Here is a 144,179-nt window from a genome sequence, read left to right on the forward strand (position 1 = left end):
TTTGTATGATGGCCAATTTTCCCCCAATGCAATCTCAACGAACTCTTTCTGTCATACATAACATGATCCCATTTACGATTCTATTCGATATGATGTTTCAAAAAGCATGTGTTGATTACTAATGCCAGTAGAAGACATAGATTAAAAAACTAGAATGCGTAAGCATAGAGTTGTACCACGTAGTCGGCATATATAGTGTATCTATATGGTCGGCCCAACGAACATAGGTAATCGACTGACTTATTCAGCCGGTTGATAACGAGCAAGAACCAGTGACTCTCGACAAGTGCTGGGAAAAAATACTATGTCACAGTGAATCAAGATGAAGTAAGGACATAAAAAGACAGCACATACAACCGAATGAAATAAACTGAATGAGAAAAAATGAAACAAACCAAATCACACTTCTTCAGCACGTCTGCATTGATTTTCACATACTTTCTGTAATTTTCCCACACTTCTTCTAAGGCTGGCTGCCGCTCCTCAACCTTTTTCAAATTCACCAACTGTTTTGCCACAAGGAACTGCACGGCTATAGTTGGGAAGTAGTACTTCGTCATACGATCTACTTGTTGTTTGTTCAAAACATTTGCCTAGAATAGTATGACCTGAAAGAAGTCAACACTTATATTCATTACGTATATTCATAACAATAAATATTAATTACAGATAACATGTGATTACAATCACTCACGAAGTTAGACACCCAATTCAGGTCAAACAATTGAGCTATCTCCTTCCTTGAAAGCGCCCCACCATACATTTCTACCAATATCTCCCTGCATAGATTGATTAAAAATAAAAAATTCATTCCATTGCAACATTATATTAATTAAAAATAAATGAAGATGGACATATCACGACACATATACAAGTGCAAAGGATTTTAACAAGTGTGTGTTGCAATTACTCTTCATCATGCTTACACGATGCCACATAACTCAACAACTTCTTCTGCTTCACGCCCAATTTAATCTTCTTACCTCTCTTATACACAAACGGAGAGAAGTAATATTTTGTTAGATTTTTTGTCCTCTTACCTCGTTTTAGTTTTACCAGGACTTCATCCTCTCCTATGTCCGTAACATTCATGGGATTTTGAGGCCCTACAATATTTATGTCTGCCTTACTACTGGAAGCTGCAACTACTGCTGTACTTAAGTCATGCTCCATACCCATGGCGACAACCGTATCGCCCTCTTCCCTTTGTTGGTCATTCATTTTAGGGTTGGTGGTAGGAGTAAGGTGGCCTGCATCTCTCTCAAATACATCCCCATCAATTGATTCCCCCTCACCACCTGTTTTCTTACTTCGCCTCAGTTTTGCCAGGACTTCATCCTCTCCTATGTCCGTAACATTCATGGGATTTTAAGGCCCTGCAACATTTATGTCTGCCTGAAAACTGGAAGCTGCAACTGCTGTTGCACTTAAGTCCTGCTCCATACCCATGGTGACAACTGTATCACCCTCTTCCCTTTGTTGGTCATTCATTTTAGGGTTGGTGGTAAGAGTAAGGTGGCCTGCATCTCTCTCAAATACATCCCCATCATTTGATTCCCCATCACCACCTGTTTTCCTATCCTTCCTATACTCTTCATCTCTTGGCTCATCAGCAGACTCTTGCTCCTCACCTCTACAATCCATTCTCGACTTCTTCTTCATTAAAGTCTCTATTTCCTTAACCTTTCTCTCCAACGTCTTTATATTTTCTGCATCTTTTCTTATTTCCTTTTCCATATCTTTAATGCAACGCTACATACAAATGTAGTAATTGGTGAACACTAATTCAAATACAATTACGAGGCAGTCTATTCATACATACATCATCATCTGCAGCATTAAAAAATATTTATTTACCTCTAATGCAACGTTGGACGAGCCTGGCCGAGATTAGGACGGACCACATGTAGTTGGGCGAACGTTGACATTGCTCAGATCTATTATGCCCCAAGTTGTGATCAACTGTTCCAAATTCAAATTACGCACAGTGCGAAACTGTTGTTCTACTTGATGCTTAAATGATAAAATAAAGATACACAAGCACTTAAATTTGCAACGTAGCTAACAAATACTACATTAACTGACCATTTCCAAACCCTCCCATCTGTTCCTCCCATTTCAATCAATTAAGTACAAGGCCATCATCCCAATAACCTAGGCTATTTCTATCTCCACTAAGATAGCATGGGTACTTCACTTGACATCTCATCAAATAAAGTAGCTATATTGTATGAAACAAAATGCAGCAGATTAGACATGATACATATTATTTACAAAACAATTTAAATTCATAACTTTCAATTTGTAAATGGAGTTAAATTAAAAGTTGTATACCTGCAAGAAAAGCAAACAACCAACATACTCTCCTTTCAGCTTGCCATCACCCAAATTACCAACCATATGGTCCACCACATACAGGCACCAGTTATAAGAACTTATTGCTTTGACATTGTCAACGGCCAATAATTCTTGTACATGCGCATGATAACGACTGTTTAGGGTTAGTACAGTCGCACATACGAATAATACAAAGGCCCTTTTGAAGTCATCTCCAGCTTCACATTCTACAACCCTTTTCATCAATTCGCCTACAGACAACGACTCCCGATATCCACCCTCGTCTATCCAGTCCACAGAAAACTGATGGGATGTAGGCACTGGTACTATACCGGCAGGTAAGCCCAAAATGTTTTGCACCTCAAACGCATTTATGGGCAACAACTGATTGCCCTTCAGTTTTATACCATATTTGTCAGCGTCAAATTGTTCTATCAAGTAGTTGAAGAGTGGAGTCGACAAATGGGAACACTTGAGGTCCAACAGAAATCCAAAATCGATATCCCCCACATCCTTCCTCTTCTCAGAGTTCAGTTTCGCAACTATTTCTATGAATTTCGGAATGGAACTTCTGTGGAAACCGGCCTTAATCTTGTATTCTGCCTTCTTCTATACCATTGAAAAACTAATAACATTATATTTCAATTTTCAAGTATATGTTAAATGAAATAAATACAAACAATTCAATTTAACACATTACCTTTTTCCTTCTTTTATTTGCAGCTTTACATCCGGACCTTCGGAACTCCATTTCAATTCTACTTTTTTCCTCAAAATATCAGGCCTTCTCTTCACTGCTCATCATTTTCCATGCATGCGTAGCTTCAGTCTCTATTTCTCTTTTTAGAGACATCTTGATTTTTTCAGTCAATCCATGATCTTCTCGGTATTTCCTCATATATGCCGCTCTGATCAACCATTAATAAACTAAGCATAAGGATTTAAATACATATACATTACAAGTTACTTTTTATGTTCTACACTCTCAAATTCATATATCTTCCATTTACGGAAAACCAAAAATTTCATATCACTTCCCAATTTGTTCCTACTTTTCCATGACTTTAGACTTCAAACCAAATTTCAATTGCAAAATTAACATTAATACATACATACTTGAACATAACGAACACTCCAGTAAGACGACGCGGCATAGTTTCTTTGGTCTTGGAGGATGTAGCAGTCTTTACCTCCGACTCAAATTCTTCATCATCATCTTCATATTCCTCTTCATGTACCTCCTCTTCACATGGCACATAATCAGAATCACTCTCAGACGACATTCTAGAACTCTCACTAACCTCACCACTCTTCGGGTTACTTCTCTTCTTTGGAACCAGTATAATATTCATTTTCCTTTTCCCTTTGTTATGCGCTGCAGTCTTCAACTTACCCATTTGCAAACCTAAATTCAATTCAAGCCACAATCAGATATGACAAACAGAGACTATTAATGTACATTGCATGCTACATACCAACAATATGTTAACTGCCAAGTATATAACACAATGCATCAATATTTTGAAATTAAACTGCTGAAACATGTCCAATATAAACATTTCCTTTCAATCCAAAATTAAAAAATACTAATATCACTATTACACAATCTATCAAACCATGAAGTTTCATCAACCTACATGTGTACAAATAACAAGATTTTAGACAAGTGTTGTGTATTTGGAAGCTGATTCACTAATATGAAGACAATTATTGTGAAAGATATTAGCCAAACATAAATAGTGGATTATTTAACAAACTTGTATTTTCTTACTCCTTAAAACAAGCCACTTCAAAACTAATACTCCTACTACACAGCAAACTATACAGAGTATATGATATAAACATAGTCTTTTTCTCTAGGAAGGCATATTACATAAGTAATATCAACAAATCAAGGCATACTGGCTCTTCTGCCCAATTTTTCAACCAGAAAATACGCATAAACGAAATTGTGTATGCAACATAAGTTAAGTAGACAGAAATTATATCACCATAAACCAAATTTATAGACACTAACATTATAATCATATACATGTGACAAATTTTAAATATAAACAAGATCATCACTAAAGAAGACCAAAGCAAATTATGCTCAAAACTCAACTGCAGTGAAGATAAGCAATTTAATCACTAAAAAATTATAAAATCAAATACATTGACAATTTACAATGTTGTATGTATGTTATTGCACACATATGAATGCAAACATCAGGCACCTCATCTACTATGCTCAACACATTAGGCAGCATTATTAAACTAAAAATGGCTAATTCACACGCACCCATACAGAACTTCAAACTTTTGGAACATCCGCTTACTATTGATGAAAGCAGGACTCCAAATCAATAATAAATAACTTCTACACTTTGTGGATTTTTAGGGCGATTGGTTATGGGGTTCTCTTTAATCACCGAAAAGGAATGACGGAGAAAAGGCAAGATAGAGGCTTCGGTTTTCTTCAATCAAAGAAAGAGCAAGAGAGGTTAGGATTTTCTTCAATGTAGCGATGGTTCTCCTCACAGACCCAAGCCTCAGACACAGAACAGAGGTTAGGGTTTTCTTCAGAGGAAAATGTTAGGTTACAATTTACAAATATTTTGGGATTTATATTATGAAAATGTTAGGATGTACATTAGAAAAATGTTGTGACTCACTTTACAAAAATATTGGAATGCAGATAAGGAGGAATTTGGGATGCTTATTAGCAAGAATTTGGGATGCAACTTAGGAAAACGTTGCGATACAAGCCCAACGACCAAACATTTTCTTAATATTGTAACACTCTGGTTTCTTACCAAAAATGTGTCTATTCCCTATATATTCTTACTAATTATATTTGTTTGTTATGGAAAGAAGACGATTCCCTTCAAAATCAAATCTGAGAATTATCATTCATACCTGCTTAGTTTTAGCAACCAAATTTTGGGTTCATTTACAGAACAATCGCAGCTTTCGGATTCTATTTGGAAAGAGAGGTTAGGGTTTCTTACCAAAAATGTGTCTATATATTCTCACTAATTATATTTGTTTCTGCCATTTAGTTCTTATGGAAATAAGACGATTCCTTTCAAAATCAAATCTGAAAATTATTATTCGTACCTGCTTAGGTTTAGCAACCAAAATTTGGGTTCATTCACAGAACAATCGCTGCTTCCGGTTTCTATTTCGAAAGAAAAATTAGGGTTTTCTTCAATGTAGCGATGGTTCTCTTCGCAGACCCAAGCGTCAGACGCACAAGAGAGGTTACGGTTTTCTTCAACTAAAAAAAGGCCAACACAGGACCTTCTTCCTTCTTTCTTCTTCACAGACCCACACAGACCTTCTTCACGCAACAAAGCACCTTTTTTCCCACGCAGACTTCCTTCTTCCTTCTTCTTCTTCGCAAACCCACGCAGACCTTCTTCCTTCTTCCTTCTTCCTTCTTCTTCTTCGCAAACCCACGCAGACCTTCTTCCTTCTTTCTTTTCTTTGCATTCTTTACAAATTCTGTAAAATAAGAGCTATAGGCTAAATGGACAATTCCATACAATAAGTAAGGGCTAAATGGACAATATGCCGTATAAATATAACCTATACCGTATTATTACACAAATATACAATATTATTACACACGTTTAATACAACTTCAACAATGTGCAGTTACTTTTTTTAAACCCATTTTTTTAAGTGACGTGGCCATTTGTCCTACACTCATTCCAAAATGGAGGAAATTGTGCACTGTGCGACTAGAGCTGATTTTTGGCCCATGGACTTCCACCAGTCTGGGCAAAAGAGAACAGTATAAAAGTTATTTTTAAATCTGCATTAGGTTAACAATTATTGTTACAGTTGTGACCAGATTGTGTTAATTTACTATATTCTTATGATTTGTATCCAGTTTGAAATAATTTATTTGGTAAACAACTTTAATTATTGCTCATTGAGCAGAAGCAATCCCAGTAGCTTGATTGTCCATATATATAATATATGAACATATATATATATATATAGAATTGAGAGAGCACCATGAAGTAATCTAAATTTTCGCGACATAGTTAAGAATGGATCATGTGCTACATAGTGATATACTATGAAACAATTATATACAAGTATATATGATTTTTATGTATCTGTACAGGCCCACGCAGTATTGGAATTTTCAAGTTAACAACAATGCTTTTAAAAACGAATCATGATTCCCTCTGTCCCCCATCCAGTGCACCGAGATGGAAAACTGTGCCCATCACGTGCACCTAAACAGTGTCATTTTCATGTACGGAGCCCAACATGAACCCGTGTTTGGGTTCCACGCGGCTCTCGTTGGCATCGTGTACAATTTTGACCAGATTGTGTTAATTTACTATAATTTTAAAATATAATATATCGATTTTTGAGATGGGACAATTAAAAATAAGAAGATGAGCAATTAATATGGGACAGAGGACTCCCAAATAGGCAACCTCCTTAGAGAGCTAATTGACAACAATACATAACACTGCAAAAGCCGGCTCTTTGTTCATGGAAGTCATGGCTGAAAATATTGTAGCAGAGGGAACTTATGATCTCTTCTATCCAATCTTTCTCTTAGCCATCATCTTCCTCATCCTAAAGCATTTCAAATCTTATTTTCTATCAAAAAGTAGTCCACCACTTCCTCCAGGACCGACTCCTTGGCCAATCGTGGGCAATATTCTTCAAATGGGAGAAAAACAGCCTCATATCACTTTAGCAAACTTTGCTCAATCCTACGGCCCGCTAATGTCACTGAGACTAGGAACTCAAATCATGATCATTGGATCATCACCAGCTGCTGCAGTAGAAATTCTCAAGACCCATGATCGTATCTTATCTGCGCGTTATGTTCCTCACACAGTACCAGTTAAGAGCTCAGAATTATCAATGGGGTGGGCTCTAGAGTGCAATAATGGATGGAAGAACTTGCGTACTATATGCCGAACTGAACTCTTCTCTGGTAAGGCAATAGAGTCTCAGGCATGTTTGAGAGAGAAAAAGGTAAGGGACATGGTGAGCTTCTTGAGAGTGAAGGAGGGCAAGGCAGTGAAAGTTGGAGAAGTGGTTTTTGCCACTGTGTTTAATATGTTGAGTAATGTTGTCATGTCAAAAGATTTTATTAGCTTAGAGGAAGAAAATGTGGATGGAAGCATGAAGGGTCTTGTAAGAGAACTCACCAAGGTGGGTTCTACTCCAAATATATCTGATTTTTATCCAATTTTAGGTGCATTAGACCTTCAGGGTTTAAATAAGAAGGCAAAGGAGTTGTTTCGGAAGATTTGTGCTGTGTGGGAGCCCACTATAGAAGAAAGAAGATGTGATGCTTCGAGCCAAAATGATTTCTTGGACACCCTCATCGACACTGCTTTTACCGATGATCAAATCAACCATCTTCTCTGGGTTTGCTCTCTCCTCTCCTCTCCTCTCTTTGCATATAACACACAATTGATATTATACTAGTAGCAAAACCTTGGCCTACACTTGTAAACATACACAGAATATCTCCTAGTTTGGGAAAAATATAATATTTTACACGGTTATAATCAAAGCTTAGTCCTTGCATATCAACTCTCAGCATGGCTTGTAGACAAGCAAGCTTCTTCTGATCTATTTGAGGACAGTTTTGTTGAAGAATTCATTTGAGCTAGTTCACTGGTCTAAATTCATGCTTAATTCTTGATTTGCATTTGCTAGTACTTCTCTTTCACTTCAAATCACATCAGTAACAATCTTTGCTGTCAAAACCAAGAACCAATTACCAAAATCCAAACTCAATGGTATCTGGATTGTACATTATGTAATGAGAGTCAGATTTTGACATGAATACATCGTCAGATTATACCAATGGATAACTAGCCTTGACCAAGTTTGGATAGTGTTAGTTTCACTTTGGTCAGGATCAAATTCGAACAATACATAGAAGAATAGCATGACATACTGTTATCCATTTTTATGAAGGGGAGACTATGTAGGTTCTGAAGTAATTGTTAGGAATTTGTTTTTTAAAAAATAGAGTTCATTTTTTTTCGTGCCATGTAAGAGTTGTAGATTAGCATATAATTACAATTGTGTACTCATCCACTGTGTATGCATTTTCAGGAGTTATTCTCTGCTGGTACAGACACTACCACTTCAACAATTGAGTGGGCAATGGCAGAATTGATAAAAAATCCAGAATCCATGGAGAGAGTTTGTGAAGAATTGACAAGAGAAATCAACCAACATTCGCTGAAAGAATCCCATCTACCTCAGCTACCTTACCTTCAAGCTTGTGTAAAAGAATCTATGAGATTGCATCCTCCAGGACCATTGCTGCTTCCTCGCCGTGCACCTGACTCGTGCAAAGTGATGAATTACACCATCCCTAAAAATTCTCAAGTGGTAGTAAATGTTTGGGCAATTGGGCGAGACCCCATGGTTTGGGAAGAGCCACTGAAATTTAAACCAGAGCGATTCCTCAACGGGACTTTGGATTTCAAAGGGAACGATTTTGAATTCTTACCCTTTAGTGCAGGTAGAAGAATCTGCCCTGGTCTTCCCATGGCAGCAAAGCAAGTTCCTTTGATACTTGCTTCATTGCTCCGTTCTTTCGATTGGTCTCTTCCACATGGAAATGATCCCAATGAGCTAGACATGAATGAGAAGTTCTCTATAACATTGCAGAAGGAACAACCCCTGGTCCTCATTCCTACAGTTAAATAATGACAATGGAGTGCTGCAATCTCCTCAGGTTCTATACTAGTATGATCACTTAAATAATATCCCTTATCTGGTTTTCATCACAAATATGTTCCTGTTCTAGTGATTGTTTGGGAACGAAAGTTCAATTTCTAGTTTCAATATAAAGTGGCACTTTTCTTCATCAAAAGAGCCCACAGTAGATTTTTGTGTTGAGTTAAAGTGGCAGAATTTTAAAAGCCTCAATTGAGGTTCTTTTAGTTACATTTCCATCCTCAAGTCTCAAATCATTAGAACATGGCGTGTACACAAAAGATTGATGCAGCTAGTTGTTTCCTTTGGTTTCACTGTTGCTTACCTTGGATCAGGCTAATTGTGAATATTGTTTCTACTATAATAACTGCAAGCAACTGTTGACTCGAAGCATAATGCATAACTTGTAGAATATAGCTTTTCTTAGGTGGCCACGCCTTTTATTTCGATGGACTCCAGTGGCAGCTATCTTAGTAACTTTTGTTGCTGTCTCTGATTTGATTCAACACAAAGAAACTGCTTGAGATGAAGTTATTTTCATTGAGACAAATACAACCTATCTTAGCTGAATTTATTCTGGATAAGTTCACTATCAGTCAATTAGTGCATATTTGAAGTCCCTGACATACTTGTAATTGTCAATGCTAACCATAATCTTCGTCTTTGGAAATATGGGGCCATAGGGACTTAACCTATGTGATAATCGATCTACCATGTCAAATATGCATGGGATTTAGTAGGCAGATCTTAGGCAATGTAGCGCAAATGCTTATTAACAAGAGGGCAGATCTTCGGTAGGAAGGAAGGAAGAGGGGTGGAGGGAGGATAGGAAGGAAGGAACAAATTTCTGTTCCTTAGAGAGGATACAAGGAGAGAAAGGATAATAAGATTGACGAGTCATCCTTCCTCTATGAATTTTCATCTCTCCAAATACGGACAGGAAGACGAGTGGGGCTATTACAAGTTTTAAATTACAGTATTATCCTCCATAAATTACAATACTATAGATAGTGATGGGTATAATGTTAAAAATAATTTAAAACTCTCTTCCCTTCTCTCCTAACGAACACAATAATTTATGAGCTTACTCCTCTTCCATCCAATCGAACAAAAAGAGGAAAGGATGTAAATTTTCTCAAATGATGTCTCATCCATCCCCCCTTCTCTCTCTTCCATCCAATTTTTTTCATTCCTACTTACAGATTGCTTGATAAGCCCTGTAGAAAAGATATGTCATAGTGCACTTTCTAGACAGGAGCCTATCATGCCTAGTGAGCCAAATGAAGCCCATAAGCCTCTGCAGAACTTCCAGCTTCCACTATTCTGATTCTTCATTCTAGAAATTGTGCCGTAAGCAGATGTGGTTGTGAAGGGGAAATTTTCAGGTAAGGTGGTAACAGATCAATGATGAATGTACAATGTAAACCAAAATTGTTTCAAACTAGTTGGATTGGAACAGATCAATAATGAATCTATATTGTAAAATTATCAACTGTTCCTAAATCTCAACTTTGAGTGGATTTGTGTAAGCCATTACAATCATGTTGATTTTTCACATCCAACGGGACCACAAAACCGGAGTGAATTATGTTGCATTACTACAATAACAAATGAAGTGTAAGTATTGTTCTTGAAGACGTATAAAAAAAGGCCAGTTGTGTTAAAAAAAAGTCAAATTTGGACGCTCCAAATCTTCCGAAGATAGAAAAGAAAAATTATCCCATGACTACAAATCCTTGACAAGAGACACAACTTGATGGTGAAACTTCATATTTAGATTAAGATGAATTATTTATGTACTATTGCAGAGGAGAAATCTCATTGCAATAATGTGGCAGATCACTATCGGCAAACAGCGGTCGGTGGAGTTGGGCTTGACAATAACTTTCTGGTTTATGAAGAAAAAAAAAACCAGAAAGTTACAAATAATTACATTGCTATGGCCACTTCAATAATGGACTTCCTAGTAATCTAAAATTTATTTACATAGTTACCTGTTTCATTATAGAGCAGTTGAGAGGAAATTAAGTTGTTGACCCCCAAATACATAGAGAAAGCTAATTGACAACAATACATAACACTGCAAAAGCCAGCTCTTTCTTCATGGAAGTCGTGGCTGAAAAGATTGTAGCAGAAGGAACCTATGATCTCTTCTTTCCAATCCTCCTCTTAGCCATCATCTTCCTCATCCTAAAACTTTTCAAATCTAATTTCCTATCAGAAAGTACTCTACCACTTCCACCAGGACCAAGTCCATGGCCAATCTTGGGCAATATTCCTCATATGGGAAAAAAGCCTCACATCACTCTAGCAAACTTTGCTCAGACTTATGGCTCACTCATGTCACTGAGACTAGGAACTCAAATCATGATCATCGGATCATCGGCAACTGCTGCAGAGGAAATTCTCAAGACCCATGATCGAATCTTATCTGCACGATATGTTCCTCATGCAGTACCAGCTAAGAGCCCAAAATTCAATCATTTATCACTTGTGTGGGCACTGGAGTGCAATGATAGATGGAAGAATTTAAGAACAATATGCAGAAGTGAGCTCTTCTCGGGCAAGGCAATGGAGTCTCAAGCATGTTTGAGAGAGAGAAAGGCAATAGACATGGTGAATTTTTTGGGTGCAAAGAAGGGAAAGGAAGTGAAAGTTGGAGAACTGGTTTTTGCCACTATTTTTAATATGATGAGTAATGTTCTTATATCAAGAGATTTTATCATATTGGAGAAGCAGAGTGTGGATGGGGGGATGAAGGGTCTTCTTGGAAAATATATTGATTTTATTTCAGCTCCAAATCTGCCTGATTTTTATCCAATTTTAGGTGCATTAGATCTTCAGGGTTTAAACAAGAAGGCAAAGGAAGCGGTTTTGAGGATGTGTGCTATGTGGAAGCCCATTATCGAAGACAGAAGAGAAGGAAGAAAAGGCAATGCTTCAGGCCAAAAGGACTTCTTGGACACCCTCATCGACAATTCTTGTACCAATGATCAAATCAACCATCTGCTCCTGGTTTGCCCTCTTGTCTCCTCACTTATGCATATACACACAGATTAATATAGGGCTATATAGTTGTGGCAAAACTAGCAATTCATTTTCCTACACTTACAAACAGCCACAGAAGGCTCCTGGTTTGGGGGAGATAATATTATCCTCCAGTGTGGTAAGGAATACTTGGTCATTGAATATTATTTATTTTATCAGGGCTGGTGAACAAACAAGCTTATTACGAGCAATTTGAGGTCAATTTTTGTTAAATTGTTCATTAATTGGATGTGGTTCACCAGTCTAGATTCAAGTTTCAGTTTTGTTAAGTACTGGGCATGGATTGAATTAGCTTATGGTCATCAGATGCAAATGGCATGCTGTTGAGATAACATAACCTCTAAGAAAATTACAATAAGGGAAATGTTCAAGGAAAATCAGGCTGTACTATAAAGCTATGAACTCTAATGAGGGATTCCATCAAAATTAGAGGTTAGTTTTTGCATTTTGGAAGTAATTTTCTTTCAATTGAAATCGTATCGAAAACATCTTTGAACCGAATGCCAGATTAATTAGAACAAGGCACAACTAGCCTTGTTAAGCTTGAGCAGGACTAGTTTGGCTTTATCCCTTGGTCCTCATTCCCAAAGTTAAGAATGACCAACAGATTGTGCCAATCTTTCTACCATGTATACTATTGTAACGACCCTAGCTGATGCCAAAATTTTAAAAAAATTCGGCATAACCTCCCCTAAAAACGGGCCTTCAACAACCTGTCCCAATACACAAAACACATAAAATCATCCAGCATCCCATTCATCCGTTCATTATACCTCAACATAGTTCCTCTCATGGTGGAACATCCACACACCAATTAATCTAAATTATCATAATTACAATCCCAAAATACAAGATTAATATTTAAAGTCCCTGTCTTACAACGTTACATAACACAATTGCATGGAAACATATACCATAATTCTATTACTTTCCTTTACATCAAACAAAAGATAAGTTCGTTCTTAAGTTACAAGGCCATAAATACTAACTTAGTTACATTTCCACAACTACAAATATACATAGAACGGTCAAAATACAAAATAGCAAACAACCTTCTAACAACTTTCAAGTTTGAGGTGGATTGTCGTCCACCAGTTCATTTCCAAGACCTGAAAAAAATAATATAAATAGTAGGGTGAGTATAAAGCTCAGCAGGTGACACTTAAGACACACATCTTGTGTCCTTGTGAATCCAAACAAAGTATAGGCCAATGGGAAATGGGGATCATACAATGTCGGGAAATAATACAGCATAACGATTCAATCTCAAGTATATCCAATGCAATGGTATGAGATGCAATGCATGCTAGTGTCGCTCCCCATTTTCATAATCCAAAACATCATTTCCAAACTGTTAATACAGCCCGCCCTTTGGTAGCCCCGCCGCGACACGAGAGGAGGATTGGCAAGTGTCCCTGACCCTTGGTAACCCCGCGGCGTCATTATGGAACCCAGCTAGCTCAACCACACTAAGGCGACTCCCTAGTCCTCTCTAGGCTATATTAACCTCCGGCCCGTTGGTAACCCCGCAGCGACCGAGTTTCGCATAAAACCATTTCATCAAAAACACTTCCCTGAAATTCTCCATATTTATTTCAAGAATAATTTCTCCCATTTCATGCAAACCCAATGGTATGTGCATGTATATATATTCCATACATTCAATGTCATGGCATTTAAAATTCTACACCATAAAATTAAACATTCAACATGTTCAACATCTCCCAAGTAATTATTAACACATTAAGATATAACAAAATACATTTAAGCATGCTTTACACATAAAACAACTCACATTCAAATACATGAATTTCTCTAGACAACATTTAAAATAATCATTGATACAATTAACTTCTAATTAAGCATGTTTGGCACAACAAATGATTATAACTCACAATGGAACAAGAAGGTAGTGGATTAAGGTGTCCCTATCTCAAAAGTGAGCCAAAACCCTTAAAATGGGTCTCAAAATTCGAAGTCCCTAAGAAGACCAAATCTGAAATTGCTTACACTAGCGCATAGAGCTCGTTGTGGGTTTCGTTTTGCCTCAAACGGCTCTCAAATCTACCAAGGATGAAGGAAGAAATCAAGAGTGGAAGTTGCAAAAAAAAAAAAAAAAAAAAGGAAGAAAGGCAGCGGGGAGAGAGAAAAGGAACAGAAAAAATGGGTCTGTAATCCCATTTGGCACATGATAACATAAAATAAGTGGGTCCCACAGCTAAATAAAAAAAATTTCTTTTAACCTATATATATATACAGACACAGACATTACATTCTCCCCAACTTTAAAAAGATTTCGTCCCCGAAATCAAGCCAAACCTGGGGAAAAAACAACTCTGGATACTTGGAGCGAATCTCCTGTTCGAGCTCCCAAGTAGCCTCCTCAACTCCGTGGTGTCTCCAAAGGACTTTCACCATTGGTATCGTCTTGTTCCTCAACACCTTTTGTTGTGTGTCAAGAATCTGAACTGGTCCTTCCTCGTAGGAAACATCCTCATCAATGTCTACATCAACCCAACTCAGAATGTGAGATGGATCTGGCTCGTACTTCCGTAACATCGATACATGGAAAACATTGTGGACCCTATCCAACTGTGGTGGCAAAGCAAGTCTGTAGGCAACCTCTCCTACACGGTCCAAAATCTCAAATGGTCTAATGAATCGTGGCGACAACTTACCACTTTTCCCAAACCTCATCAATCCCTTCCGTGGAGAAACCTGAAGAAAAACGTGGTCTCCCACCTCAAAGGATAACGACCGTCTCCGCTTATCCGCATAACTCTTCTGTCGGCTCTGAGCTGTAAGTAACCTCTGTCTTATCAACTTAATCTTCTCAGTAGTCTCGAGTACAATGTCAGGTCCTAAGGCAGCTGTCTCGCCTACCTCAGTCCAACAAACAGGAGACTTACAAGGTCTACCATACAATGCCTCAAATGGAGCCATCTGAATACTCGCCTGATAACTGTTATTGTAGGCAAATTCAATAAGTGGACGGTGATCCTCCCAACTACCACCCAAGTCAAGCACACATGCCCGAAGCATATCCTCCAAAATCTGGATAGTACGCTCCGACTGCCCGTCAGTCTATGGATGGAATGTTGTACTCAGGTGCAACGCTGAGCCAAACGCTACTTGAAGTCCTTCCCAGAACTTCGAAGTGAACTTAGCATCCCTATCTGAAACAATGGTTACTGGAACTCCATGCAATCTTACAATCTCCTTCACATAAAGAACACCAAGCTTCTCTGCATCATCTGTTGCCTTAATAGGCAAAAAGTGAGCCGTTTTGGTCAATCTGTCAATGATGACCCATACGGACTCATTGCCCCTTCGTGACCTTGGAAGACCTGTCACAAAATCCATAGCAATATGCTCCCATTTCCATTGCGCTACAGGTAATGGTTGCAACAAACTGGCTGGTCTCTGATGCTCGGCCTTCACCTGCTGCCAGGTAAGGCATCTAGCCACAAACTGTGCAACATCTTTCTTCATCCCATTCCACCAATACTGACGTCTCAAATTGTGATACATCTTGGTACCACCTGGATGAACTACAAAGCGGGAAGTGTGAAACTCCCGTAAGACGTCCTCACGACAAACAGTAGGAACCACCAACAAACCCCAGAACCGTAAACCCCCATCTGTATACAAAGCCCAATCTTTCACTGTCTCACCACTGGAGATCAAAGCGTGAATAGCATCTAAATTCGGGTCCTGTCTCTGTGACTCAATCACTCGTACAACAAGAGTAGGCTGAACCATAAGACTAAACAAGAATGCTGGCTCACTGTCAACATCGTCGTCAAAACAATACAATCCCATCTCTGCCAAATCCTTAAGCATCTTCCACTTTCGAATAGCCAGACAGGCCAAAGTTCCACGAGATTTTCGGCTTAAGGCATCTGCTACCACATTTGCCTTGCCCGGATGATACTGCAAGTCAAAATTATAATCTTCCAAGAATTCAACCCATCTTCTCTGTCTATTGTTCAAGTCCTTTTGGGAGAAAAGGTGCTTGAGACTTTTATGATCCGAGTACACCTCAAATCTCTCACCATACAGGTAGTGTCTCCAACACTTCAAAGCAAACACAACTGCCGCCAACTCCAAATCATGAGTAGGGTAGTTGTACTCGTGAATCTTCAACTGTCGAGACCCATAAGCCACTACTCTACCATCCTGCATCAACACACACCCTAAACCATCACGTGAAGCATCACAATAGATCATATAACCCAAGCCACGCTCAGGTATCACCAACACTGGAGCCTTAGTCAATCTTGTCTTCAATTCCTAGAAAGATGACTCACAGGCTTCATTCCATGCAAACTTAATCCCTTTCTGAGTTAAACGGGTCATAGACACTGCTAAACGGGAGAAATCTTTCACAAATCTCCAGTAGTAACCCGCTAGACCAAGAAAACTACGGATCTCAAACACATTCTAGGGTTGCTCCTAATTCAAAATAGCTTCAATCTTTGATGGATCAACTGACACTCCGCCTTCTAAAACAACATGTCCCAAAAATTTCACCTCTTGCAGCCAAAATTCACATTTCTCATATTTGGCATACAACCGGTGCTCCCGCAAAATTTGTAAAACAATACTTAAATGGATCTCGTGCTCCTCCCGAGATCGTGAATACACAAGAATGTCATCCACGAAAATTACAACAAACTAGTCCAAGTAATCGTGAAAGACGCAGTTCATTAAGTCCAAGAATGCCGCTGGAGCATTAGTCAAGCCAAAAGGCATAACAAGGAACTCAAAGTGTCCATACCGTGTACGGAATACTGTCTTCGGGATATCCTCATCCCTAACCCGCAACTGATAATAGCCAGACCTCAAGTCAATCTTGGAGAAACAACTGGCTCCCCTCAACTGATCAAATAAATCATCTATCATTGGCAAAGGATACTTGTTCTTGATGGTGGTGCAATTCAACTTCCGATAATCGATGCACAACCTCAAAGAACCATCTTTCTTCCGAGCAAACAAGACCGGTGCGCCCAATGGTGACACACTCGGTCGAATGAAACCTTTCATCCTCAAATCATCAAGCTGTCTTTTTAATTCCTCCAATTCAACTGGTGCCATACGATACGGTGCCATAGAAATCGGCGCGGTACCGGACATCAAGTCAATAGTAAACTCCACTTCTCGGTGTGCAACTCTGTCAAATCCTACGGAAACACATCCAAAAAATCACGAACAACTATAGGATAATATCCTTCCACAACATCGTCCTCTTCGGCTATAAGGCTAGCCAAAAAGTAATCACCACGACTCCGTCCACGAATTCCATAAAACGATGAAATGTGGGAATCACTCCAATCTCCCACAAAAAAGAAACAGTCTCCCTCGGGAGTACAAACTGTAGCCCTTCCTCTGTAACATTCAATCGTGGCATGAAAGGAAGCTAACCAATCCATCCCGAGAATGACATCAAAGCTAGTCATCTCCAGGAGGATAAGGTCAAACACAAAAGTCCGCCCAGCTATCACAATGGAACAGTCCCTCACGACTCGGCTCAAAGACACTGAAACTCCAACTAGTGTATCAACACACAACGCCCGATCCATAAAACTGACCTCTAACCCCGATGCAAGTGCAAATGATGATGAAATGAAAGAACGAGATGCACCAGAATCAAACAAAACACCGGCCCAATAACTAAACACTAGAAATATACCACAGAGAACTGAAGATCCAGGAGATGCATCAGTTGGTGCAAGGGCAAAGACATGCCCCTGCGGTGCCTGTGCCTGTGAACTACTAATCTGAACACCAGACTGTTGGGCCGACACAGTAGGAGTATCCCTCCTAACTGGTCGTGAACCCTAAGAAGAAAAGGCAGGCTGTGGTGGTGGCGGCGGTGGTCTGAAACCTGATTGAACCGTAGCCGACTGTAACGGCCTCTGCTGTGACCCTCTGCCAATAGTGGTGCCTGCTCCCTGACTCGAACAGTCCCGAATCAAATGGCCCTACTGGCCACACCCATAACAAGCCTTCGGAGCTGAAGAAACTAAAGATGATCTTATAGGACAACTGGACTTGTAATGCCCAAGCTGCTGACATTGAAAATAAACAACTGCACTCCTATCAGACCCAGTTGGCAACGGAGTGATAGAAGCAGATTGTGCAGACTGCTGTCCCTGAAACTGAGATGGACCGCCCCTGTTCATTTTCCAAGAAGATCCTTCTGAAGATGGCCCTGCACCCCTCTTTTGCTTCAACTGCTCTCTTCTTGCATCCTTCTCTTTATTATCAGCTTCCAGCATCAAAGCCCTTTTCCACTGCTTCAGAGTAAACCTTAATGAACTATGCCGTGATCAATGGCCTTATCCGATCATTAAGACCAGAAACAAACTTCCGAGTCTTGTTAGCTTCATCTTTCACCATTTCTAGAGCAAAGAGAGAAAGTGAAATGAACTTGTTTTCATATTCTGCCACTAACATACTCCCTTGGATAAAGTTATGAAACTGGTCTTGTAACTCCCATCTTTTGGAAAGCGGAAAGTACTTTTCATAAAACAATTCCTTAAACTTGTCCCAACTCATCTCTTCTACCTTGTACCTACTCGTATCCGACTTCCACCATAATTTGGCATCCTTAGCAAACTTATAAGTAGCTAGGATGATCTTCAAATGATCCTCCGTCACATCCATAGAAGTCAATTGATTTTCAACTTGCTCCATGTAGTCATCTGCTATCATTGGATCCGCATCGCCCTCCAACATAATCGGCATCAGCTGAGAAAACCCCTTAATAATCTTGAGACACTTCTGAGCTGGCGTCTCCTCAACTTGAACTGTAGGTTGTGGTGCCGACTGCGACTGAGCAGCAATCGTTGCCCTTACGACATTTTGTAAGAATCGATTAAACTCCAGTGCCACAGAACCTTCACCCACTTCTACGGGTGCTTCAACATTATCCCTCCTTGTGGGGACAACTCTCGGGGGAATCAAGTCCCTAAGAAGTGTGTCCTCATCATTTAGCTCCTCCGGATTGGAGCTGGAGCTCTCGCCAACATCACCCCTAGTCTGTCTAGGGCCAACTTCCCTGATTTCCTCACGCCGTGACATCGTTCTATAAAACAAAAGAAACAATTCAATAATGATAACACTAAGGTCCAACCGTGAACAACCCAACGCAAAAAGATACTGTACAAACATTTAGCATGTAATACTATACAATGAACACATTAATATAGGCATATAAGCACATAAGCACGTAAGCAAGTAAGCAGTTAAGCAAGCTTTTTCAAATAGCAAAACACTTTTCAAAACAAGGAAATAACAATGCAAATGACTTCCCAGATAACCCAGGGTAGGCTTCTACCCGTCGTCCTAATGGTATTCAAACCATCGCTCAGATACCAAATTTGTTACGACCCTAGCTGATGCCAAAATTTAAAAAAAAATTCGGCATAACCTCCCCTAAAAACGGGCCTTCAACAACATGTCCCAATACACAAAACACATAAAATCATCCAGCATCCCATTCATCCGTTCAATATACCTCAACATAGTTCTTCTCATGGTGGAACATCCACACACCAATTGATCTAAATTATCATAATTACAGTCCTAAAATACAAGATTAATATTTAAAGTCCCTGTCTTACAACGTTACATGACACAATTGCATGGAAATATATACCATAATTCCATTAGTTTCCTTTACATCAAACAAAAGATAAATTCGTTCTTAAGTTACAAGGCCATGAATATTTAGTTACATTTCCACAACTACGAATATACATAGAACGGTCAAAATACAAAATAGCAAACAACCTTCTAACAACTTTCAAGCTTGAGGTGGATTGCCGTCCACCAGTTCATTTCAAAGACCTGAAAAAAATAATATAAATAGTAGGGTGAGCATAAAGCTCAGCAGGTGACACTTAAGACACACATCTTGTGTCCTTGTGAATCCAAAAAAAGCATAGGCCAATGGGAAATGGGGATCATACAATGTCAGGAAATAATACAGCATAACGATTCAATCTCAAGTATATCCAATGCAATGGTATGAGATGCAATGCATGCTAGTGTCGCTCCCCATTTTCATAATCCAAAACTTCATTTCCAAACTGTTAATATAGCCCACCCTTTGGTAGCCCCGCCGCAACACGAGAGGAGGATTGGCTAGTGTCCCTGAACCTTGGTAACCCCGCGGCGTCATTATGTGGCCCAGCTAGCTTAACCACGCAAAGGCGACTCTCTAGTCCCCTCTAGGCTATATTAACCTCCGGCCCGTTGGTAACCCCGCAGCGACCGGGTTTCGCATAAAACCATTTCATCAAAAACACTTCCCTGAAATTCCCCATATTTATTTCAAGAACAATTTCTCCCATTTCATGCAAACCCAATGGTATGTGCATGTATATATGTTCTATACATTCAATGTCATGGCATTTAAAATTCTACACCATAAAATTAAACATCCAACATGTTCAACATCTCCCAAGTAATTATTAACACATTAAGATATAACAAAATACATTTAAGCATGCTTTACACATAAAACAACTCACATTCAAATATATGAATTTCTTTAGACAACATTTAATATAATCATTGATACAATTAACTTCTAATTAAGCATGCTTGGGACAACAAATGATTATAACTCACAATGGAACAAGAAGGTAGTGGATTAAGGTGTCCCTACCTCAAAAGTGAGCCAAAACCCTTAAAATGGGTCTCTAAATTCGAAGTCCCTAGGAAGACCAAATCTGAAATTGCTTACACTAGCGCATAGAGCTCGTTGTGGGCTTCGTTTTGCCTCAAACGGCTCTCAAATCAACCAAGGATGAAGGAAGAAATCAAGAGTGGAAGTTGCAAAAGAAAAAAAAAAAAAAAAAAAAAAAAAAAAAAAAAAAAAACAGAGAAGAAGAAAGGCAGCAGGGAGAGAGAAAAGGAACAGAAAAAATGGGTCTGTAATCCCATTTGGCACATGATAACATAAAATAAGTGGGTCCCACAGCTAAATAAAAAAAATTTCTTTTAACCTATATATATATATATACAGACACAGACATTACATTCTCCCCAACTTTCAAAAGATTTAGTCCCCAAAATCAAGCCATCCGTGGGGAAAAAAAAACTCTGGATACTTGGAGCGAATCTCCTGTTCGAGCTCCCAAGTAGCCTCCTCGACTCCGTGGTGTCTCCAAAGGACTTTCACCATTGGTATCGTCTTGTTCCTCAACACCTTTTGTTGTGTGTCAAGAATCTGAACTGGTCCTTCCTCGTAGGAAACATCCTCATCAATGTCTACATCAATCCAACTCAAAATGTGAGATAGATCTGGCTCGTACTTCCGTAACATCGATACATGGAAAACATTGTGGACCATATCCAACTGTGGTGGCAAAGCAAGTCTGTAGGCAACCTCTCCTACATGGTCCAAAATCTCAAATAGTCTAATGAATCGTGGCGACAACTTTCCAATTTTCCCGAACCTCATCAATCCCTTCCGTGGAGAAACCCAAAGAAAAACATGATCTCCCACCTCAAAGGATAACAACCGTCTCCGCTTATCCGCATAACTCTTCTGTCGACTCTGAGCTGTAAGTAATCTTTGTCTTATCAACTTAATCTTCTCAGTAGCCTCGAGTACAATGTTAGGTCCTAAGGCGGCTGTATCACCTACCTCAGTCCAACAAACAGGAGACCTACAAGGTCTACTATACAACGCCTCAAATGGAGCCATCTGAATGCTCGCCTGATAACTGTTGTTGTAGGCAAATTCAATAAGTGGAAGGTGATCCTCCCAACTACCACCCAAGTCAAGCACACATGCCCGAAGCATATCCTCCAAAATCTGGATAGTACGCTCCGACTGACTGTCAGTCTATGGATGGAATGTTGTACTCAGGTGCAACGCTGAGCCAAACGCTGCTTGAAGTCCTTCCCAGAACTTCGAAGTGAACTTAGCATCCCTATCTGAAACAAAGGTTACTGGAACTCCTTGCAACCTTACAATCTCCTTCACATAAAGAACACCAAGCTTCTCTGCATCATCTGTTGCCTTAATAGGCAAAAAGTGAGCCGTTTTGGTCAATCTGTCAATGATGACCCATACGGACTCATTGCCCCTTCGTGACCTTGGAAGACCTGTCACAAAATCCATAACAATATGCTCCCATTTCCATTGCGCTACAGGTAATGGTTGCAACAAACTGGCTGGTCTCTGATGCTCGGCCTTCACCTGCTGCCAGGTAAGGCATCTAGCCACAAACTGTGCAACATCTTTCTTCATCCCGTTCCACCAATACTGACGTCTCAAATTGTGATACATCTTGGTACCACCTGGATGAACTACAAAGCGGGAAGTGTGAAACTCCCGTAAGACGTCCTCACGACAAACAGTAGGAACCACCAACAAACCCCAGAACCGTAAACCCCCATCTGTATACAAAGCCCAATCTTTCACTGTCTCACCACTGGAGATCAAAGCGTGAATAGCATCTAAATCCGGGTCCTGTCTCTGTGACTCAATCACTCGTACAACAAGAGTAGGCTGAACCATAAGACTAAACAAGAGTAGGGTAGTTGAGACTTTTATGATCCGAGTACACCTCTGTCTATTGTTCAAGTCCATTTGGGAGAAAAGGTACTTGAGACTTTTATGATCTGAGTACACCTCAAATCTCTCACCATACAAGTAGTGTCTCCAACACTTCAAAGCAAACACAACTGCTGCCAACTCTAAATCATGAGTAGGGTAGTTGTACTCGTGAATCTTCAACTATCGAGACCCATAAGCCACTACTTTACCATCCTGCATCAACACACACCCTAAACCATCAAGTAAAGCATCACAATAGATCACATAACCCAAGCCACGCTCAGGTATCACCAACACTGGAGCCGTAGTCAATCTTGTCTTCAATTCCTGGAAAGATGACTCACAGGCTTCATTCCATGCAAACTTAATCCCTTTCCGGGTTAAACGGGTCATAGACATTGCTAAACGGGAGAAATCTTTCACAAATCTCCGGTAGTAACCCGCTAGACCAAGAAAACTACGGATCTCAAACACATTCTTGGGTTGCTCCCAATTCAAAATAGCTTCAATCTTTGATGGATCAACTGACACTCCGCCTTCTAAAACAACATGTCCCAAAAACTTCACCTCTTGGAGCCAAAATTCACATTTCTCATATTTGGCATACAACCGGTGCTCCCGCAAAATTTGTAAAACAATACTTAAATGGATCTCGTGCTCCTCCCGAGATCGTGAATACACAAGAATGTCATCCACGAAAACTACAACAAACTGGTCCAAGTAATCGTGAAAGACGCAGTTCATTAAGTCCATAAATGCCGCTGGAGCATTAGTCAAGCCAAAAGGCATAACAAGGAACTTATAGTGTCCATACCGTGTACGGAATACTGTCTTCGGGATATCCTCATCCCTAACCCGTAACTGATAATAGCCAGACCTCAAGTCAATCTTGGAGAAACAATTGGCTCCCCTCAACTGATCAAACAAATCATCTATCCTTGGCAAAGGATACTTGTTCTTGATGGTAGCGCAATTCAACTTCTGATAATCGATGCACAACCTCAAATAACCATATTTCTTCCTAGCAAACAAGACCGGTGCGCCCCATGGTGACACACTCGGTCGGATGAAACCTTTCATCCTCAAATCATCATGCTGTCTTTTTAATTCCTCCAATTCAACTGGTGCCATATGATACGGTGCCATAGAAATCGGCGCGGTACCGGGCATCAAGTCAATAGTAAACTCCACTTCTCGGTGTGGAGGCAACTCTGTCAAATCCTTCGGAAACACATCCAGAAAATCACGAACAACTGCAGGATAATATTCTTCCATAACATCGTCCTCTTCGGCTATAAGGCTAGCCAAAAAGTAATCACCACGACTCCATCCACGAATTCCATAAAACGATGAAAAGTGGGAATCACTCCGATCTCACACAAAAAAGAAACAGTCTCCCTCGGGAGTACAAACTGTAACCCTTCCTCTGTAACAGTCAATCATGGCATGAAAGGAAGCTAACCAATCCATCCCGAGAATGACATCAAAGCTAGTCATCTCTAGGAGGATAAGGTCAAACACAAAAGTCCGCCCAGCTATCACAATGGAACAGTCCCTCACGACTCGGCTCAAAGACACTGAAACTCCGACTAGTGTATCAACACACAACGCCCGATCTATAAAACTGACCTCTAACCCCGATGCAAGTGCAAATGATGATGAAATGAAAGAACGAGATACACCAGAATCAAACAAAACCTGGGCCCAAGAACCAAACACTGCAAATATACCTCGGAGAACTGAAGATCCAGGAGATGCATCAGTTGGTTTAAGGGCAAAGACATGCCCCTGCGGTGCCTATGCCTGTGAACTACTAATCTGAACACCAGACAGTAGTGCCGACACAGTAGGAGTATCCCTCCTAGCTGGTCGTGAACCCTAAGATGATAAGGCAGGCTGTGGTGGTGGCGGCGGTGGTCTGAAACCTGATTGAACCGTAGCCGACTGTAACAGCCTCTGCCGTGACCCTCTGCCACTAGTGGTGCCTGCTCCCTGACTCGGATAGTCCCGAATCAAATGGCCCAACTGGCCACACCCATAACAAACCTTCGGAGCTGAAGAAACTGAAATTGACATTGAAAGCAAACAACTGCACTTCTATCAGACCCAGTTGGCAACGAAGTGGTAGGAGCAGATCGTGCAGACTGCTGTCCCTGAAACTGAGATAGACCGCCCCGGTTCCTTTTCCAAGAAGATCCTTCTGAAGATGGCCCTGCACCCCTCTTATGCTTCAACTGCTCTCTTCTTGTATCATTCTCTTTATTATCAGCTTCCAGCATCAAAGTCCTTTCCACTGCTTCAAAGTAAACCTTAATGAACTATGCCGTGATCAACGGCCTCATCCGATCATTAAGACCAGAAACAAACTTCCGAGTCTTGTTAGCTTCATCTTTCACCATTTCTGGAGCAAAGCGAGAAAGTGAAGTGAACTTGTTTTCATATTCTGCCACTGACATACTGCCTTGGATAAGGTTATGAAACTGGTCTTGTAACTCCCATCTTTTGGAAAGCAGAAAGTACTTTTCATAAAAACAATTCCTTAAACTTGTCCCAACTCATCTCTTCTACCTTGTACCGGCTCGTATCCGACTTCCACCATAATTTGGCATCCTTAGCAAACTTATAAGTAGCTAGGATGATCTTCAAATGATCCTCCGTCACATCCATAGATGTCAATTGAGTTTCAACTTGCTCCATGTAGTCATCTGCTATCATTGGATCCGCACCGCCCTCAAACATAACCGGCATCAACTGAGAAAACCCCTTAATAATCTTGAGACACTTCTGAGCTGGCGTCTCCTCAACTTGAACTGTAGGTTGTGGTGCCGACTGCGACTGAGCAGCAATCGTTGCCCTTACGACATTTTGTAAGAATCGATTAAACTCCAGTGCCACAGAACCTTCACCCACTTCTACGGGTGCTTCAACACTATCCCTCCTTGTGGGGACAACTCTCGGGGGAATCAAGTCCCTAAGAAGTGTGTCCTCATCATTTAGCTCCTCCGGATTGGAGCTGGAGCTCTCGCCAACATCACCCCTAGTCTGTCTAAAGCCAACTTCCCTGATTTCCTCACGCCGTGACATCGTTCTATAAAACAAAAGAAACAATTCAATAACGATAACACTAAGGTCCAACCGTGAACAACCCAACGCAAAAAGATACTGTACAAACATTTAGCATGTAATACTATACAATGAACACATTAATATAGGCATATAAGCACGTAAGCAAGTAAGCTGTTAAGCATGCTTTTTCAAATAGCAAAACACTTTTCCAAACAAGGAAATAACAATGCAAATGACTTCCCAGATAACCCTCGGTAAGCCTCTACCCGTCGTCCTAATGGTATTCGAACCATCGCTCTAATACCAAATTTGTTACGACCCTAGCTGATGCCAAAATTTTAAAAAAAATTCGGCATAACCTCCCCTAAAAACGGGCCTTCAACAACCTGTCACAATACACAAAACACATAAAATCATCCGGCATCCCATTCATCCGTTCATTATACCTCAACATAGTTCCTCTCATGGTGGAACATCCACACACCAATTAATCTAAATTATCATAATTATAGTCCCAAAATACAAGATTAATATTTAAAGTCCCTGTCTTACAACGTTACATGACACAATTGCATGGAAACATATACCATAATTCCATTAGTTTCCTTTACATCAAACAAAAGATAAGTTCGTTCTTAAGTTACAAGGCCATGAATACTAACTTAGTTACATTTCCACAACTACGAATATACATAGAACGGTCAAAATACAAAATAGCAAACAACCTTCTAACAACTTTCAAGCTTGAGGTGGATTGTCGTCCACCAGTTCATTTCAAAGACCTGAAAAAAATAATATAAATAGTAGGGTGAGCATAAAGCTCAGCAGGTGACACTTAAGACACACATTTTGTGTCCTTGTGAATCCAAACAAAGCATAGGCCAATGGGAAATGGGGATCATACAATGTTGGGAAATAATACAGCATAACGATTCAATCTCAAGTATATCCAATGCAATGGTATGAGTTGCAATGCATGCTAGTGTTGCTCCCCATTTTCATAATCCAAAACATCATTTCCAAACTGTTAATACAGTCCGCCCTTTGGTAGCCCCGCCGCGACAAGAGAGGAAGATTGGCTAGTGTCCCTGACCCTTGGTAACCCCGCGGCGTCATTATGGGGCCCAGCTAGCTCAACCACGCTAAGGCGACTCCCTAGTCCCCTCTAGACTATATTAACCTCCGGCCCGTTGGTAACCCCGCAGCGACCGGGTTTCGCATAAAACCATTTCATCAAAAACACTTCCCTGAAATTCCCCATATTTATTTCAAGAACAATTTCTCCCATTTCATGCAAACCCAATGGTATGTGCATGTATATATGTTCCATACATTCAATGTCATGGCATTTAAAATTCTACACCATAAAATTAAACATTCAACATGTTCAACATCTCCCAAGTAATTATTAACACATTAAGATATAACAAAATACATTTAAGCATGCTTTACACATAAAACAACTCACATTCTGTGATACCCCTCGATTCTAGAGCCACGGGTGATCAAGTCCGTGCACAGATCCAAGGGATACCAAACAATTAATATGTAAACAAGCAAAAATAAAACTGAATTAAGAACAAATTAATAATACGCTGAAAGAAATCTAACATAAGAATCCTCAAACTTGAAATAAATAAATTAATATGGTTTAAAACCGTACAACTCGGGAATCCACCTAGTGGACCCCTAATCCCAAATCTTTGAATAAATTTACAGAATTTAAAAACCAAAATTTAAAATAGAAAGGAAATCCAATGTAACCGGAAGAGTGAGTGTCTGTATCTGCATCAACACGATCCAACTGTAAGACTGGTACTGTCGAACACCTGTAAAATAATAGAGTGGGTCAGGCCCACATGCAAGTCCTGATCTACTACGATCCAAACAGTAATCCGATACGCAGATACATCCTAGAAAGACTCAATAATATCTAGAGTAGTCCATATATGTATATATAGTACACACTATAGGACGCTCGCTAGTCCAGTAGGTCTGTCTCAGCCTGAATAGAAGGTAACATGCAAATACGCACCCTAAGGTGGGCATGAGTACCTAGACCTACCAAGGGACAACACCTATGTCCAGTTATCCATCCTAGGCGATATACGCGCCCTAACCATGGTCTTGAGACTCAGGCTCATACCATGGCACATATAATAAATATATAAAGTCCGTACTCCTCCTAATACAGAATATCATCCATCTGTGTAGGGGTCTGATATCTATATAATAAATCCATTCGGAAACCATAGTAGATCATTCAATTCACAATTGATATGACACATGTAGGTGATGGACTTAACCTTTATGGTTCATCCATACCTGAATCCAAATTGGGTCGGACTTAGTGTTTTGAACTAAACCATTCCCAATATAGGTAGGTCTTAGTGTTTTTAACTAAGCCATCCCTAATATGACACCGTCCCATACCGGTTCATATACATCCATATAAGTGGGACTTAACCTTTTTATGGTTAATCCAACTCATTCCAAATTAAGTAGGATTTAGTGTTTGAACTAATTCATACCTAGTATGTCACCGTCCCATACCGGTACATACAATCCTACAGTTCACGTAGTTATTAACACAGTATAATTATTTATCAACCACATCCCAGAATAAGCATAAATATGGTTTAGCACGTATACAACCAATTTATGCATCCAATATAACATTTAGATATCTCATTACAGTTCTTCATATATATGAAAAGACTGTACAATTAGCCCCTTCAGCTAACCTAGTTGACGAAAATAGTATTAGATACTAATCAACCATATTCCAATATATGCATAATTATCACTTAATACCTATAACAAGTCAATAGGAATTACTACAGAATCCAACCATCACATTTTAACCATTTAAAATGCTAATACAAGGCGTAGTAATCCAATCCTCCATAAACTCCTTATATTGAACAGAATTTATAAAAGAAATATATCAATTAATTCCAAATCAAGAATAGATGGTTTCAAGCACTTACTATTCTTATACTTCTGTTTAGATATAATGAAACCATAAATTATATATGCCAGAAAAATTCCAAGCTCCAGTAAATGGTTTGAATGTTCAAACAGTTAGCAACACCCGATTTTTTCCTTAAATTTAATTTGCTCCAATCCTTAACCCAATCATGGATTAATATTTTCCATAGTATAATGGGTTTATTCCAGATCCAACAACAATTTAAAATAGCCTAAACAAAATTCCAAGAACCTATACAGACCAAACAGTGCACAGAAACAAAATTTGGTGCGTTCAATTGAGAGCAGGCTCATTCAAAACAAAGAGCCTGCTCTATTTTTCCAAAAGAGCCTGCTCAACTAATCTAAGAGCCAGCTCCTAGATGCTAGAGCCGGCTCCACCTTCCTTTGGAGCCGGCTCTAAGGTAGAAAGAGCCGGCTCCTCCTCTTCTTGGAGCCTGCTCTTCTCCCCTTAGTTGCCGTCGTCCGTTCTGCTGCTTCTTCTTCGACTGCGGTGTTTTCTAGACCTCTGTAAGGTTCTTAATGGTTGTTCTAGGGTTCAATCTTAGTTCTAAGGTAATCTTAACCCATTGATATGCAACCACGATCTGAACGAGACACCAGTCTTGCAGCAACGATTATATAATTTCTGATAGCAACTTTAGACAACTTACAACAGATTTATTTAGTAAAACTCAAAACTATTTTAAAATCTTGTTCTAGGGATTAAACTCATTCTCAGAATAATTGTAAGGCATCCAATCATATTACTAATCTCAATAAAACAGGCTTAAACGTGAAAGACACAGATAGCAGAAAATCAACCAGTATGCAAAACAGTTAACTCACTGAGATCAAATAAATTCATATCTGCATGGAAAGCATGTTATTATGTTTGTGTCAATCCGTTTTATCTTTTATTAAAACCCTGAAGTCTAACCAGGCATGCACAGAACACGAATTAAGGGGAAAGAATAGAACAGAGACTTGCCTGCAATTTCATAGTTTGAAACTGTAAACCACCGTCTCTGAGTTCTCCGTCAACGTTGTCGACTACTGTTCTACACCTCCGGCGCTCTTGGTTCAATCCAGAAGCAACCCCGTTCTTCCCCTTGAACCTCACTATAAATCCTCAAAGGTCTACTCTCTGTTTTCCTACAATTCCTCGCTATTGCACTCTGTATTTTCTCTCTGTTTCTCCGAGAAATTTATTTGTTTGCAACCCTAGGTAGAATGTACATATGTATATTTATAGACTTATAAACCCTAAACCCTAATTCTAGTTGTATTCCGAGAATAAAACATCTTAATAGGCAAAATAACAAGGCGGCTACATCTTAACACCTAAAACCCTAAGTCACGATACACCAGCTCCCATAAACCGTGAATTAACTATATTAACCAATTATGTAATTACAGTAATTAATAACAGCCAATTAATACACGTAAATAAATAAATCAAATACACCAATTAACTAAAAAAAATAATAATAATACAACACTTAATTCAAATAAGGAAACAAAACAATTAAAATCATTTAAGCAACCACAATTAATCACTTTAAAAAAAAAAAAAACAAAACAACTAAGTCACATAATTAAATCAATTAAACAAAATTAAATCCCCATTTTACCCTTTTGAAAACTTGGGGTATTACACATTCAAATACATGAATTTCTCTAGACAACATTTAAAATAATCATTGATACAATTAACTTCTAATTAAGCATGCTTGGCACAACAAATGATTATAACTCACAATGGAACAAGAAGGTAGTGGATTAAGGTGTCCCTACCTCAAAAGTGAGCCAAAACCCTTAAAATGGGTCTCTAAATTCGAAGTCCCTAAGAAGACCAAATCTGAAATTGCTTACACTAGCGCATAGAGCTCGTTGTGGGCTTCATTTTGCCTCAAACGGCTCTCAAATCTACCAAGGATGAAGGAAGAAATCAAGAGTGGAAGTTGCAAAAGAGAAGAAAAAAAAAAAAAAAAAAAAAAAAAAAAAAAAAAAAAAAAACAGAGAGGAAGAAAGGCAGCGGGGAGAGAGAAAATGAACAGAAAAAATGGGTCTGTAATCCCATTTGGCACATGATAACATAAAATAAGTGGGTCCCACATCTAAATAAAATAAATTTCTTTTAAGCTATATATATATATATATATACAGACAAATACATTACATTCTCCCCAACTTTCAAAAGATTTCGTCCCCGAAATCAAGCCATACCTGGGGAAAAAACAACTCTGGATACTTGGAGCGAATCTCATGTTCGAGCTCCCAAGTAGCCTCCTCGACTCCGTGGTGTCTCCAAAGGACTTTCACTATTGGTATCGTCTTATTCCTCAACACCTTTTGTTGTGTGTCAAGAATCTGAACTGGTCCTTCCTCGTATGAAACATCCTCATCAATGTCTACATCAACCCAACTCAAAATGTGAGATGGATCTGGCTCGTACTTCCGTAACATCGACTTCCACCATAATTTGGCATCCTTAGCAAACTTATAAGTAGCTAGGATGATCTTCAAATGATCCTCCGTCACATCCATAGAAGTCAATTGAGTTTCAACTTGCTCCATGTAGTCATCTGCTATCATTGGATCCGCGCCGCCCTCAAACATAACCGGCATCAACTGAGAAAACCCCTTAATAATCTTGAGACACTTCTGAGCTGGCGTCTCCTCAACTTGAACTGTAGGTTGTGGTGCCGACTGCGACTGAGCAGCAATCGTTGCCCTTACGACATTTTGCAAGAAACGATTAAACTCCAGTGCCACAGAACCTTCACCCACTTCTACGGGTGCTTCAACATTATCCCTCCTTGTGGGGACAACTCTTGGGGGAATCAAGTCCCTAAGAAGTGTGTCCTCATCATTTAGCTCCTCCGGATTGGAGCTGGAGCTCTCGCCAACATCACCCCTAGTCTGTCTAGGGCCAACTTCCCTGATTTCCTCACGCCGTGACATCGTTCTATAAAACAAAAGAAACAATTCAATAACGATAACACTAAGGTCCAACCGTGAACAACCCAACGCAAAAAGATACTGTACAAACATTTAGCATGTAATACTATACAATGAACACATTAATATAGGCATATAAGCACATAAGCACGTAAGCAAGTAAGCAGTTAAGCATGCTTTTTCAAATAGCAAAACACTTTTCCAAACAAGGAAATAATAATGCAAATGACTTCCCAGATAACCCTAGGTAGGCCTCTACCCATCGTCCTAATGGTATTCGAACTATCGCTCTGATACCAAATTTGTAACGACCCTAACTGATGCCAAAATTTAAAAAAAATTCGGCATAACCTCCCCTAAAAATGGGCCTTCAACAACCTGTCTCAATACACAAAACACATAAAATCATCCAGCATTCCATTCATCCGTTCATTATACCTCAACATAGTTCCTCTCATAGTGGAACATCCACACACCAATTAATCTAAATTATCATAATTACAGTCCCAAAATACAAGATTAATATTTAAAGTCCCTGTCTTACAACGTTACATGACACAATTGCATGGAAACATATACCATAATTCCATTAGTTTCCTTTACATCAAACAAAAGATAAGTTCGTTCTTAAGTTACAAGGCCATGAATACTAACTTAGTTACATTTCCACAACTACGAATATACATAGAACGGTCAAAATACAAAATAGCAAACAACCTTCTAACAACTTTCAAGCTTGAGGTGGATTGTCGTCCACCAGTTCATTTCAAAGACCTAAAGCTCAGCAGGTGACACTTAAGACACACATTTTGTATCCTTGTGAATCCAAACAAAGCATAGGCCAATGGAAAATGGGGATCATACAATGTCGGGAAATAATACAGCATAACGATTCAATCTCAAGTATATCCAATGCAATGGTATGAGATGCAATGCATGCTAGTGTCGCTCCCCATTTTCATAATCCAAAACATCATTTCCAAACTGTTAATACAGCCCGCCCTTTGATAGCCCCGCCGCGACAAGAGAGGAGGATTGGCTAGTGTCCCTGACCCTTGGTAACCCCGCGGCGTCATTATGGGGCCCAGCTAGCTCAACCAAGCTAAGGCGACTCCCTAGTCCCCTCTAGGCTATATTAACCTCCGGCCCGTTGGTAAACTCGCAGCGACTGGGTTTCGCATAAAACCATTTCATCAAAAACACTTCCCTGAAATTCCCCATATTTATTTCAAGAACAATTTCTCCCATTTCATGCAAACCCAATGGTATGTGCATGTATATATGTTCCATACATTCAATGTCATGGCATTTAAAATTCTACACCATAAAATTAAACATTCAACATGTTCAATATCTCCCAAGTAATTATTAACACATTAAGATATAACAAAATACATTTAAGCATGCTTTACACATAAAACAACTCACATTCAAATACATAAATTTCTCTAGACAACATTTAAAATAATCATTGATACAATTAACTTCTAATTAAGCATGTTTGGCACAACAAATGATTATAACTCACAATGGAACAAGAAGGTAGTGGATTAAGGTGTCCCTACCTCAAAAGTGAGCCAAAACCCTTAAAATGGGTCTCTAAATTCGAAGTCCCTAGGAAGACCAAATCTGAAATTGCTTACACTAGCGCATAGAGCTCGTTGTGGGCTTCGTTTTGCCTCAAACGACTCTCAAATCTACCAAGAATGAAGGAAGAAATCAAGAGTGGAAGTTGCAAAAGAAAAAGAAAAACAGAGAGGAAGAAAGGCAACGGGGAGAGAGAAGGAACAGAAAAAATGGGTCTGTAATCCCATTTGGCACATGATAACAAAAAATAAGTGGGTCCCACAGCTAAATAAAAAAAATTTCTTTTAACCTATATATATATATATATATACACAGGCACAGACATTACAACTATTATAATGACTTTCATATATTTATCTCAAAGAGTGCTCAGTATATCAGTTGTCAGCAATGAAAGCTTTTCTTCTAGATTTCAATACATTCTTGTATCAAGAAAACATGGCTCATTATGATCACTTGTATCCATTGTTCTCTGTGTTCATCATCAGGAAATCTCATGAGCGGTAGATTTTTACCTCAAATTAAATTTAAAGTGGTTAGTTTCTAAACTCAATTCATTTCTTAGAAGGTCAATTAGTGTGCATTTACTCAATTCATTTATTTAGAAGGTCAATTAGCCTTGACCAAGCTTGGACAGGGCTTGTTTCACTTCAGTCAGGCCAAGTTTACTATATTGTTTGCTGCAGTATGCTCAGTTGTTCCAAAAAACCAAACAATATGAAGAGGACTATGTAGGTTCCAAAGTAATTTTATGCAATATTTTTTGTTTGTTTTTGAAGGGAGTTCATTTTTTTGCATCATGTAAGAGTTGTTGATAAGCATATATAATTGCAATATCATACTCATCTACCATGTAACATGTATGCTTTTTCAGGAGCTATTTGCTGGTGCTACAGACACTAGCACTTCAACAATTGAGTGGGCAATGGCAGAATTGATAAAAAATCCAGAATCCATGAAGAAAGTTTGTGAAGAATTGACAAGAGAAACCAACCACAATACGCTGAAAGAATCCCATCTAGCTCAACTACCTTACCTTCAAGCCTGTGTAAAAGAAACTCTGAGATTGCATCCTCCAGCACCATTTCTGCTTCCTCACCGTGCACCTGACTCATGCCAAGTGATGAATTACACAATCCCAAAAAATTCTCAAGTGGTAGTAAATGTTTGGGCAATTGGGAGAGACCCCATGGTTTGGGAAGAGCCATTGAAATTTAAACCAGAGCGATTCCTCAATGCAACATTGGATTTCAAAGGGAATTATTTTGAATTCTTACCCTTTGGTGCGGGAAGAAGAATCTGCCCTGGTCTTCCCATGGGAGCAAAGCTAGTTCCTTTAATACTTGCTTCACTGTTACATTCTTTCGATTGGTCTCTTCCGCATGGAAATGATCCCAATGAGCTAGACATGAATGAGAAGTTCGCTGTAACACTGCATAAGGAACAACCCCTGGTCCTCATTCCTACAATTAAATAATGACAATGGAGTGCTCCAATCTCCTTAGGTTCTGTACTAGTATGATCACTTAAATCATATCTCCTATCTGGTATTCATCACTAATATATTCCTGTTATAGTGTGCTTCTTGTAGAACAAAAGTTCAATTTATAGTTTCAATATAAAGTTGCACTTTTCTTCATCAAAAGAGCTCTCGCATTAGATTTTTGTGTTCAGTTTGTTTCTACCAAATGCCAACTATCTTGGCTGTATTCGTTGTGGATAAATTCTGTGTCAGTCAATTAGTGCATATATTTGAAATTGAATGCATTGTAATTTGTATCCCAATACATACTTTAAAGGTTGACCTTCATGAGGCCTTCGCTATTGTCAATTAAACCTGCATTTTCTGTCTACTAAAGAATTGGACGCAAGGCATGTATATGTTCCTTTGATACTTGCTTTATTGATTCATTCTTTGATTGGTCATTTAATCCCGCATATGATCACCTATCGCATAAATGAATAAACCCGACACCTCAATCCATCTCATGAATTGATTAATACACTTTATTCACAATATATATGTGTAAAAACACTAAACTACATATTCCATTAAAAAAAAAAAATGTCAAATATAATCCAAACAAATTGCTATGTAGGGCGATCCTAGCTCTGTATCTGTGGTGCACAACATTTGTGATAACTCGAATTTTTAGGATTTTAATTTCATAATTTTTATGTTGTCAAGATTGTGTATTTATTTAAATTGGAGATTTGCCTAATTGAGATTTGAGATTTAATGGTTTGATTTGATTATATATGATATATATATATATATATATATATATATATATTTTTGCTTCAGATGGCAGGTGGTGCTGAAGAGAGCAAGAGAAATGGGATTTGTATTTGATTTTTGCTACATATTATATATATTTATAATATATGTAATGTTTGATTGTGTTGATGGGTGTAGTGGAAAGAGAAGATGGAGATTAGAAGGTGGGCTAGCCGAAAGAAAAGAAAAAGGTGGAAAAAGAGAAAAAGAAAAAGTAGTGTGGTGGGGCCCACGAAAATGATTTTTTGGCCACATTTCTCGGTTCATTCACGAGGCTTGTTTTTCTTTTGTTTTTTTTTGTTGACTGATGTAATGGTTGGATGATATACATTAAATGGAAAGAGAAATGGGTCTGAGTTGATGTTGTCCAAATATGTATGATATATATTTATTTTTATTGTTTAATGAAAGGTGATAAGGAGTAGTCGAAGTGGGAAGAGAAAGAAAGGATGTGTGATGATGTAATGTGTACTCGCGGGCCCATGAAGATTTGTTGGGCCAAATTTCTTTGTGGTTTGATCTCCTGCACGTGGGTTCTGATGGATTGTAAATGAAGTGAAAAAAAAAAAAAAAAAAAAAAAAAAAAAAAAAAAAAAAATGAAAAGAGAATGAAGGAAAGTAATGGGTTCACGTGGCTGTCTCGGTGCAATTGGTCATCTTAAGCAGCTTCTTTGGGTTGAATCCAAACACAGATGGCAACAAAAGTTACCAAGATAACCGCTACTTGAGTCCATTGACATAAAAGGTGTGGCCACCCATGAAAATCTATATCCTACAAGTTATCCAATATCCTTCAAGTCAACAGTTGCTTGCAGTAACAATGGTAGAAACAATGTTCACAATGAGACTGTTCCAAGGTAAGCAACAATGAAATCAAAACAAACCACTTGTGGCATCAATCTTTTGTGTACATGCCATGTTTAAATGATTTGAGACTTGAGTATGAAAATGTAACTAAAACAACCTCGGATTGAGCTTTATAAAATTTTGCCACTTTAACTGGACATAAAAATCTACTGTGAGATCTTTTGATGAAGAAAAGTGCAACTTTATATCGAAACTAGAAATTGAACTTTCATTCTCCAACCACCACTATAACAGGAACATATTTGTGATGATAATATATTATTTCAGTGATCATACTAGTATAGAAGCTAAGGAGATTGGAGCACTCCATTGTCATTATTTAATTGTAGGAATGAGGACCAGGGGTTGTTCCTTCTGCAGTGTTACAGCGAACTTCTCATTCATGTCTAGCTCATTGGGATCATTTCCATGTGGAAGAGACCAATCGAAAGAACGAAACAGTGAAGCAAGTATTAAAGGAACTTGCTTTGCTGCCATGGGAATACCAGGGCAGATTCTTCTTCCAGCACCAAAAGGTAAGAATTCAAAATCATTCCCTTTGAAATCCAATGTCGCGTTGAGGAATCGCTCTGGTTTAAATTTCAATGGCTCTTCCCAAATCATGGGGTCTCGCCCAATTGTCCAAATATTTACTACTATTTGAGAATCTTTAGGGACGGTGTAATTCATCAGTTTGCATGAGTCAGGTGCACGGTGAGGAAGCAGCAATGGTGCTGGAGGATGCAACCTCAGAGTTTCTTTTACGCAGGCTTGAAGATAAGGTAGCTGAGCTAGATCAGATTCTTTCAGCGAATGCTGGTTGATTTCTCTTGTCAACTCTTCACAAACTTTCTTCATGGATTCTGGATTTTTTATCAATTCTGCCATTGCCCACTCAACTGTTGAAGTGCTAGTATCTGTACCAGCAGTGAATAGCTCCTGAAAGTGCAAACATGTTACCAGCAGTGAGTATAATATTGTAATAATATGCTAATCAACAACTCTTACATGGTGCAGAAAAAATGCTCTCTTTAAACAAAAAATTAAAAATTGCCACTCTCTTTAAACAAAAAATTAAAAATTGCCAAAAATTAACTTTGGAACCTACATAGTACTCTTCAAAACAATATGCCATGCTAATCTTTTGGAACTACTGAACATACTGCCGCAAACAGTATGGAAAACTTAGCCTGACTGAAGTGAAACTAGACCTGTCCAACCTTGGTCAAGACTTGTTATTCATTGGTCTAATAACTTAAATTTAGACCAGTGAACTAGTTCAAATGAATTATTCAACAAAACTGTCCTCAAATTGTTCAGAAGAAGCTTGCTTTTATTCAGCATATGTTTGTGCAGGCAAGGTTTTGCTACTAGTATATATTAATTTGTGTGATATGCAAAGAGAGGAGAGGAGAGAGCAAACCATGAGAAGATAGTTGATTTGATCATTGGTAAAAGCAGCATCGATGAGTGTGTCCAAGAAATCTTTTTGGCTCGAAGCATCCCCTCTTCTTTGATCTCTTCTTTCTTCTATGCTGGGCTCCCAAACAGCAAAAATCTTCGCCACCAACTCCTTCGACTTCTTATTCAGACCCTGAAGGTCTAATGCACTGAAAATTGGATAAAAATCGGAAAGATTTGGAGTTGCAGACACCTCCAGGAGTTTTCTTGCCAGAGCCTTCATTCCTCCATCCACATTTTCTTCCTCTAACCGAATAAAATCTCTCGACACGAGAACATTACTCAATATATTAAACACAGTAGCAAAAACTACTTCTCCAACTTTCACTTCCTTTCCCTCCATCACACTCAAAAACCTCACCATCTCCCCTACCTTTTCCTCTCTCAAACATGCTTGAGACTCTATTGCCTTGCTAGAGAAGAGTTCACTTCGGCATACAGTACGCAAGTTCTTCCATGCATCATTGCACTCTAGAGCCCACCCCATAGATAAATAATTTAGTTCTGGGCTCTTAGCTGGTGCTACATGAGGAACATATCGTGCAGATAAAGTACGATCATTGGCCTTAAGAATTTCCTCTGCAGCAGCCGGTGATGATCCAACGATCATGATTTGAGCTCCTAGTCTCAGTGACATGAGTGGGCCGTAGGATTGAGCAAAGTTTGCTAAACTGATATGAGGCTTTTCTCCAATTTGAAGAATATTGCCCAAGATTGGCCACGGACTTGGTCCTGGTGGAAGTGGTAGAGTACTTTTTGATAGGAAATAAGATTTGAAATGCTTTAGGATGAGGAAAACTACGGCTAAGAGGAAGATCGGAAAGAAGAGATCTGTTACAATACTTTCAGCCATGACTTCCATGAACAAAGACCTGACTTTTGCAGTTGTGTTTGCAGTGTTTATATATGCATTGTTGTGGTGATTAAAATTATAGTAAATTAACATAATCTTGTCATTGTGACGATAATTGTTACCTAATGCAGATTAAAAAATAACTTTTCTATAATTCTTTTTTGCCTTTGTCTTCATCGATCACCTGGACATGTTAATGATGCTTCCAATGAATTCAATGGGTTAACATAGCAATGTAACTTTTCTTTTTTAATTATTTTTTATTTGTCAGGAATTTATATTTTAGTCCAACACCACCTACTAGCTGTTTGTTGGTCGCTAGTGATATGCAACATTGTTGCAGTGAGATTCCTCTCCTCTGCAATATATGTAACGACTGGAACTCGAGGGTCCGAAATCGCTAATCGGGTCCTTACCTGAACCGAGATCAACTAAGGGCACTACCATCCTTTCCTATGTCAATACATAATATACTTACTGATAGGGAAAAATATAAACCTACCCTACCCTCGATAAGATTGATTAGATTTCATTATCAAGGATAATGAAATCAAATCTGACGTGGTTCAACAAGTAAGAATAATCCTACTATAACTAGAGGAGGTCAAAAGGATTAAATCATATCCCGACAAATCTGGTAATAAATCTCCTATGATTTCGCACAATCGGAAGATAAGGTCAACCATCGATATCAGCGGAACGATTTTGATTCCAATCGACAGCCATAAATAGGGCATCAAGCCATTAAAGAAGGTACGACGTAAAAACTATTATGAATCCCTGCCTTCTTTTTAGACCTCCGTGACTAATTTGATCGTCGGAGAGCTCTTGGCAGGCACCACACCGGTGCCGTCAAGGTTCATTGATCTTCTCCTCTCTTCCTTGCAGGAAAACGGTATCGTATCAGATTGGCGAATTTCAGCCTCAACAGTTGGCGCCATCTGTGGGAATCACGATTCCCTTGAATCAATTAATTACTCGTTGGGTATATACGTTTGCAGTCCGGTATGGTTACCGAAGGAACACCGTCGCAGGGATCTGGTCAAAGGGTAGAGTCGGGTGAAAACCTGAACGTCCCAAACGACCAGGCACGGCTTGCAGCGTTGGAACTACAAGTTCAAACTCTTAGTCAGGGTATGAACCAGTTGATCCAGCAAAATGCAACGCTCTTGCAACACCTTGTTCCACCGGCTCAACAAAACTTTCCAGGACAAGATCTCTCAAGTCCAAACGGAGGTAATGAAAATCTTGAAGAGAGGGATAATCATTCCCCCCAAATTGAGACTGAAGTGGAACAAAGCCAGGTGGGAACCTGACATAGAGAGGTGGTTCACCTATCTCTCCTACGGAGTTCCCGACCTCCTGAAAGCATAGCCTTCTGTCTTAAGGAAAAGACAAAGAAATTTACCCATCTCAACTTGCAGATCAAGGATCTCAAGGGAAAAATGGAAGATGTAATGCAGGCTATGAAAGGGAAAGGTCCTGCCGCCGTAGATAACCTGGTACAAAGGACCAACTTGCCTTTCAGTCCCGCCGTTATGAAATGTCCACTACCTAGCAAGTTCAGGATGCCCTTGTTGGAAAGCTTCGATGGGACCAAAGATCCCCTCGATCACCTAGAAACTTTTCAAGCTCTTATGCATTTACACGTTGTGCCAAATGAAATCATGTGCCGAGCTTTTCCCACCACACTTAATGGATCAGCGAGAGTTTGGTTCAACAAGTTGAAGCCAAGAACCATCAACACCTTCGAAGAATTGAGTAAGCAGTTTGTGAGCCACTTCATTGCAGGTCAGAGGCATAGAAGGCCGGCTACCTACCTGTTTACCGTGGAGCAACAAAAGGAAGAGTCGATTCGGGAATACATCACCCGATTCAACGCAGAGATGTTGCAGATAGAAGAGGCGGACGACAAGGTAGCTTTGACCGCTTTCATAGGAGGACTCCAAACCTCCAGATTCTTGTTCTCCTTATCAAAAGAACCTCCCACCAGCATGATAGAGTTGCTAGTCAGAGCGCAAAAACACATCAACGCTGAAGACACCATGAGTGCACGGAAGGAAGGAGAAGACAAAAAGAGGCCAGCCCCTCTCGCCAGGGATGAAAATAATACCAAATATAAGAAATCGTTCTTCAGCCAGAGTGACAGCACATATCATGAGAATAACTCAGATGAGTATACCGACTAGAAATTGTCTCGCGACTGGAATTAGCCTTATCAAGTCATTCACAAAAAAGACTGGGGGCATCTTAGTTAATCATTTTAAATGGAGGGTAGCTCCATCACGTGTTATTTTGTTTTTAATAATGATGGTGTTTAATAAAATTCCTTTTAGTTTATACGTGCAGTATCCCCGTACTATAAGGGATAGTAAATGAGTGTCATGTATTACAAGGACCCGGGCTGAATGAATCCTGTAATCCGAATCCCCGTACTATAAGGGGATAGTAAATAAGTGTCCTGTATTACAAGGACCCGGGCTGAATAAATCTCGTAATCCGTATCCCCGTACTAAAAGGGGATAGTGTAACGACCCAATTAGATACCAAAATAATAATAAAAATCTATAAAAATTTCGACATGACCTCCGCAGAAAATGTCTCTAAACAACCTGTTGAAATACAAAAAAAATAAATACAATGGCCTCACTGGGCCTTAAATCTAACATATCCTGTCCCAACGCAATATACATATATTATATCACATCTCCAAAGTGACTACATACATACAAAATCCCATTCCTCCATCTCATCCAACAAGGAACATACTTTGGTTACATCAAGTTACAGTCCAAAAAGCGTAATTAGAATTTAAAAGTCCATGGTTTACAACATTATACTAATTAAACTAAAGTTTTACGAGTTAGTTAATAATACATTTACAAAATATTAGAGAGTTTTAATACAAAAGATAACAAAAAAAATAAAATAGGTCTCCATGCTCGTCTAAAATCGTGGTGGATCGTCGTCCGCCACCTCTTTTCCATGTCCTGAAAAATGTTAGAAATAATGGGGTGAGCATAAGCTCAGTAGGAAGTGTCTAACACACACTTCTTATATCCCCATGAATCCATACAATGAATAGATAAAAAGTGAAAGGGATCATGCTATAAGGAAACACACACTCTCAAATACAATAACAAGTATGTAACAAATACCACCCAATCACAAGTTAACCACAATGTCATGAAGTGTAATATGCAAATGTTACTCCCCATTTTCCGAAACATTTCCGTTTCAACTTCCAAAACCGTTAGTGTAATCCGACCCAAGGCACCTCCAATGCGTCACGAATGGAGGGTTGACTAACTATCCATGACCACAAGGCACCTCCAAGGCGTCGCATCCGGCCTAGTTAGCTCAACCATGATCCCTTCTAGACTACACTAACACCACGGACCACTAGGCGCCTCCTAGGCGTCCGGTTTTCGCAAACTCCTTTAAAAAATATTTTCCCCAAAATAATTTCATTTTCCCAATGAATGCATGAATGTGTATGTTTCGATTTATCAATTCAACCATAGGCTCTCACACATTTCATTTACATCATTATCACAATTTAATAGAAATTTCTAAGCAATCATTTCTTTTATTTATTTATTGACCATAGCATCATTTTCTTTCAAAGCAATAAATAAATAAATAAAAATACATAATCTTAGGACATACAATATGTCAACACCAAACATGCTCAATCACCGTAATAAATCTAGTCGTGTATATGAATTCAATTAACACATGGAACACATTTAGCATTTTAATTAAACATACTTCAACCACAAACTAGATAATCAAAATTAGCATGCATAGGATCAAATTTAAGGGGAAAAATTCACAAAAAACTAAGAAATTGTAGATTAGAACACCCCTACCTCAATGAAAGTGAAAACTCCCAAAATCCCCAAATCCAAGCCCAAGAACCCTAGAATTTTGAACTCCCTAGAGTGCACCAAATGATGATTGGCTCCTATCAAATTGAAGGCCTTGACGAGCTCTCCACCTTTGCTTCACAATGCTCTACCAAAATCCAAAAGTTTAAAGCTAGATAAAGTTTTGAGATTGCAGAAAGAAAAAGAAGCAGTGAGATGCCGAGAGGGGAAAGATGCAGCAGAGAAAGAGAGAGAAAACAATTGGGTCGTGGGTCGTGTAATGCCTTGTACACTTTTTGTGTGTCTTAAAACACGGGTGGGGCCCACTTGCTTTATTTCTTTTTCTTTTAGCATTATATATATATATATATATATATATATATATATATATATATATATATATATATATCATAACATTACAGATAGTAAATGAGTGTCCTGTATTAAAGGACCCGGGCTGAATGAATCCCGTAATCCGTCTCCCCGTACTATAAGAGAATAGTAAATGAGTGTCCTGTATTACAAAGACCCAGGTTGAATGAATCCCGTCATCCATATCCCTGGACTATAAGGGATAAGTATCTTGTATTATCAGGACCCGGGTTGAATGAATCCCGTAATCCATATCCCTGTAATATAAGGATAATAAATGAATGTCCTGTACTACAAGGACCTAGGTTGGATGAATCCCATAATTAATGTCCCCTTACAATAAGGGATAGTAAATAAAAATCCTTTATTAAAGAGGTGAGCTGAGTAAAACTCGTAAAGTTCAATTCCCTTACTAAAGGGACGAGCTGAGTAAAACTCGTAAAGTTCAATTCCCTTATTAAGGAGTGAAACTCGTATAATTTATTCCCTTATAAAAGGAAGAGTACTGTTCCCTCGGGTGAAAAAAAAAAAAAAAAAAAAAACCTTGAGTTACTATTCACATGAATAGTGCCCGCGGGAATAGTACCCGCAGGAACTGTTCACCGGGGTTGAAAAATAAAATAAAAAATATTATTATTACTATTCATGAACAGTACCCGCGGTACTGTTCATGCACAGTACCCAAGGGTATTGTTCCCTCGGGTGCCACACAAAAAAAAAAAAAAAAAAAAAAAAAAAAAAAAAAACTATTCAAGGAACAGTACCCGCGACTGTTCCTGAACAGTACCCCGAGGGTACTGTTCCCTCAGGTGCAAAAAAAAAAAAAAAAAAAACACCCTGAGTTACTATTCACATGAATAGTGCCCGCGGGTACTGTTCACAGGGGTATTAAAAAAAAAAAAATCCCTAAGTTACTATTTACGTGAATAGTACCCGCGGGTACTGTTCACCGGGGTTGACAAAAAAAAAAAAAAAAAGTATTATTATTATTTATTACATTCCCAAAGCTAGACGTGTAAGCTTGGGAATGGGGGGCAACTGATAGGGAAAAATATAAATATACCCTACCCTCGATAAGATTGATTAGATTTCATTATCAAGGATAATGAAATCAAATATAACGTGGTTCAACAAGTAAGAATAATCCTACTATAACTAGAGGAGGTCAAAAGGATTAAATCATATCCCGACAAATTTGGTAATAAATCTCATATGATTTCGCACAAGCGGAAGATAAGGTCAACCATCGATATCAGCGGAACGATTTTGATTCCAATCGACAGCCATAAATAGGGCATCAAGCCATTAAAGAAGGTACGACGTAAAAACTATTATGAATCCCTGCCTTCTTTTTAGACCTCCGTGACTAATTTGATCGTCGGAGAGCTCTTGGCAGGCACCACACCGGTGCCGTCAAGGTTCATCGATCTTCTCCTCTCTTCCTTGCAGGAAAACGGTATCGTATCGAATTGCGCGAATTTCAGCCTCAACACTTACTATCCCAGGATTTATAAAAATAATAATAATAAATAAATAAATAAATAAATAATAAAATGAAATCATAGCTACAAAGTATGTCAAAACGATCTACTAACCATCAAACCTTATGGAAGAGCGTCATCCGCCACTTCCCTTCCATGTCTTGAAAAAAAATGTTAAATATAATAGGGTGAGCATAAAGCTCAGTAGGTGGTGCCTAAGGCACACATCTTATGACCCCGTGAATCCAAACAATGAATAGAAATAGGAAGCGGGGTTATACTATGCCGAGAAGGAATACAATATTAATTCCAATTCCAAAATAACAATGATGTGCCATGATGTGTGATGCCATAAATGTCGCTCCCCATTTTCAAAATCTAAATCCATCACTTTTCAAACTGTTAATATAACCTGTCCGTGGTGACTCCGCGGCGACATGAGAGAAGGATTGACTATTGTCCCTGACCGTTGGTACCTCCGCAGTGTCATTTGGAGCCCAGATAACTCAATCACACTAGGACAATCTCCCTAATTCCCTCTAGGTTATATTAACACCACGGCCCTATGGTAGCTCCGCGGCGACCGGGTTTTCTCAAAAAAACCATTTTATCAAAAAAATTTCCCAAAAATCACTTTCACTTTCATTTCAAAACACTTCGTCCCCCTCCCCACCCCCACCTCCTTTTTTTGTTCATGCCCAATTCTATGGATGCATGCCATGTAATTTTTTTATTTTCTTTTATTTTTTTATTTTTTTTCAATAGTATGAAAATAGAGGAGATTTACACTTCACAATTTAACATGCTTCTTCATAGAAATTTCTAGGAAAATAATAAACACCATGGTATGGAAATTAACATTTAGGCATACTTCTCACATAATACCATCAACACATATAAGCATAAACTTTCTATTACAACAATTATATCATTTTCAAGGCAAATAATTTAAATGAGGCATGCTTCACAAAAAATTCTAAAAAAAATTATACATGCTTACATACATCATTTCCAGCAATTAGTAATACAATAGGCATAGGAAATCCACACTTAAGCATGTTTTTCATACACATCAATTAATACATCAAATTAAGAACTTTATACACCACAATAAAATCATTTTAGGGTTAATTAACATCAATTAAACATGATAGCAACAATTAACAAGAAATTAACTTACAAAGGAACAAGAAATTGGGAATTAGAAACCCCTACCTCAATCTAAGTCAAAAGTCCCAATTTGTGCCCTAGATCACGAATTCCCTAGAGTGCTTCAAATTAGAAATTGCTCTGATCAATTTGTAAATCTCGTCGTGAGCTTCAATTTGCCGCAAACGGCACTTAAAAATACCAAGTATTGAAGAAGAAATCAAGGTTTAAGCTTTCGAAGTAAAAAAAAAAAAAAAAAAAAAAAAAATGGAATTTGAGAGGCTGAGAAAGATACCAGCGGGTAGAGAGGAAGCAAAGTGAGAAAATGAGGCTAAAAATACTTCTTTGGTCCAATTTTAACAAAAATGTGGGCCCTACCCTTTTTCTTTTATTTTTCCTTTTTCTTTTCATTTTTTTTTACACCATATAAAAATATATATACATCTATTTCACAATTACATAAAACACATTAAATAAAATAAATATGATGCAAATGAACCCAATTAAAATCCCTGTATGCAACAGTCCCGGTAGCGAGTCCCACACGGAACTGTCCGGTCCGTAAAATGGAAAAATACAAAAATGACTAACATTTGCATTTCAAAGAGTTCTGGACTCAATGAAATGCTCTAAAAAACTCTCGGACATAACCGGCACACTCCGCAGTGTCCGGCATGAAAAATGTGAAAAGACAAAATGCCCTTGCAACAACAAAAATTTTAGAAAATGGAAAATGATGAAAAATGGAAATATTACAATCTACCCTCCTTATGAAGAAGGCTAACAGCCACACATTTTCCGAGAACACCTCACAAAACCCCAAAACTATGAACTCACCAATATTATTGCCTTTGACATCGGACGTCACTAGGCAATCACACACCACTGCCACCAAAACCTAATGTGGTTACCTATCTCTCACCTCATCATAACACAAGACCAACTAGACCATACACCTAACTCATAATGGACATCGGTCCATTCTACACTACCACGAAAGGTTCCAAAACCCAAGAGATGAATGGTCGCCAGACCACCTAACATGATAACGTCCAAACCCAACTCATCCTCTAAAGGACACATAAGACCCCAAACAAGAAACTCCGTCCATTACACAATTTAGCTCAAACTCAGTTCTACACCTCTCAGTCGGACCAACACACAGCTACACCACTACATAACTATACCAACAACTACTAATCACACTATATGACCATCGTTACTCTTAATAACTTCAAGATAATTAAACAATGAGTCCCCCAATGATTATATAAGCATTAGTCACCAAATCAATAAGCATATTATCCTGTACTCAAGACACAAATCCTCGAAACAAAATCTTTAATAATCAAACAGATCAGGCACTGGGTCCCACCTAACACACCTCATCACCCGAGACAACTTCCTGAACCCACACCACCACACTAACACACATCCAAATAGCATACTCTTACTATTTACGTTAACTTAAAACAATCATTGACCTTTGACTCGACATCGTGCTAGAGATGGACTGACTCAGGAGCAATGGTTGGCCAAGCCATTCTCATCATCGATCCGATCTCAACATAGATGTCGTTCATATCCTCAGGTTTAACCTCAAACACAACCCCACATAGTTCTCAAAGCAACCACGAGATCCACTCTCTAATCAATCCATCGCTCTACATAATCTCAATAACTATACAGTCACATACCTATCATTATAATCTCAATCATACTTCAACCACATAACCATTACAAACAAAATGACAAGGCATCAAATGTCTCAATCATCGATCAACATCCAAGCTTCCTAATCTTCTCATAATACCCATATCAGGTAAACAACTCCATAACACCATTCGATTCAATTCTGACCTCGTTAAAACACACAATACGACTATCTCATGTCTGAAACCTCAAAACCCAAAGCCAATCATTCTCATTATTCCTTAATGGAATCCCATAATCACTCTCTAGCTGCACAACGTTCGACAATACCAACACCTGTCCTCAAAACATTGTTAGAATCAATCATCGATACAAACATCCAAATACATGACTCACACCACATCACCTGATCATCCTCAATTTTTCATTCATGACAATTCCTTGCCACCACCACCAGTACTAGATCTTGAAAACATACAATCCCCATTCAACAACTTATGCCTCATATACCATCGGTCAAAGCCACACTCAAAATGAGCTCTACAGAAACCAAAGACTCCACCTCCCTCCGAGGAAGTGAGTCGACTCATTCGATCAGAACCTCTACCGATGAACCCCCAACAATATAACAACCACTCATAGGTTTGTCTACCCACAGGCGCGCACAATTCCTAAATGGATAACAAAACTCACAACAAACGACGTCCTTGCCAGAACTAGAACAACGGAAAGGGTAACGAACCCCACTCCCACAAAAGTCCGACGACTCACACCTAAATAGACCCGACAACCTGTAATATACTACTCATCGTTTGTCCAACCATGGACACCCAATCTCACCTAAGATGAATTGAACTCTTTATACACAAGGAGAAAAACCAACTTGGAACACATACAGGACCACGAACACCTCGCCATCATCGGACCGTCCTACACAATCAACATAAAAACCTCGCACACACTTCTTTGCAACACTATGCTAACCAAAACTAATCAGATGAAAGCACCAACGCCCTCAACATACTAACACTAGGAACCATTACTGTACGTTGGACACCGCGTCCCATCCTACCCAATAATCTCCCAATGAGAAACTCTATGCAATACAATGATACATGATCACACGTTCCACAATTGTTTCAACTATCACACAATCCATCACCTACCTGACAACACACAACAAATAACTCGTAATTTCCAAACTGCATTTGGATCCTACCTTAAACCACTCTGCTCATCAGCACTAAGTATCACACCACAACACCATAACACCTCTACTGCCACTCATTCCAACCACAATTCTATCCTATCATCCCACCAAATCATCAAGCCACTACTAAAAGATATCTCTTCGAATATCCTTAAGACAATATCATAATAACAAAAGAACAAGTATTATTCTCGGTACTCCCCATAATGATCACTACATACTACTAGAAAAGAACCTCAATACCGATAAATCCTCACAACAAAAATGAGCATAAAACCCAGAATACTCAACACCCAACTGTCACCTCAATACCATCAATGATGCTATCAATCATTAACGCTTAACCGATAACTTAATCCACTCATTCTAAGGCGATCTATGTGCCTAAATGAGAAAACCTTATACTCCAAGTTCAACGTCACTACCTCCCTTCCTCACTGTTCCTTAGAACACTATTAACCCCTACAAAATCAAATGGGGCTACCAACTAACCTACAAAATCAACCTCGTTCCACTCATTCTTATCATCAGTCTACCTTTCTGGATCCTTAAACACTGAGCACGATCTCCTGATACATCAAACACAATTGAAATACAACCTAAATCCACAACTTTCAAATTCTAAAACATAATTCATTTGATAACACCATACTCACCAGTTATCACTTCATTTATAAACAACCAAGCACTCCAATGACCCCATACTACGTTCCTTATAGTGCAATCCTACTATACACAACTAAAACTAACCACTATACACCACCTCGAGACTCTCTAGACATGTAATGTTTGTATATATATATATATATATATATATATATATATATATATATATTAAAGTTAAAAGATTTTTTTTTCAAAAGTTGGTGGGCTCCACCAATAAATTAAAACATAACAAAGGCCATAAGGCCATTTCTCAGACTCGTGGGTTTTCTATCTCTCTGCTGCATCACTGCTCTCGGCAGTTTTTCTTTCTTTTTTTTTTTTTTGCAATTGCAAGCTTGATCTAGCTCTATTCCTTTGAAATTTGGTAGAACCTTGTGAAGTAAAGTCGGAGAGCTTGTCCAGGCCTTCAATTTGATAGAAGCCAATCATCATTTGGTGCACTCTACGGAGTTCAAAATTCTAGGGTTCTTGGGCTCAAAATTGGGGGTTTTGCATCTAAGTGAGGTAGGGGTGTTCTAATACATGAATTCTTGTATTTTTGTGAGTTTTTAGCTTAAAGTGATACCTAACATGTTCAATTAGTGCTAATTCTTGCAAAGATTTGTTTAGAATAATAAGCATGGAATGTATGTGACTATTTATTAATTGTTTTGAGGTGATTTAGCATGCTTACATGTTTGTATGAAATTGAGTTTATATTTTACATGCTAGTTATGCAAAGTTAATATTAAATGAGAGCTCCATCATGTATTTTATAAATTTGTCTTGTATAGTATGTGTGAAAGTTATATGGTTGGGTTGATAAATTAAAGCACAAGCATTCATGCATTCATTGGGAAAGAGAAGGGAAAAAAAATATTTTTAGAACAAACGAAATTATTTTGGGAAAAATATTTTCTAAAAGTGTTGCGAAAACCGGACGCCTAGGAGGCGCCAAGTGGTCCGTGATATTAGTGTAGTCTAGAAAGGAATGTAGTTGAGTTAACTAAGCCAGATGCGACGCCTTGGAGGTGCCTTGTGGTCATGGATAGTTAACCAACCTTCCTTTCGTGACGCCTTGGAAGTGCCTTGGGTCGGATTACAATAACGGTTTAGTTATTGAAACGGAATTGTTTCGGAAACGGGGAGTGGCGTAGGCATGACATTGCACTTCATGGTACATGTGGGAAATTTGTGATTGGATATTATTTATACTATGTTTGTCATTGTGATTAAGATTATGTTTTCCCCATGGTATGACCCTGTCCCTTTTTATCCATTCTTTGTGTGAGATTCACAGGGATATAAGAAATGTGTCTTAGACACTTCCCACTGAGCTTATGCTCACCCCATTATTTTTTAACATTCTTCAGGACACGGAAAAGAGGTGGCGGACGACGATCTACCACTGGTTTAGACTAGCTTAGAGATTTATTTTATTTTGCTATCTTTTGCTATCTTTTGTATTAGAACTTTAATATATATTTTGTAAATGTAATCTTAAACATTTTGTGAAACTTTAGTTTAGTTGATATAATGTTGTAAGCTATGGACTTTAAAATTTTAGCTACAATTATGGACTGTAACTTGAAGTAACGGATGTGTCCCTTGTTTGGATGAGATGGAAGAACGGGACTTTTGTATGTATGTAACCATTTTGGAAATGTAGTATAATATTTGAATTGTACGTTGGGACAGGATAAGTTAGACTTAAGGCCCAGTGAGGCCATTGCATTTATTTTTGTATTTCAACAGGTTGTTGAGGGACATTTTCTGCGGAGGTCATGCCGAAATTTTTATAGATTTTTATTATTATTTTGGTATCTTTTCGGGTCATTACAAGACAGCCGTACCAACCTAGAACTCCGTTCATCGACCGAGCCATGCAATCGACTCACCGAGAGTCAATTACCCATAGCACACTCTTGTAGTTCTCCAATACGAGGATCACCCCTCGACAAACCAGTCTCCACAACAGCCCGAACCAACATGCCTCCTAGACCGTACCAAAGGATTCATATCTACAACTCACGGACTACATTTGTGACTTAAACAATCTCTATCACACCTACCACGTCCGATTCGTTAAGAACCTCCGTACCAAACCGTGACCCAAGTCACTAACACTAACCTTCTATTGCAACGACCCGAACTCGTGGGTCCAGACCGTTACCCGGATCCTTGCCCTGACCCGAGGTCAACTAGGTCACACTATCAATTTCCTATGTTCACTTCAGTCACACATGTTAATCCAGGGCCTTCAGATTTTCTTAAAACTCAACCTTACAAGAAAGTCCAACACACAGGTCAAAAGGGAACAGTTAGCCGGCTGATAGCCCTTAGTCGACCGGCTGACATGGCAAGGTCGATAGGCTGAACCACAATGGTCGACCGGCTGATGAGGTCTTGGAAGTTATATGCTCTCGGGATCTCTACTGTAGGCGTTTCGGTTGGCTGATGGAAGGGGTTCGGTCGGCCGAACCTGGGGTTTCGGTCGGCTGATAAGGAGGATCAGCCGGCCGACACAAGGCCCTGAACTCTGAAAACCCACTGGAATGGCCACTGCTTGTGTTTAATGAAATCCAACCCACACTAGACCTGTTTCCGAAATTCCCGAATTCACGACAACCACTTATGACATTACACAATTGAATGACATCCATAATAGATCAAAATATAATTTCTTAACCCATTCATTAAGAAATGTTACATAGTCTCAAGTTACATCAAAATTTCATTGAGAATTATAATTACAATACATAGTCAAGGTTTGCAAAATGAATGTACTTTATTACAGTTCTGAGACTTTACAAAAGGTTAGTGGGTACACAAAAGAAAACAAAGGTATATTCCTAGTCTTTGTCATGCTTCTGAAGGGTATGCGTCTCCTATTCCATTTCCCGGTCCTGAAAAAATATTAAATAAGATGGGGTGAGCGTAAAGCTCAGTAGGTGGTACCTAAGACGCACCTCTTGTTACCCCGTGAATCCAAACAATGAATAGATCAATAGGGAACGGGGTCATACCAAGCCGGGGAAAATACAATATATGTTTCCAGTTCAAAACACATTAATGTCGTGCCATGTATGCAATGTCATGCATGTCACTCCCCATTTTCAGAAAACATCCATCACTACACAAACTGTTAATATTACCCGCCCTTTTGTGACCCCGCAGCGACACGAGAGAAGGGTTGGTTACTGTCCCTGACCTTTGGTACCCCCACAGCGTCATTTTGGGCCCAGATAGCTCAACCACGCTAGGGCAATCTCCCTAGCTCCCTCTAAGCTATATTAACACACCGACCCTTTGGTGACCCCGCAGCGACCGGGTTTTCTCAAAACACTTTCTCAAAATTTCTCCCAAAAATCCCATTTTCAATTTCATTTCAAAACACTTTCCCTTTTCTTTTTTTATGCCCAATGCCATGGATGCATGCCACATATTATTCCAATGGTGTAAAAATGGGGGAAATTTACACATCACAACTCAACATTTTTCTTCATAGCTATTTCTAGGAAAATAACAAACACTGTGGTATGGAAATTAACATATAGACATATTCTTCACATAATATCATCAATACATATAGGCATAGATTCCAATTACAACAATTATATCATATACAAGGCAATCAATTCAAATAAAGCATGTTTTTCATACAATTTAACAAATTATACATACTTTCATGATTCATATACATAAATAAGTCATTTAAGAAACATTTAATTCAAATTAATCATGCTTGACAATAATTAAAGTAGGAAAACTCACAAGGGAGCAAGAAAATTGAGTATTAGAGACCTCTACCTCTAATTGGATGAAAAGCCCCCTTTTCTACCTCAAACCCTAGGATTAGAGATCCTTCAATTGGTGACCAAATAGAGATTGGCTCCGATCAATTCGTAGACCTCGTCGTGGGTTTCAATTTGCCACAAACGGCACTCAAAAACACTAAGTATAGAAAGAGAGATCTAACTTCAAAGATTTAAAGTAAAAAGAAAAAGAAAAAGAAAAGCAAATGAGAGGGAGAGAGAACCTGCGGAAGAGTGAGAGAGAAATGAGAAAATATGACCAACTTATGGTCTCATGACCTTTAATGGTCCAAGGGTGGGTCCCGTCAATTCCTTTTTATTTTTCCTTTTTCTTTTCTCTTTAATTCCTCACCACAATTACATATAATAGCACTAACTATAAAATAGTCACATGCACTACATTAAATTAAATACATGTATGCAAATGGACCCAACTAAAATCCTCGTGAGAACAATTCCGGTAGCGGGTCCCACACGAAACTGTCCGGCCCGAAAAATTGAAAAACATGAAAATGGTCACCCTTTCATTTCAAAGAGTCCTGGACTCAATAAAATATCCCAAACAACTCCAGGACATAATTAGCACACCCCGTAGTGCCCAGTACGTAAAACGGTAAAAGGCAAAAAATGCCCTTGCGGCGACAAAATTCCCAAAAAATAGAAAAATGCCAAAAATTGAAAACATCACATCTATGGTCATACCAAAACCCTCACTCACACACCAGACATCCATGGTAACCAGAACCCACACATCAAAGCATGAAACTCTCACACAGCGCAGTCACGATGCCTTAAAATACAACATGTTCGAAGTCGTGCTCTAAGCACCACACAAAATGCAACAAGAGGATAAAAATAGCTACAAATCAAATAGCTCAATCCATGAGCTAAAAGACTAAGCCATCCGTTTGATAAGAACTGACACCTAACCACGCTGGAGCAACCGAGCTCCTTGCCAACTAAGGTTAAAACTCACACAACCATCCCATGCTCGACCGCACAAACACATTAAATATATGTATATATATATATGCACGTATACAAAATGGATGAAACCACAATACCATGCTCATTACTTGTCACATTAACATAAAGAAAATTGCACTGACTATGCCTACTTCTCGCCACCATCGTATATCTCATACTTTCCGCCCCATCATATATGGCATGCTTACAGTTAACATAAACACTTCATTTACATGCATCAACAATTTAAACACGTATGCACTTAGCAAATAGGCATGCTTTTCAAAACAATAAACATTTAAACAGGTAACAAGTAAGCTTGCTTCTTAAATAGTTAAGTACTTTAACACATAGGCACATAAACGATGCAAGTCAACTCTCTACTCATCCTAGGTAAGCCACTACCCATCGTCCGAAAGGTATTCGAACCTAAAGCTCTGATACCAATTTTGTAACGACCCGAAACTGAGGGTCCGAAATCGCTAACCGAGGCCTTACCTGAACCCGAGGTCAACTAAGGGCACTACCATCCCTTCCTATGTCAATGCATAATATACATATTATCCCAGGGTTTATAAAATAATAATAATAAATAAATAAATAAATAAATAATAAAATGAAATCATAGCTACAAAATATGTCAAAACGGTCTACTAACCCATCGAACCCTGTGGAGGAGCGTCGTCTACCACTTCCCTTCCATGTCCTGAAAAAAAATGTTAAATATAATAGGGTGAGCATAAAGCTCAGTAGGTGGTGCCTAAGACACACCTCTTGTGACCCCGTGAATCTAAACAATGAATAGAAATAGGAAGCGGGATTATACTATGCCGAGAAGGAATACAATATTAATTCCAATTCCAAAATAACAATGTCGTGCCATGATGTGTGATGCCATGGATGTCGCTCCCCATTTTCAAAATCCAAATCCATGACTTTTCAAACTGTTAATATAACCCGTCCATTGGTGACTCTATGGTGACACGAGAGAAGGATTGGCTACTGTCCCTGATCGTTGGTACCTCCGCGGTGTCATTTGGGGCCCAGATAGCTCAACCATGCTAGGGCAATTTCCCTAATTCCCTCTAGGTTATATTAACACCACAGCACTTTGGTAGCTCCGCGGCGACCGATTTTTCTCAAAAAAACCATTTTATCAAAATTTCTTCCCAAAAATCCCTTTCACTTTCATTTCAAAACACTTCCACCCCTCCCCCCCCCCCCCTTTTCATGCCCAATGCTATGGATGCATGCCATGTATTTTGGTTTTTTTTTTTCAACAGTATGAAAATAGAGGAGATTTTACACTTCACAATTTAACATGCTTCTTCATAGAAATTTCTAGGAAAATAATAAACACCATGGCATAGAAATTAACATTTAGGCATGCTTCTCACATAATACCATTAACACATAAGCATAAACTTTCTATTACAACAATTATATCATTTTCAAGGCAAATAATTTAAATAAGGCATGCTTCACAAGAAATTCTAAAAAAAATTATACATGCTTACATACATCATTTCCAGCACTTAGTAATACAATAGGCATAAGAAATCCACACTTAAGCATATTTTTCATACACATCAATTAATACATCAAATCAAGAACTTTATACACCACAATAAAATCATTATAGGTAATTAACATCAATTAAACATGATAGCAACAATTAACTAGAAATTAATTCACAAAGGAATAAGAAATTGGGAATTAGAAACCCCTACCTCAATCTAAGTCAAAAGCCCCAATTTGTGCCCTAGATCATGAATTCCCTAGAGTGCTTCAAACTAGAAATTGCTCCGATCAATTTGTAGATCTCGTCGTGAGCTTCAATTTGCCGCAAACGGCACTTAAAAATATCAAGTATTGAAGAGGAAATCAAGGTTTAAGCTTTTGAAGTAAAAGAAAAAAAGAAAAATGGAATTTGAGAGGGTGAGAGAGATACCAGCCGGCAGAGAGAAAGTGAAGTGAGAAAATGAGGCTAAAAATGCTCCTTTGGTCTAATTTTAAGAAAAATGTGGGTCTCACCCTTTTCTTTTATTTTTCCTTTTTTTTTCATTTTCTTTTTACACCACATAAAAATATATATAAATCTATTTCACAATTACATGAAACACATTAAATAAAATAAATATGATGCAAATGAACCCAATTAAAATCCCCGTCTTAGTAGCGGGTCCCACATAGGACTGTCCGGTCCGAAAAACGGAAAAATGCAAAAATGACTAACCTTTACATTTCAAAGAGTTCTGGACTCAATGAAATGCTCCAAACAACTCTCGAACATAACCGGCACACTCCGCAGTGTCTGGCACGAAAAATGTGAAAAGACGAAAATGCCCTTGCAACAACAAAAATTCCAGAAAATGGAAAATGATGAAAAATGGAAATATTACAAGATACATACATAATTCACGATCTTAATCTAGATATGAAGCTGTCATGTGATGTTTTGATTAGAGATTATCCTAGGACGTCCTTAAAATCAAAATATTGTTTATAGTTAATAGTAAAATTAATATTCTAAACCATAATAATCCAAGGTAAGAAAGAGTGTATAGATATAATTAAACACCACCACACCAATGGAATTGTTCAGTTAAGATGTCACTGTACATCATTTGAGGTTTGAGGAGGGAAAAGGAATCAACGAATGAATTTAGTTTTAAAACTCACCATTGATACCAGTGTGTATTGAAATTTAAATTAAAGTAAGCTTTTATAGTTGACAACTAATATAATAAGCCATATTTTAGATAAATATATACAAATGATTATGATAGTATAGATGGTAGAAAGATTGGAGCAATCTGTTGATCATTTCTTATCTTTGGGGATGAGGACCAATGGATGTTCCTTCTGAAATGTTACGGCAACCTTCTCGTTCATGTCTACCTCATTGGGATAATTTCGATGGAAGTGACTGTTGGGTTTTGTTCTTTCACAAACCAGTTAATCACATAAACACGCAAAATAACACAAGATTTATGTAACGACCCAAATCAACTGGATCCGGATCATTAAACGGGTCCTTACCTGACCCAAAATCATCCAAGGGTAATACAGTCCTTTCACGCTGAATTTGTATATTAAAGTCCAAAAAGGATAGGATGGTAATTTGCCACAATTCAAATGGTTTGAGACTCAAAGGGCATAATAGTCATTTACTCGTATCCCATAATAAATTAGATAAGGTCCGGGGCAGTATAGTTTTTTCCATGGTTAAAATATAATTATCGTATTTTATTTGGGTCATAAAGTAAATACTCACAACGTTAATTAGGTGCTAAAGAGTAATTAGGGAAACTAAATGAAAAATATATATGGAACAGGAACCGGTCAATGTATATACATTATACGTCAGCTGGTTTGGGTTACAAACAGTGGAAAACCCACTGCCGAGATACCGGTCGACGTATGGTATTTTACGTCAACTGGTTAGAGATGTGAACAGTGAAAAAGTCCACTGCCAAGATACCGTCGACGTGTGGGGAAGTTCACGTCGACCGACTCAGGTCATTCGGTCAACGTATGGGATTTCACGTCGACTGGGTTGGGTTATCCTCACCCAAAATACCATTGTCTGAAGGAAACCGAGATACACCAACTTTGGAAGCCAACCACCCACACCACTACACTCACGTACATTGTAACGACCCAGATCCACTGGATCCAGATCATTAATCGGGTCCTTGCCCAACCCAAAATCATCCAAGGGTAATACAGTTCTTTCATGTTAAATTAATATATTTAAGTCCAACAAGGACGGAACGGTCATTTGTCACAATTCCATTAGTTTAAGACTCCAAGGGTATAATGGTCAATTACTCGTAGTATAAAATAATTATGATAAGGTTCCTGGGTAATATAGTCTTTTATGTGGATAAAATATAATTATTGACTTTTATTGGGTCATAAAATAAATACTCACAACATTAATTAGGTGCTAAAGAGTAATTATTTTGGAAACTAAACAAAAAATGTATATAACAGGAACCGATCGACGTATGCTCATTACACGTTAACTGGTTTGGGTCACGCACAGTGACATAGCTTACTGCTAGGATACCGGTCGACGTGTGGGAAGCTACACGTCGACTGGTTTGGAACGTGTACAGTAAAAAGACTCACTGTCAGGATACCGGTCGATGTGTGGGATGCTACACGTCGACTGGTTTAGGTCATTCAGTCGACATATGGAACTATACGTCGACTGGTTCTGGGTAATTCCTCACTCAACTCCCCACTATCCAATGAGAACCAATATACACCAACATTTGGTAATTAACCACCCACGTCATTACACTCACGTACAAATTTAAATACATTTTAACACTTAATATAATAACAACAACCACGTTGTTAACATAATTTGCCACACGTCACTGATCGGTTGATCAACTATACATCAACCTTCGCAATAGCACGAATCATTGTAAAATAGGGCTATTGGTCGGGTAAGTCGAACCACTGGGACTGCGCTAGTCTAATACAACCTAAATGTCTAGAATCATTCTTAGAATGATGAAGGGTTTATAGAGGTTTTGTTGGATGTCACTTAAGCTAGGAAATTAAAAGTGCATAAAACAATAAATTGCAAGAATTCAAGGGAGTGAAGTATAAGTAAAGAAGGCCAGGGAAATGAATCCACCTCCATCCCTATACACATGCTAGGTTAAGATTAATTTAAGGGAAAAACAACATTTATGATAGTCATGATACATAACAATACTAGGTTGCTATAATATCCTTAAGAAGTTCATTTAAATAGAAAGGCAAGAATAAACCATCAAAGGTTCACATGATCAACTACCTAAACTAAAATGTAGCTTAGAACATGCTTACTAAGTCAAGGATTATCAAGCCCTAATTTAAATGGTGAATGCACATAAAGCTAAGAATCAAGTATAGACCATCAAAGGGAAACCCTAAGCCATGAACTATCTAGGTTCTCCAACTCCATGCCATTAAAACCATTCCATGATCTAACTTCCATTGTCACCATGGAAGTGCAAGCAATATGATTAAGAAAAGTAACCATCCAAGACAAGATGAATAACTCACAATAATCATTTATAAACATTCAACATTCATTACAACAAAAATGAGACTCTTGATCATGGAAAGACTATCAAAAATACATTGTAATTCCCAAAAATAAACTATACTAACACATGCTTACAAGGGAGGGGTTTCATCACCTCCCTAGATGAGGTTTAGTTTCCCATTGGTGAGCTAGAAGAAGGAAGAAGCATCATCCTCATCTCCATTTTCGTGCACTCTCTTTGGAGCTTGAAGAACACCGTCTTTGCTCTCTTCTCTCTCCTCTAATCTTGTAAGAAAATGAAAGATAAAGATAATGTGTGGTTCTCCCCTCTTTATCTAGATAAGAAATCCACCCAAAAAGCTCTCTCTCTCCTCCAAGAAACATCCCCAACCAACTCATAAAGGAAAGCTTCCAAAGTAGGTAAAATCTGAGCACAAGTGGGCTGAGTCGTGTAGAATTCTGCCCTAATTTCGAGTGCTCGAAATAGGGCCTCGAGCACTCGAAAATTGGGCAGAATGCCCTATTCTTCCTTTGCTCCGCCCGGACCTACTTTGATGAAATGGCCATAACTTTGTGCTCCGAACTCCTAATGATAAACCGTTTGAAGATTTGGAAAGGTAATTCGGAGCTTTAAATACTTTATGTTTTGGTGGAGATCCAATTCTCAAGAATGGTTGGTCGAAAATGAAGATCAAGGCAGAATTTCATTGCTGCCAGGCAGTTCTGCGCACCTCTGGTAACAAGGCCATAACTCTCTGCTCTAAGCTCCAAATGACAAACCGTTTGAAGATTTAGAAAGATAATTCAGAGATCTAAATCTTTCATGTTATGAGGGAAGTCCAGTTCTCGAGTTTGGAAGGTCAAAATGGTGAGCAAAGTCCAGTTTTCACTGCTGCCAGAAATTCAGCTTTTGAGCACATTGTTGATCAAAAATCCACAAGGGCTTATTTTTGCTCCCTTTTTGTAATTAAACCTGAAAATGCATAAAAACACACAAATGAAGATAATTTACAGAATTAAACAAACAACGGACTTAACTAATGCAATTTAGGGCGCTTGAATATACAGTATTCGGCACTTATCAGTCACTTAACTACACAAAATGATAAAATGGTGGTACACTCAATTACATTACCCCACTGGCCATGTACATGATAAATCCAAATATTTTAGATGTTGCAAAAGTAATACATCTTTACAAAATAAGTTCAAGCTCTACAAAAATACATCCAAAATGCTTCCTAGGTGCTCTCAAGCATGAGGTGGATTATCATCCGCCAACTCCTTGCCGTGACCTGAAAAGAATTTAAATATGGTGGGGTGAGCAATTTATTCAGTAAGTGACACCTAAGACGCACCACTTGACTCCTCGTGAATCCAAAATAAAGAATAGAACCATGGAAAATGGGGTCATACAATGTCGGGAATTTACAACATGGTTTCCAATCTCAACATAAATAATATGATGCAATGGGGATGTAATGCATGCCAATGTCGCTCCCCATTTTTTTTTCACAATTTAAAATCATCATTTTCAAACTGTTAATATAACCCGCCCTTTGGTAACCCCGCAGCGACACGAGAGAAGGATTGGCTAGTGTCCTTGACCCTTGGTACCCCTGCGGCGTCGTTATGGGGCCCAGCTAGCTCAATCACGCTAGGGCGACTCCCTAGTTCCCTCTAGGCTATATTAACACTCCGGCCCTTTGGTACCCCCGCGGCGACCGGGTTTTCTCAAAACCAATTCAAAACAATTTCTCCCGAAAATCCCCTTTTTACTTTATCCAAAACATTACCCATCATGAAACCCAATGACTTACATGCATGTCTCACACTTTTAATGCTTTAACAATAAGGGATTTTCACATAACACAACGAAGCATGCCTTCATCCATCATTCATAGTATATAAACAACATAACAAGTATAGAAATTCATCATATAAGCATGCTTTCCACATAATACATTTAATACATGTCCTCACATAACCACATATACACAATTAAATCATTTTAAACTACAATTAGCACAAATAAGCATGTTAAGTCACCATTCAAGTAATTTGACTCACAAAAGTGCAAGAATATGCGGATTAGGAAACCCCTACCTCAAGTTTGTGCAAAACCCTCAAAATGATTTCCAAATTTCGAAAACCCTATGAAGGCCCAAAGCTGAAATTGTTGGTATTTACGCGTCGAGCTCGTCGTGCTCTCCATTTTGCCTTAAACGGCACCCCAAAATTCCAAGTAATGAAAAGGTTATCAAGCTTTAAAGATTGAAGTAAAAGAAAGAAAAAAAAAATTTGGAGTTTGAGAGAGTGAGATAGAAACTGGGGAGAGAGAATGTAAGGCCATGTGTGGTCTCTAGACCACTAAAAACATGAGTGGTGGGTCCCACCACCAACTTTGACTTTTCCTTTTTCTTTTATTTGCAACTCAACCCCACAATAAAATATATAATGCACCACCATAGGAATGATACATAAAATAAAATGTATGAAATGCAAATGGACTCAACTAAAATACAGAACAAAAAATGTGGAAAGACAGAAATACCCTCGCGGTGATGAAATTCCAGAAAAATAAAAAATGTGAAAAATTGGAAAAATCATACTCTCCCCAACTTAAAAGGATTTCGTCCCCGAAATCAAGCCATACCTGGGGAGGAAAACAACTATGGGTACCTGGAGCGAACCTGCTGCTCAAGCTCCCAAGTAGCCTCCTCGACTCCGTGGTGTCTCCAAAGAACTTTTACTAACTGGATTGTTTTGCCTCTTAACACCTTCTACCATGTGTCAAGGATCTGCACTGGTCCCTCTTCATAGGAGACATCTTCATCGACATCAACATCAACCCAATCCAAAATGTGAGATGGATCCGGCTCATACTTCCTTAGCATCGACACATAAAAAACATTGTGAACCTTGTCCATCTGTGGTGGCAATGCAAGTCTGTAGGCCACCTCTCCTACGCAGTCCAAAATCTCAAATGGTCCAATAAATCGTGGCGACAACTTGCCACTTTTCCCAAATCTCATCAATCCTTTCCGTGGAGAAACTCATAAGAAAACATAGTCTCCCACCTCAAAAGATAGCGGTCATCTTCGCCTATCCGCATAGCTCTTCTGTTGGCTCTGAACTGTGAGCATTCTCTGTCTGATCAATTTAATTTTCTCGGTAGTCTCGAGTATAAGGTCGGGTCCTAAGGCGGCTGTCTCGCCCACCTCTGTCCAACAAACTAGAGACCTACAAGGTCTATCGTACAACGCCTCAAATGGAGCCATCTCGATGCTCGCCTGATAACTGTTGTTGTAGGCAAACTCAATAAGCGGTAGATGATCTTCCCAACTACCACCCAAGTCCAGCACATATGCCCGAAGCATATCCTCCAAGATCTGGATAGTACGCTCTGACTGGCCATCTGTCTGTGGACGGAATGCCGTACTAAGATGCAATACTGAACCAAACACTGCTTGAAGTCCCTCCCAGAACTTCGAAGTGAACTTGGCATCCCTATCTGAGACAATGGTTACTGAAACTCCATGTAACCTTACAATCTCCTTCACATAAAGATTACCAAGTGCCTCTGCATCATCTGTTACCTTAATAGGCAAAAAGTGAACCGTCTTGGTTAATCTATCAATGATGACCCATACGGCCTCGTTACCCTTCCGTGACCTTGGAAGACCTGTCACAAAATCCATAGCAATCTGTTCCCATTTCCATTGAGCTACAGGCAATGGTTACAACAACCCAGCCAGTTTCTGATGCTCGGCCTTCACCTGTTGACAGGTAAGGCATCTAGCCACAAACTGTGCAACATTCTTCTTCATCCCGTTCTACCAATACTGATGCCTCAAATTGTGATACATCTTGGTCCCACCTGAGTGAACTGCAAATCAGGAAGTGTGAAACTCCCGTAAGACGTCTTCACGACAAACTAATAAACCCCTGTACCGTAGACCCCCATCTGCATGCAAGGTCCAATCTTTTATTGTCTCACCATTGGAGATTAAAGTGTGAATGGCATCCAAATTAGAATCTTGTCTCTGTGACTCAATCACTCGCACAACAAGAGTAGGCTGAGCCATAAGACTAAATAAGAATGCCGATTCACCGCAACCATCATCGTCAACACAATACAATCCCATCTCCGCCAGATCATTAAGCATCTTCCATTTTCAAATAGCTAATCCGACCAAAGTTCCACGAGATTTTAGGCTCAAGGCATCTGCTACCACATTTTCCTTGCCCGGATGATACTGCAAATCAAAATTGTAATCTGTAATACTCCTAATTTTCAAAAGGATGGAATTGGAAATTAAATTTTATTTTTCATTGATTAATTGATTTAGTTGTGTGACTTAGTTGTTTTGTTTTTAAGTGATTAATTGTGTTTGTTTAATTGATTTAATTAATATTTGTGTAATTGATTTTAATTGCATTCATTGTTTAAGTTAATTAATTAATTGTTCTGTTTTAATTAGTTGTCTTAATTATTTTAATTTAATTATTTTAATTGAATTAATTTTGTGGGATTTAATACTTTAATTGTTTTAAATGACTGGCTTTAGTTACATGGATTTAGTTTCAACGTGATTGTTATATTGTTTTTCATAGGTAGCCGTCATTAATTATCACCTAGGTTTACCTATGGGCTGAGTTATATATGGATTAGGGTTTAATATCTAAACCTATATATATGTATATTACAGTGGATTAGGGTTTAAAACATCACAAAACAAAATGTAGGTTTTCTGTAGAACAGAGATACAGTGAGGTATTGAGAGACACAGATGAAGATAAAGAGAGGAGGTCTAGGTTTTGGTCTAGACCAAGGTTGGACCAAGAAGGAGGAAGGAGAGGTGTTTTTGGGTTAAACTAAGGCACTGGAGGAGCGGACTTACAGTTTAGGACACAAACATATCATACAGAAACGGTGAATTAGAATTTCAAAACTGAAATTCAAAGGCAAGTCTATGTTTTTCTCTTTCCCATGAATCTGTGTTCTGTGCATACTTAGTTAGACTCCAGGGATTAAACTAAATATTAAATACATCTTTTATGCATGTGTAATCGTTATGTGATTTTATGGAATTAATCTCGTCTCTGTTGTTTTAAAACTTAAACCTGTGTTCTTACTGTCGATGCTTAAAACTTGGGTTACAGCTCCTGTTTTGGTTGGATTATATTGCTTTAAAATTAATATAGGACTAGGATGGGACCTTAAACCATGTAATTAAACTTAATACAGAGACTGTAAGTGGTGTCAGAGGTGAGAAAGAAAACTGGAAGGGACAACGGCTGCTAAGGGAGGGAGAGAAGGCTCCCAAAGGCCTTAGAGCCGGCTCCCAAAGGGGGGAGCCAGCTCTAGATGTATTGGAGTTGTCTCTAAGGGTACTAAAGCCGACTCTAGGCAAAGTGGATCAGGTTCCTAATTTTGGGAGAGCCTGCTCTTTCCTTAGGCTTCTCCGAGGTTGGTTTTAGGGACTGTTTGGGTGGTTTAGGGACTGTTTGGGCTGTACAGAGTTTGTGTACTTTGTTTAAAGTGTTTCAAATAATGTATATTATTGTTTTAGACCCATAAGAATATAGATAAACAATAATTTGTAAAGGGGATTAAGGAATGAACAGTGTACAGTTAGGGAAAGATCCTACAGGTTGCACTTTAAATATTGAACAGTTTAAACTCTGGAACTTGGAGGATTATTTATATGTGATTTAATTTTAATTAATCATGTTTAAATAAGAATATAAGTAATATGGATTACGTGAATTTAACCATGCTTGTGTTGGACTAAATTAATAGTCATCTTGTAAATCAACTGCAGCAGTTTAGGGACGAGTTGGAGGATGTGAATGCTTCTGTTACTTACTGTTTTTGAAGTTTTGATGTCTCTGAAAAATCTTAAATTGAGAACCATACTTTCAACTGTGTTGTAAGCATACAATAATTTAAATATGTGTATGCTTAAATGGAATTAACTGGTGTTATACATTGCATCAATATGGCACTATTTGGAGAGGTAGATTGTGTAATCTTATTTTACAAATCTAAAGGACTGGGATTTGGATTCTAACTCTGTTAGTGGATACATGATTTAGTTTTACACATGTGAAATTATATCGGTGCTTATTTTGGAATATAGTTGATAACTATTTATACTGTTTTTGGTCAACTATGGTAAATGGAGGATTTAAATGCTATGACTCATATTAGCAATTTAAATGGTTGGAATGGGATGTTTAGGTTCGGTAATGAATGCCTGATGTCATGTTATATGTATTAAACTGTATTTATGCATATTCTGGATAATGGTTGATAGATAACAATTATTATCTTTACAATTATGTTGTTTGGAGGGTTGTGTGCATCGGTATGGGACGGTAGCATACTAGGGATGGATTAGTAAAACACTAAATCCTACCTATTTTGGAATGAGTTGGATTAACTATAAAAGGTTAAGTCCTACTTATGTGGATGTCTATGCACCGATATGGGACGATGGCATATTAGGGACGGCTCAGTTCAAAACATTGAGACCTACCTATATTGGGGATGGATTAGTTTAGACACTAAGTCCTACATATATTGAAATAAGATGGATTAACTACAAAGGTTAAGTCCTACTTATAACTATGTGTCAGGTCAATAAACTATTTGAATGACACACCTTGAACGGACTTTATATATTTATGTTATGGTGCCATGATATGAGCTTGAGTCTCAGGATCATGGTTAGGGTGCGTATATCGCCTAGGATGGATAACTGGACAGTGGTTTTGTTCCCTAGTAGGTCTAGATACACATGACTACATTACGTGCAATTTGCATGGTATCTCTACTCAGGCTGAGACATACCTATTGGACTAGTGAGCGTCCTATAGTGTGTAATATATACATATATGGACTACTCTAGATATTGTTGAGTCTATCTAAGATGTATCTGCATATCGGATTCCTGTTTGGATCATAGTAGATCAGGACTTGCATATGGGCCTGACCCACTATATTATTTAGGTGTTCGACAGTACCAGGCTTAGAGCTTGATCGTGTTAATGCAGATACAGACACTCACTCTTCCGATTACATAGGATTTCCTTTCTATTTTTAATTTTGGATTTTAATTCTGTAAATTTATTCAAGGATTTGTGATTAGGGGTCCATTAGGTGGATTCCCGAGTTGTACGGTTTTAAATTATACTTAATTTATTATTTAAAGTTTGAGGATTCTTATTTTAGATTTCTTTCAGCGTATTATTAATTTATTTTTAATTCAGTTTTTATTTTTTGCTTGTTTACATATTAATTGTTTGGTATCCCTCGGATCTGTGTTCGGACTTGATCACCCGTGGCTCTAGAATCGAGTGGTATCACATAATCTTCCAAGAACTCAACCCATCTTCTCTATCTGTTATTCAAGTCCTTTTGGGAGAAAAGGTACTTGAGACTCTTGTGGTCTGAAAACACTTCAAACATTTCACCATACAAGTAGTATCTCCAACACTTCAAGGCAAACATGACTGTCGCTAACTCCAGCTCATGAGTAGGGTAGTTGTACTCATGAGTCTTTAACTGTCAAGACCCATAAGCCACTACTCTACCATCCTGCATCAACACACATCCCAAACCATCACGTGAAGTGTCACAATAAATCACATAACCCAAGCCACGCTCAGGTATCACCAACACTGGAGTTGTAGTCAATCTTGTCTTTAACTCCTGAAAAGATGACTCACGGGCTTCATTCTACAAAAACTTAATCCCTTTCAAGGTCAAACGGGTCATAGAAGCTACCAAACGGGAGAAATCCTTCACAAATCTCCGATAATAACCCGCTAAGCCAAGGAAATTCCGAATTTCAAAAACATTCTTGGGTTGCTCCCAATTCAAAACTGCTTCAACCTTCGATGGATCAACTGACACTCCACCTTCCGAAACAACGTGTCCTAAAAACTTCACCTCTTGTAGCCAAAACTCACACTTCTCATATTTGGCATACAGCCGGTGCTCCCGTAAAACCTGTAAAATAATACTCAAATGGACCTCGTGCTCTTCACGAGATCGTGAATACACAAGAATGTCATCCACGAAAACCACCACAAACTAGTCCAGGTGATCGTGAAAAATGCAGTTCATCAAATCCATGAATGCCGCTGGCACATTAGTCTAGCCAAATGGCATAACTAGGAACTCATAATGTCTGTACTGAGTAAGAAACGTTGTCTTTGGGATATCCCCATCCCTAATCCGTAACTGATAGTAGCCTGACCTTAAGTCAATCTTTGAGAAACAACTGGCTCCCCTCAACTGATCGAACAAATCATCTATCCTTGGTAAAGGATACTTGTTCTTGATGGTGGCATGATTTAACTTCCGGTAATCAATGCACAACCTCAAAGAAACATCTTTCTTCTTAGCAAACAAGATCGGTACGCCTCGCGGTGACACACTCGGTCGGATAAAACCTTTTATCCTCAAATCATCAAGCTGCCTTTTCAACTCTTCCAATTCAACGGGGGCCATACGATACGGTGCCATAGAAATCAGCGCGGTACCGGGCATCAAGTCAATTGTAAACTCTACTTCTCAGTGTGAAGGCAACTCTGTCAAATCCTCCGGAAACACGTCCAGAAAATTATGAACTGTGATACCCCTCGGATCCGAGACACGGGTTGATCAGGCCCAGGCCCAAACCCAAGGGATATCAAACAATTAATATGTAACCGAACACAGAATACAAGATAAAATAAGAAATAAAATAATAAGCTGGAAGAATGCTAATTGAAAATCCTTAAAAGAATATAATTATTGAAATCTGTTAAATCCAAACTCCATAGGTTTACAACTTGGGAATCCATCTATTGGACCCCTTATTAAAGATTCTCAAACCGAAACTGAAAAAAAATAGAAATAAGATCTAAAGCTAACATAAAGAAGATTCCTACATAGTCGGAGGAATGAATATCTGTATCTGCTCTGCACGTCCAAGCTCTAACCCTACAACTGACGAACACCTGAAAAATAAAGAAGTGGATCAGGCCCACATGCAAGTCCTGATCTATTACAATCCATACAGTAATCCGATACGCAGATACATCCTAAGAAGACTCAACAATATCTAGAGTAGTCCATATAAGTATAAAGTACACACTATAGGACGTTCGCTAGTCCAGTAGGTCTGTCTCAGCCTGAATAGAAGGCAACATGCAAATACGCACCCTAAGGTGGGCATGAGTACCTAGACTTACCAAGGAACAACACCTATGTCCAGTTATCCATTCTAGGTGATATACGCGCCCTAACCATGGTCATAAGACTCAAGCTCATACTACGGCACCATATAATATATATATATAAAGTCCGTACTCTTTCTAATACAAAATATCATCCAACCTTGTAGTGGTTTGATATAATGTATAATGCATCCATCCTGAAACCAAAAGTAAGTCAATCAATTCACAATTGATATGACACAATTAGGTGAAGGACTTAACCTTTACAATTAATCCATACCTTAATCCAAATTAGATAGAACTTAGTGTTTTAACTAGTCCATACCCAGTATGTCACCGTCCCATACCGGTTCATACAATCCAATCCGTCCAACATAATTATTAAGATAATTACTGTTATTTATCAACCATTATCCAGAATATGCATAAATACAATTTAATACATATCACATGACGTTAGGAAAATCATTACAGAACCTAAGCATCATATTCCATCCATTAAAGTTGCTAATATGAGTCATAGTATTCAAGTCCTCCATAAAATCCATAAATTGATAGAATTTACAAAGTATACTTATAAATTTATTCCATATCAAGAATAGATGAATTCAAGTATTTATTATTCTTATACTTCTGATTAAATACAACCAAACAGTAATAAAATATATATGCCAGCAAAATTCTAAGTTCCAATACATGGTTTAAATGTTCAAAACAGTTAGCAACTCCCGATATTTCTTAAATTTAATTTGCTCCAATCCTTAACCCAATCATGGATAAATATTTCCCTTAGTATAACAGGTTTATTCCAGACCCAACAACAATTTAAAATAGTTTAAACAAAGTTCCAAGAACCTATACAGACCAAACAGTGCACAATAACCAAATTTAGTGCGTTCAACTGAGAGCAGGCTCATTCAAAACAAAGAGCCTGCTCTATTTTTTCAAAAGAGCCTGCTCCATTGATCTAGGAGCCGGCTCCTAGATGCTAGAGCCGGCTCCACCTTCCTGTGGAGCCGGCTCTAAGGTAGAAAGAGCCGGCTCCTCCTCTTCTTGGAGCCTGCTCTTCTCCCCTTAGTTGCCGTCGTCCGTTCTGCTGCATCTTCTTCGACTGCAGTGTTTTCCAGACCTCTGTAAAGTTCTTAATGGTTATTCTAGGGTTTAATCTTAGTTCTAGGGTAATCTTAACCCATTGTTAACCAATCCTAACTTGTATAGAACACAATCCTTTCTGAAGCAAACAATTACAGAAATTTTAGTTTTAAACTAATTCGATTCGAAACAGATTTCTTCGGTGAAATTTGAATACTGTTTTTACTACTTGACTCAAAGTTTAATCTCATCCCCAGATTAATTACTAATCATCAGTACACAATCATGATCTCAACTTAATCAAAAATTAAACATAAACACCGAGAAGAACAAATAACAGAAAACATCAAGGTTTATGCAAGGCACTTATTTCAATGAGATTAATATAATTCATACATGCATACAAGACTTGATATCATGTTGGTTTAATCCATTTTTAGCCTTTAATTAATCCCTGGAGTCTAACCAGGCATGCACAGAACACGAATTAAAGGGAAAGAGAAAAACAAGACTTGCCTTGAGTTTCAGACTTTGAAACTCTAATTCCACAGTTTCTGTATTCTCCCTTGAACTGCTCTACCAATTCCCTAAGTTTACGCTCTGTTTCTTAGCAGCCCCTTGTGTTACAGACGTAACCTTATGTTTGTCTAAAACCCTAAACCCCAGTACGTGTATGTATTTATAGACTTAAACATTAACCCTAATCGATAAATAACTTGGCCCATTGAACAAACTAGGTTTAAAATAGTGTCGGCTATAAGAACTTACATAAGTTTATAAGTACCAGAAATATAATAACAATGAATTAAATAAATAAACAACCATTAACAAATAATTAATAATTAACAATAAATCAAATAATTAAAACACATAAATAATTAACAATTAAGCAAATAACATGCCATTTAATCAACACAATAAACAAGTAAACAATTAATCAAATAAAAAAAACAATTAAATCAAAAATTAAATACCAGAAATATACTTTTAAAATTAGGGGTATTACATTTTTCCCCCCTAACAAAAGGAATTCCGTCCTCAAAATTAGCTTTTACCTTCTTCCAATATTTCAGGAAACTGCGAATGAATGACATCCTCCCGTTCCCAAGTGGACTCAACCTCATTGTGAAGACTCCACTGAATACGTACTAAAGGAATAACCTTGTTACGAAGAATCTAATCCCGTCGGTCTACAATACGAGACGGTGGCTCCAAATAAGTTGCATCTAGTTGCAACTCAATCTCCCCAACATCGATATGCTGATACCGATCCTTATCTCATAAAAATTTCCGCAACATAGAAACATGAAACACATTATGAACGCGATCCAAGTTATCTGGAAGTGCCAATCGATAAGCCACAGCTCCAACTCAATCCGTAATCATGAATGGACCGACAAACCGCGATGACAACTTCCCTTTCTTCCCAAAGCGCATAACACCTTTCATAGGTGACACTTTGAGTAGAACCTGTTCGCCAACCTTAAACTCTAAAGCACAAGTACGCCGATCAGCATAACTCTTCTGCCTACTCTGAGCAGTACGCATGCGATCTTTAATAAGAGCTATCTTCTCAGAAGTATCCTTAATGAACTCAGGACACAAGAACCTGCTCTTTCCAACTTCTATCCAACAAACAGGCGATCGAAACGGGTGGCCGTTTAACGCCTCAAATGGTGCCATCCCAATAGTCTTCTGGAAACTATTGTTATAAGCAAACTCCACAAGCGGTAAATAATCCTCCCAATGGCCCTTGAAATCAAGATCACACGACCGAAGCATATCCTCCATAATCTGATTCACCCACTCAGTCTGTCCATCATCTGAGGATGATAAGCAGTACTAAGGTGCAACTCTGTACCCAAGGCCTGCTAAAAACTCTTCCAAAATCCAGACACGAAGCTCGAATCCCGGTACGATATAATAGACAATGGAATACCATGTAGTTTTACAATCTCTACAATGTAAAGCCTTGTTAACTGCTCCGAAGTGAAGTCAGTGCGAATAGGTAGGAAATGAGCTAATTTGGTTAATCTATCCACAATGACCCAAATGGAATTGTGACCCTTGAAAGAAGTGGGCAATCCCTCCACAAAGTCCATAGAAATGTTCTCCTATCTCCACTCCGGTATCGGTAATGGTTGTAGAGCTCCCGGCGGCCTCTAATGATCAATCTTAACCATCTAACAAGTACTACACTGAGAAACAAATAGAGTAATGTCCCTCTTCATACCTGCCCACCAAAACTGCTGCTTCATATCCTGATACATCTTGTCTCCGCTTGAATGAACAGAGAACTCAGAGTGGTGAGTCTCAGTCATCACATCCTTCCTCAAATTATCAGCAGATGGTACCACCAAACATCCCTTGTACCTCAAACCTCCGTCAGTCCCAACATGATAAAATGGAACCTCCCCAGAAGCTACCTTTATAACTTTGTCGATACACTGCTGATCGGTGAGTTGTGCTTGTAAAACCTTGCGAATGATGGAAGGTGTAACCACCATGCAAGCCATAAAAGCATCGATAACTCATCTACATTCTTCAAAGCATTCCATTCAGTAGTGAATAGAGCAGAAAGACTACCAACAGGTCAGTGATTGAGTGCATCCGCCACCAAATTCGCTTTCCCTGGATGATACTATATAGAAAAGTGATAGTCTTTCACAAACTCCAACCATCTGCGCTATCTCATATTCAGCTCCCGTTGAGTAAACAAGTACTGCAGACTCTTGTGTTCACTAAATAATCTGAAGGATTCACCCAACAGATAATGCCTCCAAATACGCAAGGCAAAGACCACTGCTGCCAACTCCAAATCATGTGTTGGATAATTCAGCTCATGAGGCTTAAGCTTCCGAGATCCATAAGAAATCGGTCTCTCCTCCTGCATCAACACACATCCAAGACCCTGCAACGAAGCATCCATGTAAACAAGATATTCGATCCCACTCTGAAGAGTAGCCAGAACCGGTACAGAAGTCAACTTCCTTTTGAGCTCATCAAAAGCTCGCTGATAATGCTCATCCCACACGAACTGTACACCCTTCTTGGTCAGATGAGTGAATGGCCCCACAATCTTAGAGAACCCCTGAATGAACCTCTGATAGTATCCTACCAATTCGAGAAAACTCTAAATCTCGGTAGGTGAAGTAGGCTATCCCCACTCAACCACAGCTGAAACCTTGGCTGGATCTACTGCTATCCCCTTTTCTGATACCACGTGACCCAGAAACTTCACTTCCCACTGCTAAAATTCACACTTCTCGAATTTGGCATACAGCTGGTGCTCACGAAGCGTCTGCAACACTGTCCGTAGATGTCTAGCATGATCGTCCTCCGACCGAGAATAGATCAAGATGTCATCAATAAAGACAATAACAAACTGATCCAAATAAGCCCTAAAGACTCTGTTCATTAAGTTCATGAACACTGTTGGTGCGTTAGTCGTCCCAAACGGCATGACACAAAACTCATAAGAACCATATCTCGTGAGAAACGCTGTCTTAGGAACATCCTACTCCCTAACCCTCAGCTGATGATACCCAGAACGCAGATCAATCTTGGAGAAGTATGTGGCTCCCCTTAACTGATCAAACAAGTCATCAATCCTGGGCAAAGGATACTTATTACGAATCGTAACCTTGTTCAACTCCCTGTAATCTATACACAAGCGGAGCGAACCATCCTTCTTCTTCACAAATAATACTAGTGCTCCCCAGGGTGAAGTACTCCTGTGAATGAAACCCTGGCTGAGTAGCTGCTGAATCAGATCCCTCAGCTCGCGCATCTCCACCGGTGCCATCCTATAAGGTGCCCTAGCAATAGGCGTAGTGCCTGGAGCTAAGTCTATCACAAAATCAATCTCGCGACTAGGTGGCAACCCTAGAATCTCCTGAAATACATCGAGGAAATCCTGTACAATTGGTATGTTATCCAATGATACAGTAGTCCCCCCCTCCGTTTCCTCCTCCACATGGAACAAATAGGTGCTAGTGACTCAGCTAGAACGTGGCATAGCGATAACATACATGTCCTGACCAGGTATGGTAAACATAATAGACCTATCAAAATAATTAACTTGGGCATGGTAGTGAGATAGCCAATCCATCCCAAGTATCACATCATAAATGTGCATGTCCAAGACCAATAGGTTGGCTAGAAATCTGAGTCTGCCAATATCTAGTGTCACAAGCCCATCACTCTCATGTAAAATAGTTGTATCGCCCAATGGTGTAGAAATACCCTGAGGTCTAGTGCATACTCTCGTCCTTATCCCAGATAAAATAACAAAAGTCCTAACTACAAATGAGTGTGTAGCACCCGTATCAAATAAAACACGTCCATGAAAACCATGTATAGGAAACTTACCCTCAACAGCCTGAGGTGCCTGCATATCCTGTGGCATGGGGTTGTACAACCTGCCATAATATAACTGCTGCGGTGCCTGTCCCTGAGCCTGCGGTGGTGCCGATAATGCCGGATAAGTCTGTCCCTGAATCCGAGGAACCTGTAGAGCTGGTAGAGGCATTGGCGCCCTCTGCCCCTGCTGCACATGCTGTCCCTGCCCCTGTTTCTGTCCCTGTCCCTGTCTAACAGTAGGACACTGCCTGGAAGTGTGACCATACTCTCCACAAGTATAACAACTACCCTGGAAAGTACCAAATGTGTCGGTTAGCCTGTGGCTGACCCTGTCCTGCCTGCGGTCCCCCATTCTATTGAAGCTAAATAGGTGCCGCATCCTTGGGAGCATCTGAACCACCCTTGTGCTTTTTCCAAGGCTGATGTCCCTCGAATCTGCCCTTGTTGTTCTGTCGGTGTCCATTCCCATTCCCTTTCTCAGCTGACTGATTAGCAGAGTCTCTGTCACCCCGCTTCTCACCCTTGGCCTGTCTAATATCTACCATCAACTGATACTGCTGTAGCACGGCACCTACCACCTGAGCATAGGTAGTATAGGCTAGACTACCAGTAATAGCTCTCTTGATAGACCACATTAGTCCCTTGATGAAACTGTTGCACTTCTTCTCCTCTATATCCACCTCCTCCGGTGCAAAGAGAGACAAACGTGTAAACTATTGCTCATACTCTACCACTGTCATGTTTCCCTGTTACAGATTGAGAAACTCAGTCTTCATGGCTGCCCTAACTACATAAGGAAAATATTTTTCTTCAAAGCGTGCACTGAACTTATCATAAGTCAAAGTCATCCTCTCCTCTATGGTGGTAACTGACTCCCACCACTGTAGTGCATCCCCAATTAGCTTGAAGGCAGCAAGCATATACTTCTGAACCTCCATTCACTGAACCAAGCGAAGATGTCGCTCGATGTCCTGTTTCTACTGATGAGCTGCTCTCACATCGATGGAGCCTGTAAACTCAGGTGGGCTCCCCTTTGTGAAAGAACTCCTAGCCTTCTCCCAAGTATCAGTCTAAACAACCGGTGCTGGTACCGGTGCTGGTAACGATGCCAGCTGTACCTGAGGCTGATTCCGAAGTGTAGCCGTTACCCCTGTTCCTATAACCCGAGCAATAAGGTCATTGAGGTGAGGAGGAAACTCTGAATCTCCTCCCTGATCCTGAGTCTGCTGAACTTCCTCCTGCTCCTCATAGAACTGACCATCATCCTCCTAACGCTACCTACGGGCCGCTTCCCTTCGTTACCAATTGTTCCGTCTAGTTCTTGCGTTAGCCATTCTATCAACACAGAAAGACAGACATCAGTACGATTAAACCAAACCGTAAAGAATACAATGAAACCTAATACTTAAGCTCTAATCAAGAGAAAACGCTACGTGGAAGAATTATACGATAGAATCCTAAAGACACTTGAACCTGGATTGCTCTGATACCAACTGTGATACCCCTCGGATCCGAGACACGGATTGATCAGGCCCAGGCCCAAACCCGAGGGATATCAAACAATTAATATGTAACCGAACACAGAATACAAGATAAAATAAGAAATAAAATAATAAGCTGGAAGAATGCTAATTGAAAATCCTTAAAAGAATATAATTATTGAAATCTGTTAAATCCAAACTCTATAGGTTTACAACTTGGGAATCCATCCATTGGACCCCTTATTAAAGATTCTCAAACCGAAACTAAAAAAAATAAAAATAAGATCTAGAGCTAACATAAAGAAGATTCCTACATAATCGGAGGAATGAATATCTGTATCTGCTCTGCACGTCCAAGCTCTAACCCTGGAACTGACGAACACCTGAAAAATAAAGAAGTGGGTCAGGCCCACATGCAAATCCTGATTTATTACAATCCATACAGTAATCCGATACGCAGATACATCCTAGGAAGACTCAACAATATCTAGAGTAGTCCACATAAGTATAAAGTACACATTATAGGACGTTCGCTAGTCCAGTAGGTCTGTCTCAGCCTGAATAGAAGGCAACATGCAAATACGCACCCTAAGGTGGGCATGAGCACCTAGACCTACCAGGGAATAACACCTATGTCCAGTTATCCATCCTAGGCGATATACGCGCCCTAACCATGGTCATGAGACTCAAGCTCATACCACGGCACCATATAATATATATATAAAGTCCGTACTCCTCCTAATACAAAATATCATCCAACCTTGTAGTGGTTTGATATAATGTATAATGCATCCATCCTGAAACCAAAAGTAGATCAATCAATTCACAATTGATATGACACAATTAGATGAAGGACTTAACCTTTACAATTAATCCATACCTTAATCCAAATTAGGTAGAACTTAGTGTTTTAACTAGTGCATACCCAGTATGTCACCGTCCCATACCGGTACATACAATCCAATCCGTCCAACATAATTATTGAGATAATTACTGTTATTTATCAACCATTATCCAGAATATGCATAAATACAATTTAATACATATCACATGACGTTAGGAAAATCATTACAGAACCTAAGCATCACATTCCATCCATTAAAGTTGCTAATATGAGTCATAGTATTCAAGTCCTCCATAAAATCCATAAATTGATAGAATTCACAAAGTATACTTATCAATTTATTCCATATCAAGAATAGATGAATTCAAGTATTTATTATTCTTATACTTCTAATTAAATACAACCAAACAGTAATAAAATATATATGCCAGCAAAATTCCAAGTTCCAGTACGTGGTTTAAATGTTCAAAACAGTTAGCAACTCCTGATATTTCTTAAATTTAATTTGTTCCAATCCTTAACCCAATCATGGATTAATATTTCCCTTAGTATAACAGGTTTATTCCAGACCCAACACCAATTTTAAAAAGTTTAAACAAAGTTCCAAGAACCTATACAGACCAAACAGTGCACAGAAACCAAATTTAGTGCGTTCAACTGAGAGTAGGCTCATTCAAAACAAAGAGCCTGCTCTTTTTTTTCAAAAGAGCCCACTCCATTGATCTAGGAGCCAGCTCCTAGATGCTAGAGCTAGCTCCACCTTCCTTTAAAGCCGGCTCTAAGGTAGAAAGAGCCGGCTCCTCCTCTTCTTGGAGCCTGCTCTTCTCCCCTTAGTTGCCGTCGTCCGTGCTACTGCATCTTCTTCGACTGCGGTGTTTTCCAGACCTCTGTAAGGTTCTTAATGGTTGTTCTAAGGTTCAATCTTAGTTTTAAGGTAATCTTAACCCATTGTTAACTAATCCTAACTTGTATAGAACACAATCCTTTTTGAAGCAAACAATTACAGAAATTTTAGTTCTAAACTAATTCAATTCAAAACAGATTTCTTCGGTGAAATTTGAATACTGTTTTTACTACTTGATTCAAAGTTTAATCCCAACCCCAGATTAATTACTAATCATCAGTACACAATCATGATCTCAACTTAATCAAAAATTAAACATAAACACCGAGAAGAACAAATAACAGAAAACATCAAGGTTTATGCAAGTCACTTATTTCAATGAGATTAATATAATTCATATATGGATATAAGACTTGATATCATGTTGGTTTAATCCATTTTTAGCCTTTAATTAATCCTTGGAGTCTAACCAGGCATGCACAAAACACGAATTAAAGGGAAAGAAAAAAACAAGACTTGCCTTGAGTTTCAAACTTTAAAGCTCTAATTCCACAGTTTCTATATTCTCCCTTGAACTGCTCTGCCAATTCCCCAAGTTCACGCTCTGTTTCTTAGCAGCCCCTTGTGTTACAGACGTAACCTTATGTTTGTCTAAAACCCTAAACCCCAGTACATGTGTGTATTTATAGACTTAAACAATAACCCTAATCCATAAATAACTTGGCCCATTGAACAAACTAGGTTTAAAACAGTGTCAGCTATAAGAACTTACATAAGTTTATAAGTACCAGAAATATAATGACAATGAATTAAATAAATAAGACAACCATTAACAAATAATTAATAATTAACAATTAATCAAATAATTAAAAACACATAAATAATTAACAATTAAGCAAATAACATGCCATTTAATAAACACAACAAACAAGTAAACAATTAATCAAAAAAAAAAAAAACAATTAAATCAAAAATTAAATACCAGAAATATCCTTTTAAAATTAGGGGTATTACACGAACTACCTTCGGATCGTCTTCTCCTAGAACATCATCTTCTTCGGCTAGAAGACTAGCCAAGAAATAGCCTCCACGACTTCGTTCTCAAATTCCATACAATGATGAAGGCTTGGAATCACTCCGATCTCCTATGAAAAAGAAACAATCTCCCTCAGGAGTGTAAACTGTAACTCTTCCTCTAAAACAGTCAATCGTGGCACGAAAGAAAGTTAACAAATCCATCCTAAGGATGACATCAAAGCTAGTCATCTTGAGGAGGATAAGGCCAAACACAAAGGTCCGCCCGGCTATCACGATGGAACAATCTCTCACAACTCTGTTTAAAGACACTGAAACCCCAACTGGCGTATCAACACACAACGCCTGATCCATGAAACTAACCTCTAACCCCGATGCAAGTGCAAATGATAATGAAATGAAGGAATGAGATGCACCAGAGTCAAAAAGAATGCGGGCCCAAGAACCAAACACTGGAAAGATACCTCAAAGAACTGACGATCCAGAAGAGGTATCAGCCGGTGTAAGTACAAAGACACGTCCCTGCGGTGCCTGAGCTTGAGAACTGCTACCCTGAATACCGAACTGCTGCACTGGCACAGTAGGAGCATCCCTCCTAATAGATCGTGAACCCTGAGAAGAAAGAGCAGGCTGTGATGGTAGCAGTGATCTAAAACCTGACTGAACTATAGCCAATTATGACGGCCTCTGTCGTAACCTTCTGCCACTACTAGTGCCTGTTCCCTGACTAGGACAGTCTCGAATCAAGTGACCCTGTTGGCCACACCCATAGCAAGCCTTTGGAGCTGAAGAAACTGAAGACGATCTCATGGGAAAACTGGACTTGTAATACCCTGGCTGTTGACACTGGAAACATACGACTCCACTCTTGTCAGACCCCGCTGGCATAGGAGTGGTAGGAGCGGATCGTACAGACTATTACCCCTGAAACTGAGATGATCCACTCTTGTTCTTTTTCCAAGAAGGTCCTTCTGAAGATGGCCCTACACCTCTCTTTTGCTTCCACTGCTCCCTTCTTGCATCCTTATCTTTAATATCAGCCTCAAACATCAAGGCCCTCCCTACTGGCTCAAAATAAACTCTGATAAACTGTGTAGTTATCAATGGCCTCATTCTATCATTAAGACCAGAAACAAATTTCAAATTCTTGTCAACTTCATCTCTTACCATTTCCGGAACAAAGCGAGAAAGTGAAGTGAACTTGTTATCATACTCCATCACTGATATATTGCCTTGAATAAGGCCAAGAAACTAGTCTTTTAACTCTAATCTTTTAGAAAGCGGAAAATACTTCCTGTAAAATAGCTCCTTGAACTTGTCCTAGCTCATTTCTTCCACCTTATGTCGATTTGTAACCATCTTCCACCAAAGTTTGGCATCCTTAGCAAACTTGTAAGTTACTAGGATGATCTTCAGGTGATCTTCTGTCACATCCATTGAGGTCAACTGAGTTTCAAATTGATCCATGTAGTCGTCCGCTACCATTGGATCCTCACCGCCCTCAAACATTACTGGCATCAACTGAGAAAATCCCTTAATGATCTTGAGACGCTTCTGAGCTGGCGTCTCCTCAACTTGAACTGTAGGTTGTGGTATCGACTGCGACTGAGCCGTAATCGTTGCCCTCACGGCACTTTGCAACAAACGATTTAACTCCAGTGCCACAGAACCTTCACCCACTTCTACAGGTGCTTCAACATTATCCCTCATCGTGGGGACAACTCTCGGGGGAATCATGCCCCTAACAAGTGTGTCCTCATCATTTAGCTCCTCCGGATTGGAGCTGGAGCTCTCGCCAATATCACCCCTAGTCGGCCTAGGGCCAACTTCCCTGGTTTCCTCACGCCGTGACTTTCGTACTATAAAATGAGAAAACAGTTCAAAAACATGATGTTAAAGTCCACCGTGGACGACTCAACAAAGAATGATGACATACTAACACTTAGCATGCATAACTATACAAGAAACATTTTAACGTAACATTTAAGCACGTAAGCACATAAAAAATTAAGCATGCTTGTTCAAGAAAAAAAAACAAGTAGCAAGTAGTTATGTAAACAATGCAAACAACTTCCCATGCAACTCTATGTAGGCCTCTACCCGTCGTCCTATAGGTTTTCGAACCAAGGCTCTGATACCATTCTGTAACAACCCAGATCCACTGGATCCGGATCATTAATGTCCATACCCGACCCAAAATCATCCAAGGGTGATACAGTTCTTTCACGTTAAATTAAATATATTTAAGTCCAACAAGGACGGAATGGTCATTTGTCATAATTCCATTGGTTTAAGACTCTAAGGGTATAATGGTCAATTACTCGTAGTATAAAATAATTAAGATAAGGTTCCTGTGTAATATAGTCTTTTATGTGGTTAAAATATAATTATTGAATTTTATTGGGTCATAAAATAAATACTCACAACATTAATTAGGTGCTAAAGAGTAATTATTTCGGAAACTAAACAAAAAATGTATATAATAGGAACCGGTACTGGTTTGGGTTATGCACAATGACATAGCTCACGTGTGGGAAGCTACACATCGACTGGTTTAGAACGTGTACAGTAAAAAGACTCACTGTCAGGATACCGGTCGACGTGTGGGATGTTACACGTTGACTGGTTCAGGTCATTCAGTCGACGTATGGAACTATACGTCGACTGGTTCTGGGTAATTCCTCACTCAACTCCCCACTGTCCAATGAGAACCAATATACACCAACATTTGGTAATTAACCACCCACGCCATTACACTCACGTACAAATTTAAATACATTTTAACACTTAATATAATAACAACAACCACGTTGTTAACATAATTTGCCACGCGTCACTTAAATACACAAAAGGATTAAATGTTGGTACACTCAATTACATTACCCCACTGGCCATGTACATAATAAATCCAAATATTTTAGATGTTGCAAAAGTAATACATCTTTACAAAATAAGTTCAAGCTCTACAAAAATACATCCAAAATGCTTCCTAGGTGCTCTCAAGCAAGAGGTGGATTATCATCCTCCAACTCTTTGCCGTGACCTGAAAAGAATTTAAATATGGTGGGGTAAGCAATTTGCTCAATAAGTGGCACCTAAGACGTACCTCTTGAGTCCCAGTGAATCTAAAACAAAGAATAGAACCATAGAAAATGGGGTCATACAATGTCGGAAATTTACAACATGGTTTCCAATCTTAACAAAAATAATATGATGCAATAGGGATGCAATGCATGCCGATATCCCTCCCCATTTTTTTTCACAATTTAAAATCATCACTTTCAAACTGTTAATATAACCCGCCCTTTGTTGACCCCGCAACGACACGAGAGAAGGATTGGCTAGTGTCACTGACCCTTGGTAGCCCTGTGGCGTCATTATACGCCCAGCTAGCTTAATCACGCTAGGGCGACTCCCTAGTTCCCTCTATGCTATATTAACACTCCGGCCCTTTGGTACCCCCGCAGCGACTGGGTTTTCTCAAAACCGATTCAAAACAATTTTCTCCCGAAAATCCCCTTTTTACTTTATCCAAAACATTACCCATCATGAAACCCAATGACTTACATGCATGTCTCATACTTTTAATGCTTTAACAATAAGGGATTTTCACATAACACAACGAAGCATGCCTTCATCCATCATTCATAGTATATAAACAACATAATAAGCATAGAAATTCATCATATAAGCATGTTTTCCACATAATACATTTAATACATGTCCTCACACAACCACATATACACAATTAAATCATTTTAAACTATAATTAGCACAAATAAGCATGTTAAGTCACAATTCAAGTAATTTGACTCACAAAAGTGCAAGAATATGCGGATTAGGAAGCCCCTACCTCAAGTTTGTGCAAAACCCTTAAAATGGTTTCCAAATTTCGAAAACCCTATGGAGGCCCAAAGCTGAAATTGTTGGTATTTACGCGTAAAGCTCATCGTGCTCTCCATTTTGCCTCAAACGGCACCCCAAAATTCCAAGTAATGAGAGGGTTATCAAGCTTTAAAGATTGAAGTAAAAGAAAAAAAAAAAAATGGAGTTTGAGAGAGTGAGATAGAAACTAGCGAGGAGAGAGAATGTAAGGCCATATGTGGTCTCTAGACCACTAAAAACATGAGTGGTGGGTCCCACCACCAACTTTGACTTTTCCTTTTTCTTTTATTTGCAACTCAACCCCATAATAAAATATATAATGCACCACCATAGGAATGCTACATAAAATAAAATGTATGAAATGCAAATGGACTCAATTAAAATACCGTACGAAAAATGTGAAAAGACAGAAATACCCTCACGACGATGAAATTCCAGAAAAATGAAAAATGTGAAAAATTGGAAACATCACAGTCTCCCCAACTTAAAAGGATTTCGTCCCCGAAATCAAGCCATACCTGGGGAGGAAAACAACTCTGGGTACCTGGAGCAAACCTGCTGCTCAAGCTCCTAAATAACCTCCTCGACTCCATAGTGTCTCCAAAAAACTTTTACTAACTGGATTATTTTGCCTCTTAACACCTTCTGCCGTGTGTCAAGGATCTGCACTGGTCCCTCTTCATAGGAGACATCTTCATCGACATCAACATCAACCCAATCCAAAATATGAGATGGATTCGGCTCATACTTCCATAGCATCGGCACATTAAAAACATTGTGAACTTTGTCCATCTGTGGTGGCAATGCAAGTCTGTAGGCCACCTCTCCCACGAAGTCCAAAATCTCAAACGGTCCACTAAATCGTGGCAACAACTTGCCACTTTTCCCAAATCTCATCAATCCTTTTCGTAGAGAAACTCGTAAGAAAACATGGTCTCCCACCTCAAAAGATAGCGGTCGTCTCCGCCTATCCGCATAGCTCTTCTGTCGGCTCTGAGCTGTGAGCATTCTCTGTCTGATCAATTTAATTTTCTCGGTAGTCTCGAGTACAAGGTCGGGTTCTAAAGCGGCTGTCTCGCCCACCTCTGTCCAACAAACTGGAGACCTACAAGCTCTGTCATACAACGCCTCAAATGGAGCCATCTCGACGCTCGCCTAATAACTGTTGTTGTAGGCAAACTCAATAAGCGGTAGATAATCTTCCCAACTACCACCCAAGTCAAGCACACATACCCGAAACATATCCTCCAAGATCTAGATAGTACGCTCCGACTGGCCGTCTGTCTGTGGATGGAATGCCGTACTAATATGCAATGCTGAACCAAACACTGCTTGAAGTCCCTTCCAGAACTTTGAAGTGAACTTGGCATCCCTATCTGAGACAATGGTTACTGGAACTCCATGTAACCTTACAATCTCCTTCACGTAAAGATTACCAAGTGCCTCTGCATTATCTGTTGCCTTAATAGGCAAAAAATGAGCCGTCTTGGTTAGTCTATCAATGACGACCCATACGGCCTCGTTACCCTTCTGTGACCTTGGAAGACCTATCACAAAATCCATAGTAATCTGCTCCAATTTCCATTGCGTTACAGGCAATGGTTGCAACAACCCAGCCGGTTTCTGATGCTTAGCCTTCACCTGTTGACAAGTAAGGCATCTAGCCACAAACTGTGCAACATTCTTCTTCATCCAATTCCACCAATACTGACGCCTCAAATTGTGATACATCTTGGTACCACCTGGGTGAACTGCAAAGTGGGAAGTGTGAAACTCCCGTAAAACGTCTTCACGACAAACTGTAGGAACCACAAATAAACCCCTGTACCGTAGACCCCCCATTTGCATGCAAGGTCCAATCTTTCACTGTTTCACCATTAGAGATTAAAGTGTGAATGGCATCCAAATCAAAAACCTGTCTCTGTGACTCAATCACTTGCACAACAAGAGTAGGCTGAGCCACAAGAGTAAATAAGAAAGCTGATTCACCGCAACCATCGTCGTCAACACAATACAATTCCATCTCCGCCAAATTATTAAGCATCTTCCATTTCCGAATAGCTAATCCGACCAAAGTTCCACGAGATTTCCGGCTCAAGGCATCTGCTACCACATTTCCTTTGCCCGGATAATACTGCAAATCAAAATTGTAATCTTCCAAGAACTCAACCCATCTTCTCTGTCTGTTATTCAAGTCCTTTTGGGAGAAAAGGTACTTGAGACTCTTGTGGTCTGAAAACACTTCAAACCTTTCACCGTACAAGTAGTGTCTCTAACACTTCAAGGCAAACACGAGTGCCGCTAACTCCAGATCATAAGCAGGGTAGTTATACTCATGAGTCTTTAACTGTCGAGACCCATAAGCCATTACTCTACCATCCTGCATCAACACACATCCCAAACCATCACGTGAAGCTTCACAATAAATCACATAACCCAAGCCATGCTCAGGTATCACCAACACTGGAGCTGTACTCAATCTTATCTTTAACTCCTGAAAAAATGACTCACAGGCTTCATTCCACACAAATTTAATCCCTTTCCGGGTCAAACAGGTCATAGAAGCTGCCAAACGGGAGAAATCCTTTACAAATCTCCGATAATAACCCGCTAGGCCAAGGAAACTCTGAATTTTAAAAACATTCTTGGGTTGTTCCCAATTCAAAACTGCTTCAACCTTTGATGGATCAACTGACACTCCACCTTCCGAAACAACGTGTCCTAAAAACTTCACCTCTTGTAACCAAAACTCACACTTCTCATATTTGACATATAGTCAGTGCTCCCACAAAATCTGTAAAACAATACTCAAATGGACCTCGTGCTTCTCCCGAGATCGTGAATACACATGAATGTTATCCACGAAAACCATCACAAACTGGTCCAAGTGATCGTGAAAGACGCAGTTCATCAAATCCATGAATGCCGCTGGCACATTAGTCAAGCCAAATAGCATAACTAGGAACTCATAATGTCCTTACCGAGTAAGAAATGCTGTCTTTGGGATATCCTCAATCCCTAATCCATAACTGATAGTAGCCTGACCTTAAGTCAATCTTTGAGAAACAACTGGCTCCCCTCAACTGATCGAACAAATCATCTATCCTTGGCAAAGGATACTTGTTAGTAATGGTGGCATAATTCAACATCTGGTAATCAATGCACAACCTCAAAGAACCATCTTTCTTCTTAGCAAACAAGACCGGTGCGCCCCACGGTGACACACTCGGTCGGATGAAACCTTTCATCCTCAAATCATCAAGCTGCCTTTTCAACTCTTCCAATTCAACGAGTGCCATACGATACGGTGCCATAGAAATCGGTGTGGTACCAGGCATCTAGTCAATTGTAAACTCTACTTCTCAGTGTGGAGGCAACTCTATCAAATCCTCGAGAAACACATCTAGAAAATCATGAACTACCTCCTGATCATCTTCTCCTACAACATCATCTTCTTCGACTAGAAGACTAGCTAAAAAATAGTCTTCACGACTTCGTTCTCGAATTCCATACAATGATGAAGGCTGGGAATCACTCCGATCTCCTATGAAAAAGAAACAATCTCCCTCGGGAGTGTAAACTGTAACTCTTTCTCTGAAACAGTCAATTGTGGCACGAAAGAAAGCTAACCAATCTATCCTGAGGATGACATCAAAGCTAGTCATCTCGAGGAGGATAAGGTCAAACACAAAGGTCCGCCCGGCTATCACGATGGAACAATCTCTCATAACCCTGTTTAAAAACACTGAAACCCCCAACTGGCGTATCAACACACAACGCCTGATCCATGAAACTAACCTCTAACCCCGATACAAGTGCAAATGATAATGAAATGAAGGAATGAGATGCACCAGAGTCAAAAAGAATGCGGGCCCAAGAACCAAACACTGGAAAGATACCTCAAAGAACTGATGGTCCAGAAGAGGTATCAGCCGGTGCAAGTACAAAGACACGTCCCTGCGGTGCCTGAGCTTGAGAACTGCTACCTTGAATATCGGACTGCTGCGCTGGCACAGTAGGAGCATCCCTCCTAATAGATCGTGAACCCTGAGAAGACAGAACAGGCTGTGATGGTGGCAGTGGTCTAAAACCTGACTGAACTGTAGCCAATTGTGACGGCCTCTGTCGTAACCCTCTGCCACTACTAGTGCCTGTTCCTTGACTAAGACAATCTCGAATCAAGTGACCCTACTGGCCACACCCATAGCAAGCCTTTGGAGCTGAAGAAACTGAAGATAATCTCATGGGACAACTGGACTTGTAATACCCTGGCTGCTGACACTGGAAACATATGACTCCACTCTTGTCAGACCCCGCTGGCATTGGAGTGGTAGGAGCAGATTGTATAGACTGTTACCCCTAAAACTGAGACGATCTACTCTTATTCTTTTTCCAAGAAGATCCTTTTGAAGATGACCATGCACCTCTATTTTGCTTCCACTGCTCCCTTCTTGCATCCTTATCTTTAATATCAGCCTCAAACATCAAGGCCCTCTCTACTACCTCAAAATAAATTTTGATAAACTGTGCCGTTATCAACGGCCTCATTCTATCATTAAAACCGGAAACAAATTTCCAAGTCTTGTCAACTTCATCTCTTACCATTTCTGGAGCAAAGCGAGAAAGTGAAGTGAACTCGCTCTCATACTCCGCCACTGACATATTGCCTTAAATAAGGCCAAGAAACTGGTCTTTTAACTCCCATCTTTTAGAAAGCGGAAAATACTTCTCGTAAAATAGCTCCTTGAACTTGTCCCAGCTCATTTCTTCCACCTTATGCCGATTCGTAACCGTCTTCCACCAAAGTTTGGCATCCTTAGCAAACTTGTAAGCTGCTAGGATGATCTTCAGGTGATCTTCTGTCACATCCATTGAAGTCAACTGAGTTTCAACTTGATCCATGTAGTCGTCCGCTACCATTGGATCCGCACCGCCCTCAAACATTACTGGCATCAACTGAGAAAATCCCTTAATGACTTGAGACGCTTCTGAGCTGGCATCTCCTCAACTTGAACTGTAGGTTGTGGTACCAACTGCGACTGAGCCTCAATCGTTACCCTCACGGCACTTTGCAACAAACGATTTAACTCCAGTGCCACAGAACCTTCACCCACTTCTACAGGAGCTTCAACATTATCCCTCCTTGTGGGACAACTCTCGGGGGAATCAAGTCCCTAACAAATGTGTCCTCATCATTTAGCTCCTCCGGATTGGAGCTGGAGCTCTCGCCAACATCACCCCTAGTCGGCCTAGGGCCAACTTCCCTAGTTTCCTCACGCCGTGACATCGTACTATAAAACGAGAAAACAGTTCAAAAACATGATACTAAAGTCCACCACGGACGACTCAATATAAAATGATGACGTACCAACACTTAGCATGCACAACTATACAAGAAACATTTTAACGTAACATTTAAGCACGTAAGCACATAAGAAATTAAGCATGCTTGTTCAAGAAAAAAAACACGTAGCAAGTAGTCACGTAAACAATGCAAACAACTTCCCATGCAACTCTATGTAGGTCTCTACCCGTCGTCCTATAGGTTTTCGAATCAAGGCTCTGATACCATTCTGTAACGACCCAGATCCACTGGATCCGGATCATTAATCGGGTCCTTACCCGACCCAAAATCATCCAAGGGTGATACAGTTCTTTCACGTTAAATTAATATATTTAAGTCCAACAAGGACGGAACGGTCATTTATCACAATTCCATTGGTTTAAGACTCCAAGGGTATAATGGTCAATTACTCGTAGTTTAAAATAATTAAGATAAGGTTCCTGGGTAATATAGTCTTTTATGTGGTTAAAATATAATTATTGAATTTTATTGGGTCATAAAATAAATACTCACAACATTAATTAAGTGCTAAAGAGTAATTATTTTGGAAACTAAACAAAAATATATATAACAGGAACCAGTCGACGTATGCTCATTACACGTTAACTGGTTTAGGTCACGCACAGTGACATAGCTCACTGCTAGGATACCGGTTGTAATACCCCTAAATTTACAAAGGATAGTCCTGAAATTTCATTAATTATTTAATTGCATTATTTAATTGTTTTATTTGATTTATTTGTGATGTATGGTTTAAATTACTCGGTGTTTTAATTTTAATTGTTTTATATAAATGGTATGAAATTATTTAATTAAAGATAAGTGTTTTCTAACTTCACGTTACAGTAGGGTTAGTTGCATATTTGGTATACACATAAGTAGCCGACATGATTTTAACCTAGGTTTACCTATGGGCCAAATTATACATGGATTAGGGTTTAAAGTTTAAGGTTATAAATAGGCTTATACGGTGGTTTAGGGTTTAAGGAAAAAATAAAATAAAACCGTAGGTTTTCTGTAGAGGCATAGAGGAAACAGAGAGGGAGAGAGCAAACAGAGAGTTTTACCAGAGAACTTGGGAAGAACCGTCGGTGGAAGGCAAGTTTTATATCTAACTCAATCCCTTTGGCTTGTGTTCTTTACATCTCTAATTCAATCTCAGGATGAAATAAACTTAAATTAATTTGGTTTAACTTAATTTCCACGTTAATTGGTTTTAAAAACTGTATGTGTTTTGGTATGTGTAATCTATTCGTTATGAAACTGTTTTTGCTTGTTCTTGTTCTGGAATGAAATTTGATTAACAAGTAATGTATTTAAATAACTTTAGAGCACTTTGGGACTTAGTTTTAACTAGTAGAGAGGTTGGTTTGGTGGAACAAAGCAGTCTAATACTGCCGGAGTGGAAGGAGACGACGCAGAGATGTTGAACAGGAGCACAAAAACACAGAGCAGGCTCACCTTTAGTGGAGCCGGCTCTAGGAATCAGTGGAGGCGGCTCCACCTTGTGTGGAGCCGGCTCCTCCAAAAAAAATTTCAGTTTTTAATTTTATTTTGTTCTCTGCGAACCTAGGCTACTGTACATGGATATTTGAAGTTTCCAGAATGTATTAGAAGTGGTTTTAGGGGAAATTAGTGATGTATAAACTCTTGGTAAATTTGCAGAAGGCATGAAAATTCATAAATTATCATAAGAGGCTGAAACAGGGATACAGTCTGAAACTCTTAGGGAAGTTTTCAAGTTTACTTTGATGGGGATGATCAAAATTGCTTAGTTTTGAATTAGCAATTTTAACTTAGAATTTTTATATTTATATCATATAACAGTGGCGAGATTAAGCATGTCAAATAATAATTTCTATTGTGTTTAATAAGAAGTTAGTGGATGATTACAAATTGGTGTTTATATCAACTTACGGATATTGTGATAGTTAAAGTAAGCATTTAATTCTAATGTTATTATTAATGTTATTATGTTTATTGTGGGTTGTTGGATGATTATATTTATTCTCTGTGCTTTAAAATTCGTTAGAGAATCATATACTGGATGTATTAAACAAGCATGCTATTTAAACGTTCTTGTTGTGCTTAGACTGGATATGCTGGTATTTACTGTCGTTTATATTGACAACACTGGATGGATGGATTATATGCACCAGTATGGGACGATGTCATACTAGGGGAATTAGCTCAAAAATGTTAAGTCCTACCTACACTGGATTAAAAGATGGATTAACTACAAAAGTTAAGTCCTACCTGTATTTTGTGTCAAGTCACTAAATGGTTGAGTGACACTTTTGGTTTGGAACGGATTTTAAATATATTTTTATGATGCCACGATATGAGCCTGAGTCTCAGAGTCGTTGGTTAGGGAGCGTATATGCATTGGGATGCATAGCTGGCTACGATGGTTGGAGGTATACCCTGTTTAGGTTAGGTAAACATGCCCACTTCGTATGTGTTTTAGCATGTTACCTCTACTCAGGTTGAGACCGGCCTGTAGGCCAGTGAGAGTCCTTTAGTGTGATTATATATATATATATATATATATATATATATATATATATATATATATATATATATATATATATCTACGGACTATTTAGTTATTGTTGGATTGGTTATGATGTACATGCGTATCGGGTCTCTGCTTGGGTTGTAGTAGTATAGAACTTACTAGTGGGCCTGACCCACTTATCATTTTTCATGTATCAGACGGTTCTAGTCGTAGGGCTTGTTCGGACTGAGCAGAGACGATCTTCCATTCTACCGATGACGTAAGACTTCTTTCCAGATATTAGATTTAGATTGTATCTTCAGTTATTTGTTTTCATTCAGTTTGGGACTTTTATTAGGGATCCACTAGAGATGGATTCCCGAGTTGTACCCTTGGAGGTTTTGGAGTTGGATTAATTAATCTTTTATATTTGAGGATTTTATTTTAGTTTCTTTTAGCTTAAACTTTATTTCTTAAATTCATTTTGTCATCTGTGTTCGTATTACATATTAATTGTTTGATATTCCCACGGGTTTGGGCTTGGGCCTGATCAACCCGTGTCTCGGATCCGAGGGGTATCACAGTTGGTATCAGAGCACTCCAGGTTCAAGTGTCTCTAGGATGTTTCGTATTAAGTCTTCCAAGTAGCGTTTTCCTTTAATTAGAGCTTAAGTTTAGGATTGTCGTATTCCTTTACGATTCGTTTAGAAGTTACTGATGTCAAGTTTATTCTGTAATTGAAGAATATTTGGCACTAGGAGAAGGATGAGGGCCGCAATGAAAACAAAGAAGGGCCCAAGGCCAAAGAAGGTTACTTCGGTAATTCCCCTACGATGGCAGATCAAGAAGGCGGAATTGGAGACCAAGGAGTTGATTCCAATAGGCGTTGCTTCGGAGTACAAGTCAAGGAAAGTTTCTTGCATGCGGGATTGGCCACCATACTGTGGACCTAACACAACTTCTGTGGTGCTCGAAGCTGAGCCAAGCGGAGAGGAAGACCCCGAAGAAGATCAGGATGGAGGAGATACCGAAGTTCAAGGATGACTACTCTTTTAAGAGTACTTTTAATTACTAGTAGAAGAGGAGGTATTAGTAAAAGTGTAGTACAGATATAATCACGTGCATTAGGATTATGTTAAAATACCTTATGGTTATTGGTTTGACAGTTTTGGTTTGGGAAAAATTCTTAATAAAGTGAACTAACGGTTTTGGCTACTTTATTGTGTTTGTGATGGCATTTTTGTGATTTATACACATATGATGTTATTAAACTGTATTAGAATATATATGTTGGCTCATAAATGTCTATCCTAGTGGAGTGATTGGTTTTGCTCAGGCAAACAGATGTTTGCTTATAGTACATTATGTTGAGACAGGGGGATTACCAAGGAGTTTGTGAGAGAACTTGTGTAAATTAATATGGTAGTTTGGGTTTAGAAAGAGGAATTCCCAAGATAGAACAATAGTCTAAATATGGGAAGATTGCGGAGTATATTTGTTTATTTTATGTGTTCTACTCTACGGAGTATTCAGAAACAGGAAATTTTCATAGGTCGGTTGGTGATACACTTATACAATAGACCTTAGGATATTTGTTTTGAGGCATACTGCCATAAAGGATGTACCTGTGACACTAGATATTGGTAGACTCAGATTTCTAGCAAATCTTTTGGTCTTGGACAGGCATACTTATGCCGTGATACTTGGGATGGATTGGTTACCACTGCCATGCTCAAGTTATATGTTTTGGATACGTCTATTGTGTTCACCATACCTGGTCAGGATATCTTTTGTAGTCGCTATGCCAGTTGTATGCGGACTCATTAGCACCTGTTTGTTTCATGTGGAGGAGGAAACGGATGAGAGGACTACTGTACCATTGGATAGCATACCGATTGTACAGGATTTCCTAGATGTATTTCAGGAGATTCCAGGGTTGCCACTTAGTCGCGAGATCGATTTTGTGATAGACTTAGCTCCAGGCACTGCGCCTATTGCTAAGGCACCATATAGGATGGCATCGGTGGAGATGCGTGAGCTGAGGGATCAGATCCAGCAGTTACTCAGCCAGGGTTTCATTCGCAGGAGTACCTCACCCTGGGGAGCACCGGTTTTATTTGTGAAGAAGAAGGATGGTTCGCTCCGTCTGTGTATTGATTACCGGGAGTTGAACAAGGTTACGATTCGTAACAAATATCCTTTGCCCAGGATTGATGACTTGTTTGATCAGTTGAAAGGAGCTACTTATTTCTCTAAGATTGATCTGCGGTCTGGATATCATCAACTTCGGGTTCGGGAGCAGGATGTTCCAAGGACAGCGTTTCTCACTAGATATGGATCTTATGAGTTTCGTGTGATGCCGTTTGGGTTGACTAATGCACCAGCAGTTTTCATATATTTGATAAACAGAGTCTTCAGGGCTTACTTGGATCAATTTGTCATTGTCTTCATAGATGACATTTTGATTTACTCGAGGTCCGAGGACGACCATGCTAGATATTTACGGATTGTGTTGCAAACACTTCGTGAGCACCAGTTGTATGCCAAGTTCAAGAAGTGTGAATTTTGGCAACGGGAGGTGAAGTTTCTGGGTCACGTGGTGTCAGAAAAAGGGAATAGCGGTGGATCCGGCCAAGGTTTTAGCGGTGATTGAGAGGGGACAGCCTACATCACCTACTGAGGTTCAGAGTTTCCTCGGTCTGGCAGGATATTACAGGAGGTTCATCCAGGGGTTCTCAAAAATAGCTGGACCACTCACGCACCTAACTACAAAAGGGTGTACAATTTGTGTGGGATGAACACTGCCAGCGAGTCTTTAATTAGCTCAAAAAGAAGTTGACTTCTGCACCGGTTCTAACTACTCCACAGAGCAGGATCGAGTATCTTGTTTACACGGATGCTTCATTGTAGGGTCTTAGATGTGTTCTGATGCAGGAGGAGCGACCAATTTCGTATGGATCTCGGAAGCTTAAGCCTCATGAGCTTAATTATCCAACGCATGATTTGGAGTTAGCAGCTGTGGTATTTGCTTTACGTATTTGGAGGCATTATCTGTTGGGTGAGTTCTTCAGGTTATTTAGTGATCACAAGAGTCTGCAGTACTTGTTCACTCAGCGGGAGCTGAATATGAGACAGCGCAGGTGGTTGGAGTTTGTGAAAGACTATCATTTTTCTATACAGTACCATCTAGGGAAAGCGAATATGGTGGCGGATGCACTCAGTCGCCGACCTGTTGGTAGTCTTTCTACTCTATTCACTACTGAATGGAATGCATTGAAGAAGGTGGATGAATTATCGGATGCTTTCATGGCTTGTATGGTAGTTACACCTTCTATCATTCACAAGGTTTTGAAGGCACAACTCATGGATCAGCAGTGCTAACAAGGTTGCAGAGATAGCTTCCAAAGAGGTTCCATTCTACTATGTTGGGGCTGATGGAGGTTTAAGGTACAAGGGGCGATTAGTGGTACCTTTTGCTGATGACTTGAGGAAGGATGTGATGACTGAGACTCACCACTCTGAGTTTTCTGTTCATCCAGGAGGCGACAAGATGTATCAGGATATGAAGCGGTAGTTTTGGTGGGCAGGTATGAAAAGGGATATTGCTCTTTTTGTCTCCCGATGTAGTACTTGTCAGATGGTCAAGATTGATCATCAGAGGCCGCCAGGAGCTTTACAGCCATTGCCGATACCGGAGTGGAAATGGGAGAGCATTTCTATGGATTTTGTGGAAGGGTTGCCAAATTCCTTCAAGGATCATAACTCTATTTGGGTTATTGTGGATTGACTGACGAAATCAGCTCGTTTCTTGCCTATTCGCACTGACTTCACTTCGGAGCAGTTGGCGAGGCTTTACATCGCAGAGATTATGAAGTTGCACGGCATTCCATTGTCTATTTTATCACACAGGGATTCGAACTTTGTGTCTAGATTTTGGAAGAGTTTTCAGCAGGCTTTGGGTACAGAGTTGCACCTTAGTACTGCTTATCATCCTCATACTGATGGATAGACTGAGCGAGTGAATCAGATCATGGAGGATATGCTTCGGTCGTGTGTTCTTGATTTCAAGGGCCAGTGGGAGGATTATTTACCGCTTGTGGAGTTTGCTTATAACAATAGTTTTCAGAAGACTATTGGGATGGCACCATTTGAGGCGTTATACGGCCGACCTTGTCGATCACCTGTTTGTTGGATGAAGGTTGGCGAGAGCAGATTATTGGGTCCTGAGTTCATCAAGGATACTTTAGAGAAGATTGCTCTTATTCAAGATCGCATGCGTACTGCCCAAAGTAGGCAGAAGAGCTATGATGATCGTCACACACGAGCTTTGGAGTTTCAGGTTGAGGATCAGGTTCTACTCAAAGTGTCTCCTATGAAAGGAGTCATGCGCTTTAGGAAGAAAGGGAAGTTGTCACCGCGATTTGTCGGTCCATTCATGATTACGGATCGAGTTGGAGCCGTCGCTTATCGGTTGGCACTTCCGGATCATTTGGATCTCGTGTACAATGTGTTCCATGTTTCCATGTTGCGGAAATTTCTGCGAGATGAGGATTGGTATCAGCATATCAATGTTGGAGAGATTGAGTTACAGCCGGATGTAACTTATTTGGAGCCACCGTGTCGTATTGTCGATCGTCGGGATCAGATCCATCGTAATAAGGTGATTCCTTTGTTGCGTGTTCAGTGGAGTCATCACAATGAGGCTAAGTCCACTTAGGAACGGGAGGATGTCATTCACTCGCAGTTTCCTGAAATATTGAAAAAAGGTAAGAGCGAATTCCGAGGACGGAATTCCTTTTGTTAGGGGGGAAGAATGTAATACCCCTAAATTTACAAAGGATAGTCCTGGAATTTCATTAATTATTTAATTGCATTATTTAATTGTTTTATTTCATTAATTGTTTTATTTGCTTTATTTGATTTATTTGTGATGTATGGTTTAAATTACTTGGTGTTTTAATTTTAATTGTTTTATATAAATGGTATGAAATTATTTAATTAAAGATAAGTGTTTTCTAACTTCACGTTACAGTAGGGTTAGTTGCATATTTGGTATACACATAAGTAGCCGACATGATTTTAACCTAGGTTTACCTATGGGCCGAATTATACATGGATTAGGGTTTAAAGTTTAAGGTTATAAATAGGCTTATACGGTGGTTTAGGGTTTAAGGAAAAAATAAAATAAAACCGTAGGTTTTCTGTGGAGGCATAGAGGAAACAGAGAGGGAGAGAGCAAACAGAGAGTTTTACAGGAGAACTTGGGAAGAACCGTCGGTGAAGGGCAAGTTTTATACCTAACTCAATCCCTTTGGCTTGTGTTCTTTACATCTCTAATTCAATCTCAGGATGAAATAAACTTAAATTAATTTGGTTTAACTTAATTTCCACGTTAATTGGTTTTAAAAACTGTATGTGTTTTGGTATGTGTAATCTATTCGTTATGAAACTGTTTTTGCTTGTTCTTGTTCTGGAATGAATTTGATTAACAAGTAATGTATTTAAATAACTTAAGAGCACCTTGGGACTTAGTTTTAACTAGTAAAGAGGTTGGCTTGGTGGAACAAAGCAGTCTAATACTGTCGGAGTGGAAGGAGACGACGCAGAGAGGAGGAACAGGTGCACCAAAACGCAGAGCAGGCTCCACCTTGAGTGGAGCCGGCTCTAGGAATCAGTGGAGGTGGCTCCACCATCATTGGAGGCGGCTACACCTTGTGTGGAGCCGGTTCCTCCAAAAAAAAAATTCAGTTTTTAATTTTATTTTGTTCTCTGCGAACCTAGGCTACTGTACATGGATATTTGAAGTTTCCAGAATGTATTGGAAGTGGTTCTAGGGGAAATTAGTGATGTATAAACTCTCGGTAAATTTGCAGAAGGCATGAAAATTCATAAATTATCATAAGAGGCTAAAATAGGGATACAGTCTGAAACTCTTAGGGAAGTTTTCAGGTTTACTTTGATGGGGATGATCAAAATTGCTTAGTTTTGAATTAGCAATTTTAACTTGGAATTTTTATATTTATATCATATAACAGTGGCGAGATTAAGCATGTCAAATAATAATTTCTGTTGTGCTTAATAAGAAGTTAGTGGATGATTACAAATTGGTGTTTATATCAACTTACGGATATTGTGATAGTTACAGTAAGCATTTAATTCTAATGTTATTATGCTTATTGTGGGTTGTTGGATGATTATATTTATTCTCTGGACTTTAAAATTCGTTAGAGAATCATATACTAGATGTATTAAACAAGCATGCTATTTAAACATTCTTGTTGTGCTCAGACTGGATATGCTGGTATTTACTGTCGTTTATATTGACAACACTGGATGGATGGATTGTATGCACCGGTATAGGACGGTGTCATACTAAGGGGATTAGCTAAGTCCTACCTACACTGGATTAAAAGATGGATTAATTATAAAAGTTACTCCTACCTGTATTTTGTGTCAGGTCACTAAATGGTTGAGTGACACTTTTGGTTTGGAACGGATTTTAAATATATTTTTATAGTGCCACGATATGAGCCTGAGTCTCAGAGTCATTGGTTAGGGAGCGTATATGCATTGGGATGCATAGCTGGCTACGATTGGTGGAGGTGTACCCTGTTTAGGTTAGGTACACATGCCCACTTTGTGTGTGTTTTAGCATGTTACCTCTACTCAGGTTGAGACCGGCCTGTAGGCCAGTGAGAGTCCTTTAGTGTGAATATATATATATATATATATATATATATATATATATATATATATATATATATATATATATATATATTTACGGACTATTTAGTTATTGTTGGATTGGTTAGGATGTAAATGCATATCGGGTCTCTGCTTGGGTTGTAATAGTATAGAACTTGCTAGTGGGCCTGACCCACTTATCATTTTTCATGTATCAGACGGTTCCAGTTGTAGGACTTGTTCGGACTAAGCAGAGATGATCTTCCATTCTACCCTTCTTTCCAGATATTAGATTTGGATTGTATCTTCAGTTATTTGTTTTCGTTCAGTTTGGGACTTTTATTAGGGGTCCACTAGAGATGGATTCCCAAGTTGTACCTTTGGAGGTTTTGGAGTTGGATTAATTAATCTTTTATATTTAAGGATTTTATTTTAGTTTCTTTCAGCTTAAACTTTATTTCTTAAATTTATTTTGTCATCTGTGTTCGTATTACATATTAATTGTTTGATATTCCCTCAGGTTTGGGCTTGGGCTTGGGCCTGATCAACCCATGTCTCGGATCCGAGGGGTATCACACCGGTCGACGTGTGGGAAGCTACACGTCGACTGGTTTGGAACATGTACAGTAAAAAGACTCACTGTCAGGATTCCGATCGACGTGTGGGATGCTACACGTCGACTGGTTCAAATCATTCAGTCGACATATAGAACTATATGTCGACTGGTTCTGGGTAATTCCTCACTCAACTCCCCACTGTCCAATGAGAACCAATATACACCAACATTTGGTAATTAACCACCCACGCCATTACACTCACGTACAAATTTAAATACATTTTAACACTTAATATAATAACAACAACCACGTTGTTAACATAATTTGCCACGCGTCACTTAAATACACAAAAGGATTAAATGTTGGTACACTAAATTACCCCACTGGCCATGTACATAATAAATCCAAATATTTTAGATGTTGCAAAAGTAATACATCTTTACAAAATAAGTTCAAGCTCTACAAAAATACATCCAAAATGCTTCCTAGGTGCTCTCAAGCATGAGGTGGATTATCATCCGCCAACTCCTTGCCGTGACCTGAAAAGAATTTAAATATGGTGGGGTGAGCAATTTGCTCAGTAAGTGGCGCCTAAGACGCACCTCTTGAATCCCCATGAATCCAAAACAAAGAATAGAACCATGGAAAACTGGGTCATACAATGTCGGGAATTTACAACATAGTTTCCAATCTCAACATAAATAATATGATGCAATGGGGATGCAATGCATGCCTATGTCGCTCCCCATTTTTTTTTTCACATTTAAAATCATCACTTTCAAACTGTTAATATAACCTGCCCTTTAGTGACCCCGCAGCGACACGAGAGAAGGATTGACTAGTGTCCCTGACCATTGGTACCCCCGCGGCATCATTATGGGGCCCAGCTAGCTCAATCACGCTAGGGCGACTCCCTAGTTCCCTCTAGGCTATATTAACACTCCAGCCCTTTGGTACCCCCGCGGTGACCGGGTTTTCTCAAAACCGATTCAAAACAATTTTCTCCTGAAAATCCCCTTTTTACTTTATCCAAAACATTACCCATCATGAAACCCAATGACTTACATGCATGTCTCATACTTTTAATGCTTTAACAATAAGGGATTTTCACATAACACAACGAAGCATGCCTTCATCCATCATTCATAGTATATAAACAACATAATAAGCATAGAAATTCATCATATAAGCATGTTTTCCACATAATACATTTAATACATGTCCTCACATAACCACATATACACAATTAAATCATTTTAAACTACAATTAGCACAAATAAGCATGTTAAGTCACCATTCAAGTAATTTGACTCACAAAAGTGCAAGAATATGCGGATTAGAAAGCCCCTACCTCAAGTTTGTGCAAAACCCTCAAAATGGTTTCCAAATTTCGTAAACCCTATGGAGGCCCAAAGCTGAAATTGTTGGTACTCACGCATAGAGCTCGTCGTGCTCTCCGTTTTGCCTCAAACGGCACACCAAAATTCCAAGTAATGAGAAGGTTATCAAGCTTTAAAGATTGAAGTAAAAGAAGAAGAAAATTTTGGAGTTTGAGAGAGTGAGAGAGAAACTAGTGGGGAGAGAGAATGTAAGGCCATGTGTGGTCTCTAGACCACTAAAAACATGAGTGGTGGGTCTCACCACCAAGTTTGACTTTTCCTTTTTCTTTTATTTGCAACTCAACCCTACAATAAAATATATAATGCACCACCATAGGAATGCTACATAAAATAAAATGTATGAAATGCAAATGGACTCAACTAAAATTCCGTACGAAAAACGTGGAAAGACAGAAATATCCTCGCGGCGATGAAATTCCGAAAAAATGAAAAATGTGAAAAATTGGAAACATCACATACATATTAAAATACATTCCAACACCTAATATAATAACAACAACCACATTGATAACGTAATTTATAACACGTTACAAAAAAAAATACACTAAAGGATTTAGTGTGATTAAAACATAATTACATTTCCCCAATGGCCATACACAAAATGGACCTAAATACATCACATGCTACAAAATAATACATTTTAAGTCATCACTTTTACAAAATTTGGCCCAATTACAAAAGATAGCAAAAAGAAACATTTTTCTACTCCAAGCTAAGGCAAGGGTGGATTGTCGTCCGCTATTTCTTTTCCGTGTCCTGAAAAATAGTAATAAATAGAGGAGTGAGCGCACGGCTCAGTGGAGAATGCCTAAGTAGCATCTCCTCAAGCAAGGTAAGTAATTACATGCCTTACAAACAATGAATAGGAAAACGAATCGGGGATCATACAAGGGTTCACATTTAACACTTCCAATTTCCATAACCATCGTTTATGTTCATATGCAATAAATTGTATAAAATGCTCAATACACCCATCCACCACATCCATGCCCTCACATGCCCCTCCACTACATCCACACCACCCTCATACCCAAGAACAACATTATGCCATGCATATAAAATTGTCCAAATTCAATTACGTAATTATTATCATGCCTTCATAATGCGATTGATATTTCTAGGGCCTCAACAAGATAATTTGACACTTTTTGCATATTACAACATTCAAGTATTCTCTAGCATATACATTATCAAAAACATCGCAACAACCACATAAGGTGAAATAAATAAATCATTTTATAGAAGCTCAACAACATGTCACTTGCAATTTAAACACAAGATAAACACCCAATCACTTAAAACACCTCAAATCACAAATTCATGTACAAACCAAAAACCCTAAAATTAAATCATGCATTTTAACATCAAATTGACAAGTTAAAGAGGAGGAAAAACATCCAATTAGCTACCACAATTAAGGAATTTGACAATTAGATAAACTCTACCTCAAATGGAAGAAAAGCCCCAAATTTCAAAATTCTCCAAACCCTAGCAATATTAGCCTCAATTTGAAGCTCATGCCAAACTCTCCAACCTCCCTTCTTCCTCTCCTTCAAAATCCACCTTAAACTCTCCAAATCAAAGCCTTTTATTTAGATGATAATAATGTGTGCTTGTGTATGAATATAGAAAGAGATAGAAAAGTGTTAGAGAGAGGAGAGTGATGCACGAAAATGGGGGCGGAGGAAAGTGATGACTTGATAAAAATCTCAAATTATGGTCATTGGATTGCCACGTGTCAACTTGTGGTTGATCTCTAATTTTGTGCAAAGTTACAATCTTGCCCTCCTTCAAACCATACATTGCCTCATTTTCCCCATAAATATCAACCTCAATATATAGATATAGATGTATACATATATGTGACAAAAGTCCATTATCCCCCTTTCTTAAAATGACAAAACCGGGAGAAATTCCCGAGTCCGAAAATCATCCCGACACCTGAAAAATTCTAAAAATGATACCGTCACTTCTAATTGACTAAAAATGATTGAAATTACACTTCTAAAACCCTCAACTCAAGAAAATGACCAAAAACGGCCCTTGGGGCCCGCGTGGCACGCAAAACAAGATAAGGATTAAAATAATTCAGAAAATCAAATAAATTCCAGAAATAGAAAATAGGGAATCGGTAACATTACAATTTACATGGTCTAGAAATGTGCCTATTGTTCACAGAGGAGATTAAATCAAAATCCACTATCAAGAAATCAAAGGATGTTACAGAGTATCAAAGGCAGAGGAAACATCCAACATGCGCTGAAAGAATCCCATCTACCTCACCTACCTTACCTTCAATCCCGTGTAAAAGAAACTCTAAGATTGCTTCCTCCTGCACCATTGCTGCTTCCTCACCGTGCACCTGACTCGTGCAAAGTGATGAATTGCAGCATCCCTAAAACTTCTCAAGTGGTAGTAAATGTTTGGGCAATTGGGCGAGACCCCATGATTTGGGAAGAGCCATTGAAATTTAAACCAGAGCGATTCCTCAAAGTGACTTTGGATTTCAAAGGGAACAAATTTGAATTCTTACCCTTTGGTGCGGGAAGAAGAATCTGCCCTGGTCTTCCCATGGCAGCAAAGCAAGTTTCTTTCGTTCTTGCTTCATTGCTTCATTCTTTTCATTGGTCTCTTCCACATGGAAATGACCCCAATGAGCTAGACAATAATGAGAAGTTTGCTGTATCACAGCAGAAGGAGCAACCCCTGGTCCTCATTCCTACAGTTAAATAATGACAATGGAGTGCTTCCATACTACTATGATCATCACTCTATCATATCTATTATCGGGTTTTCATCAGAAGTATAGTCATGGACATAAATTTGCACATTTCTTCATCAAAAAATCTCACAGTAGATTTTTGTGTTCAGTTAAAGTGGCAAAATTTTACGAAGCTCAATCGAGGTTCTTTTAGTTACATTTCCATCCTCAAGTCTCAAAATCAGTTAAATGTGGCATGTACACCCAAAAAATGATGCCATTAGTTTTTTGTTTTGATTTCATTGGTGCTTACCTTGGATCAGGCTAATTGTGAACATTTTTTCTACCATTATAACTGCAAGCAGCTATTGACTTGAAGCAGAATTGATAACTTGTAGAATATAGGTTTTCTTAGGAGGTCACGCCTTCTATTTCAATGGACTCGAGTGGCAGTTATCTTTCTCTGTTTTGATTCAACCCTAAGAAGCTGCTTCAGATGAAATTCTTCTCATCCACACAAATACCAACTATCTTGGCTGAATTTATTATGGATAAGTTCATTATCAGTAAATTCGTGCATATATTTGAAATTACAGTCGCTGGCATACTCATAATTATCAATTTTAACCATAATCTTCAGCTTTGAAAAGAGGGGACAATAGGTACTTAACCTATGTGAAAATCAATCTACCATGTCGAAAATGAATGGGATGTAGGCAGATCTTAGGCGAAGTAGCGCAATTGCTCATTAGCAGGAGATCATTGCAGGCTTTGCCTTGAAATGTCAAGGCTAGGTCCTTAAGCCAGATGGATTTACTGTACTAATTCTTCAAGAAGGCTAGGTCAATATAGGTGAGGATCTGATCGATGCAATGAAGAGCTTCTTTATTTCTATATATTACCGGTTGAGGATCTAATTCATGTTGCAATGTGTGAGAAATTTCCAGGTATGCGAAAAATTGTGAAAGCATGTTCAACGCCGTGCATTGTGAATGACAGGTTTCTTCATGTGCTGGCATTCATGTTAAAGAGATATACCACTAAATATAAATTATAGGAAGAAAAAGAAGTTAAGAACTATATAAAAAATCTTTCTTATGGCATCAAAACATAGACAGTGAAAGCAAAAAATATATAAAGATCCAAATTTGAACTACATGGTTCGACATAATATATTAATCCATCAACAAAAGAATACAGAACTTACATAATAGAATTTTGAAAGAATTTCAGCATACATACATAAAGAATCGAAGAATAAACACAAATATGACTCCTAAAAAGTACAAGCTGAAATCTAGAAATCTGGCCTGAAAAGACTGGAACCTGTACCAAGCTAGCTAATGTATGCAAAGGAATTGTTCTTGCTCTACTGGATATATCAAATCGTATCTGCAACAAAAGAATGAAAGAATGATGACAGGTTTCCCTACCTACAAAGAATTATGTCTCCTTTACTGTATGCAAGAATGGAATGAAAGAATGTCTAAAGAAGAAGAAGAAAGCCGCGGCAATCAACTTGGCTGAGAGTAAGATGATGAGCTGCCTGCAACATTCATAGGTGCCCATGCAGAGACGGTGTAAAGAGGCTGATCTAACCAACTTAGCGTAAGCGCAGCCCCATCTTGTCCTTGCTTTTGCACACTATACTTCTCATAAGAGTACATCTTCAACAGCATTTGGCTCTGAATCAGTTCTCTCTCACTAATTCCCATGCATCGAAATCCTCCTTGCTCCATCAGCTTCCTCCACTTGTCAAAACTTTCGTGCCTTTCAATCCGGTGGCTTCCTTCACAGGCAATAATATTCCTGATCTCACGGGCAAACATCTCCTCTATTTTGATCCTGACTGAACTGTCTAATGGGAGGCTATTACCAACTGAGTCGAAAATGGAAGAATAGTATCTCAACGAATTGGAAAGTCTCATCTCCAAGCTGAGGTCATTGTGCTCTGCTTCTTGCTCTGCCATAAGAACGATTGTGGGGTTTGTACTCCGAATTAGACCAAAAAGATCCCTAAGCGCTCCTCCATTTCCATCGTAAAGCATCTTGTGTAGTTGGAAAATACAATTCACAGCCACACATTCTCTCTCCTTAACATGAAGCATCCAGAGCCTCACATCTTCCAATCTGTCAACGACTGGATGGAATTCGAAAGGCAAGTTCAATGCCTCAGCAAATCCAGCAAGTCTGTCACCTGTTTCGATTAGATCTTGTTTGGATCCGCCGATACCAGTGATTCTAACATGGCTAGGAGGATTAGACCTAGAGGCCAAACTCTGGAACAAACTAGGCCATTGCAACCCCTGCTTAATGTCGAAATCTATAATGTGAACCCTGTCCTTTCCTTCAAAAGCTCTCAACAGGATTTCATTTGATGTGAAATGAATGAATTTTGGAATTGGGCTCACCTGGTTCAAAAGCCTTAATGCAGTGCCACCATCCTCATCAGCCCGATCAAACTCCCGAGGGATAGTGATATGGAAAAAATGGGGCCAAAGCCTTGCAACTCTCAGACCTAAAGCTTCAGTATAGTAAGCAGTGAGACGGCTAATTGGAGACCCTCTTGGAGAAGCAAGATCCCCCAATTTAGCTAGAAAATGGTTAATGCCGACAAGGTTCTTCGAGCTGATTGATTCAATACAAGCCGTGAGTAAGCTGATGAGCTCAAACTCATCATGCTCCCCATGGATGTCTGTGTCGCCTGCCATGATCTCAGCCCCTTCATTTGGGTTAGGCAGCCTTGACCCATTGCCTATTTCGTGCTCGGAGGGGTTATCCTTCAGCTTAAGGGCAGAGCTATGACTTTCAGATGAAGTACTGGATCCGGATGCTTCTTTTACAGGCCTGTGGCTAGTCTCAACATTCTTGTCACCTAAGTCTGTAATCTCAGTCACAACAGATTCCACCCAAGGGTTGTTGGAAGAAGGCAAAGGCGGCGAGATCACATTGCTAGGCACAAAGCATACCCTCTCTTCCTCTCTGGAATATGACAGAGAGAAAGGAACTTCAGGTGTTTTAAGGTCCGTGATCAATGGAAAGGATTGGGGTACCTCAAAACTAGGCTGAAACCAAAAATTCCCACTACCCAGTTGGCCTAAACTCAAATTGTCGCGGCCTTCTGGAGAATTGTCAGATTTCACACTAGCCTTTTTTCTCTTAGCTCTATTGGTGCATGACTCGTCATCAAATGAGCCCTGCTCAGCAAACCTCTTCAAGCTCTTACCTTTATCCCACAATTCATCCTTAGTCTCTCTCCTGCCTTCGATAAACGCATTCTGAGCCGGGGTTACTGAAGGTGGGAGTCTAATGCGCTTAAGAGAACAGCTACTGGTCTTGGCTTCAAGCGGCTTCTCCACCGATAGGCCCACCGGCCTAATGGATTGCGATCTAGAGGTGTCTTTTCGGGCAAAACTACATGGCAAGTCCAATCTCTTTGTGCTCATTGAAGGGAAATGGCAAGCTTGGAACTGTGCAGATGCTTCACTCCTCAATCTATGCCTTGGTGACAACAATGTAGAAGAACACCCAGCCAACATTCTTCAGTCTTCCAATATTCTCTCTTCTGTTCAACCCCAATTTACCACCCTTTCTCTGTCTATGTTTCTGTCTCTCTCTCTATCTCTCTCTTTGTTTCTGTAGTTTTTAAACTAATGCAATGTATGATTACTCTGTATAAATTCTTTGTACTGACATGAAACTTTGCATGTAAATTTGTCGAGAGAAATCAAGAGAGACAAACTATGTGAGTGTGTGAAAAAACAATAGGAATCCCTTCAAAGCTTTTGTGTGTATGAATTTTAGTATAATTGAAGATAAATAATGTATACAATGAATAAGAGAATCGAAAAAATCCCACCAAAAAAAAGAATCAAAGAATTGAAGAAAATATGAACACCTACCGGAAAATGATCATTGGACTCTGAAAGTTTGAGGAAGACTTCATTGGAAAAAGCTGTGATGAGTGAAAAGATTGAAGTTCACACCATGCATGAAACACCAGAGACAACAAACTTGCTCAAATTGGTAGCTGCCATTATGAGAAATTAAGTGATTCATATCAGCATTTGATAAATATAAGAAGTCCATTATAGCTGGTTTTGAATCTAAACCAAAACCCAGAATGGGAAGAAATCAGAACCCTTCAAATGAAAACATGGATTGAACAAACAAATGATCAAACACAAGAGAGACACTCCTCAATACTCACTACCCAAAAAAAGCCATACACCACATGAGAAGTGGGTTTTTATATAAATAAAGGAGGCTCTATTTTTGTTTCTTTACTATATACTACACTGTTTCCATGACTGGATTAGATTTTACCCAGCGTTGAAAAAAATGATGGCTTAGAGAAAAAGGGGTGTTTCGAGAAGAGACTGGAAATTTTGTTTCGTTGCCGTTCGATGAGGATCAGACGGTTGGAATGGATGCCATGGTTATATGACCGTTAGAGGGTTGTCGGTGAAAATATGACCGTTGAGGAAGTTGGTGTACGGAACAGTGCGGATTGGATTTTATTCTCTACCCTTGTGGGGGTCTGGGGAAACGCACGTGCTTGTCTCCTGATATCCATCAACTTGACCGTTGGCTACCATCATCATTTGCTTTGTTGAAAATTCCAGGATAATCGCTCTCAATAATTTACTTATATAAAAAATTACTGGATAAAGAAAAAAATAATAATGAAATCTTACTTGTATTATAATGTTCAATGTACACACTTTTCTTTTGCCACCTCATGTGGCTAGTTTTATTATTTTGGATAAGGTCACTCGGATGTTGTGATTAATTTTTAACCTATCATTTTCAACTGATCACTAAAACTTAAAATGCTAACATTTTAATAGCAAATATCAATCATATTTATCACATAGATATGCATTCAAATATAACACTTTTTTCTTGCATCTGACAATTATTGAGAAGATGGATACTCGACCACTAACAAAGCTTTTTAAAGTGTGTGATATGAACAGTCATGAGGAAGAGAATAGATACTAATATAAATAGCCATTTTCCAACAACAGCCTAATTTCACCAAAACTTAAACTGCTAACATTTTAATAACAATTGAGTACCAAAAACACATGTATAGAAAGTCATTCAGCTTATAAAAAACACATGTATAAAAAGTCATTCAGCTTATATCCAGAAGGCCACAACTAACATTGGCCATCCACCGCTCCTGAACTTGAAATCCCCCCCATCCCCCCGCCGGGGCGAATTCCTGCCTTTAATTTTTTATTTCTGGAGAATCAAAACTTAAAACTTTAGGACCTGGTTAAGAAGAAATTCTTTACCGCAACAAAGCCTTTATATAAATTTACAAAATCACTCTGTAAAAGCCACTAAGAGACGGGAATGAAATAAATCCCGGTGAAGATCAGTCTGCTCTTTCTGTTGGATCAACTGTCACCTCCAATTCCAACCAAATATTGCAAACCAAACAAATATCATAACATTTGATATACTCCGTATTAATTGTGTTTTAACTAAATTTTAGACATTTTTACAGTTTATACAAGAGACATGATGCTAAATCAATTCCAGAAACAGTGCTTCCTGCTTGCTGGTCAGGCCTAGTTCATTAAGAGTTAAGGCACTCTCTCCATCACTAAAAGCATGCCGAGGGAATGGCCTTACCTGCCCAAAACATAACATTAGATGATCAATCAGTATGTATGTACATGCAGCATGTATATAGCTCTTGCATGTCAAGAAGATCGTAATATAGCCAAATTGTTCACAATAGTTGGAAGAGATTGGACAGGCTTAAAAATTACAGTACAAATAAACTCTCTTTAAGAGCATTAAACCCTGAGGACACGAATTCAACAAGTACTGGGAACGAAAAAACAAATGTAAATTTTTCCTATTTCTGAATTCCTAATGGATTTGAAATTGAGCTTAATGTTAGAAGGGGTTTGTCCCACATCCCAGATGGGGAAGGTCTTGGGCATACAAGAGCGGGTAAGCAACACTACCCAATAGCGAAAGGTTTTGGGGTCAGAGGGAATGTGTCCCAGCCGTTAAAATAAAGCTTAATTGAGTTTAGTTAGCACTCAAAAATAAGTTGGGACATCAGCAATTTGAAAACCCCCACCCCCCAAAAAAATTTATATATATAATAGTTAAAAGAAAAAAGAATCACAAATTCATTGAATTCCATCTTTTTTACCCTTTTTGGAAAAATTGAATCATATAGAACTCGGGAAAAATGAATTTTTTATTTTTGTTTCTTAGCAGGGCAGAGGAACTCGATTAGACTACAACCAGGACTCTGGTCAGCAAGACTATTGACCTAGTCAAGCTAAATCTCCCAAGTTTCAAGTTGACTGGTAAATTTCAGTTTCTATTTCATGAATCCCAAATTAGAGCACAAGAGTGATTTCCATGCAAATTAACAGCTAAATTTTGTTTGCTATATTGGTCGACCCCATTCAAACGGGACAAAGGTAAGGATGATGATGGTTTTGTTTACAATAATCTTTGAACAAATAAATAAAAATAATAGAGATGAAGATTACCAATCTGTAATTCCCAGGCTTGACCCCTCTACCGACATCAATGAAGTCAAAAAGGGCCTGCAAAGCAAACCAAACCAGTATCATGCTACACCGCAAGGACATACAAAAGGCTACAATCATTAATGCAAATCAATTTTGACCCCACCATATGGTGTAATGTTTGTGCCTTTATATATATATGCCTGTGTGTGCGGTGTGTATTAAAAGAAAAAAAAAAAAAAAAAAAAAAAAAGAGAAAAATAAATTAGAAAAAGAGAGGTGGGACCCACGTCCCTTTTAAATGAATTAAGAGACCAAGTTAGTCTCTTCTTTTTCTCTCTCTTTCTCCCGACTGCTGCTCTCGGCTCCTTCTCTTTTCCTTTTTTCTTTTTTTTCACTTCAAGCTTTAACCCTTGATTACTCTCTCAATCCTTGCCGGATTTAGGTGCCGTTTGAGGCAAAACGACGAGTGTGACGAGCTCTACGTTCTAGTACCAGCAATTCCAGTTTTGCTACCTTCCTTGGAGCTCGAATTTGAGGACCCATTTTCTAGGGTTTTGGTGCAATCTTGAGGTAAGGGCATCTTAATCCACTCTTTTCTTGTTCCATTGTGAGTTATGCTCTTTTGTTGTGCTAGACATGCTAAATTTGAGAATTAATTGCTTCAATGAGGTGTAAGTGATGTTTAGAAAAAATTCATGTCTTAGGGTTATGACTTGTCTATGTGAAAAGCATGTATAGATGATGGCTTTGTGGTGTTTTTTGTGAATTACACCTCTTTTATGTGCTAACATGCTTTACTTGGGGATTAATTGTGTTAATGATTATTTTAATGTTGTCTAGAGAAATGTATGTTTATGCACATGTGATGTATTATGTGAAAAGCTTGCCTATGTGTTGAGTTTATGTCCACCATGTGTAAACTTGCTGAAAGTGATGTATGAAACCATGCTTAATTGTATTGTGCCAAAATTTCACATTTTCATGATATTGAGATTATATGTACATTCTTGGACATGTCATTGGGATGCATGAAATGGGAGAATTTGTCTTGAAATGAAAATGAGGAATTTTTGGGAGATGATAGTTTTTGTGAAATGGTTTTAATAAACCCGGTCGCTGCGGGGTTACCAACGGGCCGGAGGTTAATATAGCCTAGAGGGGACTAGGAAGTCGCCCTAGTGTGGTTGAACTAGCTGGGCCCCATAATGACGCCGCGGGGTTACCAAGGGTCAGGGACACTAGCCAATCCTCCTCTCGTGTCGCGGCGGGGTTACCAAAGGGCGAGCTGTATTAACGTTTGAAAGTGATAGTTTTGAGAATGAAAATGGGGAGTGTCATTGACATGCATTGCATTTCATTTCATTGCATTGCATTGTTTATACTTGGAATTGACTTGTATGTTGTATTTGATCCCCTACGTTGTATAATCCCTATCTCCCATTGGCCTATGCTTTGCTTGAATTCACAAGGACACAAGATTTGTGTCTTAAATGTCACCTACTGAGCATATAGCTCACCCTACTATTTATACATTTTTTTCAGGTCTTGGAAAAGAACCGGTGGACAACAACCCACCTCAAGCTTGAGCGATACTAGAAGCTCACTTTTGTGTCTTTTGTATATCTCCCATTATTTTTGCAAAGCACTAAAAGTGTGAAGGTGTATATGTATATTTTGCAAAAACTTTGTCATGTAATGTAATTAAGGTATTTGATGATATTTTTGATGTGAATTTGATAACATGTAAGCCTTATTGATGAATGGGGAGAGTAATACTAGTTTGAAGTATTATTGAGGTCATTTGATTGTGTATCATCATCTACTATTGCCGTGAATTCGGAATTTGAGCCATGATAGGTTAAAAATGCAATTAAACAGGTTGTGATAGGCCTATTTTTAGGGGAAGTTATGCTGAATTTTTTGTAAAATTCTTGGCATCAGCTAGGGTCGTTACATGTGGTATGATATTGTCCGCTTTGGACCCGAGCCCGCACGGTTTTGTTCTTTGGTTTTACCCCAAAAGGCCTCATACCAATTGGAGTGACACACCTACGTATATAACACCTCCCCTTTCCACAACCAAGCAATGTGGGATTGTGCACCTGTAGCTCACCCAGTGTGGTAGCCTACCAGTGCCTCTTCCACCCGCCCACGGCACACCCACCTACAAGGTCGCTACAATCAGCCCCTTAGGGACCCAACTTCCCCATTGGCCACACTTCTGGCTGGGTAGGCTCTGATACCATGTTGTCACGCCCCGGATTCCAAAACCCGGTCCGTGATTAAAAAAAAAAATTAATAAGAATACCTGTAGTTTATCAGACTTAAAAAAACGACGACAACGACGACTACCATCTGGCATCCGCACTAGAAGAGTCACAGCATTCTCATCATCTGATTTTGGTACCCGAGGAAGCGAAGCTTCTTTTTCCACTAGTTGTCTCTCAACCTTCTGCACCATGAGTTAGTAATCAGGAATGAATATATAAACTCTAAACATGAGATTGCTCTTGAAAAAGGAGTTTTGTCTCTCCCATCCAACAAGAAGTGTGAAACATCAGTTGGAGGGGAACGGCACTTGCGCAGAGGATGTAACTATTCCATTTCAAGGACAGGATCAAGAAGCATAAAACAATGAAACAAAAAAATCAAATCATCTCCAACAGAAATAAATATTCAGAATCAATGTGACAAACAGATCACAGTGATCGCTAGTATCTTGAATATGAACAAAAAAACTGGAAAGAGAAATGCTGGAGGCTTAGTTAAAACGAAGCAATAATTGTGAGAAATCAATCACACTGATCGAAAGTATCTAGAGAACTTGATGAATGATGAAGTTAGAAAGAGCAATGCTGGAAGTTTAATTGAAACCAATGTTACATAGACTCAACTGGGTCAATGATGTATAGGTATGTAAACACATCCTGCACATATAAATATGTGTGTGTAACTGAGTAATGCATGGCATAGTTCTTTAAGGATATACCCAATTAAAATTTAAAATGTTTGGATGTGAAAATAGTTTTTATCTATCTCAGAAGTAGGAAGATCTCTACTATCAAATTTGGATTTTTTTTCGGATTGGGTGTCCGATTTGGGTTCGTGTTTCAGACACATCCCATATTCAATAACAAAGTCATGTCGTGTTGATATGGGTATGTTTGAGACTTGAAAGGATATGAGACTCCATGTAATACAGGTTGAAACAAAGAATTCAGCGAATTATTAACTTATGGCCCAGATCTTCCACTTCAACTAATGCAGGCATTCTTGTCTTCTTGGTCCCACAACACTTTAGTTTGCCCTCCTTCTCAGTGCTCTCAAGTGTCTCCAAAGACGCATAGCATGTTTTAAGATATTTTTCATGTAGACTCCGTCCAAAAATAATGTCTAATCGGGAAGGTTCATGTATTTTTACTAAATATATGAGAGATATTATAGTTGGGAAAAAGTCTTGGTTGTTGCATGAGGGGATAATAGATTAATTTGTCTTTTTCTTTCTCAGCTGAATTCATATAATAGATCTTATACATGTGTATATGTAAATGTAAATCAAGTAATGATATGTTGCAGCAAAAAGTACTATAATAATGAACTTATATTTTTGTTCTGCAAGATTTGGGCTTTCAAAAGTAGGGCTAAAAAGGTCTAAGTTGAAATTTTATATAAGTTTTGAGAGGATAAAAATTATGCTTATTTCCAAGCTCACTATTTTTGGGGCCAAGTAAAATTTTCAATAAGTTTCGGGGACCATAAGTTATGTTTGTATGACTACTATGCAGTTACACATCCTGCCTTTAACAAGCCTGAATTTTCCAATAACATCACCTGCTCCTCTTCAATTTTTCTACATGACTCTTCCTCCTTTTGCCTTTGTTCTTCAAGAGCAGCTTCTCTAGCTGCTTGCTCTTCTAAATGACGGGCTTCAGCTTCTTCCATTACCCTCAGTTCTTTTTCTCTATCAGCTTGCAGTGATGCAAGATATTCATCATCCTGATGCATTTAGAAAGAAGTAGAATCAATGACAATTATGAAAACAAGACCACAATTTGTTGGCTCAAAATTCAAACCTGTTGTTCCCGTAATAAGCGCTGAGCAGCAACACCAGGTGAGGGGGGCCGAGGTATACGCCTGGAATAGGGACCCCAGGTTCTATCTAAACCATTCTGCATAAATTGATGAGGTGCATGTGCAAAATGATATCCACCCCCTTCAGGAATTCCACCAAAGAGTGCAGCCTCAAGCATAACTGCTTCATCATGTTCCTCAGAAGAGATGCCTCCCCACTTCAAAGCAACAAATATCAAAATGTCAAAGATGATTCATGTTTCAAGAACACTTGAAAAACAAGAGAATAATATGTGATCTGAAGTAGCTGTAAAGTACTCAAGATAAGAATCTTTACAACAAAAGGAAGCTACCTCATCAGAAGGAAAGCCATTTCCATTATGTGGTGGACGATCAATATTATTTTCCGGTCCAGGACTTGATGGTGCGCTAGCCTCAATTTCTTCTATGTCTCTTGCAGATTCAACAGAGTCAGAAGACATATGTCTATTCCTGTGCCTAACTAGTGGCTGCTCTTCCACATCTTCGGTGTCATCCTGGATGGATGAGCTACCCACCTCCAACCTAGATTGCCTTAAAGTACCTTTGTTAGGAGAACCATATCATTGTCCCCAACGGTAAACAAATAAAAATTTCCAAGCAGGAAACGAATAAAGAACGTACAAAAAAATTACATGCAGCAGAAAACTTATACCTTCCATTTGATGGTGTTAGTTTCCCCAGCTCTCCCACCTCAGCAAACTTGTAAGCTTCCTGTTCTGATGCTCCAACTTTTACCCCCAGCTCTTGAAACACAGTCCCTTGTTCTGTTCCCTGGACTCAAATACATGTCAAACAGAGGCAAAATTTCACAAGATAAGAATATCCATAAATAATAGAACCACCAACCTTTGAGGACAATGAAACTGCTTGCACAAGTTCAGCATCCTTTTGGTGAGATTGCCTCTGCTGGGCCCCAGAATTACTTAAGTCCTACAACAAAATGAAAATGCATCAATATATAGAATCAATGGAGGACGATGAAGAAGTGCACCAAGAAAGTGAAATTTTCTTTACATACATTACGAGCACCGAAATGTTGATTTAAATAACCTTTTTCAGCATCCCGTTTTGAAGCCTCAATGGCAGCTTGAATCATTTCTTCTTCTATCTTATTGATGTAGTCAGGTAAATCATCAATTCCAGGAACACTTGGACTAGGATGCATTCCATGAGAGTTACCAACCAATACATCATCTTTTCGTTCAATCTGTATGGCAGCATGTGTAGTTGAAATATCTTTATCGTCGTCATCATCAAACGTGACAGTCCCATGGATTTCTGGGTCATGTGTGTTTGCAGTTCCAGTGACATCCTCAATGGTAGGAGCGATGCCATGATGACCCGATTGCTCACTCCCATCCTTGACCTCAATGGGAATCTCCCTCACTTCTCGTGGATGTGAAACAAATGGTGCACGACTTGCAAAATCGGGACCACTGTCAAACAGACTTCTACCAAAGTTAGGATCAATGAGAGAGAATGGATTCATATATCCACCACTAGATAAAAGTGAGAAAGGAGGTCTGCGAAAGTCAACGGGGATTGGATCATCTATGTCCATCATGTCGTTCTGAGAAGCAGCTGCTGCTTCATGCGTGCTGGAAACCGAAATACAAATGGTAACGTCAATATTAGAAAGAAAAAAAAGCATCTAGATGATGCAATGAGCTTCCATTAACAATTGAGAAGAAAAATATAGCAGGGAAATGAAATAAGAAGAACACTGACATGTTTCCATCTCCTTCACTGAAATGTGCATTAACAGCTTCATTGAGATCGCCACCATGCTCCTAATTGCCATAAAGAACATGACTATCAATTGGAAGGGAGAAGAAGAGATGGAAATGAATCATTTTTCTTTAAAAATGAAAAACTACTCAGATGCAGTACTAAATGCTTGAAACCTGGATGAAAGCCATCCTTAAATCAAACGCACTCAATACACACTACAAATATTGTAACTAGAAGTTAAACAATAAAGAAACTGGACACCGTATTATGAGTAGTTAAATAATGAAGGTCCTAGAACATGCTTCCCAATTTTTTTTCTCAATCATGATAACTGTGACCTGTTCGGTCCGAAAATAAGCTAGAGCTCTCAGATATTGAACATGTTTCACAGATTAACAAGCACACTTATGCTCAATGAGAATATTGGTTACACATAAAAGCAATGTTTCAACATGACTATCAAATTGGAAGGGGGAAGAGAAGAGGGAAATGAATCATTTTTCTTTAAAAAATCAAACAACTCAGATACAGCTCGAAATGCTTAAAACCTAGAAAAAGGCGTCCTTAAATCCAACGCAACCAGAAACACTACAAATACTGTAACTAGAAGTTAAACAATAACAAAAATCGTCACTGTGTAATGAGTAATTAAATTTGAAGGTCCTAGAAAACACTGCTGCCATACAGATTGAACGAAAAGATGATCTATTGGCTGTTGAACATGTTTGACAGATTAACAGGCACACTTATGCTCAATGAGAATATTGGTTACACATAAAAGCAATGTTTCACCTTTAATGGATTTCTGCACGACTTATGTGATATTAAGCTCTGTTGAGATGAATTTCTCCAACTCAAATAGGATGAGTTGATCATGAAGACAGTGACAACTACTAGGAAAATTATGACAACTAATAGAGAATGAATCACGATGGAATAACAAAAAGACAGTGACAACTACTATGATATTACAATTGGCAATTTGGCAGCAAAGAGAGAGTTTAGTATTCTTTATCATGTCAAATTTATAAATTTTCTTTCTACTGGGAAATTTGGTTGCTTGGTGTTGAAGAACATTTCATACAAATTACGACTGTAGCCAATTCCGGTCCATCTATAGCAAGGTCCTGGGGAGGGAGAACTCGAGACAAACCTAAGTGTTTATATTTCACAAAATGGATACACTGAGGCCCATGCTCAATGCACTTTTACCGCAGCACTAGGCAACACCCCTCATTTCATACAGAATAGATAAAGATTTAACAATGATGTTTCTTTGTTAAGTATGAAGCTTCTTAAATGGATCAGATGGTGTGAATTTGAGATGCTGTTACATGCTGACCCCAATTGTAAATTTCAGATGCAATTTCTATCCACTAGATGAACAGAGACACTTTTAAGTGGTCGTATAGTGGCCCACAAATAGCACCACCCGACCTGTCTGCGATTCAGAAACACTTGTGACGAGGCTCACCCAATAGAAGTTCAAAGCAGGAAAATTCCCATTGCCACCACCCTTTCCTCAACAAAGGATAATGCTTCAACTGAAAAAAATAAAAAATAATACATAAATAAATGATAAACATTACAGACAATTTGATGCAAATATTTCAAGTTATTAAACCAAGGGTCCTTCATTTATTAATATTAATATTATGATGCCCTGAAATGAATAATTATCTAGATCAGCAAACAAACAAATAAGTTTCTCAAAATGAAACTCAACGTTGTTTTTCTCAGATGAATGTGACGGAAGCAAAACACTTGCTGTTGTCCATGATGAATTGGAAAGAGTTTTTATTTCCCTTAAGAAGAATGGTCGGGTAAAAGTTGCAGACTGTATCCATTATTCCTTTAAAAACGGTGAGGTTTCACAGTGCTCGAGACAAATTAGTGTAAGAATTAAGAAAATGAAATGGGAAAATAGAAATGTGAAATGCAATCAAGAAAACACATGGCTGAATTAAAGCAGAATGATTTGTATCAAGTTATCAACTATCAAGAAACTAAATGATAAATGTTAAAGAAAAATAGTACAACAAAAACTAAAATGTAACCTATAGAAATAGAATTGAAGGAACTCATTAATCATCCTAAAATATAGTTTGGGTAAATTTGGAAGGAAAAAGAAAACAAGAGAGAGAGATTTTTGGATAATGCAATTCTCATGGTCCGAGCATTGCTGAAGTGTTTCCCAGGTCAGGTGATTACAAAGAGTTCCAAAAGTGTCCCAAAAATTTCCCTCTGCAGCTTGAACAATTTCCATGACATTATAGGTTTCATCCTGCCCATTAAATGCATTTCTGCAGAAGTGAACTGAAACCAAAAGCATCCTTTGGTAGGGCATTGTTGTAAGCATTTCCGATAAGCATAAGAAGCCACTTCTTGAAGGTGCAAGCTACTTAGCTTGGAAAACCTCCATGTGATCAGAGTCTTAGTATTAAATCCCACCTTCACCAAGGTTGGGGGAGTTTATGAGCATGGAGAAGGGCTATAGAGAAAAAGATCAGTTATCATCTTAATTTTGTTTTTGCTCCATGTCCACCCAAAGAAAAAGAAATAAAACTTGACACTGAAGCAGTTTGTAAACAGTACAAAAATTGGACATATCAGGATTGAATAAAGTTGTCGAACACTAATTCACCCCTATGCCACGTTTATGGGAGATTATTTAATTAAAGTGGTGGTTTTAAGTCTGAAGGAATGCACTGCGATAATCTGTTTGCTTCTCTTTCTTAAGTATTCTTTATTTATATACTCCCTTCTTTTCGTTATCGGTTTTTTTTTATAGATAAGCATGTATCCATTTTTCTTTCAGAATTATAGTGGACCCCAGGTGAAGTTATTGACATTCATTTGCAAAGTTAAAAGAAATTGTTTCAAGTTGAATATAAAAATCATCACTCAAATAAGCCGTGCTCATGCACATTTGTGTGTATGTTATTCCAAGCAATAACATGTAAAAGAAATTTATCATTTTTTTCTAGTAAGCTGATGTAGGACAGAATTCTGAGCAGTTTGACGAGTCCGTTTTTGACCTCAGAGGGGTGTTTTTTGGGTGAAATTACCTTTTGAGAAGAAAAAAAACCCAATAGGTTTAGCTTGTGGGCCGTGTTGGTTTTCGGCTGAAAACCTTCGTTTAGTTCCGAAATCATGTTTTATTGTCTTATAGGAGGCCTACTAATTATTTTGGGATTTTTGTTCAAGGCCTTAACGAACTCAGATTGCTCTAAAATTTTATATTTAGTAGTTTTAAATATAGGAAGGAAAGGGAGAGAGAAAGAAACACATCAATAATCTAGGACCACCAACAATTATAATTTGTCAGTCCAAACAGTGATTTTAGTGCCATAAAATTATATATATAGCAAATTATCCCTTCTAGACAACAAACGGATTCATTGTTTCTTTTTTTTCTTTCTTAGTTGGTACTGGCGCGCACACACACAGGCGGACACAGAGGGCCCCCCCCCCCCCAAAAAAAAAATTTTTTTTTTAATAATGCTAAATTTAGTCCAATTCTAAAAAAAAAATAAAATTTAGTAGTAGTATTAGCCCTCCTAAATATTAACCCATCCAAATAAGTCCAAGATTTAAGCTACAATTTTAAAACAAAGCCCAACCAAATAGGCCAAAGACAAAGAAGCCCTAAACAATCACTAAAGCCCGATTAAGAGCTACAGCATAAATCAGAAAGCTCCTCCTAATCTTCTATGTGACCTAGCCCCTCTCCCTCTAAAGTCTAATTGTATTTCCTTTAAAATTTTCAACTTTTTCATCTTTCGATCCCCCTAAGATTCAATCATCCTGTTAAAATTTTTTTTTTGCTTAGCCCCCCTCTTGACAATTCCTGGATTCGCCCTTGCACACACATGCCTTCATGGAGTGAACCCCTAACCTCCCTTTGGGAAGTAGGGGCCAGGTAACCACCGGCATGTTGGTGATTCATTGTTTCTTTTAAAACCAAATGAAGCTTAAGCTTCGTTAGAAATGCTTTAGATGATGTAAAAGAATTATATAACTAAATGCCAAACTCTTAAATTAATAATAATTATGAAACTGAAAAACATGAACCTCAACTTCACTGAGCCAGAAATAACTCCGAACTTAGTGAGGTAACATACTCGTTTCAAACCAAAAATACATCAAAAGTAAAATTGAGAACTACACTTACTTTTGCTTTCCTCCATTTTCTCAGCAACCAGACGGATGATTAAAATAACAATCATTATACATATAGTAAAGCAACGAATCGCAGATAATCAACAAACTAAATACATGATCCAACCGGAGAACTTCAATTAAGAACTAAATAAGACATTTAACCATTCCACTAACAATAATCGAATCTTCGGCACAAACGTCTGATCAATAATTACAACAGTATCAAAATTTTATAGATAATTCGGAGAAAATACCTCGATTTTGTGCACCGCGACCGATTCAGATACGCCGGTGATGGTCATGAAGGTTTGGATTGCTTCTTGATTAGGTCTCGCCATTTATGAAAGCCAAATTTGGAGAGAGATTGGAGTTTGTGATTGTTTTCTGTGTGTTTTGTGTTTCTCTTAAGAAAGACACTATCGTTGTGTGTGTGGAAGAAGTATATGTGTAAATATCTTTTGCAGAGGATGATGTTGGGCCCTATCGGTCGGTGATTAAGGTGAAAGAGTGAGCTGGTCCTTTCTCCAATGTTCTACGCTTCTTAGAAGGATATCGTATTTCTTTTTAATACACGAAAGAGGTGATAAATGCATTTTAGTGAAATCACATTAATTTTTATTGATTTAATACAGGATTATTGTTAGCTATCTTAGTAGTTAGTGGAGAGGGCAGGTAAACAGAAATTTTAAGATTTAAATTACTCTGTATGATTTCTACTTGACAAATACTTTTGCTCTGTATGATTACTACTACGAAAATACTTTTATTTTTTAAAGGTAAAGTTCTTTTTTTAGGCTGCCTCTGCCTACCCAATCACTTTCGTCATTTCATCCACTTACATTTCTCTCTTAATTAAAACTTTCTCTTAAATTATGAATTTATTCCTTCCTTTTTTTTTTTTTTTCTAGCCAGTCAAAATAAAAGAAAAAAACATACAATATCTTTTCTAAGGAGGTTTTATCCATTCCTTCTTCTCTCCCTTCACCATATTTATTTTTCCCAAGGACTCTTCTATTCAATTTTTTTCTTTCTTACCAACATGGCATAAAATTTAAACTTTCATTTCCTTACATATATTTATATATATAGGGCTATGTTTGCATGTACAGGGATGGAATGGAATGTAAATTGGAATTAAAATAATAATGAAATGGAATGAGTATTATCATTCTAATGTTTGGTGTGACACGATGAATCATTATGGAATTGAATGATTATTACCCTTCTATTGTTTGGTTGACTATCATTAAATCTAGAATGGAATAATTTTTCTCAATACCCTTTTCATTACTTTTTAATAAAATCAATCTAGTTACAATTTTATCAAAAAAAAGGATTAAATACTTAACCTAAGAGGCTGATGTAAAGGCTAAAACATATATATATATATATATATATATATATATATATATATATAATATGGTTGAAGGTCCCGTAACTTTTTTATCAATGGCATCTCTAGGTATATTCAGAGGGGAGGGAAGGTGAAAAATCTTTACCACGTCTAATAAAGAAGCTCGAGAAACGTGAAAAATGGAATGTGAAATTTTTTTGATTTATCTGAAAAAATTTTGCCTTATTAGAATGTGATGAAGGGGCTTATTGGGAATATTACAAAATATTTAATTTTACTATGAAATGAAATAGCCATTCCATATATTTAATAATAGAATGGATTTTCCTTCCATTGGAATGGTCATTCCATTCCATTCCTGCACACCAAACAAATGAATGGTTGAAATGAACATTTTATTTCTGCAAATCAAACGTAACATAAATTCATTGTTCGAGGCTCCCCTAATTAAGTTCATTTAATTGTCAAAATTTGAATTTCTACAATTTTAATATTGATTAATTTGTACACTTAAACTTTAAAAAGATTTTTGTTAATGGTGTAGAGTGATATAGAGAAGATGAGATTACGTCGTCATAAAATTTTAATTTCTTATACAAAAAAAAGAGTGTTAGCGATTTGTCGCCCTACTGTCACAATCCGATTCCTAACGATGCCATGAGCATAGAAGACACGCATGCTGGTTGGTTAAGAACATTCATTGACTAGGAATGGTTCCAGGGAAGGGGCATGCAGGACCACAGGATGGTACCTCTTCAGAGTTCAGGCAGGTCGACTCGGTTCAGTTCGAGGTGCTTATCGCTAGTCGTGGACTTGACTATGAAGAAGGGAGTTGACCATCCCTGCACAAACTGGTCGGGAGCTGGAGCCGTTCCCCTGACGAGGCCATGGCAGGCCGAAACCAGTCAGCATGTATCCTTAGGAGGGCAGGTCGTGGTGGCTGATCAGGGCGCTTGCGCGAGCTGAAGCAACGCCTTGGTGCCGTACGGGCCGTGCCGCTGCGCCAAATCTCTAGGCCCGTGACAAATGGTATCAGAGCAGGACTTGGGGAAAAGCACAGAGGTGTGCCCCCTTGTCGATCCGGGAGTCTTGAGAATGAAGTGGGTGCACTAAAGCGTCGGTGGGCAATTAATGCTGTTGGAGAAGAGCTTCCATCTCCCCATGAAGACGCGTCCTTTAGGCCGAAGGGCCGCGCGCATCGGATGGCCGGAGGGCCGCGCGCACCAAAGTTCTTGCAAGTTCAAGAGGCGTGCAAACCGTTGTGAAGGGCGGGTATCAAGTCAGCCGGAGGGCGCTTGTTTGCTCGGGGTGTCGCGGAGGCGGCATAACGTGGGGTTGCGTCTCGAAGAAGTGGGCGTCCCTTTAGCCCGAAACCCTATCATTGGGCGAGTGCAGCCGGGGGTTGTACAAGGAAGCGATGGTGGGCAGGCGAGCATACCACTTGGAGGAGAGAGACTTTGGAATGTTGGATGCAGCGGAGTCAGCGCCGCACTGCGACGAGGGCGTCGCAGGATTTGGGTGGGGGAGAATGTCACAATCCGATTCCTAACGACGCCATAAGCATAGAAGACACGCATGCTGGTTGGCTAAGAACATTCATTGACTAGGAATGGTTCCACGGAAGGGGCGTGCAGGACCACAGGATGGTACCTCTTCAGAGTTCAGGCAGGTCGATTCGGTTCAGTTCGAGGTGCTTGTCGCTAGTCGTGGACTTGACTATGAAGAAGGGAGTTGGCCATCCCTGCACAAACTGGTCGGGAGCTGGAGCCGTTCCCCTGACGAGGCCATGGCAAGCCGAAACCAGTCAACATGTATCCTTGGGAAGGCAGGTCGTAGTGGATGATCAGGGTGCTTGCGCGAGCTGAAGCAACGCCTTGGTGCCGCACGGGCCGTGCCACTGCGCCAAATCTCTAGGCCCATAACACTACGCTCGCCTTTCATAGCTAATTGGATGGAGCATTTCTTAATAACTATTTTGTACCAGACCAAAGACCAGTGTCAATCTACTATTGTGATTGATTTTCATTTAATTATGAATGTCACTAATGTGGAGCCATAATGATCATTTCAGTAAGGATTTTTAATTGTTTTTTATGGGTAGAAAATGTTAGCATCTCCTTGATTTGTAGCTTTAGAAATAAATTTTCTTTTTTAGAGAATAAAAAATAAAATAAAAATTATACAAAAATTCTGTTTAGTTAACTGAAAATTATTATTTTTAAATTATGTCTATTTTTAGATAACTAATTTCGTAAATGCAATCAAACATATTGATAAATTTTTGTTCTCTTCATCTAAGTGAATTTTTTAAAATATATTTTTATAAAAAAAGAAGCTAAAAACTGAAAATTATTTTCTACTTCTGATTATTCTCATTGAAAAAAATAATAATAAAAAAAAAAACTGAAAAAAAATAAAAAATTTGCCAACACGACATTCAAAGCGTTGAATGGGCATGACTCAACATAAATGACTGCATGCATTTAATTCGTTTATTGGTTGCGGGTGTGGCTCAAAATTTGGGCAGGCAACTCGCAGCAGGTAGGCACGCGCAGCCCATCTTCGGAACTTGTAACAGCGGCGCCATTTTTTGGGGAGTCGTGTCATCCATTGTTCACTCAGCAGCCTTGCTTAAGAACGAAGTCTTTAAACCGCCAATCATTACTCGTTCATTCTGCCGACTAAATTTAGTGTTTTTTTTTCGCCCCCTAAAACTATGGAATATAATTTTTCAATACAAGTATATTCATGTACATTGACTACAGGTTGAATTGCACTTCCCATTATGATTAATAATTTTTATACTGATCAATAATTTTCTATTCTTTTTTTTCTTTTTCTTTTTTTTTTTTGATTCTGTTGACGATTTTTTATTTTTTAAGAAGAATTTAATAGACAATTTTGATTCATGTGGCTTGTTGGACATGTGTTGGGTCGTCTTCAATATGTGTCAATACTAAACACAAAGAAAGAAATAATAGTATGAAATAATAGGGAAAGAAAAAACAAGAGAGTCCATTATTATTATTTTATTTTAGACTTAAAAATAAAAGGTGCAAGAATATTTAAGAAATTTTAAACATTGAGTGGGAATATGAGAGAAATAATTGGTTATGAAGAATGTGGAGGTTGTAGAGAGTGAAAAAAATAATAATAATAAATAAAAAATAAAGAGTGAGGGGTGAGATATTTTTCTAAATTGAGTGGTTTATTTTTAAAATTTTAACAAAATATATGTGATAATTTAAATTAAAAAAAAATCAATAAAGTAATTGTCCTTATGTCACATAAAGCGAGAAAAGAAGCGAGAGCGAATTTAAGAGCGGAAACACGAAAGTGACATAATTAAGTCACGGCAATGGAAACGAAATTGCACGCGAAGCGTGAGAGTAAAAACGCACTCGGAATATAAGAGCGACATCTGTTGAAGACGATTGTGTGTGCCCCACTAAGAATAAATATTGAGTGTATTGATATATGATCAGCTTACTCACATAATCAAATCAATTAAAACATATTATTTCGATAAGAACAATTTTAGAAGTAGCCCGCTAACTTTTTTTAAAAAATATTGTATGGGGCGCACCCGAATATCTACTTCCTTGCACTTTGTAAATTCTGCACTAAAGACACACGTACAGTGAATATAAAAGGAGATCATCAAGCATGATGTTAGTGTTATGCATCAAACAATTCTCTTTTTAGCTTTTGACCTATGCCACGTTTGAGTACTAAAATAATTGATATTGTAAAGTAAGCAACCTAACCCCTAACACTAATTTTTTTTAAAACGTAAAGCTATAATTGTAACATATCCTTATATGAAGGGCAATTATGGAACAAAATCATAAAAACACTCTCGTCTCCACCAATCACCATCTATGTTCTCACCCAATGAAGCTAAAGACAAATTTGTTTCCCGATTTGCCCTCTTCTACACCCGTCCGTACTCCATAGGCTTCTCAAGCCGGCTACTTACACGTGGCAAACACCCTTTATGTCCACGATTCTCACAATACGTGTGTATATATATAATTAATTAGTAATATATACATAAACTCAGGTCACCACCCCATAATAAAGTACTACTCCATGTATGCGCATTGGTCACACCATGTCCGGTCAGTCCGGCGACCACCGGCGACATGGAGGCCGACGAGTCAGGGGCGAGTCGTTACCGAGTTCTGGTGGATCGGTTTCAGAGTCTGGAAGTGAGTCACGCGAGACTCAAAGAGCAGTTCGATTTGCTAGTGGAAGAACAGAGCAAGACGAGAATGAACGAAGTTGGGTCGTCAGATTCCGACGATTTGACGTCATATCCCGGCTGGGGTTGTGTCACCGGAGTGTTCTCGACGCGGAATCTGTACCGGAACGTGTTGGAGTACATGGGCCATGCTGTTTACGTGAGCAGAGCTCTATCTGGAGAGATCATTTACTGGTAATTAATTAACCCTTTTAACTTTACGTAATCAGTTCATTAATCACTGTTTTTTTTATTGATTTCCCCTGTTAATTTGTCTTTTGAGATTAAGATTTTCGTTTTTGACTAGTTTTAGAATGGTTAGTGTTCTATTCTGTTTGATGAAAAAGTTGCTTAGAAATAAAGCCAAACCTGTTTTGTGGTTATTGCTTTTTTTGGATAAGTTTTGTGAATATATATATATATATATATATTTCCTGATTGTTTTGTGAATTTTTAAAATATGTAAATTTTGAACTGTTTTGGATAGTTTTGAAGGAAAAAAATATTTTTATGTGACTAAATAAGCGGACTTCACAATCTAACTAAATCAAAGTTAATGGATGCATTTATGCGGGGTTCATGTAGATGCATCTAATGGTTGTGGTTTAGTCACCAAATAATGGGGATTTGGATAATTTTTAATAGTTTTTCTCCCAACGAAAAAAAAAAAAAAAGTGTCATGTCATCGTAAGTTCCTAACTATCCACATGGTTTCGCACATAAAATATAAAAAAAATCCCAACAAAGTGGGGATTTGGTGTTTTTCTAACCGCTGGATATAAGTTTGGAGATACGTGAAGAGAGAGGGAAAAAAAAACTAAGGTGGTGTTTGACTATTCTGTTAGTGGGTTGGCGAGACTTCAAAGATGTTTGATAGAAGTTCACATTGAAGCGTTATTGTTATACACTTATACTAATTGCTAATTTGCTATATAACCGATGTTTTCTTGGTTGCCCACATTTATGGTTTGAGCTTAATATTTGATGAGTATCTTTGAAATGGTTATGATTTGATTTGTGTTTGATGGAACTACTACTTACAAATAAGGTCAAACGTGTTTTTCGAACCTCAGAATGTAAATCATGAAGTGTTTTAAATGATTTAATGAGGCTGAAAGTTTGCATATGGAGGTGATTATTGGGGGCTGTATTTATGGCCTTACATGTGGATGCTTCCAAAGTCGATGACTGGTATCACCGGTCTTTTACTGGGTGGCAATGTCACGTACACTTGCTGTTTGATAGAATTTCACAACGAAGGCTTGATGCTACAAAATTAATGAGCTAATTTAGTTCGTGTTTTAGAATTTTCGATTTGAAGGCTGAGACTAATTTTGAATTCTGAATGGTCTTCTTATTCCATCATCTTCAATTTAGTGGCTAGGATTGAAGATGATGTTTTAACACATAAAAGAAATTACGTCCATGAAATCGCGTGATGGTAACAATTTTAAACAGTGGCTAGATCCTTGCACAGTTACTGTACCAATCTTTGTGCTTATGGCTACAACAAAAAACATCATGACCCCATTCTAGATATATATTTGTACCTTCAAATGCTATGCACCGTTTAGTTTGGTAGGTATATGCTTTGTATTGAGTCCCTTCCTCATCTATCTATTAGATAAGGCTTCTAAGCAAGTTCGATTATCTTAAGCAGCACAATTACCATCCGCTTCAGGTTGGCAATTTTGGCCTTGGATTTTGACAGGTGAATTGTAAATAATTCAGCTCTTCGTAGGTAAATAAATAGTATCAATTTATAGGCGTGTCTGTGTGCCTCACTATACAACAACTTGGATTGTGGAAGAAAATGTTCATATGATTAAATTGTTTCCCCAAATTAGGCACACCTTCTTGACGTTATTGATGCATTTTTCGTTTAATATTATAAATGACGAGGTTTAGAGACAGATGTTGGAAGGATCACAAGGATATGAACTTTTCAAAATGCGTAGCCTTGAGACATGGCTCGAATACTCGGGTAATATGCCTGCTGCCTTGAAGATGGCCATGGGTCTGATATGTTAGCTTCATACATTAACAAAAGTAGAGTGTTCATGTCACAATTCTGAAACTTCAAGAACTACTTTTTTTTTTTTTGTTCTTTTTAGTTTTATTTAACTAATGCTTTGTCAGAGTATGTATTTTAATGAAGTTATGGTGCATTTAGATGCTTAATGAGAGCTATATGAAATATCAATCCTTGACTTCCGGAAAAATATTTGAAGATGCAACTGCATTTTATTGGATGAATGGATTTCAGAAACTGGGATTATCATCATCAAGTGATTGTATAGGATCGGGTTTTTTTTTTTTTTCGCTGTTTGACAGCCTTATAAATTTGACTGCCACTTAGCTGCCATTTTCTGTAATGCCCTAATTCAGTTCAATAGCCCTGCACCTTCAAATGCATGTAAAGGAAAAAAGAACAATTCTACTTCTGTGGGATGTCCAACTCTGTTCCTCTAGTGGATATTGAGGGCATGTACCAATAATAAACCACATCAGTTTATACAATTAATATAATATTTTTTTACAGACTTGATTAAAGGAATCAATGGTATTTTTGCCTAAAACTACAGTATAGAGAGGACAATAACCTTAGCTTCACTTTCTATTGTTTGGTTTTATGTATTTAATTTACAGTTTTGCTCTAGGAGCTCCAGACTCAAGTTCCCCTGCCCGCTGAAGCTTGGAACATGCTCAGGGTGAATAGAGTGCCTTTCCAATTTCAATTCAGCAATGTCAATGCTTGAATTATCAAATCCTAATGTCAATTGTCTCCTGTTTAGACGGGGAATAAGTTTTGCTTTTAAAAATTGTTGGTGAATTTTAAAATTTAATGACATAATACATTGATTAAGAAATGTTCTCTATTTCAGGAATCGTTCTGCTGAAAAACTCTATGGATATAAGGATTATGAGATACTTGGTCAAAGAGTTGTAGATCTGCTTATTGATGAAGAACATTGTGTGCGCGCAAATAAAATAATGGAGAAGTTGAGCTATGGTCAATCATGGTCAGGTCAGTTTCCTTTTAAGAAGAGGTGCGGTGAGATATTTATGGCGATAGTGACAAAAAGCTCATTATATGAGGATGGTCAGCTTGTTGGTATTATCACTGTTTCAAGTGATGCAGCCATTTTTAATAGTATAAACTCAGAAAACCTGAGAACATATCAAGACTGTTCCAATGGCCAACAAAAAGCACGGGGACTAAACTTGAAAAAGTTTCAGTGGCACCCACAGCCACAGATCACATCTTCTCTATCCAATCTGGTGCTCATGTTTTAGACTATTATATTTGTGTTCCATTTACTTCCTGTTCCTTTTGTTCTGGTTGTGAATGAGTGTTTTTATACTTGTTCTGTTAAACCAATCAGGCCTTAAAGGTTCTACCACGGAAACAAGGGGATGATACAGACAGCGGATGCACAAATTCCAAGGACAGAGAGGATACTCTAGCAGAGGCAGAAGATGTAAAATTAGAGAGGCCGCCTAAAGTTCCGGTAATTCTCGACTCGATAGCTAAATCTACTTAGATTTGATAATAAAAGAAGATCATTATTTTCCAGGAAACAAAGCCTGGTTTCAGTTCACGCATCAGGAAGAGCACAACCGATGAGGATAACCCTCAAAAGGACAAGTCTACCTTCAAATTTGTTCAACCTTCTAAAATTGTACTTATTGCTTCCCTTACTTCAAAGATAAACTTTGTACTTGTCGTAATGAAAAATTTAGTTTTCAGGAATCATTCATGCAGAGAATCCATGGGGTTTTCGATTCAGTTATCAATTTGGTGAAGATTTTCCAGAAAAACTGGAAATGATATCTGTGTATTTCAGGGGAAATTTGATGTTAGAAAAAGTAGATAATAATGACTATAACATCTGACTTTCTTCCTATATATGCTGTTCATTTGGCTTCTTAAACTACTTATCCGGGATACCTGTAGGCAGCGAAGGTGATGTCAAAGTTGCAAATAGGGGGAACTGGAAACCATTACAAAGAACAGGATGAAAGCGTTCAACATTGCGATTTGACTGATACTGCAGTGAGAAATGAAGTGAATGTTGAGGGAAATTATCCTAGAGGTTTAAAGGCAACAACTTCATACTGGTGCACTACTGTTGATGCTGAGTATGAGGGGGTGAACCCCCACAAAAGAAATTCCCAGTCTCCATTTGCCGCTAAAAGAGTGTGTACAAATGTAAATGGGCACAAAATTCCTGAAGGTTTCAAAGAGAGTTCTTCTATTGAAACCTTTTCGAGAGAGTGCAAGGAGTGTTCTGAGGAGTTCAAAGTGGGAGATGAGTTGCCAAGATTAGGCTTCCAACTGGATGCAAATGAGTTGGAGCCAGATTTACATAATCCAAAAGTTCTGGAGATAGGAGATGCAGTGCAACAACAGCCAGATGGTCAAACCATTCCAAGCTCAGGGGAGAGCATTGGTAGCAGCCATGGAAGTCCATCAAGGAAAGGTGATAATGGGTCAAGCACAGTGGTAGATTGTGAAATTCGCTGGGAAGACATACATTTTCGGGAGGAGGTCGGGCAAGGTAAATTTGAGAAAACTTGTATTCCTTATATCCTTCATTTGTTTGAAGCATATACAGACTCTTCTATACAGTAAAATGTGCTAGGTTCGGTCCGTGGAAAGTGGATCCATAACTGCTAGAAAAAGTCAAAGACACATCATTGATCAGATACTATCTAATACAATACAAACAGCATATTATTATTTCCATTTTAGTTCAGATTTAGAATTTTGAGCTCATTTATCACATAACATCATTTGTTTTTGCCTTCCAGGTTCATATGGTGTTGTATATCATGGAATTTGGAACGGATCGGTGAATTCTTAAAGTCATATACTCTTCATATTCTTATTTCAAACTAGAAAAATGAATCAATATGCTCATATGGTGTTGCATTATTAATTTATTGTTTGTGTTCATCAGGATGTTGCCGTTAAGGTTTATTTTGGAAACGAGTACACTGAGTGGACTTCACTTGACTACAAAAAAGAGGTATATGATGCTCTCAACAAACTGTTAGCTGTTTGTATATATTATTTGTGAAAAGGAAATGCCTAATCCAAATATCTCGATTAATATTCTCTCAGATAGATATAATGCGAAGACTGAGACATCCAAATGTATTGCTGTTCATGGGGGCAGTATACTCACAGGAAAAACTTGCCATTGTTACAGAGTTCTTACCGAGGTAATTGTAATACATTTGTCTTGTTCTCAATGATGATTTAAGTGTGCTCCCCTCCCCCCCCCCCCCCCAGCCCCTTTTTTTGTTTCTTTAGAGAGTTGGCATCTGGTTGGTGCTATGGGAGGGACAGTTTCTCCCACATGTTTTTCGGAAATATTATATCACATTTTTTTTTTTTTTTCTCATGTGGTCAGGGGAAGCCTCTTGAAAACACTTCATAAGAATAACCAGTCACTGGACCTCCGAAGACGTCTAAGGATGGCTCTTGACGTTGTCCGTTTTTTCTGCTCCAAAGCATAAGCTTTTTCTTTTTTTCCTTTTGTACTTTGTCACTTGGGACTTGAGGGTCATTTCACCACCTTTGCGCTCTCTCTTGTTGTCGAGCTTTTCAGTTATTTATTTATTTATTTTTGGGCTGCAGGCAAGAGGAATGAATTATTTGCACCACAGAAACCCACCAATAGTACATAGGGACTTGAAATCTTCAAATCTGCTTGTGGATAGAAACTGGACAGTCAAGGTGATTTGTAATGAAATGCCTTCAAATTACTTTACAGATTTAGTGGATTGAATTAATCAGTCAGACAAGTCATTTTAATTGTGTCAGGTTGGAGATTTTGGTCTGTCCAAGTTGAAGGATGCAACTTTCTTAACAGCGAAATCCGGAAGAGGAACCGTAGAGATCTCATCACTTTGCTTTCTTCTATTTCATTTTTCTTAAGAATTCTTTAATTACAAAATTTAATAGACCTATCTCTTACCTGTTGCATTGCATCTATGTTAGTGTATGCGGTAATTATACTTGAAAGACATTCCTTGACTTCTTCCTTTTTCCATTGTGCTTGATGCAGCCTCAGTGGATGGCTCCTGAAGTCCTTAGAAATGAACCTTCAAATGAAAAGTAATCTCCCAAAACCGTGCTTTTAAATTCATTTATTTTTATATATATTTTTTAATTTGGGAACCCGTCTAGATCTCGTTTGAGTAGTTTCCCAAGTCCCAATGGTTAAACAGTTGCAATCTCTAGTCATTTAATTGCATGTATTTTGACAAAATGGAATATAGGGTTTTTGATGTTTTCTTTGTGGATTTTGTGTTTGGTTATGAGTGTGCACAAGAGAAGGTTTTGCTAATGCAAGTTGTTGTTCTAACGATGAACAGGTCCGATGTCTTTAGTTTTGGCGTCATTCTATGGGAGCTAATGACTGAATCTATTCCTTGGGTCAACCTGAATTGCTTGCAGGTATCTCTCTCTGGAGAATGCATTTTCTCCTAATATTCTAAAACTGGAAGGCCATATATGCTCATACTTTGTCAACAGCAATATTGTTCAAAGGGAATTATCTGCTTAACTAAAACGTTTGTCTTTTATTTTGAAAGGTTGTTGGAGTTGTGGGATTCATGGACCGCAGGTTAGACATACCGGAAGGCCTTGATCCCCGAACATCATCCATCATCCGCGACTGCTGGCAGAGGTATCTTTGTAATTTTCTAATCATGTTTCATTTTATTTTATAACTTGCAAGTAAGAATTGCCATTGACATTTTGTTTCTTCAAATAAAAAACAGCAACTCGGAACAACGTCCATCATTTGAAGACATAATCCAGAGAATGACAGACTTAATTCGCACTACTCCAGCAGCATCAATTGGGAGGAGGTCATAGCAGCCATAAACATGCAGTGTGCATTTTCACTTTTAATCCATCAAAATGGTCGGTGAATGGAGGAGCCGAGCAAGTGGAATAACAAAGTAATTAATCCATTCAAACGTTAAAATTTTGATCTCTATTTTCCTTTAATTTGTTACTCTGTCTTTTTTCAGTAAATTAAAAAAAAAAAAAATCGGTAAATAATTTGTTACTCTCTCTTTATGTGTGCGCCTTTTTTTTTTAAAATCCGTTGCAACGATAGTTATGGTTCTGAAAATGGTTAATATAGTGATACAGGGACGGTGATGCAATTTTAAAATATACCAGGTAATTCTGGAAAAGTTTGATATAATATGTGTGTTTACACTCTCCACTTTTGAATTAGTCGTTTGTTTGATGATGTCAAAGGGATTAGTTAGTGATATAGTGTTGAGTGTTGAATGTATGCACTCTTGTAACATGCATTTACTATGCTCTATAGTTCAGGGACGTCCAAGGTTCTTTCGTTTCATTTCGTTATTTAAATCAAACATTTCGATCAGCAGCATCTGTTTACCAACATATTAGGTTGGGATTAGCTTCTGAAAATCCAATAACTGATAATTGTCTATGTATGTTTACACCATGTGTTCATATTTTCGCGTCAATTCTGTTTTGTTTGCTAGAGGTAAAGAGTATGTGGTGTTACGGTTAAATATTTTCTGGGTGTACAAGACATTCTGTTGTCTAAATGCACTTTTAGTGTATATTTTTTAGGCCGAAGTGTTGGGCGGAGAGCATCTCAGTGGGACCAAGCACATGAGAGTGTGGACCCACATGAGAGCATTGCTCTCGGGGCCAACACTACGGCCAAAGTGTGGTTTGCCATCCTTATTAAAAAATTTTAATAGAAAATATTTAAGTCTTTATGGATTAATAAAAAATGGACATTTATTTTTTTATTATCAAATTAAAGATGGTTTATGTACCGTGTATTCACTATATTTGATTTGATAAGCAAGTATGTACTTCATCTCTGATTTGGTAATGAAAGAGGATGTATTTAGGGGTATTCAAAAAAAATATAGTCAACCTGAAAAATCAAATCAAATCGGACCGAATCGAGCGGCCTAGGTCGGTTCCATTGCGGCTCAGTCTGGTCATGGTTCTAAAATAATGAAACTGTGAATTTTTTGTTCGGTCCTGAATTAGGGTCCTACAAGACCAGTCGAAACCGAACCGTTATAAGATGTATATATTTATATATATGTTATATTATACCATATATAATATACTAAGGGATTTCGGCACAATGATCAAACGTGAGCCAACATTCATCTCCATCTGATTTTTTTTAATTTGTTTTTGCTTTTCCCAATGTTTTGATTTTTGGGTGTGTGCCAACATTCCTCCACTATCTCATTTTTTTCTTTGTTCACGCCACCTCATTCACTTCTTAGTTTTCATCGTCGCGGGATCTAGTTGTTGATAAATCTCTCTCACGCAACCTTCGAAATTCGATCACCATCGTCGATCTTCTATCGCTGTCGTCAATGACATCCTTTGTCCCACTCTCTCCCATTCTCCCTCACTTTTAGTTCACATATCTCTGAATCTCATGGCGTGTTTGCGCCTCAAGCACAACCAACAACAACAACGAATAAAGTTTCTTAATTTTCAACCATGTATTTGTCATCATTTTCAGTTTCAACAAGATTTAACCTTATTTAAATTTCTAGGGTTTAGCTTTTGGGTCTATTTCACCTATTTTTCTCTCTTTTTCTCTCTCTATTTTAGTCTTGGATTTGGGAATGTGAATGCTTTTATTTTTATTTTTGTTATATATACAATTCTAAGGGGAAAAAATAGGAAAATAAAATTCAATTAAAATTGTGAAATCGAATCGAGTCAAACCGTTTTTTCACGATTTGGGCTGGTTCAGTTCCATGGCTCAAAAATCTTTAAAATTGAACCAAATCGGATCGTGTGCATCCCTAATGTATCTATTTATTATTGGTCTAGTGAGGATCTTCACGGTTGAGGACCTACGTATTATCCTTTTTCTTTTTTCTTTGTTTTAAATGTTCCAAAATTCATGCAGAAAAGTCAGTAAATTTTTCAACCCAATGTTTGAAAACTTTTATTAAATAATGGTATGGATTTTAAACTTTAAATGTGTAGTTTTGAAATTTCAAAAAATGCATGTCCATGAATTTTGAAAAGGGAAAAGAATTTTAGAACCAAAAAAAAAAAAAAAAATTGACAATACTTAAGTCCTCACTAGTGAGAATTTACACTATCATCACCGTTTATGTAGTCCAATGAAAAGAAAACACATCCTCTTTTATTAAAGAGGTCAAAAAATAAAATTAAAAAAAAAACTGGATCCTACCCGAATGAGATCGGGTAAAGTGAGTTCAGTGATACACACACACATATATATATAATATATATTTTTTTCAAGGGATTCAAAGTCACTTTCTGATTCTCTCTCTTTCCGGCTGCCTTTAACCCTCTCTCTTCACCATCTTCTTCCTCTCAAGCTTCTACTCCTTGACAAAAGCAACAAACTGATCTTTGGCCTCACTGTTCAGCTTCTTCCAAATTTCATTATTTTTTTTTTCATGAATAAAAAATCAGCATTTAAATAACCAAAAAAAAAAAAAAAAAGGAAAAAAAAGAGAGAAACAGATCAGATTTTTGGGAGAAAATAAAAAATCTGAGTGACGTAATCTCAGGAAAAATCAGGCTTTTGTGTTGATATGTATGTGGATCCTTAAATCTAACACATAATCTTTCATGGAAAGCCCTCTTCTAGGAAAGGAACCCTAAATGTGAAAAAAATAAAAATAAAAATAAAAAATAAAATAAAATAAAAGAAGAAGAAGAAGAAGAAGATCATACCCCTTTCAAATATTCTTGCTTCCAGGACTAGAAGCTTGAGAAGAAGAAGATGGTTAAGAGAGAGGGCTAAAGGCAGTGCCGAAAAGTGAGAGAACCAAAGAGTCATGTTGAACCCTTGAAGAAAAAAAATTCACTAAACCCATTTACCCAATCTCATTCGGGTAAGATCCGGTGTATTTTATTTCTGACATTTTTAATAAAATAGGACGTGTTTTCTTTTCACTGGACCACATAAAACAGTGAGAATAGTGTAGATCCTCAGTAGTGAGGATCTAAGTATTATCTTCTTTTCATTGGATCACATAAAGCAGTGAGAATAGTGTAGATCCTCACTACTAAGGATCTAAGTATTGTCCAAAAAAAAAATTATAATTTTTCACGCTTTGAAATTAAGCCAGGACCCTTTTGATGAGTACTAAAGATGATGGAGATCTTAGTAGAAATTTAATTTGTGAATTTCACAACATTTACTTTTAAATTAGAAATTTAAATTGTGAATTTAATCACTTTTATTGGTGAGTAAAGTTTGTATAATTTTATTATTATTGTAGTTAAATTTAGGGTAAATTATACTTATCTCCCTTGAGGTTTGGGTAAATCACCGTTTATTATTTTGATCTCCCCTAAATTCATTTGTTGACACTAAAAAAATAATTTTGAGCGTTAAAAGTTAATAATACTATTATATTATAATAATATATTATAATGCAGTATATAATTATCATTTTATAATCATTGAGAGTCCATTTGGTTAATGTCAAGTAACCAGAAAAGAAAATATTTTAATTTTTAGAAGTTTGCTTAAAGGGAAAGTGAAAGTTTTGGGGAAAATAAGATTCCCGCATTTGAAAATTTTTCCCAAAATTTTGTTGGTAAATATATGATTCATATAATATTTAAGATATAACTAACCTTATATTAATATGCCATTAAATAATTAATAATATGTTAAAAATAATTAATTAAATATTCAACTCGATATTTAATTAAACATGCAAATTAAAGTAAAATAATAATAATAATAATAAATAAATAAATAAATTGAACCAAGGTTAGTATTGAATACTTTGTCCTTAAGACAATTTACGCCCCGCAAGGTGCTGACGGACTCTGTGGCGTTTTTCTCCCAAGATACAACGGTCTACATCCACCGGTAGTAGCACTACAACACTCGTGGATACGACAAACCTCCTCCATGTAATACTCTCTCTGACTCAAAAATGCATTTATATACTATGTAAATGCTAAATTGGGTGCAATCCGAACCAAATGGTTCGGACCAATCTTAATATGGCTCGATGAAATTGAATTATAATCTAAATGACTCAGACCACTTGACCTATGGTATGAACCTACTTGAATTGGGTTCATGTCTAGAGAGGGAGAGAGAAAAAAAATGAATTGAACGAATTGCAAATAGCAGCAAAGGGGGTATTTATATAAATATAAGTGCTTTTTCGAATTGGGTGTATCATTTCATCATTGGATATAACCATTTATATGTATATATTCATCATTAGACACAACCACTCCAATTGATTGTAATGGTTCACATGGTGTCTATTTACCAATAGACACATCCACTCCAATAAGTTGCAATGGTTCATATTGAATAGGTTATGTCTGTTTGATTGTACATTTTCAACCAACTCACCCATTCACGCATGTATTGTAATCGAATGCATTCTTATAATTTATTAACCGTTTCTAGCCAATCCTCAACCACATTAAACATTAAGAACACGGTAAATAATCGGTAGAGGTTATATTAAATAACCTGAATTTTGGACTTTGCAATGCAACATTTACATTAAGATATTTACGTTGCTGTCTAAAGTGATACACATAAGCACCCAATTATAAATTAGTTGTAGATAAGTTTTATTCACACTTGAAACACTAGTTTTCAAAAATAGTTTCCAACAAAATTTTCATGCATAAAACACACGAAAATTAACTTTCTCGCAAAACTTGTGCACTTTATATACTACTTTCTTATTGTACCCGTGTCGGTGGTCTCTCTTCATTTTTATTCTTTAAAGTTAATTGAAAAGAGTTTCATTCTTCTCTAAATTGCTTGTTTATACAATTATGTATTACCGAGTACTAATTTAATTATTTGTATTTTTACGTGTACATCCAAAAATTAATTTATTTTTTTCTTTCATTATTAAATTATTTTTTTCACATATATATTTTTTTCAAAAGGTCTGAAAGTAAAATATTTTTTTTCCATAATTGATAATGATTAAGAGTTGTTATATATATACATAATTATTTGTTAAACAACAAGAGATTAGTAATTTTTTTTCTTTTCATAATTGATAACGAATTAAGAGGTGTTGCATATATACATAACTATTTGTGGATAACAAGAGTGTTGGGTGAAAACTGGGTTAGTGTTGAGATTCTTGGTCTAACGGCTTGAAACTCATCAATCGTCAATCTCTCCTATCAAATTCTTTTTTTTCTTCATAATATTATATATTATTTTCTTCTCCATTTCATATATAATTTGATAAAAATAAAAATAGTGTAATTTAGAGGTTTAGTGGGTATTTTTGGTAAATAGAAACATTTTCTTTTCCTTTTCATGTTATCCAAACTAACAAAATAAAATTTTCTCACAAATTTTTTTAAAAAAATTCATGTTAATGCATGATGGAAACTTAATTTTCTTTTCTTTTACTTCAATTTTTTCACTTTCACTTTTCATAAAAAAAAATTTTGTCTAACCAAACAGATTATGAGGTATGTTATTAAACATGTGCTAACTAAGGGTGAAAATGAAAGTAATAATTGCTAAATGTTATGTAACATTTCCCAAACATAAGGAGTTTGTAATTTATGCTAAAATTTACTGCATATCTTTTAAAAATAAATATGTTGAAATAGTAAAATAAATTTGTACTACAATATGCGAAAGTAACAAAATTAAGTCAATGAGAATGCAAATGAAAGTACAAAATTATATAACCCGAATTTAACCCGAGCCCAACCTAATTTTTTATAGGCTTCGATAATCATTTTTACAATTAAGGTTGGGCTTGAGTTGAAAAATGTATCTGAATTTTAATATTATTTTCATATATATATTTACTTTTAAATACATTATATATAATATTTAAACTACGATTACTTTTTTTCTTTTCAATTTTTTTTTTGTTAACTCTAAACTTATTGTATGTTAACATTTAGGAGAATTAATTCTCTTAAAATTTGTTTATAATTTATTAAAAATTTATAAAAAGTCTTGAAACTTATTTTTGTTTAAGAATAATTTAATCTAAAACTAATTCAAGATCATATTAAATTTTCGGTATAATGATTAACCAATGAGTAACCCGAATTAACCCGAAGTTTTAATCCGAAATTTAAGTCCGAATTATAAGTCCGAATTTAAAAGTAAAAGAATAATTTGATTTCGAATTGAGTAGTTAAAATTGAAAATAAAATTAATGTTAGGTTTAAATTTATCATTTTATATGAAAATTGAGCTCAAATTATATATCAAATCCGTCCAATTCGGCCGAGTTGCGGCTACAGGGAGGATTTTGGAGATGTATATACATACATTACACACAGAATACTGTGGGCCTGCATAAAATCTCACTCTCTGAACTGAAAGATCTCTGCCACTGCATCAACCAAAAGATACGTTTTCAGAGACGTACTTCCAATTTTTTTAGTACAGTACTACCATTTCTATTTTCGAGAAAAAAGGTTGGATTGGATCAGAAGGGCCCATACGTTACAAGGATAAACGGTGTAGATCACATCTCATTATATGGTCCCACTTGACATAGGTAAAACAAGGTTACCAGTGGGTACCGCAGTACCACCGAAACAAACAGTAGTCCATCAAAAACCAATTATTAACCGTACGATTGATCCGGCTTCATGTATCGTTATCAGGAAGATTTTACCCTCCATGATCAGATCTAACAATGTGGTGGCCCATTGCCTACCTGTTATTATGACATGATAGGAGTAGGACGTAGTAGGATAGGATTTACTGATCATTCATTGGTCAGAAGACTTTAGACCCAGTAGGGATAGTAACGTCAATTTACGAGGTCAAAATAGCGTTGTCTCTGTCTGTAACGTGAGCATCATATCTACTCAGTCTCTCTAGTCTCTTCACTCTCTTCCCCGAGTCGCATCAGCTCAGTGTCTCGCATGTAGCTCACTGCTTACTTCATCGTGATTTTATCAGGGTTAATTAAGCTCCCGTCACTTTAATTTGGACACTTTACCTGAGGATTGAACAAGTTACAAAGAAAAATAACATTAATATTTATTATTTAGATTTAATTTTAAATTTGACACTTATATTTGATGACATTCTTAATTTTTTATTTTTACATATCTTTTAAGCGAATTTTATTAAATGATAATTTTATCTTTCTCTTGTATAAAATTTTTATCTTTCTCCACATTATTGACTTTTTACACCGGTCACTTCACTTCTCATGGTTGATAGAACGAATTTAGAGAAAGTTGTTCAAATTTAATAAAAGGACTGACACTAATTATTAATTATTCAATGTATATGTGTGTATATTCTTGTAGGGTACACTTTTATTTTACTTTATTCAGTAAACACTGATTTTCCTTCAAAATTTTTAAATCTAATTGGTGTTTTTAATACTAGTATATATATATATATATATATATATTGTTTTTAATAGTAAAACATTTTCAATATGAGCAAGATATTTGTTAGAACCTTAGTGACTTCAATGAAGAAGATTCAAGGAGTTGGTAATAAATTAACAACTATGATTTTTTTATTTTTGTCATTCAAAGGTACAAAGGCCTAGAGTCAAGATAGCAGTACAGAGGTATAAAGTCAAGCTAGAAAAAACATACAAATCTTGAAGCAGAGTAAATAAATGAAGACCAGACTCCAAATTTGTGGAGAAAACAGAGCCCAACACTATGCAAACGGAACCACCATGGGAGAACGCAGCAAACAAGAAAAATCGAAAGGTCTGACCATCAACATGGCAACAGCTCCAAAGTTACAACCACAAGGTGCTCCAACACCCAAGAAATCCCGCACAAGATCAAATCAAGGAGAAAAATATTAAATTGAAGCGAGGAAAACTAGAACTGACCTAGACTGGAGATTTAGTCGGAAAAAATAACAGATCTGCCCATGTGATCCGAAAACAAACCGAATATGAACAGATCTAACTGAACAAAACAAAAAACGACGTAAAAAAATACCCATATAGCGCACTTATTGAAACACGCCGAGTTTATTGCAGTCGTAGGAGGCAGCCTTCATCTCCCCACTCCTATGGAAGGGAGTAGGGAGGCAAAATGAAGAAGACGAAGCTGTTAGAGAAAGAAAGCTAGAAAGAGGAGGGAGAGAAAGTTGGGCGGCGATAATTTTTTCCACACATAATTAATTCTCTTAACTATATTTTTTAACAACTATGATTAACTAAGGTTAGCTAAGTCAGGCTAGGCTTGGCTAACTTAAACTAAAATTACACTATGTTAGATTAGATATAAGTTAGTGTGTTGTGCTCATCAAGGAGCTCATTATCCATGTTGACCCATTTTTTCTTGTAATAAATTAAATCTATATTTTTTTTTTCTTTTCATGGAGTGGTTTTTTTTTCCAATGGTGGTTGTAACCGTTTAGACATTTGTCTTATTAACTTAAAAATTTTAACAGTTAGATAAGGGCGTATATTTATAATTTGCCCATATATATGCCCAAATTATTTCCATTCAGATCTAACGTGGGATAAGTTTCATTAACAGCAGTCCACTTGAGATGTTTCCTTTCATTTTGAGCAACCACATGGCTGCCTAAAAAAATTGAGATTAACTATAATATAAAGAAAGGTTGGTTCTCAAATGTTGATAATTTAAAACAGAGTTTAGGAGAATAATAAAGACATTAACTTTATAATAAACTGAGGTATTCCTAAACCCACATATGAACCCGAACTTTCTAGTAAAGTTAAGTATCCCATGAACAATTATGTATCGAACCATCGTTTGTCAGAATCAAATTTGTCATTTGTAAATCAAATATCTGCTGTATCTATTCCTAACAGTGTGCAGGAAGCCTTACCTGACTTTAGGTGGAAAGCAGCTATGAACGAGGAGATGAAATCCTTACAGAAAAATGAAACTTGGGAACTCATTGATCCTCCACCAGGAAAGAAACCAGTTGGATGTCGATGGATTTACACTGTGAAGTATAAAGCCGATGGTACAGTTGAACGCTTTAAAGCAAGATTGGTGGCGAAAGGTTATACCCAAACCTATGGAATCGATTACACAGAGACGTTCGCACATGTAGCCAAAATCAACACAGTTCCGGTCTTGTTATCTTTAGCTGCGAACTTGGATTGGCCATTGCAACAATTCGATGTGAAGAATGCCTTTCTGCATGGTGAATTATCTAAAGAAGTCTACATGGATCTCCCACCAGGATGTATGATACCCAAAAAGTATAGTCGGAAGGTCTGCAGGTTAAAGAAATCATTATATGGGTTGAAACAATCTCCAAGAGCATGGTTTGGAAGATTCACAAAGTTTATGATATCCTTTGGCTACTGTCAAAGCAATTCAGACCACACGTTATTTCTGAAGAAACAACGTGGTAAGATCACTGCACTCATTGTATATGTAGATGACATGGTGGTTACAGGAAATGATCTTGAAGAAATGAAGGCTCTCAAGAAGTACTTGTCCAGAGAATTCGAAATGAAAGATCTAGGTTCTTTGAGATATTTTCTTGGGATTGAAGTATCTCGATCGAATAAAGGAATCTCTCTATCTCAAAGAAAATATGCCTTAGATCTATTACAAGAGACTGGCATGACAGCATGTCAACCAGCTGAGACACCAGTGGAAGAAGGACTGAAGTTATGTGTTGAGTCCAATCAAGTACCTACTAATAAAGGAAGATACCAAAGACTTGTAGGGAGATTGATATACTTAGCACACACGAGACCAGATTTGGCTTATGCATTGAGCATTGTTAGCCAGTTTATGCATGATCTTGGAGAGCAACATATGAATGCAGTTATGCACATTCTGAGGTATTTGAAATCTGCTCCTGGAAAAGGAATTTTGTTCACTAAAAATACTGGTATCAGAGCCAAAGGTGAAGGAGATCCAGAAAATACAAAAAGTCTCAACATATGCTACAACAGGCTTTAGTTGTAGGTGGAGTCAATTGGCTTGGTTACATGGCATGGAGCTTGAGTAGTCAAGGTAGAGCCTTGGAGTTTTGACTGATTGAGCAACGTATAGTGGGGATAATCCGAGTTTTGCAATAAGATCAAGAAGATTGAAGTGGCAAAGAATTGTCCAGATTCAATTGCAATGAGAAGCGATAATTGACGTAATGGAATTTGAGCCAAGGTGGAGATTGTTAGGAATTATGTCTCAAATTTTCATTATTATTAGTTTTTATTTTAGAGTGTATTTTTATGGTAATTTCTTATCGAGACGTGAATTGGGCTTTAAGAAATTGTAATCCTTGTCCACAAAGGAATTGGGTATGTGACTCTATAAATAAACACTTAGGCTATTATTGAGAGTTATGAGTTGAGAGAGATGTAACCTCATGAGGGGGTACGTTGATGGTAGGGGTGAGTTACGGGGTTGGTAGAGTGAACACTGATGCGAGAGGGAATCTTGTGGAGTACATGGAGAACTCGGTCAAGAGTTTGTATACATGGTCCGGTGTTGAAATTCTCTACTATTGTAATATCTCTATATATATAGTGAATCTCTTCTCATCCGTGGATGTAATCCTGATTTTGGGTGAACCACGTATATATCTTGTGTTGTGGTTTGAATTATTATTTTCTTTATTTCTTTTGCTTCTACTGTGCCCCAACAACTGGTATCAGAGATAGATGAAAGTTACTCATTTTTTGGACAATGACACCCCCTCTTTTGAAATTTCGGCCAAATAAGGCCTTAAGTCATATGAAAAGACAAAATTACCCCTCAATATTAAATTCAAATATATTACAAAATATCAGATCTTGCAAAATGACGCTATAACCCCTTATATATAAATACATATATATACACACACACGGAGAAAATGTTGGTACCTGGTAAAGCCGTGAAATTGGTTGCCACCGCCGTTGTTTGTGGCAACTGCAGTGGAGGGTGGTTGGAGGTTGAGTTTCTTAGAGGTGGGTTGTTGTTCTTGGAGAGACAACGACGCCGCACACCTCCCACACAACGAAAAGATCCAGTCAGAGAGGGTTGGGAGGTGAATCAAAGAGATCGGGTGTTGGGAGGCGAATCGGAGAGGATTGCGTGACCGTCATATGATGCGACGGTTAGTGTCGGTGGACAAAGACAGAAGAAACGAAGAGAACACCGGCGAAGGTGATTCGGAAAAGAGAAGAACAGGTCACCGGTTATGGTATAGGACTGTTTCGGCAACGGTTTAGAGATGTAGAGGCCGTTTGGACCATCCATGGCCTGAGGTCATGGGTTGATAGAGGCAAAAGCGATGGTAAGAGAGCTGGCGGCGAGTTCGGTGTCGCCGAGAGCTGGCGGCAGTAACGAGTAAGGATGTGTGTGGCAGCGGTGAAGAGGTTTGCATGTCCGGCAATGCTGAGCGCCGGTAGGTGCGACTAATGAACGAAAGCAAAGGCTGGTTTAATTGAGGACCTTGGGGTTGCGTGAATAGTGAAACGGTAACGCGAATGATTGAAACTTGGACCGCCGCCGGAGATGAGGCACTGCCGTAAAGTGGTGAAGAACCCAGCTGAGATTCGCTGGCGACGGCTGAAGAATTCGGCTAAGATCGCGAACAGCGGGCGATGGAAACTGAAAGATATGGGTTTTGACTTTTTTTTTTTTTTTTTTTTGAACAATTTGAAATTATATGCCGATATGGGTTTTGATATAGGTAATAGAATTTGAACTTCTGATTCTTGTAGATTTTGTAGTTTGCAGTTGCAGAGAGAGAGGGCAAGTTTAGAGTTGAGAACGAGAAGGCTGGAGGCAACGACAGACGCCTTGGTGGTGTTGACGATGCAGAGAGCAGTGGCTGAGAGGCAGCAAAGAGCAGCGGCAGAGAGGTACAGGGCTTTGGTGATGTTGACGATGTGGATAGCGGCAGAGGAGTGGCAAAGAGCAGCGCCGTCGGTTACGATGTTGTGATGTATGTGGTGTTATGATGAAGCATGGAACAGCGGTGGAGAAAGGACGGCAGTGAAGCTCGGTTGTGAAGAAGCGGTGAATTGGGGGATGATGATGGCTGCGGCGGCTGAGGGGTTCGTCCGGCGCGGATTATGTAGTGTGTGTGTGTATATATACACATACATACATATAAAGAGAAAGGGTTTGGGTTTGATCAAAGAGTATTTAAGTCAATTAAAATATCAATTTTATATCAAAGGGTAATAAAGTCAATTCACCATTATCAGGGTCTCTTTGTTCATTTTTCATCATTGTCCAAAAAATGAATAACTTTCACCTGTGTCCTTTGGCGGGGTGTGGTTGTATTTTAACTTTTTTTTTTTTTTTTTTTAAGAAAAAAGAAGAGATTAAAAGATTGGTGTATTTTGAAAAAAATTTACAACGTCGTTTACCTTAAACTTGTTCTAATGCAAACACTAGCCGCCACCGTGCCACGTGTATACAATACCATTGAAAAGGTCCCACTTGGGGTTTTCCGTAACTTCACAGTTCCGATACATCATACATGTGACCTCCATTTTTCATCTTCTCGTATTTTCGATATAATAGATATAAATTATACATATAGAGTCTCTCGATTCTCGTCTTTAACGATTATTATTCCATATAACAACGATCATTCTTCCGTATATAATATTGCACACAAACAAATACTATATACTCCTCTCTCAGTACCCAAACCCATCTCTCTCTCATAATGCTCACTTGTAACCACTACCCAGAGCCACGTTCAATCCACCAGCACTAACAGATGGGCAAGGCAGTACGGTGGTTTCGATCACTCCTAGGAATCAAAAAGGAGGACTCGCCGCCGCAACCGCCGCCGCCGGCGACAACTCGCTTAGAACCAAAGCCGGCGAAGAAGAGGTGGAGCTTCGTCAAATCGTACAGAGAAAAAGACCGCACAACAAAGTACAACACCGGCGACCACCGAAGAGCCTCGCACGGAGACGCAATTCCACACTCCGGTTCGTACGCCGCCGAAGACGGCGTTGATCCGAGCAGGCACGCCATAGCTGTGGCCGCCGCCACCGCCGCCGTGGCGGAGGCCGCAGTCGCGGCGGCGCAGGCGGCCGCAGCCGTGGTGAGGCTAACGAGCAGCGGGAGGTCGGCGCACGTTACCGGCGCCACCAGCACAGCGGCTTACGGTAGCAGCTTCAGTGAAGAGTGGGCCGCTGTTAAGATACAATCGCATTTCCGAGCTTATCTGGTTTGTATTCCGATCTCTCTTAAAATATTTTGTTATTATAATGCCCTATAATTTCGTTTAATTTTCGAAGATCATGGGTTAATCCGAGGGTAATACCGACTTTTCAACCCTAACAAAGATTCCGTACATATATACACATCTACAGAATTATTGATGTCAATAGACAAATATCGTCGGTGAGACTTGGAGTCTTTGGACTGACTGGTTTGCCATTGAACTAATTTGAAACCGCGTGGACTTTAAAATTACAATTTTCTTAGACAGAGTGGTTGGGATGGTATTTTCACCTTCTAAAAGGGTTAAAATTCAAGACTAGACTGTACTAGTGTACTTGGTGTTAATGTTAGTAGCTGTCTCGTTCATTTCGTTATTAAATTTCCTTTTATGGGTCATTTGGTTATATATGTGTTCTCAATATCTTCTCTCATTTTATTTCTGTTGATGTTATGTCACACAATGTGGTACTAGGAGGCTAAGGATCGACATTAAAAAAAGTCTGAAAATTAGCTTTAAAAAGTGGATTTGAGGTTTGATGCAATGCAACATTGTGTTTGTGGACTCAACATTACACTGATGAAATATGATGTAACTATTACATGTGTTGAAATAGTGTTAAATTGGAACTTGACATATTGTGCATTTAGACACAACATAGAACAAGTATGACCTGCTTATACATGTATGTATTTATACGTGTGTGTGTGTGTGTGTGTATATATATATATATATTTCATTGAACAAGTATGATGTATGATGTATGTGTGTGTGGAAATATTGTTAGATTGATACACCATGTGATGGGGTTTAATTGTTTTGTACTTGACATTTTCTTATAGTAAAAATTGGATGACCTAATATTATAGTTTGTTGAGCAATTGGGTAAATGGTGAGAGTATTAGGGTGTAGGGAATGGACCATGCCACCAAAAAGTTGGGGTGCTTGGTTTTGCCAATGGTTTCCCTTTAGAGAATCTTTACCTCTGTTTGGACAAAAAGTTGGGTTGGCTGAGCACTTCAATGTTTGC

At 38.3% G+C, this 144,179-nt stretch overlaps 8 protein-coding genes and 2 long non-coding RNA genes across 15 annotated transcripts in view; 5 read left to right on the forward strand and 5 right to left on the reverse strand.

The window, feature by feature from the left end:
* The first annotated feature begins 6,797 nt into the window (after nucleotides 1–6,797).
* Nucleotides 6,798–9,352, forward strand: LOC132285262 (probable (S)-N-methylcoclaurine 3'-hydroxylase isozyme 2). The gene is made up of 2 exons (XM_059787430.1): nucleotides 6,798–7,728; nucleotides 8,428–9,352. Exons 1-2 carry the CDS (start codon nucleotides 6,835–6,837, stop codon nucleotides 9,028–9,030), a joined length of 1,497 nt encoding a protein of 498 aa, XP_059643413.1. The 5' UTR covers nucleotides 6,798–6,834; the 3' UTR covers nucleotides 9,031–9,352.
* A 1,705-nt stretch (nucleotides 9,353–11,057) lies between these two features.
* On the forward strand, nucleotides 11,058–34,898 carry LOC132285683 ((S)-N-methylcoclaurine 3'-hydroxylase isozyme 1-like). The gene is made up of 2 exons (XM_059787876.1): nucleotides 11,058–12,054; nucleotides 34,128–34,898. Exons 1-2 carry the CDS (start codon nucleotides 11,143–11,145, stop codon nucleotides 34,728–34,730), a joined length of 1,515 nt encoding a protein of 504 aa, XP_059643859.1. The 5' UTR covers nucleotides 11,058–11,142; the 3' UTR covers nucleotides 34,731–34,898.
* Nucleotides 34,899–36,615: 1,717 nt separating this feature from the next.
* On the reverse strand, nucleotides 36,616–38,691 carry LOC132281545 ((S)-N-methylcoclaurine 3'-hydroxylase isozyme 1-like). The gene is made up of 2 exons (XM_059783240.1): nucleotides 37,801–38,691; nucleotides 36,616–37,316 (listed from the first exon to the last, which is right to left on the reverse strand). The coding sequence occupies exons 1-2, from the start codon at nucleotides 38,689–38,691 to the stop codon at nucleotides 36,714–36,716; spliced, it is 1,494 nt and encodes a 497-aa protein (XP_059639223.1). The 3' UTR covers nucleotides 36,616–36,713.
* Nucleotides 38,692–78,261: 39,570 nt separating this feature from the next.
* LOC132281546 (uncharacterized) lies at nucleotides 78,262–78,684 on the reverse strand. The gene is made up of 2 exons (XM_059783241.1): nucleotides 78,494–78,684; nucleotides 78,262–78,391 (listed from the first exon to the last, which is right to left on the reverse strand). The coding sequence occupies exons 1-2, from the start codon at nucleotides 78,682–78,684 to the stop codon at nucleotides 78,262–78,264; spliced, it is 321 nt and encodes a 106-aa protein (XP_059639224.1).
* Nucleotides 78,685–98,705: 20,021 nt separating this feature from the next.
* Nucleotides 98,706–99,834, reverse strand: LOC132286495 (uncharacterized). Its single transcript, XR_009472796.1, has 2 exons — nucleotides 99,609–99,834; nucleotides 98,706–98,919 (listed from the first exon to the last, which is right to left on the reverse strand). It is a non-coding gene; the product is annotated as an uncharacterized LOC132286495 (long non-coding RNA).
* A 2,178-nt stretch (nucleotides 99,835–102,012) lies between these two features.
* On the reverse strand, nucleotides 102,013–105,391 carry LOC132287175 (scarecrow-like protein 28). Its single transcript, XM_059789699.1, has one exon. The coding sequence runs from the start codon at nucleotides 104,401–104,403 to the stop codon at nucleotides 102,379–102,381; it is 2,025 nt and encodes a 674-aa protein (XP_059645682.1). The 5' UTR covers nucleotides 104,404–105,391; the 3' UTR covers nucleotides 102,013–102,378.
* Nucleotides 105,392–106,148: 757 nt separating this feature from the next.
* On the reverse strand, nucleotides 106,149–117,931 carry LOC132287176 (plant UBX domain-containing protein 8-like). Of its 6 annotated transcripts, none has more exons than XM_059789704.1 (12): nucleotides 117,639–117,930; nucleotides 114,695–114,764; nucleotides 113,218–113,279; nucleotides 112,508–113,087; nucleotides 112,336–112,419; nucleotides 112,142–112,260; nucleotides 111,801–112,020; nucleotides 111,450–111,665; nucleotides 111,208–111,372; nucleotides 109,685–109,828; nucleotides 107,395–107,451; nucleotides 106,149–106,510 (listed from the first exon to the last, which is right to left on the reverse strand). In XM_059789704.1, exons 4-12 carry the CDS (start codon nucleotides 113,051–113,053, stop codon nucleotides 106,403–106,405), a joined length of 1,659 nt encoding a protein of 552 aa, XP_059645687.1. In that variant the 5' UTR covers nucleotides 113,054–113,087; nucleotides 113,218–113,279; nucleotides 114,695–114,764; nucleotides 117,639–117,930; the 3' UTR covers nucleotides 106,149–106,402. The 6 variants fall into 6 exon arrangements, with proteins under 6 accessions (XP_059645687.1, XP_059645688.1, XP_059645684.1 ...); XM_059789705.1 differs by having other exon boundaries at nucleotides 114,658–114,764; XM_059789701.1 differs by lacking the exon at nucleotides 114,695–114,764 and having other exon boundaries at nucleotides 111,801–112,011; nucleotides 117,639–117,931.
* On the forward strand, nucleotides 107,565–109,095 carry LOC132287177 (uncharacterized). The gene is made up of 2 exons (XR_009472942.1): nucleotides 107,565–107,946; nucleotides 108,919–109,095. It is a non-coding gene; the product is annotated as an uncharacterized LOC132287177 (long non-coding RNA).
* A 4,880-nt stretch (nucleotides 117,932–122,811) lies between the features above and the next one.
* On the forward strand, nucleotides 122,812–130,044 carry LOC132286558 (uncharacterized). The gene is made up of 15 exons (XM_059788906.1): nucleotides 122,812–123,176; nucleotides 125,867–126,263; nucleotides 126,368–126,493; nucleotides 126,560–126,664; nucleotides 126,940–127,543; nucleotides 127,797–127,837; nucleotides 127,946–128,014; nucleotides 128,110–128,210; nucleotides 128,402–128,480; nucleotides 128,629–128,727; nucleotides 128,815–128,883; nucleotides 129,059–129,108; nucleotides 129,369–129,450; nucleotides 129,588–129,682; nucleotides 129,777–130,044. The coding sequence occupies exons 1-15, from the start codon at nucleotides 122,884–122,886 to the stop codon at nucleotides 129,871–129,873; spliced, it is 2,307 nt and encodes a 768-aa protein (XP_059644889.1). The 5' UTR covers nucleotides 122,812–122,883; the 3' UTR covers nucleotides 129,874–130,044.
* Nucleotides 130,045–142,495: 12,451 nt separating this feature from the next.
* The window catches only part of LOC132285963 (protein IQ-DOMAIN 22), a 5,307-nt gene continuing 3,623 nt past the window's right edge, over nucleotides 142,496–144,179 (forward strand). The window contains exon 1 of the mRNA XM_059788204.1: nucleotides 142,496–143,155. Coding sequence (XP_059644187.1) covers nucleotides 142,697–143,155 — 459 coding nt within the window. The 5' untranslated portion in view covers nucleotides 142,496–142,696. The remainder of the gene's footprint in view (nucleotides 143,156–144,179) is intronic.

Source organism: Cornus florida, unplaced genomic scaffold, assembly GCF_030987335.1.
Source record: "Cornus florida cultivar Cherokee Brave unplaced genomic scaffold, ASM3098733v1 CherokeeBrave_3.0.0_Hap2_Chr11, whole genome shotgun sequence".
Taxonomy (NCBI): Eukaryota; Viridiplantae; Streptophyta; class Magnoliopsida; order Cornales; family Cornaceae; genus Cornus; species Cornus florida.

Bases quoted from the DNA above. Each gene is read 5' to 3' on its own strand.
- LOC132285262 (XM_059787430.1), top strand. From the start codon at position 6,835: ATGGAAGTCATGGCTGAAAATATTGTAGCAGAGGGAACTTATGATCTC. The intron at 7,729-8,427 runs GTTTGCTCTCTC...ATGCATTTTCAG, and splicing joins AAATCAACCATCTTCTCTGG to GAGTTATTCTCTGCTGGTAC.
- LOC132285683 (XM_059787876.1), top strand. From the start codon at position 11,143: ATGGAAGTCGTGGCTGAAAAGATTGTAGCAGAAGGAACCTATGATCTC. The intron at 12,055-34,127 runs GTTTGCCCTCTT...ATGCTTTTTCAG, and splicing joins AAATCAACCATCTGCTCCTG to GAGCTATTTGCTGGTGCTAC.
- LOC132281545 (XM_059783240.1), bottom strand. From the start codon at position 38,691: ATGGCTGAAAGTATTGTAACAGATCTCTTCTTTCCGATCTTCCTCTTA. The intron at 37,317-37,800 runs GTTTGCTCTCTC...TTGCACTTTCAG, and splicing joins AAATCAACTATCTTCTCATG to GAGCTATTCACTGCTGGTAC.
- LOC132281546 (XM_059783241.1), bottom strand. From the start codon at position 78,684: ATGCCAGCGGGGTCTGACAAGAGTGGAGTCGTATGTTTCCAGTGTCAA. The intron at 78,392-78,493 runs GTTACGACAGAG...ACGATCTATTAG, and splicing joins GGCACTAGTAGTGGCAGAAG to GAGGGATGCTCCTACTGTGC.
- LOC132287175 (XM_059789699.1), bottom strand. From the start codon at position 104,403: ATGTTGGCTGGGTGTTCTTCTACATTGTTGTCACCAAGGCATAGATTG.
- LOC132287176 (XM_059789700.1), bottom strand. From the start codon at position 117,722: ATGGCGAGACCTAATCAAGAAGCAATCCAAACCTTCATGACCATCACC. The intron at 111,373-111,449 runs GTTTGAATTTTG...TAAATGCATCAG, and splicing joins GCTTATTACGGGAACAACAG to GATGATGAATATCTTGCATC. The intron at 106,511-107,394 runs GTAATCTTCATC...TGTTTTGGGCAG, and splicing joins AGCCTGGGAATTACAGATTG to GTAAGGCCATTCCCTCGGCA.
- LOC132286558 (XM_059788906.1), top strand. From the start codon at position 122,884: ATGGAGGCCGACGAGTCAGGGGCGAGTCGTTACCGAGTTCTGGTGGAT. The intron at 128,015-128,109 runs GTATATGATGCT...ATATTCTCTCAG, and splicing joins CACTTGACTACAAAAAAGAG to ATAGATATAATGCGAAGACT. The intron at 129,683-129,776 runs GTATCTTTGTAA...AATAAAAAACAG, and splicing joins ATCCGCGACTGCTGGCAGAG to CAACTCGGAACAACGTCCAT.